The sequence below is a fragment of the Lytechinus variegatus genome, chromosome 7 (genome assembly GCF_018143015.1).
Source record: "Lytechinus variegatus isolate NC3 chromosome 7, Lvar_3.0, whole genome shotgun sequence".
NCBI lineage: Eukaryota > Metazoa > Echinodermata > Echinoidea > Temnopleuroida > Toxopneustidae > Lytechinus > Lytechinus variegatus.
Genome location: NC_054746.1, coordinates 26,600,447 through 26,716,704, shown reverse-complemented (window position 1 = coordinate 26,716,704; position 116,258 = coordinate 26,600,447). Strand labels below are relative to the sequence as shown.

The 116,258-nt window shown below is 35.0% G+C and overlaps 3 protein-coding genes across 3 annotated transcripts in view; 1 reads left to right on the top strand and 2 right to left on the bottom strand.

The window, feature by feature from the left end:
- Positions 1–2,503: 2,503 nt before the first annotated feature.
- LOC121418085 lies at positions 2,504–70,755 on the top strand. The gene is made up of 45 exons (XM_041611791.1): positions 2,504–3,597; positions 27,993–28,123; positions 29,522–29,860; positions 30,096–30,248; positions 32,570–32,732; positions 33,112–33,239; positions 36,002–36,310; positions 36,609–36,743; positions 37,538–37,700; positions 39,078–39,326; positions 39,747–40,047; positions 40,960–41,235; positions 43,989–44,124; positions 44,478–44,640; positions 45,532–45,666; positions 45,859–46,026; positions 46,501–46,758; positions 47,081–47,335; positions 47,874–48,047; positions 48,495–48,740; positions 48,986–49,234; positions 49,650–49,910; positions 50,185–50,430; positions 50,964–51,212; positions 51,476–51,736; positions 52,003–52,248; positions 53,124–53,372; positions 53,778–54,038; positions 54,373–54,618; positions 56,381–56,626; positions 57,075–57,323; positions 57,611–57,856; positions 58,309–58,554; positions 59,048–59,296; positions 60,095–60,340; positions 60,609–60,863; positions 61,289–61,534; positions 62,090–62,203; positions 62,483–62,593; positions 62,986–63,113; positions 63,451–63,649; positions 67,598–67,741; positions 68,049–68,161; positions 68,467–68,871; positions 69,854–70,755. Exons 1-45 carry the CDS (start codon positions 3,459–3,461, stop codon positions 69,917–69,919), a joined length of 9,552 nt encoding a protein of 3,183 aa, XP_041467725.1. The 5' UTR covers positions 2,504–3,458; the 3' UTR covers positions 69,920–70,755.
- Positions 70,756–75,671: 4,916 nt separating this feature from the next.
- LOC121418876 (ADP-ribosylation factor 1-like) lies at positions 75,672–90,559 on the bottom strand. Its single transcript, XM_041613063.1, has 4 exons — positions 90,162–90,559; positions 86,028–86,204; positions 79,492–79,629; positions 75,672–78,971 (listed from the first exon to the last, which is right to left on the bottom strand). The coding sequence occupies exons 1-4, from the start codon at positions 90,250–90,252 to the stop codon at positions 78,772–78,774; spliced, it is 606 nt and encodes a 201-aa protein (XP_041468997.1). The 5' UTR covers positions 90,253–90,559; the 3' UTR covers positions 75,672–78,771.
- A 7,138-nt stretch (positions 90,560–97,697) lies between these two features.
- LOC121418875 (NAD-dependent protein deacetylase sirtuin-2-like) overlaps positions 97,698–116,258 on the bottom strand; it is a 20,897-nt gene continuing 2,336 nt past the window's right edge. The window contains exons 2-13 of the mRNA XM_041613062.1: positions 111,221–111,358; positions 110,487–110,528; positions 109,299–109,405; positions 106,850–106,975; positions 106,255–106,378; positions 105,521–105,586; positions 103,705–103,760; positions 102,815–102,891; positions 102,074–102,125; positions 100,701–100,768; positions 100,208–100,274; positions 97,698–98,774 (exon numbers count right to left, since the gene is read on the bottom strand). Of these exons, the coding sequence (XP_041468996.1) occupies positions 98,340–98,774; positions 100,208–100,274; positions 100,701–100,768; positions 102,074–102,125; positions 102,815–102,891; positions 103,705–103,760; positions 105,521–105,586; positions 106,255–106,378; positions 106,850–106,975; positions 109,299–109,405; positions 110,487–110,528; positions 111,221–111,358 (1,358 nt within the window). The 3' untranslated portion in view covers positions 97,698–98,339. The remainder of the gene's footprint in view (positions 98,775–100,207; positions 100,275–100,700; positions 100,769–102,073; positions 102,126–102,814; positions 102,892–103,704; positions 103,761–105,520; positions 105,587–106,254; positions 106,379–106,849; positions 106,976–109,298; positions 109,406–110,486; positions 110,529–111,220; positions 111,359–116,258) is intronic.

Below are 116,258 nucleotides of genomic sequence, written 5' to 3'. Positions count from 1 at the left end.
TGGTATCTGTCCTATTCTTCTGTTAATTTAATTTCAATATAGTTTTATATCTGGTTTTATTTCAATATTGACAATAATTTATTTCCCCCTACTATGGTAGCCTGCTCGACAAGCTCGACAGGCTTTTTGTGGCTTTCCCCTAATTCCTGTAAACTACAATATGTTAACATTATTCGTATATACCATGTATACCAAATTATTGTTTAATCTTTGTTTTCTGTTGTGTATAGATATATGTATTTTTCTTAGTGTTATTTTCATATGGAATTGGAAATAAAATGAACTGAAATACTTCATCATCACCGCAAACAAAAACAGCAATTTTAACTATCGAACTGAACTCATATCTACCTGTAGACATGAGAAAAAGTTCCTCCTTGCTGGATATGGATAGCCCCAGGACCCCCCCCCCCTTGTAACCATGTAGTAATGACCCCGAAGTACCCTTATGTAATAAACAATACACAATCATGTACCCCTTCAGTAACCCCATTTAATTGAAATAATGCTCTGTCAACCCAATGTTATACCCTAATGCACATACTCTGTATACTCAAAAAATTGTGTTCTTCATACTAATTAGTCGATGATGAGCCTTACGGTGAAACAGTCTGTACGACTATACTAGTTAAGTAATCCAACCAACAAATTGTTTATACTCGGCTCCTACACAGCCGAGCACTATTACATATTGCAGTATATTACTACTCACTTAAAGAGGGGAAGTCTTTTTCAGATTTGTTTCGATTCCTTGTCGGATTCCCGCAAGAAGGGACCTTGCGCCATGGACGGAAATCCCAGGGGGACAGGGAGACGTGTCCCCCTACTCAAAATATTAGGGGGACACAATATCAAATTTATACTATTTTCGGTCTTTTATGATGGTAAGAAATACATCATTCAAACTCGAAATAAAACATGTATTTTGGGACGAGATGACCTTACTTTGGGATGATAACCTTTTTTCTTTTTTTTCTTTTTTGCTTGTCAACTTTAGTTTCGTCGAAATGACCTTAACTTTTGGGTGATTATTTTTTTTGCTTGTCAAATTTATTTTAGTCGAAATGACCTTAAATTTTGGGTGATAACCTTTTTTTTTGCTTGTCAAATTTTCAAGCCCCTTGTCCCCCCTGCCTACCTGCGCCTAACGTAAATTTTCGAGAAAACGCAAATTATGATTTGACCATATTTTTGTGCTTTTAGCAGCTAGTGTATTACTTTCTGTCCTAATCCTCAAACTTTCTGACAAAGCAAGATTTTTTTTCATTGATATTTTGTGATTTCATTTCAAAACACTCTAAAACGCCTTTACCGTAAAGCACGTTGGAATGTTTGTGCTTATTACGTCATGACGACGTCACATTTAGTTTCGAGAATGGTACTCGAAAAAATTTCATGACATGCTTTTTTCATTTCAGCAAAAAAAAAAATCAAGAAAATGTCGATAACGGTCTTTTTGCGGAAACGCTGAGGACGTCGCGACGTCCTCACCGTTTCCGGCAGTTTTGTGTGATGATATTTTGCCCAGAAGGCCTTTAATACAGGGTAATGTGTAGATATCAACATTATGTCTTAATATAACAACTCCTATGTTTAAAGCTCAGGTTTTGAGGGAATTTCTCTTTTGGGACCTATGTTGAAATATGGTGAAGAATGATTCTAATCATGTTGTTTACCTTTATTACCTTGCATTACACACATGACAAAAGGCTTTTGACAATGACACGGAGATCATAACATCGCCTATGGAACCGGAACGTGAATTTGAAAGACGAACAATGGTATGACATCTGAAAGGTGGGCCGACGGCATCGATTGCCTGATTACCAAACTCATATTAGTGGAGGAGGATCGTACTTTCTTCTGCACTGGAATGTATAGATGAATCAATAAAAGCGAAATCAAAATACATAAAATTAATAGAGATGGGCAATGAGTTACGAATGACAACCTGCAATTTTAAAAAAAATAAGAAGTATAAAACTTAAGTCATGAAGCCGATCTTTTATTAGAAACAGAAACTTAATATCAGTAAAAAAAATCTCAAAAATGGTATATTTACTAATTTTTGTAAGTTCATAATAGCATTAAAAAGTTAAGTTTTCTATTTATTGTCATCATAAGATATTAACATGGTGAGAGCCTTATTGAGAGAGGCCCCTTAATCTTTCGTGAAGGCTATTGAAGTAATGTGATTATTGGGATCAGACGAGTTTCAACGAATGTATGTTGCTTGAAATACTGCTTCGAGAGAGGGAAAATGTAGGGGTTACTCAAAGTACATTTTGAAAAAGTTCATTTCTTTATTACATTTCAATTGTTATAACTGTGTTTATGATGGATTTTGTCTACTGTTTTGTTGGAAATGAGAAAAAAAATAAATCTGAAACTGAAAGATGTTTCAAGACTGTTATAAGATTCAACTATGTATAAATTTATTATGTATTAGGGGTTAGAATATCTTTAGCAGTTTGGCGCCAAAACCAAATGTAACTTGGTCGTTATATAATGGTACATTAAACAATAATACTCAAATACATATAGTTCATCACTATGAAAAGTTCACAAAACAATTACATCGGATCATTCTTGAGCTAGGATAGATGCGGGTAGGGTAGGTAATGGGGACTTTCCCTCTAGAGGTCATTGTCAGTTTTGCGGTATGCCAATCGATTGGTACATCGCAATGCTTCAGCCACACCCAACGACTCGAGACAAGACCGATCAAAGATATCGATTGGTGCAGCGTCGGTCGGCATGGTCGGTTTGGTGTCGCGTGTCGTTAGTATGACTAGATCATTGTATTCAGCATGTACAACAAAGGAAAGCACACGCGTGAAAATTCACCCATGAACTCAAACCCTAGGCAATAAAACTAACTTGAATAGACACACACTGTGCTCCATTAGAATCATGTTGTGCAGTAATTGCACATTTCTTTCGATTCGATCTACACAATTCCCTCCTCCTTTTTGGAAAATTTCATCAACTGTCTCTTAATCCTTATTGGTTTTCTTTCAAAAGCAGCACTCCCCACATTCAAGGTTTGCACATGAAAAAGCAATAGCAGGCGTTCCTTAAAATATAACAAAAGAATACAGGATGCTTGCTAATTTAAATTTAGAAGGACCTTGGTGACCAAGTTATGAATATTCCGTCTATTCATGTCGTTTTTAAAAAGACAACACTGCTCATCGCGCCCTACCCAGTAGCTCTGAGGAAGGTAAATTCCCCTGTCCTGCACCTTTAACGAACTTGACGAAAACATTTTTATTCATTCCTTGTTATGCCGTCTGGCTTTCTAAGAGACAAGGCTTATCAACATTGTCAACCATTCTTGCATGCTTCGACCGTACAGGATCTCTTCGTTTAAATGATTTTACTCCAGGGAGTAGGATGTTGTATTCAAGCGCAAAGACGCCAATCATACATTTCGACTATAGATGACATTTTATTGAATGAATACTGGTATAAATGAACATCATCACATCGCATTGTGGAAAGAAACAAAAATCAGGATGCCTACTCTGTCTCAAAGTGTGCTTTTTATGATAATTATATTTTCGACGCTTTGCCGCCCCAACAGGGCCGGAAACGGTAAATATACTTCATTCTTCCTTGATTTTATTATACAAGCTTGTGGTCTGAAAAGGCATTCCTCAGGCGTACTGATTATATATATATATATGTGTGTGTGTGTGTGTGTATATATATATTATATATATATATATATATATATATATATATATATATATATATATATATATATACATATATATATATATATATATATATATATATATATATATATACATTATACTATACATATATTGTATTTATAAATAGTCTATAATCTATCTATATATTATATTAAAACAAGTAATTAATAAATGGGTTAAAGTATTTTAAAACGATATCTCAGCCAAGGAATGTTATATAGTGTTATTATTATAGCATTTGTAGTATATTACCCTTTGCGCTCCTATAAGGTGTGTTTACAGACATTTATATTAAAAAAGGATGGCAGATACATACTGATCTCGGTAACAAGAAAGCCATCGCCAATTTATTATTGTTAATTTATATCATTACATATACTTTTTTTCAATAATTAATGGCTGTTGCGTCGTAGTCAGCGTCATTCTTTATAATTGTCATTGAATCGCGACTTTTCAGTCGGCACCACATTTGGCAAAGAAATATTGGCCAGAACTGTCAGGAGTTGATAAATGGTAGTAGGGGACAATACCATACCTCGAATATATACCAGTTTATATTTGTCATCTTTGAAAAATTGCTTTAATACTCCACGGCCCAAGCACAAATTCTTTTAAAGTTGTGTAATTATTTCCTGGGATATAGCTTGTATATATATATATATATATATATTAAAAAAAGAAAACCATAAGGCAAATCACAATAAAGTTTACCTATCTGAAATTGCGGTAAAAAGATATTTAAACTATCAAACATTAAACATTGTCCTTTGAAATTCTTCGATGTTGTATTCATGGATAATGATAATAATAAAGATAATAATAATAATACTGATGATAATAATGATATCAATAATAATAATGATGATGATAACATTAATAATAATAATGATGATAATGATATCTAATAATAATAATAATAATAATAATACAGGGAGCTTACTATACACGTAGATATTTTTTATAAGCACTAGATAAAATATGTTATTTCCCACAAATTACACTTATTGCACGTCTGCACAAGTGACAAATCTCATCATTACACAAATTGCTAGAATTAACCCGTTTCGCATCGTTTCATATCACGGGTATTAAGATCATTTTAATATTATTGGTATAAGCGAATATTTGTACGAATCCCAGATCTACATGATCAGGATGTTAATGTTTTATCCTGCTTCAGTCTATTTATTTCATATAATACATACAAGCTCTGTTTCTCCATGCCAACTTAAGATCAAAATGAGTGTAGAATAAATATGACAGAACGAATAATTGTGAATCTTTCATATTTTGGGGGCATTTTATACAACTTAAAACCAGAAGTTTGCGTGCTAAAACATGGTGGGTTAGTTAGATGGATATACATTTTTAGATGCTTTTAAACATGCCAGTTAGTCAACGTTTTATATGCAATATTCCGCGAAAACTAACACTTTCATGATCAAATGTTACTTAATTTTATAAACCCGACATCACAAAAATAGTTTTAAGAGGATATATATATATATATATATATACATATACATTTGAGGCCAGACGTTTAGAAACACCCAGGAAATTAACAATTGCCAAACATCATACAATTTACCGTAACTTATAAAATATCATGACAAATTTGATGTCAAACAAATGAGTATGTCATGCCCCTTCATCACATTTCTATGTCATTAGGAGCTGAAAAATATTTAGGTGTCATTTCCCCCTAAATCTTCATATTTCAGACAAATAAAGATAAACTTGACAAAAACATTTCATATTTGTGCTCGTTGCTTCTCAACACAAACATTTGAGATTACACTTTTTTTTGTTCAGTTGTCGCATCATGATAGAAAATGTAATATAAATCATAGATATATATTTCTATGAAACGACGTTGAAGATATATAGTAATAAACAATAGAATACATTTGGCACCAATATTATTTTTTTCTCCAAAGAAATTTCCACCTGAAATATACTTTAATCCCAATGACAACCCAGTCATTTGAAAGAGCTGATAAAACCCTCTTTCATTTGATACCAATTTCGTTATGGCTAATATAAACAAATATATATGTTTGGTAAGCGAAATGAAAGTCACTGAATTTTATGGGTATATGTAAACTTTTGGCCTCAACTGTATATATACATATATAAATTTATATACATATATAGTTGAGGCCAAAAATAACATACACCCATGCAATTCAGTTATTTTTTTCGCTTGCTAAACATATATATTTATTTATATCAACCAAGGCTTTCAGAAATCTTCTAGTTGAAATATAGAATACAAAAGGCCAGACTTCCAGAATTAATAAAGATGACCAAAAACTTTTTACAGAAAAGGGGGCTTGAATCGATTCATACTTTATGCTTGTGTAGTCTAGTGATCTAATGATGAAATATACAGTATTGGTTTCATAGAAATTTGACGTTTTGAATAGAAAAAATCAGTTTACCAATTTCAAATGATATCAGTCACAAAATCGACCTTGTTTTCAAAGTTATGTGAGGATCCCCATAGCATTATTGATTGCAGTATTCAAATGCTCATAACTTTCTTATTATTTGTCAGATTTTTCTCAAACTTTCGTTGATCTTTTTTTTCTTTTTTTCATACAAGCTATCTTCTTCCAAGGTTTCATTCTCCTTTAATCGTGCGTATCAGTGTATCGATTATTCAAAATTTGAATTGCAACCTTCATTTTCTTTGACAGTGAACGTTCTTTAACATTTCCATTTTATACACATTTTCATCGTCACAGATTATTTTCAAGACAAATAATCTTTTTCTTTTTTCTTCAAAATGAACGACAAAGGAACGTGATGTGATACTAATTTATTTTTATTTCGTAAACTTTTACGTGACAAATAATTATGAATTCAGAATTTGTCAGGTTTTAATATGAACATAAAACAATCATTTTCAAATGAATTTTGATAAAGTGAAAAATGTTATGTCAAGAGATTCCATAAAAGCCCTAAATTACATTTGGAGCAAAATTGAACATAATGGTTGGACTATTGGGTTGGACCCATTAAATAGAATTGAATAACAATTGTAATTAAAGCCGTCCCAATAGTGACTGAATGACTGAATACTGTGTTACTGTAATTATCATGAAAGCATTTCATCTTCATTTGTCTTCAGACAAGTTATCAGATCTGTAAAATTTCCTTGATTCGGATTGACTGAAGAGCACTTTTACTATGGTAACTGTCAGATAAAACAGAGCTTAATGCATAAAACGTCCGACAAACGCTTCGTAGTCCCATTTTGCAGCTGTTCCCCCGGGCCGGCTCATTCTATACAGCAAAATAACGGAGAGCTACCGCAAAACGTTAGGCGTTTTCTTTTCAAATTCATGCACCGATAAATAATACCATATCTTCTATCGCCATCCATCTTTGAAAAATTAGATTCCCTTCGTTTCTTTGCTCGACTTTCGGAATCTCTGACGACTATGATATCTTTAATTATTTTTTTTTGCCAAGCTTTATAACGCGTTTGCTTATACATGAATAGATGAGACGAATACCCTGATACTAATAATAATAATAATAGTAATAATAGGCATTTATATAGCGCCATCTATCTAGAAATATTCTATTCCGAGGCGCACAAGAAAAGAAAGAAAGAGAAAGTTTGGATGAGTGTCAAAGTGCCAATAACTAATACTGTTAGAAAAGATAAGATTTCAGTTTGGATTTAAAGGTCTCCAGTGATTGTATAATTCTTAAATTTAATGGCAAATTATTCCAGAGAGAAGGTGCTGAGGCAGAGAAAGCTCGTGCACCATATGCTACACGTGTCTTGGGAGTCTTAAGAAGTTGCTGGTGTGATGATCTCAGGCTTCTAGCTGGTGCATAAGGCGTGACAAGCTCTTGTAGATATTTTGGTGCCAAACCATTATACACTTTCCAAGTGAGAAGAAGTATTTTAAATTCTATACGCTTCCGGATTGGCAACCAATGTAACTTTTGGAGAATTGGTGAGATGTGTTGATATTTTGATGTACCAGTTAATAAAACCCTGGCAGCTGTATTCTGAGCATACTGAAGTTTATTAAAGGGGAATCCAACCCAAATAAAAACTTGTTTTTATAAGGAAAAGAAAAATCAGACAAGTTGAAAGGTGAAAATTTGAACAATATTGAACAAACAACAAGAAAGTTATGAATTTTTAAAATTTGTAAATATTGGTAATCACTATACCCATGGAGACTTCAAATTGGCCGCATATGGGATGTCATAGTGATGTAAGGCAAGGACTACTCTTCCATGTACTCCAATACATATTAGGGCTAAAATGTAATTTTTCCCAAAAGTTTTATTTCAAATTATATTTTTCTTTCATGAGGACATACTACAATATACTACCTGGGTTATATTTAGATTACTGCCCCAGGGGAATTGGTACTTAGGAGAAAACCACAAATCCCTGATAATAAAGTACATGGCCTATGGGAAAGTTGTCCTTGCCCCTTGTCATAATTTACTTACACAGTTGCCAATTTGAAATCTACATAGTATTAGTGATCCGAATTTTAAAGCAGCTATAACTTTCTCATTGCTTGTCCAATTTCTTTAAAACTTTCACCATTCTGTTTAATTTAATTTTCTCCTTCCCAACATAACATTTTATGGCCAAGGCTGGATTCCCCTTTAACATTGCGTGAGGTTATATTAAAAAGAAGAGCATTTCCAACATCTAATCGAGATAGTACAAATGAGTGTATAAGCATAGCAGCAGACTTATGGTCAAGGACTTTCCTCATGCTGTTAACATTATGAATATTATAGTATACTGATTGACATATTTTCTTTACTTGTGCATCCATAGACATATGTTCGTCAAATACGACACAGAGATTTCGAACTGATGACAAGGCTTTAATCAAAGAGTCCCCAACCTGTATAGTCCGGTCCTTAATCAAATGACTTTGTGATTTAGAACTAATAATCAACAAGTCTGTTTTACTTTCATTTAATTTCAACTTATTGTTTAGCATCCATGACCGCATATCATCTATTGTATTTTGTAAACGAAGCCTGGCAGACAACTCACTAGCAGGGTCAGTTGGATCAAATGACACATACAACTGTGTATCATCCGCATACATATGAATGTCTATGCCATGTTTATGCGCAATTTTTGCAAGAGGACTGGAATAGATGGCAAAAAACAACGGCCCGAGAACTGAACCTTGGGGCACTCCAAAAGGAAGTTTAACAGGAGACGACATATTTTCACCAATCTTGACAACCTGTGATCTATCATGAAGATAAGATGAAAACCAATCAAGAACAACTCCTTCTATGCCACAATATTTCAACCGATCCAATAGCAAATCATGGTCAACGGTATCAAATGCTGACGAAAGATCAAGCAGAAGGAGGAAAACAGCCTTCTTGTCATCAACAGCACGAAGAATATCATTTGATACACGAACACAGTGTCCTCTTATTAAGTGAAAACAAATTTGACAAATAATATTTTGCTCTTCATAGATAAAGAAAATACAATCTTCCCTTGACTTCTGGTAAATCTCCACCGAATTTGGGGCACTGTTCCAGTCTACGATTACTACACTACATTACGGTAAAAAAAACGTATTACTATGCGTTTTCATTTAAAAATCAATTTTGATCCTTTGTATTTACTTTTTTTATATATATATTTGTTTCTTAATTTTGTATTTTGTTATATTCATTTATATTCTTTTTTATATAAAATACTAACTGATGTAGTATCTAAAAACTAATGATAACTTCACTTTGGTAAGACTGAAATATCAAATATAATCCACATCATCGAACGTTTACCAAAGCTTGAGACATCCTCTGCAAAGAAAATACGAACAAAAGAATTGTATACCAACAATCTTGGATACTGAGTTCATTGAAATGGGTTATCATAATTATGAAGTGCGATATTATACACATATTGCCTACCTAGGTAGAAGATGAGGAGGAAGAACGAAAGAGAAGGGGAAGTTTACGTGTCAATTTAATTTGTAACCATTCTAATGTAAACTGAAGGCATCAGGCTGATTTTCTTTCAAAAAGATCAAGTTTGCAGGTTACTCGTTTACTTGTCGTTTGCAATTAATATACAGATCGGACGCACATGCATTATCATTAATATCAAATATTGTTATTTTTTAGAAAAAAGATTATTGATGATTTGATCTAAAATAATTTAAACAGAATTACATAAACACTGCATGCCTCGAGAATGCATTGTATGATGTGAAGTAATACATACGTATGTTCATTCAAATCAAGAATTGTTCATATTTAAGATGTAAAGTGCATGCGCTTTATAAATCTTACATAATTATACATGCACTTCACTTTGCACGTTAATTAGGTGTAAAACGCGCTGCAAAGAAAAATTTATTACCCAAAAAGATATAACAGGTTCAAAACATTAATGTATGAATTTTCAATAAGTAATCTAATACGTGTCTTCGGGTTGACCCTGCATGAAGGCAGTCGCTGATTTCAGGCCAGGTTTCCACATCTGTGGGGAACAGCCCACGGGTTGAGGCCCGAATAGGCGAAGGCCTATTCCCCATAATCACGGAACTCTCCAAACCAAAAAGCGTGAAATATTTTACAAATTAAAGTTAAGGGTGAAAGTTGAAATTGTATTTGGAATCCATGTTGATAATCTCGAAAAAAATATATTGCACAATATATAATAATTGTTTGAATACACGTAAAAAAACTAAGAAAAGCAGGAATATAGCTATAATCCAACATTATTGCATGATCATGATCATGAGAAAAATTATGAACAGACAAAATAGGATCTAAATTATTATGAAATATATATTTGGATGTATACTGAAAAGTCCGAAAAAGACACCCCCCCCAAAAAAAAAGGGGGTAAATGCAACTAACAAAGATTTTGAGAATTTGATTTCACCACGTTCCGTTGATACCACTCCAAAGTCTGTCCATCTCAAAATGTTAACAAAACGCCTGTGTTATAAATGTGGAGCGGTGTGGCCCAGTAGATTAGTCTTCGGACTTTGAAAAAGGGGGGCGTGGCTTCGAATCCCAGCCATTTATAGCTAGCCATGGCGTAATTTCCTTCGGAAAGAAATTTATCCACATTGTGCTGCTCTCGACCAAGGTGAGGTGAATGGGTACCCGTTAGGATTTATTCCTGTAACGTTTTAGCGCCTATTAATATGGCGGCTCAGCTACAGCCGGGGTAATAATTATTATGAAACCAAGTATGAAAGCGCAGTTGAGTATATGCACATAGTAACTGCGCTATATAAATGGACATAATTAATATTATAAATGTACTAGTATACTAGGCATGGAACTAAACAAATTAATGTTTATTATTAAATGAAAAATATTTAATATACACTCTTAATTTCATGCGACTTGCATGAAGTTGCATCAGTTAGTTTATGGTGCAATTCATAATCCTTCAACAATGCCCGTTATGAAGCTCACATATCTAATCTCTTATATAATTTCTATAATAACCAGTCTGAAAGCCTGGGGCGGTATTCTGAACATGATGACAAAAGTTATGACAGAGTTACAGAATACCACCCCTGGGGTGGTATTCTGGAACTCTGTCATAACTTTTGTCATAAATTTTGTCATTTCTCTCCGAGATTTGACACCACTATGATTGTCACAAATAGGTATTCTGGACATTGTCTTTTCCCTGTCATATCTCTCAAAATACCCATCTTTTCGGAAGCAAACCAATCAAAATCATCGTTAGTTCCCAGTTGGAGCCCTTCTAGCCAACAGGAAAGCCCCGTGGCAGGTAGGGCGTATCCCCAAAACAGTTGCTGGCATCGCGCAACTACGCGTATATTGATGCGCTTAATTACAAAAAGAGAGACAGGGAGCTGTGAAGAATTTTAGAGGAGAAATTAGTATAAAAGTAAGGAAAACAGAGAAAAAAGGAGGAATAAATATGTAGGGCCTAACTAATTGTAGCATGAAAAAATAATTTTGAAAATTGTCATGGAAGATGAGTGAGACTAATACCACAATCTAATCTAAATAATATAATTATTTGCTTGACATTCAGTCGGCAGGGTATTTGGTACTAAAAGATTTGACAAAATTTATGACTGCTATCCCCCTGTCATAACTTTTGTCATATCTTTTGCTTGTATAAAAGGATTACGCGATTATGCGCGCTAAAGAGAAGAGACAAAATTTATGACAATTTTTGTGACAAAAGTTATGACATCCACCAGAATACCGATTTTGTCATATCTCTGAGATAAGATAAAATATGGAGAAAAGACAATGTTCTTTGTAGATTTGTCCAGAAATGTCCAATTCCACTTGGGACGTTCTTCCTCTCATTGTTCCTTTCCATGTTGCATCATTAATAAATTCATTCGTTATTTTTCTTTCAGTTGGAGTCGCACGGAGTTGCATACTTTTATCATTCTAAAACGTGATAAATGAATAAACTTCCTTTTTTCGAATATAGCACCATTATAATCATTCTGAAAGCAAAATCATGTGATATTTAAATTTTGGTTTTCTGTTGTTTACATGTGCTCGCATCTTTAATAGCTCCATCCATTTACGGATTTGCTTAATAAAGCAGAAAAGAGGAAAGAAATAAGAATGAAAACGGAAGAACCGGTTTGTTCCAGTTTTCTACAAGAACATTTGCATATATGGCATTGAACTTCGCGGACGGTCATTATCTAAAAAAACTATTCAATCTGTAATCATCAACATGAAAAGCGACCTAAAATTACCCACTATAGTGTTTCTTTAGTATGAGTTCAGTATTCATGAAAATATGAGCAAAAGTTAGGCAAATTTGTCACCGTTAGTGCACGCTCCTAAAAAAAGTCTGAAATCCTCAACAATCATCACGATATCATCATTTTGCAAGCAGATATCATCAAAAATGTGAGTAAAACGTAGTGCTGGCCGATTCTCTATACCATTTTGCCGTTTATCTGATATAAAAATCTTACCTTTTGAGCATGAGTTTTTTTTTAAATCTGCACAAAACTTTGGTCTCCCAAATTAGATCACACTTTATTCAGAACGGTTTTTCAGCACAGCGCACATTCGTGTGTCAAAATAGAATTTTGAATTCGCAATACCGGCGAAACTCCTTAACCTACCTCACATACTTCGTTTATAATTTTATAGTTTACAATCTTGCCGTCAATTTGGCACATATAATTTGAATTGTTTTTGTATAAAATGTGAATAATTTGTGAACGAATTGATTGATATTTTTTAAATGTCCGCGAAGTTTGGACACCCCATCATAATTTTTTAAATGGTATATAAAATGATGCATGCACGTGAGTTTATCATGCGATCTATCCTCATGCTCTCCAGTTGAGGCTCTCTTCAATCCGTGCCACGAAGCCATTAGGCTGAGTGCAATGGGGTTACCTCCAATGTTTCCACAAATTACCCGAATTCCGGGTAATCTGGATCATTTTCAGGTAATGTTCGGGTAATGAAAAAATTACAGGAAAATTCTGGGTAATCGGAAAATTACAATTAAACGTAGCACCTTTTAATATCCTTGTTTCATTGTAAGAATTGTTTACGTCGATAGTTTACGTAGCTCAAAATACTCCGCTCGCATTTCGTAATGTTATTCTTATTTTCAAAGAGGCCAGGGGTGGTATTCTGAGATCCATTTTATCTCAGATAAAATAAAATATTTTATCTCCGTTAAAATCAGTGAGATAAAATACCCTTAAAATCTCTCCGAATTGGTATTCTGAGAACCATTTTATCTTCATTTCATCTCTGTAAGACACACCTATTTTTTAATCAATATCCAATTAGAAACGCGCTTTTATAGCTCTCTCATATCACTCCACCAATAAAAATCCATTCCGCCAGGAGGTGTGGCAAAGGGGTGAGACTGCGTCAATTTATTGACTTCAAATACGCTTGCACTATACACTTGCGCGTCTTTACGGAGATTTCTTTTTAACTAAAAGGACAATACTCTCATCTTTTTTCGAAGTCTATATCGCATCTTTTCAAGCATCATTTCAAAGACAATATTAGTCAAGAAAAGTCCTATGAAATACTCTCTGATTGTACAGGAAAAACGTTAAGGTGTTATTCTAAACAAATATGTAAATTTTCTTCATTTTCATGTCACCATTTGGGGTTAATTCACCTAGAAATACTGGTGAAATCAACGTCGCAGAGACAAAATAGCCTCTACCCTCTTTTAAGTTTATTTTATTTCTTCTTCAAAGTAACATGGGCGCAAGCACATAATCTGCGTTGCAATGGCCAGATACGCGATTGGTATGTGTACGCAGGCATTGTTCTGTTGCGTATCATCTGTAGATACGCAAGATAAAATTTATACGCAAGATAAAATCTAAAATTTTATCTGAGAGATAAAATCTCATCTCAGAATACCAGTTTCATTTTAAGAGATAAAATAAAATATTTTAAAGATAAAATGACCTCAGAATACCACCCCTGAACAACAAAAAAAATGTTACATTCCTTGATTTTGGTTACTTGGCTGTATTATTTCCCAATTTTTGTTAAAAATCAATCTTGAAACAGCTTAGTGTTTTTTCAAGGATCACCGTGTCCAAAAGTGGGCGTTGGTCCATCTCTCTGTAGGCCATATAAGCAAGTAAATTTATTACGTTTATCAATATCAGTGAAAAACTGGCGGCTGTCGACTATGCAGAACATTGTAACAGATATATATATATATCACAGGACGAAATTCCGATTCAATACCCATTGGACATCCAAATTGAATATCAATTAGCAATTGGTTTCATGGAAAGTGAAACCGAAATCGCATATAAGGGGCATAATTTTTTTCCCAAATTTTTCTTGGGGAGGGCTCCCTGACCCCCTGTCAGGACGCACCTTCGGTGCGTGTTACAGGGTCTTCGGCATCCCCCCTTTGAAAAAAATCCTGGATCCACCCCTGGTTCAACCGAGGGTTTCCAAAGCCACATTTGTGAATTCGGCCAGTAGGTTTGGGTTTACCTTATATCAAAGTGCGCGTAATGGTCCCCCGAGTTTGCGCAGTCACCAAGTCTTCGCACACGCGTATCTGGTCGATTATGGTTCGCCACGACCACAAACTTTATACATGCAATACATAGAAAGTCCGACTGAAAATGGTAGAAAAATAATGAATTTAATGCATTTCTCATCGAAATCCCCGAATCGTGTGTAAAGAGAAATGGTGCTCAGACATGGGCCACTATTTTTGTCTCGCCTGCATAGCAAAGCGAGATTATAGGCGCCGCATTTCCGACGGAGGCGGCGGTTAAGTTTTTGAAATGACATCTTCACTTATTGAAAGTATATGGACCTAGTTCATGAAACTTGGACATAGGGGTAATCAAGTATTACTGAACATCTTGTCTTTGTTTCAGGTCAAATGACAGAGGTCAAAGTTCATTTAGGGTCAATGAATTTTGGTCATGTTGGGGGTATTTGTTGAATTGGCATCATAACTTATAGAAAGTTTATGGATCTAGTTCATGAAAATAGATCACGTCCCTGGGGTAATCAAGTATAAATGCTTGTTTTGCACACATCTTAGATCACATGATCATGGTCAAAGGTCATTTTGGGCAGTATTTTATTATCATATGAATGTTTTCTTTGTGAATAATTATTCAATTGCTGATTTCAAAGTCAGCACTGCTGCTATATTGAATCGCGTAATGCAGGCGAGACTGCCAGATATGTACCACTTGTTTTAGTTCAATCTGAAAATGACTGGCTGAGGTTTTTTTCCAAGAAAATTAATGTATATTTTTTTCAATTTCTTATGAGATTTTTGGCATGCTTACTCATAAAAATATACGGAACATTATTAACTGAAATTCTTTGTGAAATAAAAAGAAATTCATGCTAAATCTTAACTTAAATAGTTTGGTGCGCGGACATAGGGCCCCCTTCATACATACAAATAACTTTACCAAAGATAGCAACACACTGTATTACAATCTGCGCATACTATAGATAATTTAAATATAAATCTACAATTTATCACGTGGTTCACCTTTGACCAAGTGGACAGTAAACTCCTCAGAGTAAACAAATGGATGAATGAATACATTCTAGTGATTGAAAATGAAAGAGGACATGCAGTGCACTTACTATTGAAAAGATAATTACGATCTATCTGTTCTCATTTACATAGTATCATAATTCAACATGCTTTCTACCACCTTGAAATCATATGCTTATAAAGCTTGTTGTTTATAGAACGTCTTTTAGTTGTACGTGCCTTCATTCTTCGCAAATTATTTATGACATTTCCACTCATCTATGTCTAGAGTCTTTGTTTATTTAGATTTGGCATTCTATTATCCTACGGTATGCCTGTCTATTATTAAAGCAAAAAATACCGAACCTCAGCTTTTCTTCTTCGTATCCCGCTAAAAAACTGACTGCGAACTTTACGATATCGTACCGCGGTGTTCCAAAGTACTAGGGGATGGGGGGGGGGGGGTTAAAACGCGTACCAACAAAAATGGGTACTGGCCTGGCCCCGCCTACCCTAGATAATAAGAGTAAAAAAGTACATATTTGTAGACGAAATAACTTTCTGGTCTATGAAAATATTACATCAATACTGACAATTTTATTGGGAATAATGTAAAATATTTGTTGTTGATGAGAAAATTTAACGAACAAAAGTTGTAAATTCAGACAATGGGGGCGAGATTGTGCAAAGTAGATCTAGTCTTTTTCCAGAGCATTTCAAAATCAGTAACGATACAATGTAAATATTATACAAAATAATTTGAGGATGAACATGCTATTAGGTCAATATTTTTTTTTCATATGTCATCTCATTTTTTAATGTATTTACATGCCATTGTAATGACATTCGATCAAATATTAATTTGATAAACATAAATGAATTCAAACAAAAGACTCCATTTAAAAGATTATCAAAAAGTGCAAAATAACACCCTTAAAATTTAAAAAATTGTTGTTTTTTGGTTTTTGGAAAGATGGACTGCGTGTAGTCATGTGGGCCAATTTCACTTTAAAGAGCATAATTCGCTCTTATAACAATATACCAAAATGTAGCAAGATATCCTATCAATGTGGCATTCATTAGAATTCCTATTCAAAATAATATTATTCCCTGCCAAAATCAATTTCGAAAATAATCTAGCAATATAATTGAACTGAAAATTAAACCCATCTTGAGTTACCTTGTAAAATTGTATTTTTACTTTTGTATGCATAAGTAAAAAGGCAACTCAACAAGGGGTCTGAGGTGCATTGCAGCAAAGATTGCGCTGAACACTTGAGATGGGGACATCCCGATAGACCGCTGGTCCGATAGACCGCGGGTCCGATAGTCCGCGGGTCCGATAGACCGCGGGTCCGATAGACCGCGGGTCCGTTAGACCGCGGGTCCGATAGACCGCGGGTCCGATAGTCCGCAGTGCGTGTAAAATTATGATCAGATACATGTATATCAAATGTCATCGAAAGGTCCAAAGGTCAAATGATACAAGACCATGGGGTTCTATCAGGTGCGGAGCCATGGGGGCGAGGGGGAACTGCCTCTCCCCCCCCCCGCGCTCAAAAAAAGAGTGGGAGAGGGGAAAAGGAGAGAATAAAAAGAGAGAGGAAGATGGGAAAGAAGATAATAGAAAAGAGAGTAAGAGGGGGAAAGGAAAGATAAGGAAAAAGGGAGAAGAACAGGGGGAAAGAAGAGAAAAAAGAGAGGAGGGAAAAGGAAGACAAGAAAAGAAAGGAGAAAGGAAAAGGAGGAAAAAGAAGAAGAAAAAAAAGAGAAAGGAAGAGAAGAATATTTAAATAGAGAGGAAAATGGGAGGAAAGATAAGAAAAAAGAGAGATAGAGGAAGAGGGGAAAAGAAGAGAATAAAGAGAGAGAGAGTGTGGAAGGGGGAGGGAGAGAAGAAAAAAAGATTAAAAGAGAAAAAAGGGGAAAGGAAAGAAAAAGAAAGAGGGATAAGTAATGGGGGAAAGAGAAAAAAGAGGAAGAGGGAAAAGAAAGAAAAGAAAAGAAAGGAAAAGGGGGAAAAGAAGAAGACAAAAATAGGAAGAGAATAATATTAAAAAGAGAGAAAGATGGGAAGAAAGATAAGAAAGAGAGAGATGGAAATGAATGTCGAATGTCCCATTGGGGGATTTGAAATCTCATCTTTTTTTAGGTTGGAATATCAAAAATGTTCAGTTTAATCGTTGAAATATGTATCTTCTTAATGGCTAACTTTTCGACCAGGCCATAATATGTAACATTTCTGCTCGCGCTTCGCGCTCGTGGTAATTATCTAGTTACATACGCGTCCTGTTCAGGTTCACAAACATTGCCCAGAATGTTAAATTTTCAAGACAATATACATGAAATTTGATTTTTAGCTTGCATATGGCTTATGAGATTTAACACATTTATGTTGCTTATAAAGTAAATCTAGGAAATTACTGTCAAGACATGGGCGTTTGCCCCTTCCCCCCAACAAAAAAGAGAGAATCAACGCCTAGAAAAAATAGAGAGAAATGAAAGGGATATTAGGATGAAATATACTATCATTTTCCAAATATTACGTCAAAATCTATAATACTATCACAACCTTGTATTTTTGTAATAAAAGTGTCAACATATTTGCTTGCTCGCTTCGCTCACTGCCAACTTCTTATCAATTTTATGCGATACGCCATATCGAGCCCCCTCGAAATTGTTGGCTCATTACGGCACTTGGACAAATCAACTTTGAGCGGCCGATCGGGGAAAATATGGGTGAAAAAATGGCCCCTCCCCCATTGGCGGAAGCTGGGACCGCCCCTGACTTAGGCTTTTAAGATAAAATACAGGGAAAAAAATCAGATCGCGCATCGGGTTCTCATTATTTATTTAGGCCTTGTTTTTCAAGAATAAAATCTCAGATTTTCTTTAACGTCTACCCCCCATTTCATCTATTTTTATATCTTGGTGCCCTCGATCGCCCCCCCCCCCCTGCACCCATGCTGAATAAATACGCCACTGATGAGGATAATTAGTCGAGATTGCATATTCCCTAGAGGTTATCATTAATAATATTGAAGGGTATACTAAAACAACAGTACAGAAACTACAGCTCCGGTTCACAATATTCTGGTAGGGCTTAATCTGGTGAGAAGTTAAACCAAATTGAAACCCCCCAAAATCACTCGTGCTTCGCGCTCCCACTGATATTACATCATGGGCGGAAATCCCAGGGGGGAAAGGGGGGGAACGTGTCCCACCTACTCAAAATAGTCGGGGGGCACAATATAAAATGTCCCCCTACTATTTTGGTCTTTTATAATCATAGAAATACATTATTCTAAATCGAAATAAAACATGTATTTTGGGACGAGATGACCTTAATTTGGCGATGATAACCCTTTTTTTTGCTTGTTGGTTTTTGAAAAGTGCTCTGTAAAAATGTCAATTTTATGGTTTGAATGTTAACATTTGCTGCTTGCGCTACGCGCTTGCAAATTTTGATTTATCATGTACCTATATTTTTGGGGATTCCATAAAGTTTTCAAAATATCACTTTTCTTGTCTGATTGTTAAGACGCATCAGCTAGCGTGCTGCACGCTCGCATTTTGATTGGCGAGTTATATAAATGTTTCAATATAGTTTATACAACAAACTACTTAAAATCCCCTTTTCATGACAGTTTATCAAAAATTATAGGTCGCGACTTGCGCTCGCATTAATGGTTACAAATATATTAACTGATGCATCCTATTCATAATCTCAAAAGTGAAATATCCAGTTTTTATGCCATGATATCATCAGATTTTGTGCCCTCAATAGGCATTAATAAATATGATATCAATTTAATAATTAAATTGTCCCTTTGTTTCATCTCACGCTTAGCAAGATTAATAGGAAGATAGTCATCATTTTCATATGATGGCATGTCGAAAGGATGTCCCGGTCCTATGTCAAAACTCAAAGTCATAATAATATCAGCTCTTTTTTAAGTGCGATCAATATCCACCTTACAATTTTTTTACAAAGTGCTAGAAATATAAAGCTGAAATTGACTCTCTTTTTTTCAGATCGGACTATCAAAGTTTCATAATTTTCATGATTAAAGTTGTATTTAGAATGCCTAGATTCTAGGTCTAAATATGAAACACGCTCGAGCATGTTTATTCAGATACCCAACTTGTTCTCTAATTTAAATCATTATCCAGTTTCAGATCACAATATCAAAAATTTTCTGCTCGCGCTTTGTGCTCGCATTATTAATGTAGGAAGACCCCATATTACTCATCCTTTTGATGATTTACAAAACATGAACAGAGTGGCCCCCTTTTACGTCTAAATCTCTTTTTTTTTAGGATTTACAAATCATGAATAGAGTGTCTCGTTCAGTAAATATCATGGAACTAAATCTAGAAATTTTCCGCTCGCGCTTCGCGCTTGATTTATTTGTTTTCTCATATACCTATTCTGCTTGAGTTAATAAAAAAGTGCTTAGAATTTCCTTTCTTTGGGTGAAAATTTCGAAGAGATTCAGCTCGCGCTTCGCGCTCGCATTATTTGATTGTCAAATCAAATTTAACAGCTATCTTTTTCATCAGTTCATTTCCCCTCGCGCTTTGCGTTCGTAGTAATTATTAAGTTGCATACATGTCTTTTTCAGGATAACAAACATTGCCCAGAATCAGTTCAACTTTAAAATTTCCCAAAAAATTAGCTCGCGCTTCGCGCTCGCATCATATAAATGAGGATTATGATATTATGTATTAATTTATGAGAATAAAGCCAAGAAGTGACTAATAAGGACTACCCCTTCAAAGAAACAAACAAAAATTATCTTCGAGCTGCCGATCGGGGAAAATATGGCTGAAAACAAATTTCCGCCCCACCCCCCCCCCCTATTGGCAAAGGCTGGAACCGCCCCTGTGTCCCCCTACCTTTTGGTATTTATGTATTCATGGATTTTTTTTCAAGAACACATTAAAAAGTGGTCTTTATTTCTTTTTTAATGTGATTATAAGATAATTTAAGTTAGTCTGACCGGTAGGGAGTAGGCGCCATTTTTCGAAAAGTACACATGGGCGCCAAACATCGGGTCAAATTTGCTCCCCTCCCTCCCCTTGAAATCCTGGATCCGCGCCTGCATGGGTTCTATAACAATAACCCATTAGGGCAATCACCCCCTGACAACTACTTCAAGGAAAATATTATCCCCATATTTTTTACCGCCGGGGACTGTTACCCCCCCCCCCCCAGAAATTTACTCTCCAGACAATTGTCCCAGATAATTATGAAAATAATAATTGTGAAAATGCCTTAACGTGACGACATGGCGTGGTACTTTATCTTACCATGTCTTAATTAATCATTGGCGGCCGAAGGCAAAACATTTAGGGGGATCCACCTGAAACTTTGGGATGGACACAGGTAAAAAATTATTGACAAGCAAATCAACCAAAATTTTAGGAGGGACCACCAAAATATTTTGACAAGGAAAAAAAAAGAAGGTTATCAACCAAAATTAGGGGGGGGCAAAAATATTTTAGGGTGGTCTACCTCAATTTAGGGAGAGGGGGCGCAGAAAAGATATTGACGACCAAAAAAAAGGTTCTCAACTAAAAATTTAGAGGAGAAAGCCCCCCCCCCCCACTTCCGCCGCCTAAGTAATTAATAAGCTTATTATTTCGACATAGCGATATATTCTATCTTGTCAAGTCCATATGTCCACATGGCGAGATATGAAGTGTACAAGTCCCGGCAAGAATCCCGTTGAATCGCCATGTTCTCGTCATGTTGACTGTTGACACATAACTTTTTATAAGTGGACTGACTTGGCAGGATAACGTATCTCGCCATGCGGACATAAAGCTTATTTAGTCGATATGGCAAGATAAAGTGTCTCGCCATGTCGTCAAGTCGATCATGGCATTTTAGAGGCTCCGTATGGCGTCTAGAGCATGGGTGTCGATCACGGGGGGGGGGGGGATGGGGGGATATATCCCCCCCAATATTTCAAGTGGGGGGATGGCCTGTATTATCATCCCCCCCAATTATTTAGGGTAGAAAAATTTAATAATGATGATGAAAAAATGAAAAGTTTGATCATGATGATTATAGTATGCCATCAATCAGTTTGTTTCCCTCGCAATTTGTGTATATTGTTATTAAATAAAAACATTCTTTTTCAGGACTATTAAACAGATGGGTGGAGGTTCAAGATGAAAAAGAATGAAATGTTTATGTATCTGATATTTTTTAACACATGACATAAAAGGACCCCAACGAAAATCAACTTTTGTTGATAGCTAGGGTGTTGCATCCCACCAGTGGTGAATAAATTAATTTAAATAAATCATTAACTCAAAAGGGTGGAAAAATAAAAGGGAGTAAAGGGTGGCAAGATAAATAAAGGAATGACAGTAAGCCCGATGGCGCACGAGAAGCCACACATGTTGTAATTTGTGCTAGTCTTAATTGGTCCGAATCTGCATTTTATCGTCATGCATTAAGAAGAATAAAGATATTGCCAGTCAGGTTAGATTTAAGAGAGAAGTTGTATACACAGAGGCGACGATCCTGGGTGGGGGGGGGGGCAGGGGGCGATCGCCCCACCAATAAAATATTGGGGGGCAAACATATCGTTTTGCCCCCCCAATAATTCCGCATGTGCAACTAAAAAATAAAATAAGATTGTAATGCTACACTGAAATCAGCAAGGGAGATTGAGATACCAACTCGATTTTGAATTAAAATCGTGCTCAAAATGTCTGCTTTTCAGATTGGAATATAAAAATTTTCAGCTCGCGCTTCGCGCTCGCATAATGTACCAAAAAACCCATACTTTTCATGATTATATAGGTGAATATAATGTCCCGTTCTCAATTCTAAACCTCAAAAGAACTTTGATTTTGCAATAATCTTTTGTTGGATATATATCTTTCATTAAAGTGTCCTTTTTTTCCAGATCAAAATATCAAAATTTTCAGCTCGCGCTCGCATCTATTGTTCTTCTAGATACCCATCTTAATCATTGGTACCAAAAATGCTTAGAATATCAAGCTTTCAGGTCAGAATATAAAGAAATTTCAGCTCGCTCTCTAGTGAGATACATGCATCGACCCTCCTCATGAGTTACTACAAACAAACTTAAACAGGTCCATTTTTCCTGTTTTCATGACATACTAAAAAGATTTAGCTCGCGCTTCGCGCTCGCATTTGGTGAAGGTGAGATATGTGTCTCTTTCTCATGAGTTATATATATATATTGTGATCGAGCGCCTTTGGAACGTTGATTCATAATTTTGCCCCCCCCCCCCCCTTCTGAAAAATGGATCGACGCCCCTGTGTATACATCATGCTCAATAAACAGATCACTATGTACATGGTCCAGTCAATTTTTGTCATTTTTTTCTCGGTATGAGTTTAGAATAGGCTTACTTGTAACACAAATTGAATTTTCACAAAAATATACAAGTATAGTACACTACAACAATGAAGGAATTTCCAAGAACACCATGCATATCAACCACTCCCAAATGTCCTAACTTGTTATTTTAGTGGGGGTAATGTTGAAATATCCCCGTCCACAAGAACATTTGTGTCAATCATCCCCCCAACAAAGAATACCGATCGACACCCATGGTCTAGAGGGTATATTTCCGGGGGGGGGGGGTAACAGTCCCCGACGATAAAAATATGGGGATAATATTTTCCTTGAAGTAGATGTCAGGGGGCGATTGTCCAGTGGGTCATCGTTATAAAACCCCATGGACTCGTATCATTGACCTTTTGACCTCTTTATGACATGAATTTCACTATATTGTCATGATGATAATTTTACACACACCGCGGACTATCGGACCCGCGGTCTATCGGGCCCGCGGTCTATCGGGCCCGCGGTCTATCGGACCCGCGGTCTATCGGGCTGTAACCCTTGAGATTGGCGGTCAATCATGGTTACACTGCAGTTGCACGCTGCCACGTTGATTGAGTTAAGCATAAGGATTTAGGTTAGCATACGGATCTTAGTAAAGCACAATCTTCTTAAGAATCAAATTCTACTTAATCTTTTGGGGTAGATGTCTTTAGGTTTTAATGATGGGTTATTATTGTTTTCGTTAAGAGTAGGGTTCTAACGTAAGTATAATGATCTTCAAGGTTAAGACATTTAAGTTGAGACACATTTTCTTTTCATTCTTTGGTTTTAAGAGTAAGGTATTGGAAATGACGACGCTACATGGGGCATAAGAACCTTACACTTCAGTTTAGAATATTGAACTAGACTAAAACTCTATATGCTTCGGAAACGTATTCTTAAGTAGAAACCTTAATCAATCCGTAAGCTTAAGGTATGTTCAAAATAAAACTAGCTTCTCGAAAACCCCACTTAACTATTCATTTTTTCCGAAATATCTTCTATTTTCTTTCTTATGCAAAAAAATGTATAATTAAACTATTAAACATTTTATGCGTATAAGGATTATAATGAAAACCTTTAAAAACTTTATGGTTATTAAAAGCATTGCAAAATTTGCATAGAAAACCCAATATATTTGTTTGCTTTGTTTGTTTGAAATTTATTTCTGCGTTCAACATGTTCAACATAATACAACATAATCAATTATAACATAGATTTTACAATTACATGTATATACATTTTAGACACACGTATCATTTACGATCTCTTTCTGAATATAAAAAAAAGTATATGAAGAATATTATTTAACTCAATTTCAGAACGCAGGAGACCGTCGTCATGAGCGACCTGCTTGATGCTGACGACGGCCTCAGGGTAAAAAAGCGACATGTAAAACTTACACATTTTTTGACAAGATTACACATTTTTTGACAATATATCACCCTAGAGAAAATCCTTAAAGATTAAGAAACATATTAGAAACTCATAAAACATTTAATTTAAATGTTTTAAGAGTTTTAAAAATCCTTGGAAAAACCATTAAGCCACTATATTCTTATAAAATCTGATATATGGAAAAATTGAGAAAAACCTCACAACTTTACAAAACTAAAACACTTTTTTAAATGAAAGGATGGATTATTATCGATTTACACGACCCAGAAGAGGCTTCTCTGTATATTTGGTAATCTCCTTTCTTCTCTCTGTCTTTTCCCGGTTTTTCCTTTATTTTCACTATTTGAAAAAAAATGATAATGATGCGGTCGCCTCCTTGCCACTGATAATATCGTCAGTGGATGTATTATTGGAAAAAGTTAACGAGAGAGCGAAGAGGGTGAGGTAAAAATGAAGCGCTAATCTCAAAATACTGATTTAAAAAAAATGAACCAACCAATAATTTAGGATTTTTCTTCAGATTCCCTATAGTCAAGGGTCTGGAAACGAACTCCGTGAGAAGGTGCTGGTTATTTGAAAAAAAATAGGACAAGCGAAAAAAAAAAGCTTTTCCCTCGCAAATGATGGTGAGTTTGCCCTAGGAAATTTTGTAAGCAAAATCACAAAGCATAATAAGACAAAAATAAATAAAAAGGTTTCCAATTTTTAAAAAGAAGATAATTCTGACCAAGACAAGTCTGATGAGCAGAAACCCAATTTTCTATGACTATGTCACTACAGTATATACGCCAGAATTGATGACTTAGTCGGTTTTGTTGGCGGTAACTTTGACAGACAGGTGCTGTTGTGGATAGGGTAAAGAAAACCCTCCGGAATAGTGCTGTTAGATCTTTATTTAACAATATTAATCCTTTCTGTTAAGGCGTACCAAACAAAAAAATTACGTTGATATTTTTTTTTTCCTACTCGATATTTCCTTGAACTTGAATTAAGTGCGTCTATAAGACCGAGGGCATTATTATAAATCATCAACCAACCGTTTACGTGCAAATAATTATTTTCGAGTCCCACATAGCATAACAACAGATATGTCTCCAGAATATTATGTTTAAAAATATCAAGATATGGGCCGCGGTTCATAAACGACTGCTGAAATATTACACAAGCCTTTATTTGGTGTAAACTTTTCGTGTAAAATGGGTTTCCCCCTTTGTATTGTATATGCTTGTATTTTGCTTCGTTTCATAATTATTATACAAACACGTTTCCTGATAAATGAAAAATACCAACAGTTTCTTCAGTCTATAAGAGTGGTGATCAAGAAGACATCGGAAACTACAGACCTAAATCCGCCCTTCTTGTTGTATCCAAAACATTAGAAAGAGCAGTTCATTACCAACTTTACAAATTTCTCCAAAGAAAGCATATATTGTCACGAGAGCAATCTTGTTCTAGACCGCATCACTCGAACCAAACTACATACATATTACTCCCGGGATATTTATACTGATCACATTCTTAGACGATATCGTCACTGAAGCAATTTTTGTTGATCTGAACTTGACCATCATATAGGCCTACTATTAGAAAAAAAAATGGTGTCAAATGCTGTGAGATGCAGTGGTTTTCATTATGTAGTAGGTCCGTGTTCAGATCGTATTTAGAAGAGAGATATCGTATATATCCATTTGCCCGGGTTACCTTTGGAGTGCCTCGATCAAGGCTTAATATTTGGGCCGATAATGATTGTAATTCACATCAATATTCTTCCATTGGATTTTACTGAACTTGAATGCAAAGTACATATGTATGAATGCATGCACATGATACCGTCTTGCTTTTTAAAGCAAAAAATGTTGATGAATTGCAACATGGTATGCAAGTTGGTCTGCAGGTATATAAGAAAATTGGTTTACCAATAATAAGCTGACACTGAAACAAAATTTATTTTACTAGGCACTCGAAAAAAGCATTTTATGATCTGGATTTGATGCTCCCCAATCAACACATAAAAAGAGTGAAGAAATTTAAATATCTCGGTGTCATGCTTGATCAACGATAATATTAGTATGGAAAGAGCACATTGATTATATACCCAGTAAAGTATCTCAAATAATATGGTTTTTAAGATGATCTGCAAAACCGGTTTTACCAAATGAAATTTTGAAGAGTTATTTTGTTCCTTAATCATGCCACTTCTATAGTATTGCGATGTTGCATGTCAAATGCCTCATCGAAAAATTTTGATAGATAAGTAAAGTTACACAATAAAATGGCTAGAATGGTTCTGGGTACACATCTACGAACTCACATGTGTTGATAAGTTTTAGAGAACTGCCCATTCGGTGAAATCAACATAGAATATTCCAAGTACATAAATGCCTGAATAACCCTGCATCCGATGATCTTAAATGTATCTTGGCCAGGCCAAGTCACGATCGTGGAACAAGATTCTGCATGAATATCTCTCTCAGTAATAACATAAAGTTTAATAATTGTGCGGCCAGTCGGACATTTGAATTCATGGGATATGATGGATGGAACAACCTTAATGTGAATCAAAGAAACAGTCGGTCGTTAAATTCTTTTAAAAATCAAAATTAAAGGATATTCTGACTTTCCATATATCATATTAAGGAATCAAAATAAATGAAGAAAATAATAATTTTAATGCCTGGTTTAACAAGCATATATGATAGTTTGATATTAATTTTATTTTCATTTTCGGATTAGGAAGAACTTCATATGATGTTTTCCCTTTTTTTTAAATAAGTTTTTTTTGTCTTTTTAGGAAGTTTCGTTTATTTTTAAACCAACTGATTCATTTTTTAGATGTTAAGAGATATGCATTCTGTTTGTTAGTTGTTTTTTTTAGTCTTTTGAGTTTCATATTTATATATATATGTATGTATGTGAATATGTAATCATGTGATTTATCATGTAAATATTACTGATTCGATCATATAAATTATAACAAATTGTATGTCAAACGGACAGGGCCTTTTGGAAGGCAGTTCTGAAATTGAAAGTGCTACCCTGTATGAATAAAACTACAAATACTACAAATAAATCAAGATATAAACATATAAATGAATAATGAAATAGATAGATAAATAAATAAATACACAGGACCCCAAATAAAACAATGTTTTACTTCTGATAGGGCTACCCATAAGCCATAGATTCATGATTTTTTTTTAGAGGTAGCTTTTTTCCCCGAAATGTGAAAACCGAGAAAAAAGGGGGAAACAAAGGATTTTAAAAAAAGTGACAAGCAAGAAAGATAAACATTTTTGTATTATCACTATCATTAGCACTTATTGTTGTTATTCACATTTTAAGATGATCTATTTAACCATTCGAATAATCTTAATAATCATAACTATTATCAATGTCATTATTATTTGTTGTCCCTATATCATATTGAATATATATATATATATATATATATATATACATACATACTTCTTTTTATTCTCTCAGAGCTGTTCTTTCCATATGGATCAGACGCAAATGATAATGAATTAGAAAATAATGATGATTCAAGTACAACGGAGGATATTGCAACCGGTCTGGGATTTAAGTACTACGGTTCTCAGAGGAACAATATCATAGTAAGTGAATCATTTTTCTTTCAATGAAAATAAATCAATAATCCTCTCAAATTCTCACACGAATCACTTTGGATTAATGGGTAATTAATGCTTGATCAAAAGATCAATCACAGGAGTTTAGTTCTTTTTTAGGACTGAATTTGTCGTCAATTGCGTTTATTCATACGAAAAAAACTCTAGAAATGTTTAATTTAATTCATACCAGTTTATTAGATCTTTTAATATATGTTTTTGATTGATTGATTGATTTCAGCTCGATTCCTTTTTTACACAGTTTTGCAACTGAGGGAAATGTGAATTTGCACAAGTTTCAATATGCATGTGATTATGATAATTCCTTTCGGTCCTGAAAGATTTCTTGGCGAAGGCTTTCGAAGCTTAACATTCATATCATGTATTAATTGAAAGTACCTATGACTTATACCTTTCCTTATTAAAAAATCAAAGTATCTTATTTATGCTTTGGGGGTAGCTTGTACGCTGTATAAAAAATGTTATCTAGATGAAACATCGTGCAGCATACTTAACAAAACAAAACACATAATGTCTAGCATTTCCATTTATTTTAATGTAGGATAAATGAGCATTATTAATAAATGCCCTTTTTATTCTTTCTAGGTGATACAGTGGTAATATCCCTGTGGTAGCATCATCTATTATTACGATAAATTTGTCCAATGTCGGATGCAGATTATTTATAGGTTTATATGGTAACTATCATACCATTTTAGAGTGTATGAAGTAAAATGCTTGATATAGTATACGGTATTTGATATTAAAAATAATAACTACAATTCTAACTCGCCAATATTCTCTCCATGGAATGTTCAACATGCTCAAGGCGCCTGACAGTTCATAAATCCAACGCAATAAGAAAATCATACATGAATAAACATTATATTGCAATTCATAATGGGAGGGAGTTTATTAGGGTTTTGAGAGACATTATGAGGGATAAGATGAGAAGAGAGGATGAGATTTAATGTGCATTGGAATGATAGTTCCAGAGACGGGGTGCAGCGGCAAAGAATGCTCTATCACCCCATGACGTTTTAATTCTGGGCTCTTTTGCATTGTGGAACAATTCCGGCACGTGCAGAATATTGAGGAGGATGAATAAGAGAGGATAAAGGGCAAGTTGTGAAGTGAATGGTAGGTAAGTAGCAATATCTCGTGGGTGTTTCATAAAGCTGTTTGAAAGATACGAATGACTTTACGCAAGACTGATAATCCTTTCTTATGCTATGTGATATCCCTATATGTAATTGATTATGACCTTAGAACGTGTTCCAGTCGTGTGTAAAAAGTCTAACGTAACATTACGAACAGCTTCATGAAACACCCTCATATTTAACATGTTTAATGCTTCCTATCATTGTTTTTTGCATTTGTATTCAGGTGAACAATAACGCAGTCATATATCTGGAAAGTAGCGTAGACGATGGTGCCCGTCGAGTCCAGCTACCTCCAGTGCTTCTGCAGGGTTCAGAATATTCTCTCATTACACCATACTGGGCAGACACTGATCCAACTTTGGATGGCGCCAGCGTATTTTACCGAAGCGTATCGCGTGAGAGTAGCGGTGGCGATGAGGCATTTGGTATGGCTGATGATATCGTGAGGACGTCGTACATGGAGTTGCAGAATTTCGAGACTTCCTGGTTATTCGTCGTAACATTCGATGAATTAGGATTTTTTAACCAAGCTTTTCCTGGTTATGAGATGTATACACATCTAGTAAGCATTTTCTCTTCAATTTGATTTACAATATAATGATGTTTAATTTCGGTCATGATGTTGTAATATTTCATATGATCCTTGACACTGAAACATAATCGAAATGGGATAAAAATGTTTGGCCGACTTCTTAAATTCTCTAAAAATATGAAAAAAAAAGGGAAAAGTACACATTCCATCGGAGATAAAAATATGTTTCATTGCTTTCACATGCTTATGTTTAATTATTTTGTAGCGAAACTCATATCAAGTTGTATTGCTTACCGATGGGGAGCTTTCATTCTGCATATTCAACTACGGAAACCTTACCTGGACAACAGGTTGGGTACAAGATGAGAACGGCAATCGTGCAGCAAGCGATGGACAAGAAGGAACTTCTCCAGCTCAGGTAGGTGTACATAAACATTATCATGACTATTACTTCGACCAATATACAAATAATGCAAGTAAGCGCGTGCATGCAGGGCCAAATAATGAACGATGTGCGAGAAGAGCCAATGGATATACCGCACCGAGGTCCGCAGGACCGAGTGCGATATATCCATTTGGCGAGTCGAGCACAGAGTTCATTATTTAGGTCCTCTATGCACAAGAATGCGTGCATTGTTTGTTTTATACAACCACCCATGTTGCTGAGTTGCACAAATGCTATATTTCATGTAAATTCTAGATAATTCAGATAATTCCAGACCTCGCACTATTGTGCACTCTGACGTCAGAGTGCAGGATAGTACTTTTGGTATGACGTCAGAGTGCAGGATAGTGCGTTTTGGATGCAATAGTGCAATACACTGAATATCATGTGATCCGATTTGGACCAATCAGATTACAGAACATTCTTTGGAGTTGTATAATATACACCCACGCACGCACTCTGCTCTAGTACATCCACGCACAACATGTATGCTAGCACACTACTTACACTTAATCCATATTGATACCTTATTTACATCTCATTTTACATCTCAACTGTTCGTCCTTTCTCCAAATGCCCAATGACTTGAATAGACAAGCATGTATGTTTTGAGTGTCCTGGATTTGTGAGACCTTTTAATGACTACTCTCACTTAAAAAAAATAATACTCTACATTTCAACCTCTTCTTTCTTGCCTGTTTATTTCTTTTCTTCTACCTCTTTCCAAGTCTATAGTCCTTCTAGATATGACGTATCGCATGGTGTACCATATAAATCCCTCGCGATTATCACAGGTTTACTCTCCTTTTGCATTTATTTCAACGCATTAAGAATAACATTTATCCAACGAATCAATACCTTAATGAAAATAGTTTTATGTTCACTGATGTGATTTTATTTTGTACTACAGATAGCTCCACTGCTTGAAAACTTTGTGTCCTTGGATGGTGTAGTAAGATGGTGATAGGTTTAGGATTATACCGTTGTTTGAATCTTTATAAATTGTCATACAATGTGTACTGTACTCTAGTTCTGGGAAAACTCAACGTTATGAAATTGCAAATTTAATATATGTTCTTCCATTGATTCTTTGTATTATAAATTTGGATATGTTTTCTCCCTTTAAAATGGGAACACTTGAAAGAGTGAGTGTACAGAAACACTCAAAATTTTATATGAAATAAGATATAGTCATTGGATATCAGAAGGCTAGAAACAAAGTTTACAACCTGAAATTTTCAACCAGTTTCATGCTTACAAAGTTGTTTTAAAATCGGAAGAAAGGTCCGTAGTGATAAGTTAATGAAACCCTTGGAAAAATTAGCTTATATAAAACAAACAAAACCAAAAAAATTACAGAAAATTTAAGGGAAATAAACAAATAAAATAAAGTTATGAGCATCTGAATATTGGGATTACAAAATCGTAAAGAGATCCCCCATTGGCAATGCAACCAAGATTTGTGATGTCACAGAAATACAACTCTCCCCTAGTATGTTCACTGAAAATATACCCCAAAACATCTTTATGCTCTTTCAAATGATATAGTACAAACTTTTTGTCCATGCTATATTCCTGTTTCTGTAATGTTTACTCCCGTAGGAACTCGACAGGATAGCTTTTGGCTGGTATAATGCCAAACTGATTCATAACCAATTATCTATGAAACGCCTTAGTTCGGTCGTAGTGGCTGACCTTAAAGACGGGATAAATTGTTCTTAGTTTTGTCAAAGTGGAGACAATGGAAGAGCTGGGATTCGAACTCACAACCTAATGGTTATGAGTCCAATGCTCCATCCACTAGACCACACAACCCAATGTTATGTCCTTCCTTGAAAATAAAATACCTAATAAAGTGAGTAAGTAAAATATGTGGTAAAGTAATCAGGGGTGTACATTTGAGATGTCTCACATGTTGGTCGCATTGTCAAAGCGAGGATGTTAACATCATATAGTGATGTCGACTTTCAAGTTATCATACATGCCATAACTTTCTTATTCATTATTTCTCAGTTACATTGCTTTGTTTCTTTGATTTTTTTTCTTCTGTTTCCATGTATGGTAACTTGTTCCCAAGGCTCCATTCTCCTTTATTGATCTTTGATGTAAAATCGCAAAATTCATCCTCTAAAAAACATTTTGTAAAAAAATCAATTTCGTCCTCGACGAAACACCTTTTGGACTCAGATGTAGTATAACGGATTAGAACAATAAAACGTAGTTGGGAGGGGGTCAAAACTTTTTCAAATAAGATGAATTAAATGATGAGAATATACTATTTAAATTTTTTTCAGGCTGGTTTTAGTGCTGGTGATAATTCGAATTATTACGACCTGGAGGGATCTAATACCCAAGAAATCATTAATATTAATCGAAAGAGTAACATAAACGTTCCTGGGAGATTCATCTTTAGAATTGACGGAGCAGCAATAACAGAACCATTTATCCCTATATCAGGTATGGATCTACCAAGCTTAATTTAGATTTATCACGTAATGTACATTTTGCATGTTAATGATACTTTGTTTGCAAAACCATGTGCTCACTATGATTGTATGCCCAAGATTAAAGATTAGGCAATCTCTTTTAAAAATGCAGCAAAACTGAAGACAAGCTGTTTTCATATCCCGTGATCCGAAAGAGTAAAGGACAGGAGCAAGTTAGAGAGTAAGGGGCTTTAACGCGTAAGTGGGTTCATCATGTTAGGCTTTTGTGAAAGGTTGGATGTCCATTAAGTGAATGTATTAAATGTTGGCCAAATATTGCGGCAGAAACACCAATCATGTTGGAATGATTAAGACCATTCTGAAGTCTATTTTGTTCCTTTCTATTTCAGCACGGTTCCTTCCCTATGGCCCAGGGATGGGTGATACGAGGATAGAGAATCAGAACGATATCAACACACCTGATATTCTGACGGGTCAAGGATTTAAATTCTATGGATCAGTGAGGGATACTCTGAGAGTAAGTGTTTTATTGTCAAATTTGTTCATCTCATATTATTTATCAGATTATCAAATCACGGAACACAAATACTGTTCTTACATATATATTTTACCATGACAAAATAAAAACGCCATACATTTGGCAATAAAGACCTTTGCTGTGATCAATCGTTACTATCCGGAAATAACGTTTTTATTTAAGGAGGCAGTGTTGCCAGGTCCAAGCTGAAGAAAATCCCCTTAAAGCACTTGAAAAATCCCACAATTTTTTCATGTCACGATAATTAATGAAAAAGAAGACTTTTATTAGTTATTATCATGCAATCTCAAGGATAATGGGTAAAAGTGCCCCATGAGGGTAATTATGTGTCCAACCAACATTGGAAATTTCTTTTGGGCATTCATTTCATCCAGTGTGATGAAAAGTTTGCCCATTCTAAAGTAATTGCCGCCTATTTTTTAACCTTACTGGACAATATGCTTCCCGCATTGGATAAAATACTGCCCAAAATTAGTTGGACACATAACTATCCTCGTGGTGACAAAAATTCTACCCTATATTTTTTGTACAATGTGGTTATTGCCCAAAATTAGTTTATGTGTGCTCGTTTGTTCACACTTTGCTTTAAAGGTTTCAATGCAATGTAGATTGGCAACACATTGTATCTTACAACTAAGTTCAGTTTACTGAATTCATCAGTTGAAATGCGGGAGACATGCGCTGATGCCACAGAGCTGGTTTCATCCACTATATGGCTGATGTTCATTCTATATATTAACTATCTACAGTGGATCATAGTATTAGAGTTACATTACTGCAAAATGCTGAATTTATTGTTTTTCACCAAAACCTTTAAAAATCCCCTAAAGTTGACCCAAAATCCCCAAATTTATCTTAAATCCTATTTTTTCATCCCCAAAGGCATGTAAAAATCCCAAGATTTTTCCAAATTTGGGGATAGAAATCCCCAAATGACAACTCTGAGTAGAGATCAATGATACAGACGCGCTCATCGTAGGGTCTACTAAGACGTATGAATTAAATGATAAATACATACACTGGCACACGTTTTGGGGGTTTAAAAGATCTGTAGTATAGGAATATTTGGCAGTTGTATAATTGGATAAAACAAGTTCAGTCCTATTTGTCGCAAGGGATATTTACTCCCCATGCAATTTCTGTTAAAATTACAGATAAATCCTAACTAAGTATATTCGATCTTCTTACGACAGGGATATGTTTACAGAAAACTAGTGATCTACATTGTGACAATAATTAACGAAAATCCTTTTTTAATTCCTTCGTTAGTTATCCACTCTTTATCATGATTAATTTGTCGCGATAGTATATTCTTGTAATATAATCTGTCATCCAGGTAATTTATTTTGGCGATTCCATACGTGTCGTGACATTTCGACAACAATATCCAGTCTCTTAGCTGAATGCTAATTGAGTGATAAAATGTTCTTTTTTTGTCAGTGATAAAGTTATAGGAGGTAGTCATGGGAAAAACCGATTAACAACAAAAATTTGTTGAAATGTTAATAATAATAATAATAATAGACAGTTCTTGTATAGCGCATAACACATTATAAATAACGTCTCTATGCACTTCCAAAGGACTTGGATATTATTACCCTGGCTTTAGCCTCGCAGCCTTTTACAGCGCGATGGCATTTCAAGGAATAAATTCCTGCCAGGTACCCATTTACCTCACCTGGGTTGAGTGCAGCACAATGTGGATAAATTTCTTGCTGAAGGAAACTACGCCATGGCTGGGATTTGAACCCACGACCCTCTGTTTTAAAGTCCGGAGACTAATCCACTGGGCCACATCGCTCCACACGTGTTTCGTACGGGATGTTGTGTTTCGTACGGGACTCAGAAATGTCCAGTACGACATTTTCATCTCTAATTCACCCATAGACAACATATATTTCTTGGTTGTCATATTTTTACATAAGTACCCCCACAGAACTTTATTAATACCATTAAACAAAGTGAAGTTTCTCATTTGTTTAGACAGCAGGATGAAAAATGTTGTGAAAATGGCTGATGTTTCTAGCATGGAATCGCCCATTTGTATCACTCTTCAAATCAAAGATTACATTCATTTATTCATTTTTTTTAATCTATAAAAAATATGCGAAATCTGCGAATAGTGGGTTCAAACGAATCATGGTATTCTACAGAATACATTACCGAGATCGGAAAGGCCGAATGCAATTATACTTTATCAATTGAAAAGGATATAACTTGAATATCTTTTAGATGTCATACAAAAAGCGGAATGCGGTCAATTCAGAATGTCAGGTGTCGTTACACTTGACGTACAATATTGTTAAATCATACAATCGGCATACAGTAATATTAGGAGATATTATGGTGATTTCATTCATATTATGTTTCATGACGAGTTTCATACGCAAGCACTACCCTCAGTTTATATTATTCATTATATTTGAACTCGGCTTGTGGCAACGATTCTCGTTTTATCGGAAATTCTATTTCGGGCAATACTGATTAGTAATTACACCATCTTTATTGGTAAATTATCATATGTTCATCATTTTATCATTACTATTATTGCTTTTATCATTATCATTAGGATGTTCATCATCATGTTTATTGTTATCATTATTATTATTATCATCATCATCATTTCTTTCGCTTCCTCTTCTTCTTTTACCGCTACTTCCGTTTTGTATCCATGAAATAAAAAAAAACAGAAATGAGACTCAATCATGTAAATGAAAAAATCCCAATTATTTCGTGTCCAGGTGAATGACAACGGTGTTATTTTCTTTGGGCAAGATGAGCCCAACATCAATGCCTCCATCCCACTGGTCGACGTTCCTTTTATCGCTCCATTCTGGGCAGACGTAGACATAACCAGCGACCGTGGCGTAATTTACTATCGTAATGTTTCCCGCGTCAATAGTAATGATAGTGCATTTGAAAGGGCTGAAGCCACTGTGAGGACATCATCTATGGAACTCCAGAATTTTCATTCTTCCTGGATGTTCATAGTGACATGGGAAAGTGTGTCATATTATCAAGATCCCGTTGATAACCAGTATGATCGTCTGGTAAGCTTTTTTTAGTGTTTGTAGTCGGTGAGACTACGATTATACAAATAAACGACAAACGTGTATCCAATTGCTTGAACGAAAATCTTTGATTTATCTATTTGTTTGTATGATATTCATGCATTGTTAATCAATACAATAATTTTAGAATGATAACACAATTTGACTATTTCAGGTAAAAAACTACCAATTTGAAAATCTCTTGAATGAAAAAAAAAACGATTTAACAGCAGAGAGATCTATTTCAAACAATACTAGTATCGTATGGTTATAGGCGATTTTCTATCACTCTCCACAGAGGAACTCATTTCAGACAGTCTTACTAACCGATGGGAGTATATCGTTGAGTCTGTTCATATACGGTGATATCACATGGACGACTGGTGTCAATCAAGGTGGCAATACTTCAGGTCTTGGCGGGAATGAAGCTCAGGTAATCTTTCATTTGAGAAGCTTCTGGTTTAGTTGAACCGTGTAGAAATATTACGTTTAATAATAGCCTTATTTGATGTATAGATATCATCAGTTGATAGTAGTGCTGATGGTTGAAGAAGAAAAAGAAGGAGAAAAAGTGATGAAGAATGGGAAGAAGAAGAAATGAAGGAGGAGACGGAGAAGAAATGAAGAAAGAGGAGAAATGAAGAAGAAGAAGGAGGAGTAGGAGGAGAAGAAGAAGGAGAAGAAGACATTCTTTCACTACACCTGATTTATCCCTTCACTAGATTTAGCTACATAATATCTGTTTTACTCTCTATGCTATCATGGTTATTGGTTTTCTGCCAGGCCCTCTCGTCTTTTGAATAATATTGTATAATCTATATAATTTTTGGTCTATTTTTTTGCACTTTCTATAATCTAAATCACACTATATACTTTATCGGAAATCACATACATGTATGTCCATCCACCTTTATTGTTTTACATTGTCTCTTATGATATTATTCCTTCTTGTGTTAATATTTCGGTATTGATGCTGCAGTTATCAAGCTTGATATTGCCATTGTTTTCTAAATATACTGTTTTGATTAAAATTTATATCATTTAAATACATCACTTGGACTGATTACATTGCTAAATGAATTAATTTTCAACTACGATAAGATCCTGTAATCTTCGGATTGCTGATGATGTTTGGATGATTATCCTACCTTTTTTGCTCTATATGTATATTTCCACTAGATTATTTTCATCATAACCTTATTGTTGATATGATATTTTTTTCCGTAGGTTGGTTTCAATGCTGGTGATGGGGTGAAATCGCATGTCTTAGATGGCTCTTATACTCCAGATGTATTGAACATCGACAACAGAACAAACATTGGAATTCCTGGCATATTCATATTCAGAATAGACACTGAGAATATTGCACAATCCCGTTGTAAATCCTTGGGTAAATACATTTTAATTCGACATTAATATACTCCACTCATGTGTAAGGGAAATAATTTTTTACGATTCATTCGATCATTATTTGCACAGCAGGATACCGGCAATACAATCACCTCAGATTGTTTGATTTTTATCCAAGCATGATTTTAATTGAAAGGGGGAAAAATGTGGATTTTTCATACTACCGCCGTCGATATCCTAAATAATCTCCCATTGTAGTTTTCCGGCTGAAGTAAAATGAATGAAACGAGCAAATTAAGACAAAAATGGATCCCGTCATTCGAAAACCAATTGAATGTATTTCACAAAAACGTATGTTTACCTTATCCGGAATCACATTCTTTAATGCCCTTGAAAAGTTTACTGGCTGCCAGTGCCAGAATTCGTATAGATTTAAAGTTATCATTATAGGGTTCGTAAGTTCCTTTGAAGCGACAATTTAGTGATTATCCTTGAAATTTTTTCTAGACATTGGTTTGTCCACCCACCCATCTATCTCTCTCTCTTTTCATTTTTTTCCTTTTCTCTTGCTTTGTCCTCTCTTTCATTTTTCTGACACACACATTCGCTTTACACCAAAGCATATTTTCCTACATTCTAAAACACTGAGAAAAAAAGGTTATCACCTAAAACGTAAGGTCAATTTGACCAAAGCAAAATTGACAAGCAAAAAAAAAAAATCAGGTTTTCACCCAGAGCGTAAGGTTAAAATACGTGTATTATATCGATTATGAATGATGTATTTCTCTCCATCATAAAGATAACAACTAATAGCGAGACATTTGATATTGTGTCCCCCTACTATTTTTGGTAGGGGGACACGTCCCCCATGGGATTTTCACCCATGGCAAATTACATGTTTTATGGGTAAATGTCAATGCAAAATTGCGTAATGTTTACAAAAAATGTTATGTTTTTACCCAATCAACATGCATGTTCCCATTTTACCCACTATCAGTTAAATCTTTTTTTAGAGTGTATTTTTCAAACAAGTACACACAAATAATGCATATAGCAGTTCCATTTATTTGAAAGCATGATAAATGAGCATTGTAGATTGAATGCCTTGCTCACGGGCATAGGTGCCGCGGCCGGGGATCGAACCCCAGACTTTACATGTACAGCCAGGCGCCTTAGACCACTCGGCCACGGCACCTCCACGCACGCACACACTTCTGCACACACACATCCACACACTATTATACACGTTAAACCTCACGCGCGCACACAAAATGCAATTCAGAATATCGTGTGAAAATTATAAAATGCGTACCTCCGATTAATTCTTATACTTGTGCTTGATTGTACCTCTTTCTTCAGGTGTTTTGACCTTAAATTAACGAAAAGTATTTCATCGACATCAATTGTTATCTTCTAGGAAAATTATCGCTTAATCCATCGATTGGGAGTATGTTAGGAGGAACTGAAGTGATCATTGAAGGCGCATGTTTCAACTCTACCAGCATCATCAAGTGTCGCTTTGATGAGAAAGTGGTCAATGGAATGGTGATTTCACCCACGTCTGCAGTGTGTGTTACTCCTACATTCTTCAAAACTGGACGTGTCCCGCTAAATGTTTCGATCTATAATGGATCTACGTTTGATTTCACTGCTACTTTTACATTTGGTAAGTATTGGATCAGCACATATATATATCCTTAGATGTGCAGATGCCGATGATTGTGCAAAGTGCTTAATGCTATACATAGCACAGCATATATTTATACGTGTCTGTTGAACGTCTACTACCGGCGGTTTCAAGCCCGAACTTGAGGCATATATATATACAATCAGTATATATATATATATGTGTGTGTGTGTGTGTATATATATATATTTATGTGAGTGTGTGTGAATGAAGAGAACAATGATATGGAATAATGCATATGTATATACACATAAGAAATGATTGATACTGTATTTCAGTCATTATTGACCTTTTTGGTTAAAAAGTGCACGTTCTAAAATGTTAAGATGAAATGAAGTGAACAGAAATGAACGTAATCAAGGGTTATGAATTCATTTAAGTGACTGACTGTTTCTACAGAAAATGTTGAGGAAACAACCTCAGGGGTGACGACGACAGCAACAACCAGCCCAAGTTTCCTTCCCACATTCAAGGTGACATGGGACACCATTCGGCTGATGCACGTCGAAACAGTCGACGTGATCGTGTACGGTTACAGCAAAGACGGTGTGGGCGCCCTGGAGAAGATAATGACATTGGCAGAGAACATCAGCTACCATGATGGTTCTGTTAACGTCACAGTGCCTTCAACCAACACCAGCTACGAGGTTGGTGTGTTCGGGGTTCTACAGCACCAGGATGTGACGCCATCTAACAATGGGTAAGCTGTGAACTGACTCATATGTGAACCATTGAACTGCAAATCCGAAACTTCATTGTGAGAAGCCGACATTGGAAAGCGTACATCAAAACCGCAATATTTGCTTTACATTGGAATGAGACGAAATTGCCATCTAAAACAAGAAAGAGATCCAATGATTAAAATTCCCAGAATGTGAAGAGAGTACACTTTTGCCAGTAAATCAATTCTTAAAACTGAAAGAAATTGTGGTAAGGTTTATTTTTCAGAAGTTAACGTTCTGAAACATTGACAAATGCATATGTTCTAGAGAAAATGTCGAGTATTAATATTTCAAGGATCCTTCAGAGGAAAATAAACTAAAAAGGACTGAATATTGTGATTTTTTTCTTATTTCATAGGTAGATTCGTCATACAAAGGGTATGAAACCAACCATTTTAAAGCACGAAAAATCTATATCCTAACGTTTTATGATCTAGATATTGAATGATATTTCTTGTCATTTGTACTCAATGGGATGCTTGCTAATTGTAATGCCTAATTTTGTTTTATTTTCATTCATTCGATACACACTTGTAAATACTTTCACCTTTAAATATGAAATCCGCAATAAATTACTGTGCAACGATAAACGCTTTCGTAAGAGACACGCATTGGGATGATGGTCTTTTGAAAATATATCTAGAGTGGCGTAATGAACAAAAAAAATAAGAAAATGGCGTATCGGGCATTTTTTTTAAAGTTGCAAGCAAATGAAGTGAGCGAGCGGCAATATCGTCATTTTTATTACAAAAGTCAATTTTTATCATACTATGATAAAAATTGACTTTTGTAATAATAGATATGAAACATTGATCCATCCGAAATGTAACGCCACTTTTCCTTTCGGTGTAAGGCCACAACTACGTTTCTTGTCTATCCTTTTGTTTCAGTCTTGATGGACGTGCTGGTATGTGGAGCGAGGTCCATGTTCTTCAGTGGCTCAGAGACCACGAACCTTCCTCTTGGTGTGCCCAGTGGGTCACCGACAATGACAAGGAGAACGATTTCATCGACGCTGCTCCGGCTTGCCCGTGCACGGTCTGGGTCGCAATGCTCGACTTTGCTCGGTTTCGGCGTGATCCTAAATGTTACCAAGGCTCTAGCAGGGAAGATAATTGCCAGTTCAGACCAGGAGCCGTTCATTGTGTTCGGGCCATCCAACACAGGTGATACGAAAATCCAATGTCTTATTTGTTTTTATTTAAGCCAGTACATCGATTCAAAATTGGTCCAAAATATATCAGATTTTAGACTGCATTGAGATTACTGTACCGATGTCGGTAGCCCTTGTCTTACTTAAAGTCAAATATCGCAAGCTAAGTAATCAGAGGAGCTAAACAGGTTTCCTGTATAGGTGACAAAATAGTCGCCAATAAATTGCAAAAATGTTTGTGTGTGTGTGTGTATGTATTGTAATAAAGCCACTTATTCTGATAATGAAAAGAAATATCCAGAAATCTTACTAGATTACTTCACTTATCAACAAAAAATGTATTTCTCCAATTATATGCTGTGTCATGTATTGCAATTATGAATGTATTTCTTGTGGTATGTTGTGAAAACCTGAACTTGCAGGTGCTGATAACCCCAAACCACAATGAAAAAAAAATGGTCCTTTCCTGACCTCCAACAACTCCAAACCTCTAACCTACTCTCTTTTGTTTCTTTTTGTGTTTGTCATATTGCTTCCCTCCCTCTATCAGTTTATCAATTTAGGATTATTTATTTTCTGTATTTTTCGCTTCTCCCTTTCTCCTTTTCCCCCTTGTTTGTCTCTTGCTTCGGGGAATGGCTTAATGTTTTTACTATTCTATTTTAAAATCCTTATTGAATTTGACAATACACAGTTCATTGATAAATAGTGCAAGAGAATCAATTGTCATTACGTTCATTTGAATAACAAGCATGTTTTTGATATTGAATTATGTGTGTAGTACAAAATAGTTGAGTCATGGTACGGGTTGAAAAGGGGCGAATTAGGTCTTTTGAATTAAAAAAAAATCAGCAAGTTCACATTTAAAAAAAGAGAAAAGGACCGCATTGTGGGAATTCCAAAAGATATACTGAAAAGGGAAATCGTAATGCCATCATTAGGAAATTCCAAATACTTTAAAACATATAGTCGAAGTGGAAATAGAAACAATGGAAACAGATCAGTTTGTTTGACGACCGGATCATTCTTTTCCATAATTGACAGTAGAAATGAAAAATATTTAGCATGTTTAGAACTTTTTTAATACGAAAATTGCGTTAATTTTTGTTCGAGTTCTTTCAGGCTATACTACCAGAATGGTGGTGGTGCCATTGGAATCCAATGATGTAGATTTTTTTTCGAGAATTATATTGAATATTTGTTTTGTTTTCTATAAACGTAGTGTATAAACTGTGTGAAACATTTTCACGTAAACATATACGAAAATATTTACAGATTGCGGATTGTTGGAAATATGCAATTTTGAAAGGAATAGAAAATATTAGAGGACAAAACCTGGAAAAATTATGTATACAAAGGCAACTGCAACATACAATAAGTTATGAATAATGCTTATTGTTTCAATCCATACCAGGCGCGTACGCAAGGGGGGGTTTAGGGGGTTCAACCCCCCCTTTTTTTTTTTTTTTGCTTGTCTCCCCAGAGGTCGGTCTGGTCAAGGAGTTATCGGGCAAGCGCCTGATAACTCCTTGGTCTGGTTACGGACAGTTCCCCTACCCAATAATGTATATGACAGCAATAATGAACAGAATCTCATGTTTCCGACGAAAAACACAGAAAAAATTTCCGCTCGCTTCGCTCTCTCCATTTTATTATATCTTTTATTTCCGCATGTCGCCGACATGATCACGGTATCGCTATTAACAAGGCCATACATGATTATCATGATGTATACTTATGAATACAAATGAACCAAGACAAAGACATACGTTTTCTTACAAAATATGTTTTACCAATATGAAAACCAAAATGACGGAAAACGCTAAAATGTTGGTTAGCTCGCTCCGCTCGCTCGTAATAATTTATGAAATTCCATAAGTATCTAGCCTGTTCAAGGCCGTATTATGAGTGTTACGAATAGAAGGACATGTAGCATCGACTGATACTTGATTTACTAACAAACTATTGACAAGAAATGTATGTTTTGACGGGAAAACGCGAAAATTTCGGCTCGCTCACTCCGCTCGCTCGTAATCATTTATGAAATTTCTTAAGTTTCTAGTCTCTTGATCAAGGCCATATCATGAGACTTACGAGCAGAAGGACATGTATCATCAACTAATATGTAATCATTACCAACAAGCTATTGAGAAGAATTGTATGTTTTGACGGAAAAACGCAAACATTTCGGCTCGCTCGCTCCGCTCGCTCGTAATTATTCATGACATTTCTCAAGTTTCTAGTGTTCTGATCAAGGCCATATCATGAGTGCTACGATCCGAAGGACATGTAGCATCGACTATGATACCAACAAACTATTGACAAAAAGGTTATGTTTTCAACGCAAAACGAGAACATTTCTGCTCGCTCGCGGGTCATGACCGCACTGTTACATACCCCATCCCCACTTAAATGTTATTGTCTTATTTGCAGCGCTGAAAAAAAAAGAAAAAAAAATCGTCACCTCCCCCCCCCGCTCATCGCTTTTTAGAGACTGGGCGGGAGATTTTTAAAAAAAAATCAGCTCGAACCCCCCCCCCTCCCTTTCAAAAATCCTGCGTACGCGCCTGATCCCTACATATAAAACAAATTGATTTTGATGTAATTTCATACTTAAAAATCTTTATCATGCACTATTTTTTTAACGATTCGATGATTATCTTTTTAATGATCTTATTATCTTTCTCATTTTCTTTGAATTCGTAATTGATTTATTGTCTTACTGACGTCACAATAAAAATTCATGTCGGATACTATTCATTTCAGTGAGTTAGGTGGTGGGCAAGAATGCTGTTACGACAGTGACGGTAACATCAGTAACGCCCAAATATTCCAAGCAGGAGGAGGATTTGCTCACCGTTATCATCACAACGGCATTCGCCCTTACGTAAATGCAACGCAGGTAATCCTCAAGCACATGACATAAAGCTATGATAAACATAAGATCAAATGCGAGTGTACACTAATTCACTATTATATCATGAACTCCATGAATGATTATGCATTTCATATTTGACCCCTTTCCATCCAAACTAAAACAATCATAATTTAATTTTGTATTAAGCCCAATAGTTCTATCACTTTAGATCAACAAAATTTGTTCACCAACATACTTTGATAATTGTCTAAAGATCACTGATTTCCTTATAAACAAATCATGGAAAATTACCACTTTTAAAGTAATGTAATCTAATCGTAAACAATAGACATTAATAGTGAAAAGATATGAATTAGGTCTATTTTGTATCGGAACAGGTCCCCTTCCTGTCGCATTTTATGGCTGATGTCTTACCATGGACATACTGCTGCCACCTAGGAAATCAGGTCCCCGACACAACTGATCTGAGTAGTGGGTGTCTCCAGTATACAGAGAGGAGGCCATCACAGCTCTGCAATGATTATGTACCCCCAAACCTCGGTAAGTGACATTCATGCCTTCATTCGTTTGCCATCATTCCTTCATTAATTTAAATGGACTTCAACGACAAGTATCAATCTGTTAGATATAAAGAAAAAAAAATCTCGATTTTTTATTCTGATCAGTGGTTACAGTGAAAAGTATATAGACAAAGATATGGATAACTCTTTTATACACTGTAAAAAAGATTAAGTGCTGATTTAGCACATACAGTACTTTCATAGTGACTGCACTACGAGTGCTGATTTTCTAGTTCAAAATTAAAGCTGAAAATCGGCACTCGCAGTGCAGTCACTATACAAGCACAGTAAGTGCTAAATTAGCACTTCAATTTTTACAGTAAATCATCTCCATAATGTCACCACAATTATTGAAATGTTTTGAACTCCGCAAAACTTTTGATTCATGGATTTTATTGGTTGCGAATGAATCTATTGAAGTAAACCACATTTGGCAGCGAAAAGGCAAAATTATAGAAATGAAACAAGGTTACGTATATATTATAGATACTGCTAAATGAATAAATCTCTGTAGCAGTAGAAGTAGTAGTGTAGAAGCAGTAGTAGTAGAATACTAGTAGTATATCAGGAGAAGTAATAAAAAGAAGTAGGCTAGTAGTAGAAGTAGCAGCAGCAAAAGTAATAGAAGTAGTAGTAGAAGTAGTATAAAGTAGTAATAGCAGTAGTAGTCATGGTAGTAGTAGTAGTAGTAGTAGTAGTAGTAGTAGTAGTAGTAGGAATGTATTAGTATAAAAATTTCAGTACTTGTATTTTAAGCAGCAGATGTACTACCAGGATATTTTATGGTGTTTTAAGGGCTAAATAGTATTTCTTTCATTTTCAATTTTTGTGAGCCATGTGCATATCGATTATCATTTATCTTTGCATACAGCATTGGGAAACGGTGACCCACACATCATTACTCTGGACATGAAGAACTACACATTCAACGGACATGGTGAATTTATTCTTCTTAAGACCCTGGATGAATCGTTTGTTCTTCACACAAGAACTGCACCATTTCAAGGTAATTTCTAATTGGTAAAACGAATGATGAACATATAACAAAATGCGAGCCCAGCACTGTTTGTAAGATAATGGGTGCCTTTGGAAATATTACGAATCAATTATAAGTTGTAATTAAGATGTTTAATTTACCTATATATTAAATTAAAATCCTTCATCGTCCTGAATAGAGATTTTGTTTCTGCCATTGCAGATGTGAACGCGACAGTTTTTATAGCCGTTGCCGCCCAGTGTAACGATAGTGACGTCATCCATGTTGAGATTAATGAAGAACGGATCATGGATGCATACGCCCGTCCTCAGCAGGGCGGTGACTTCGAACGGATTGATTTTGAGCAGGCGACAGCTTGGAATTATGAAGGTGCCAAAACATTTTTCACTCACTTTAGACCATGAGCACATTTTTTTTACCTTGTCTTTTCATGTCAGTATCTCTGTATTGCCTCACTAATTATTGTTTTTAGGTCCATAGCCAATCATTTAACATAATGATTATGGGTTTCACATTGATATTCAATTAACTATTCCTTTGGACCTTTCAAACATTAGCGATATATTGTTAAAAGTAATTTTCTTTTGATTTTTTTTTTTTGGGGGGGGGTTACGTTTGGTTGTTTTCATACATTTATTAGGCTGTTCCGTATATCAATTCTTACATTTTAGTATTTTCTTTTAGTATACAATTCAATAATCGATTGTAACTATTTGGTAATCTTTTCAAAGTTTATTCCCAATGCAGATGACAATGCCTCTCGTTCCCTAAAATCATCATGAAAAATAGATCTCAAACCTAGTTTATTTTGTTAGCTAGTTTATTTGTTATCTCTTTATCAAGGTGTATCTGTAATAGGTCTCGATATATCGTCTAATGGTATACTTGTGGCCTTCGAGGGTGGCTCAGGTTTAAAACTCATGGCTGCTGAGGGTGCCCTCATCATTCAGTTGGTGCCTCATCCCTCATTCAGGGAGCAGACTCGTGGTCTGATGGGCACTTGGACTGATGATGTCAGTGATGACTTCATGACACCGGATGGAACTGTCTTGTCACCTAATTCATCGACGGAAGAGATATACTTTCAGTTTGGACTCAAATGTAAGACAACTTTTTTTATCATCATATAATATATCATTTCACATTTTGCTACCTGATTTAAAAATATACATTCATTCTGTGATCAGTAGTACAGGTAATAACAATGTTACAAGTAATAGTAGAAATGGCAATAGTAATATCAGAAACAGGGTCGTAACTATATTGTGAGCTCAAAATAATTTTGTTAATGAAATAACAAAATATGATAATAGAGTGTAGGTGCACAGTACTGTGTGTAGTAGAACTTTTCAGTAGTATTGGCATTGATGAAATATGTTGCATTACATTGAAGATTCGCCGATTTGTGTATGCTCTTTTTCAGGGAACGTCTCTGAGGATAATTCATTGCTCTACTATCCGGAGGGAATAAATCAGAACAATACTTCAGACTTGGATTACGTACCAATGTTTGAAGCTACAGCTAACCCCAGCATCAACCAAAGCCTTGTCCAAGATATCTGCGATGGCGATGAGTTCTGCATCTTTGATCTGCAAATTACCGGGAGTATCAGCTTTGCTCAAAGTACAGCCAATGCACTGCAGGAATTCCAGGAAGCCCAAGATGCATTCAATATAGGTTAGAAATTATAAATGCCAAGCTAGCTTATTTTATCCATTGATTCCCTTTGACGTTGATTATTAATTTTGTGTTCGTTGGTGGTCGGGCACCTTTATTCACAACGGTTCATTTATTCACAAGTACCTTAAATGTCAATTTAAACCAAGTTTTCTACACAAAGTCCATATCCATTTGTGTTCTCTGAAATAGTCGCTGAAAACCCCAAATATTATTGCCGTTTCTATATCTGTCTAATTCATTAGTTTTATATTTCCATTTCATGTTGTAATGATTCCCTTAACAGTGTATGTAATGGGATAGATCAAGACATACTCTCTTCATGGTGAATTCCAGATTGATGGAGTGTGGCCCGTTCAATCAGAAACCTAATTTCTGATCAGCCACCTTATTTCTGATTAGCCGACTTTCTGATTCTTAAAACACATTGGATGCAGAACTTCCATTGGTATCAGCATGCCTGGATCAATTAGAGAGAGTGTGTTGTATCTTGTACAATCGTTTACGTGCCATGTCTGTTGTATTACTTTTTTTACAGTGACATGTCCTACTCTTGGTTCACCTGACCTTGGGAATGCTATCATCAGTAGATACACCCCTGGAGGTGAAGCGAACTACACTTGTATTGAAGGCTATCTGATCAGTGATGATGCCACGATAATGTGCCAATCAGATGGATCATGGAGTAATGACGCCATTCCACGTTGTATTGGTAGGTTTATTATGTAATATCTGATAATAGCATAGCAGTTTATCATACTGTTCCCATCAGTGTTTAGTGTTTGATTCTGTTAGCAATATTGTCGCAAGGTCATGGTCATGTCCACAAAAATCCTTTGATAAACTTAAACTTGAAAGGATAAAGCTGGGTTGCTATTAAAGCACAGGGAAGGTTTTCAATTGATCATATAAACTTCAAAATTATTACAAGGTTGGCTATTTGAATATTGTAAGTGTACCCCATAGGGTAGACGATGATGAATTTAGTAGTTTGGCAAAACAACATCACATTATGTTTTCTCTGTATCTCAATATATCCCAGGGTATTTTTTTATCCTTCATTGTGGGCATTAATTATGAGAGCTGTAATTGCCAATTTAATAATTTATCAGTGGCATAGTTTTTTTATGTTGATGCTTTGCTCTTGTTTTATACTTAGATAATGTGAAACCTCGCGTTACTTGTCCCGGTGTTACATCAAATACAACACTACAAGGACAACCTAGAGGGATTGTCTTCTGGCAGGAACCAACGGTGGAGGAAAATTCAGACAACTACACCGTTTCCTTGGTGGGGTCTGTTTTCAATGGTGGAGACTTTCCCATCGGCTTATCAAACATTACCTACGTGGTGACAGATGCTGCTGGACTCAACGACACGTGCACGTTCATAGTAAATGTAACAGGTACGATTGATGCGTATGATAACGCCCACTTGTCTGTGAACAAGTTGCCCATATCTGCGATAAAAAACTTTGTGAATTTTTATGAAAACGTATATAATTTGTATTATTGTGTATTGCGGTTTCTTAAGTTCCAAAAAACCTATATGGGCATGAAAAATTGTGGAAATACTTCAGTAGTCAAATGAACTGAGACAAAGCATACTCATAAAAGTTTATTATGTTTCCATGACCAAAATTATGTTCAGACGATGAAGATCCAACGATCCAATGTCCGAACTCAATCGTTACCATGACAGCACCATCTCTAGACTCTGCAGAGATTATCTGGCCTCTCCTTAATGCGTCTGACAATTCTGGTGTGGAGGTAACAATCACACCTAATGGGGAAAATAGGAATGGGACTAACTTCACAATCGGTGCAGAACTGATCTTCTATATTGCAATGGATTCATCTGGAAATACTGTGGAGTGTTCATTTTGGGTCAACGTTACAGGTAAAACAATATTTTATAGTAAATTTATCGATCACAAAACTTACTTTATCTGTGTATACTCTGGATAATGAAATATGGGCAAAGGTTTTGAATGTTGCTTAAAATTGTTGCTAAGATGAAATAAAATAAAAAGATGTAATTTAAGGGTACATTTTACCACGTAGACACTTTTAAAGAAGTAAGTTATCCATGAAGGCTCGAAAAGTCTGAGTAAATTTGCTGAGACATTTCTTTTTGGTGTTGCACTTAATTGACTCGCCGCAGTATTCTAATGTCTATAAGTTTAACAATGGAAGCGCAGAATAAAAATACTATTACTAACGAAAATTCGTTGAGATCCAACATTCGCTCAACCGTTTCACCATCAAGCAATGACAGTAACTTTTTAATGGAATTTATTTATGTCATATTTCAGACATGGAACAGCCTATGATCACATGTCCGGTTATACCCACACTACCAACCGAGGAAAGTAAATCATACGCCAAGGTTTCCTGGGAAGAGCCATCCGTTTCCAATGGCACAATCACTGACAATTCTGGATCAGCTCAGTCCAAATTTCTCGGTCCGGGGAGTAATGGAGGAAACTTCGAAATCGGGATTCATGTCTTGACATATTTAGTTACAGATGAAGCAGGCAATTCCAATAACTGTACATTCTTGATTGATGTCATAGGTAAGAAAGATATACCCAAGTGTTTTAACACAGTCATGACAATTATTCATAAAATGTACTGGGACGAATTCGAAATAACTTTTCGTGCTAGACCTTACATATTTGATGATAGTATTTCTTGTTCTGTCACTTCGCAATGATGACTGAAATATCCTTATTGATTACCAGTTTAATGATGGAAAATGTTTGCCCCTCTTTCCCATTTATTAAGTCGATTTAGTGGTAGAAATCATTAAATTCATCAACTTATTCTGTATATTTTTTTAAATCTTAGATACCGAAAAACCACGAATCACCTGTCCAAACGTGACATCAAACACCACACTTCATCAACGATCCGTTGGAATGGTGACTTGGATGCAACCAACCGTTGAGGAAAACTCAGGCATATTCAACATTTCCTTGATCGAGCCTGCTTCCAATGGAGGAGAATACCCAATTGGTGTTTCAAACATTACCTATGTCGTAACCGACGATGCCGGGTTGATGGATTCTTGCACTTTTTCTGTAGTTGTGATAGGTTTGTAATTTTGTATTCTAGGTCAAGATGTGAAAAGGTTTTCGAAAATTTTCAGTCGAAGTGTTTGACTAATGGTATGTTATTTTCAGATTATCATCAGAGATAAATGTTAACTTCATATTTATTCAATTGTCTGACTTGTAATAAGATCAACATACCAAATTGAAATGCAGATTGAAAAATATTATTCTAAAACTCATATATCGAATATTATTCTTATACTCATATATCGTCATTTCAATCATAATATTGTGTATTGCGATTTCTCAATTGCCCTTTCCAAGAAACCTATATGGGCATGAACAATTGTGAAAATACCTCAGTATTACAGAAACCAACAAATGAGGACGAAATATATATATTAACATACGAATCAGAGATAGGACACTCTGATTTTTCTTTAAAAAATCAATGAAGTTAATTAGAAAATTGTCGTTTTTAGTATTCTTTCAAATGTAATTGTAGTCAAATGAATTGAGACGAAGCATACTCACGAAAGTTTATTATTTGTACATGTCCACAATTCTGAACAGATGATGAAGATCCATCGATCCAATGTCCAAACTCAATCGTTACCAAGACAGCACCATCTCTAGACTCTGCAGAGATAATCTGGCCTCTCCTTAATGCATCTGACAATTCTGGCGTGGAGGTTACCATCACACCTAATGGGGAGAATAGGAATGGGACTAACTTCACAATCGGTGCAGAACTGATCTCCTATATTGCAACGGATTCATCAGGAAATACCGAGGATTGTTCATTTTGGGTCAACGTTACAGGTAATGAAAACAACATTTTGTAGTAAATTTATCGTTCACAAAACTTACTTTATCTGTGTATACTCTGTATAATGTAACATGGGCAAAGGTTTTGAATGCTGCTTAAAATTAAGATGAAATAAAATCAAAAGATAAATTTAGGGGTAAATTTTACCACGGAGACACTTTTAAAGAAGAAAGTTGAGATCCAACATTCGTTTAACCATTTCACCATCAAGCAATGAAAGTAACTTTGTATGGAATTTATTTATGTCATATTTCAGACATGGAACAACCTATGATCACATGTCCGGTTATACCCACACTACCAACCGAGGAAAGTAAATCTTACGCCAAGGTTTCCTGGGAAGGGCCATCCGTTTCCAATGGCACCATCACTGATAATTCTGGATCAGCTCAGCCCAAATTTCTCGGTCCGGGGAGTAATGGAGGAAACTTCGAAATCGGGATTCATGTCTTGACATATTTGGTTACAGATGAAGCAGGCAATTCCAATAACTGTACATTCTTAATTGATGTCATAGGTAAGAAAGATATACCCGACTATTTTAATACAATCATGACATTTATTCATAAAATGTACTGGGACGAATTCAAATAACCTTTCTTGCTAGACCTTACACATTTGATGATAGTATTTCTTGTTCTGTTCATTCGCAATGATGACTAAAATGTTGTCCTTATTGATTACAATTTAATGATGGAAAATATTTGCCCCTCTTTCCAATTTATTAAGTCGATTAAGTGGTAGAAATCATTAAATTCATCAACTATTATTTTATTTTCTTAGATACCGAAAAACCACGAATCACATGTCCAAACGTGACGTCAAACACCACACTTCATCAACGATCCGTTGGAATGGTATCTTGGATGGAACCAACCGTTGAGGAAAACTCGGGCATATTCAACATTTCCTTGATTGAACCTGCTTCCAATGGAGGAGAATACCCAATTGGTGTTTCAAACATTACCTATATCGTAACCGACGATGTCGGGTTGATGGATTCTTGCATTTTTTCTGTAGTTGTGATAGGTAAGTTGTAGTTAGTATATTCTACGTTAAGATGTGAATAGGTTTTTGAAAGTTTTTAATGGAAGAGTTTGACTAATGGTATGTTATTTTCATATTCTTTCAGTGATAAATGATAACCTCATCATATTTATTAAATTGTTTGGCTTGAAATAAGAGCAACACACCATAGTGAAATGCAGATGAAAAACATTCTTATACTCATATATCCTCATCCTTCACATGCTATTTCTCTTCAGTTTTGAAGAAGTAATTGACGCTTTAGAAAAGTTAAATTGCTCATTTAGATGTTGATACATGTCGTCAATATATAAAGCTAAGAAGGCATCTGAGTTTCTCACACATCTCAAACCATAGTCATCAATCACTGTATAATTGTCACACTATAGATTCCTTAGAACTCCTTGCAGTAGAGAACAACGTTATTAACCCCCTCGATGGCAATCTTCGTCGATAAATTCTTGTGATTCATTAAGTTGAAGGATGTTGCGACGAATTTTCAAGGCGGGTGGGGGTGGGGCAAATCTCTACATACCGAGATCCCCTAAGTTTCTTGTCCCTCGACTATTGTGGGACGTTTGGATTCGAAGGTTGACATAATTTTGTCGCGTTAGTTCATGGAGACCATTTTTGCTATTTGTTGATGTATGCCTTGTGTCAGGCTCTTCTGGGCCAAGCGGTGGATATTTACCATGTTTACGAAAGCCACCGAATCCGCCTCCTCCCTCTTTATTCTATGAAGACCAGCATTTCAATACGGCTTCCTACACATTTTCTTATTTTTTCTGTCTAACTCCATAGAAAAAGTGATTTTAGTCAAATAAAGTAATACGAATCATACTAATGTTCATTACTATGCATTTCCAATATTTTGTCAGACGATGAAGATCCAACTATCCAATGTCCGAAATCCATCGTTACCAAGACAGCACCATCTCTAGACTCTGCAGAGATTATCTGGCCTCTCCTTAATGCATCTGACAATTCTGGTGTGGAGGTTACAATCACACCTAATGGGGAAAATAGGAATGGGACTAACTTCACAATCGGTGCAGAATTGATTTCCTATATGGCAATGGATTCATCTGGCAATACCGAGGAGTGTTCATTTTGGGTCAACGTTACAGGTATTATGAAACTAATATTTCATCTTTATTTTATTGATCGATCCCGATGATTACTTTATGCTTTGTTTAAAATATAAGATGGGCAAAAGTATAGGCTTTTGCTTAAAACTGTTGCTAAGATAAAATAAAATGAAAAGAGTGACATGTAATTTAGGGGTAAATTTAATCACGGAGATACTTTGAAATGTATCAAAGAAGGATTGAAAATTCTGAGTACATTTGCAGTAACATTTCACCTTGGTGTTACCGCACTTTATCGACTCGCCACAGTATATTGGTGTCTGTTATGAAAAGTTTGACAATAAGCGCGCAGAATGAGAAAATTTCTTGAGAGCCAACCTTTGCTCAATCATTTCATCATCAAGCAATGAAAGTAACTTGGAATTGATTCATTTCATATTTCAGACATGGAACAGCCCATGATCACATGTCCAGTTATACCCACACTACCAACGGAGGAAGGTGTATCTTACGCATATGTTTCCTGGGAAGAGCCATCCATCTACAATGGAACCATCACTGATAATTCTGGATCAGCTCAGCTCACATTTCTTGGTCCGGGGAGTAATGGAGGAAACTTCGAAATCGGGATTCATGTCTTGACATATTTGGTTATAGATGAAGCAGGCAATTCCAATAATTGTACATTCTTGATTGATGTCATCGGTAAGAAAGAGTGTTTATTTGATACAGTCATGACACTTTTTCATAACACGTAAAGGGAAATTATACGGTTTATATTCTGTTTGAGAATGGGGCGTTTCTGAAATACCCTTTGTATTGAGACCTTTATATTAATGACAGTACTTTTTTTCAGTTAGCCGTTTTGGCACTTCTCTGTGATAACGCCAATGTTGTCATTCACTACCAGTATTCAGTTCTAGTAGAAAATATCATAAGGAAATTTTACCCCTTGCTCCAATTTATTCAGTTGATCAAAAGAAACAGTAAGAGTCATTAAATATATCAAATATTATGATTGAATTGAATTTAATCTTAGATACCGAAAAGCCCCGAATCACCTGTCCAAACACCACGTCAAACACCACACTTCATCAACGATCCGTTGGAATGGTATCTTGGTTGGAACCAACTGTTGAGGAAAATACAGGGATATTCAACGTTTCCTTGATCGAGCCTGCTTTTAATGGAGGAGAATACCCAATTGGTGTTTCAAACATTACCTATGTCGTAACCGACGATGCCGGGTTGATGGATTCCTGCACATTTTCTGTAGTTGTGATAGGTTTGTAAATTGTAGTTCTAGGAGATGAAGTAAAGAATTTGTTTTAATATAGGTTTTCCCGTCCAATTTCGTCAAAATTTCAGCCGATTTAATGATGTAATAATTCAATTTACAACTAATTTGAATGATTTATGAGATCAACATTTAAATAGTCAAATACTTAATTCAATTTAATTATATTGACACGCGTTTTAACGGTTAATCAATTTAAACAAGTATAAAGAACGATCAATTTAAAATAGCTAAGAAAGTGTTTTCAAATTCGCACCGGTACCCTCCTTGCGAACGTGTGGGAATTCAAATTCATTAATATGAAATCACTTATAGGATATGGACAGTGTTTTTCGTTGTTGTTTTTTATACTCCTTTTAATTTATGGAAATGGGTTTTACTTCTAAATTGGATGTTTACAACTTTACTGAATTCTATCACCCATCAGTCAAACCATCTTCGGAATAACAACTCTTTTTTTCAACCTTCATAACTTCATGTTTCTCATTCCTTCCCAAAACGATATAATATACAATTATGTAAAATAAGTAAGAACAAGATGATGAAGAAAAATACCTACCATTGGCATATGTCATCCACTCACTCAATGGCGGATCCAGGGGGGGTGTACAGCCGGCTCGTGCCCCCCCCCCCCCTTGAGAGGCACAATTTTTTTTTTCGCTGACGAAAAACCCTATTTTTTGCTACTCAAATTGCCCCCCCTTTGGGAAATCGTGAATCCGCCCCTGCAACCACTTATTAAATACCGTTTACAACCATATCCTATTGTTACATGAATTACGTCTTTAGCAAACATAATGGGATAAAATAATTTCAACTGAAAAGATCAGAAAAAATACAAGATAGGGTGAAATTTTGATAAATGTATTGTATAACGTAATAAAAATTGAACACAGAAACATGTTATCTTAATTTCGACGTTTAAAGTGCAAATATGTGTTCCGAAAAATGAAATTGAAAATGGTATCTTAGGCGAAATTAAACGATCAGTTCGTTGTCGCGAAATTAAATGACAATTTTGTGCCATTAATTTGAACGCAATTTCTCTCTAAATTGAATTTCTACAAAATTCAAAGGAATGATATAGAACGAAATTGAATGCTGAATAAATTAAAATGAACCCTGTGTGCAGAGGGTTGAGAAAATATTTGGAATTTGAATTTCCTTTCATTAATTTAAATGCAACTCTGATGAAATTGGACGGGAAAACCTATATTAGAATGGTTAGGCTCAAAGTATCATATTTTTCAACATATTACTATAGATAGATATCAATTTCATAAAATTCATTGGACTAACTTGTAATTCCAGCAACATGCCATCTTGGGCGTCAGCATTCTTTCTTCTTGCAGGGGGGTGGAGGGGGCATTTGATGTTGCGTCCCCCAATACAAAAATAATTATCTGCTCTGATGTCCATGAGAGTGATGTGTAGGTGGAAGTACATTCTTCGGACAAGGTTCATAATTATCTAGCAGTTGATTAACGTTGATATTTCGTTTTCTAATAAAACAAAGTTGAAGCAGAAGTTTATCTCAATACAAACTCTGAATTTTACATTCAAGTGCGAACTTCTGCAGTATTTAATTGGTATAAATAAGTGTTATAGCTTTACACCTTGAAATATGTCGTTTTAGATAACTTTTTGATAACTTTTTAATGATCTAAATCATTAAGAATTTTGGTTAGAGGAATTGGATTAGATCGACAGTATAATTTGTTATCTAATTATAATCATTGCTTCCTATTAGATGATGAAGACCCATCCATTAAGTGCCCCGGATCTATTCACGTCACAACGCTACCAGACCTTCCTTCGGCCCTGGTGTCGTGGGATGACCCAACAGGAAGTGATAACTCAGGTGACGTTGATATTGTTGAAGTGGGACCAATTCTCAAAGGCGGTGAATTTGTGATTGGAGTCAGTATGATCACCTACGTTGCATCAGATAGAAGTGGAAATTCTAAAAATTGCTCATTCGCCATTAATGTTACAGGTAATAATTTTCTCTCATATATTCATGCCTTGTTTCTAATTCTTCATTTTTAAAAGTAATTTCTTGTTATCCTTTCAGGATGAAGTCGTAAGTACCCTCATCTTAGAATTATAAAAATTCTCTTGTGTCTTTTCAAATATATATTCATAAAATTCCACTATATATCACAAATCTTTTTGCTTAATGGCATACTTTTTTTAAATGATGTTAGTCAAGCTTCAAATTGGTTTGCCTGAGCATACAACCTGAAAGGACGCGTCACTCTATGCAAAATTGTCCCATGAGTCACATTTAACCCTATAGTGAAACAAATCATTTGCATTCAATATATCTACAACAATTTTCTTGTTGATAGGTAGACATTCTGTAACTTTAAACTAGCCTGTAGTTGAACAGATAAATGAAACAAAATATATTCCTTTACTTCTCTTTGTTCATACCTGTCCAGACAATCAAGACCCCGTCATTCGGAATTGTCCTAGTCCAATAACAACCGTTTCAAGGCCTGGTCTCAATGTGACTGAAGTCTCATGGACTTCTCCAAAGGCAACGGATAACTCTGGGCCAGTGGAACCGGTCTTTAATGGTCCAGGTACCCAAGGTGGAAACTATTCTATTGGGACGGTTACAGCGACTTACACAGTTGAAGACCTGTCGGGAAACATGGATACTTGCTCTTTTTCAATAACCGTACGAGGTTCGTAGGCAATTTTCATTATTGTTTTTCAGTTGTTAAAGACAAGAGGACTTTCTAAAATTATGGTAAATATGATTTCAGCAGACAATGTCCTCTTATCAATGCAAGGAACCTTCACAATATGTTCCAGACTAGTGTTGTGAGCTGCGAGAAATAATCTAAATGATTCCCGTCAAGGCGTTGCTAAAATGCTGGAACAATTTAATTTTAAATTTCCATTTCAAATCCACATTGACCATGCTTACCTAAGAATAATAATACTTATATGGTTTTGTTTATGGCTCTAGATTACAATGACGTTGTAGTGATCTGTCCAATGAACGTTGTCGTGTCAACCGATCTGGGAAGAGCTAGTGCTACTGTTACATGGTCTGAAGCGACCAATCCTCCTGGATGGAGCAATGTCACCATTACATTGGAAGGGCCAATGGAAAATGGTGGAGAATACCCCATTGGAGAGACTAGCCTCACCTACTATGCTGCAGATCCAGATGGACTGAACGACTCGTGTACATTCTATGTTGTCGTGATAGGTAATTCAATATGATATCAGTCCTAATTTTTATTCCATTGCTCTGCCTTGAGCTTAAGATCTGCCTTATATGCCTCCTGAAGTAGTATATATTTATATCGATTAGTCTCAGAACACGTCAACTACTTATTCTCTTTCCTTTGTCTGAAACCCTGTTATAATTCAGTGGTCCTTTTGATTAAACGTTATGACGGATGTGTTTATAAGACCTGTACATTTATGTCTATTTTAAGTCATTTACTTTGTATTAAAAAAATCTCACCATCAGCGGCTCAGGTCGATACCTTACCAATAACTCATGTCATGTCAAAAGTTGTTTATTAGCAATAGATCAGAAACAGAGAGCCGTTGGAACCCGGGGTTGAAATACAGTTCCGAGAAGATGATCTCTGATATAGCCTGTAAACCTGATTTAATGAAAATCAATGTATGTTCTTGTTGCAATTCACGTAGACGAGGAAAAGCCTAACATTACTTGCCCCACGCTGGTCAAAGAATACACTGAACCAAACGTTTCCTATGCCCGAGTATCCTGGCCAGAACCTACAACAATAGATAACTCTGGTAATGTAACAGTCTCGTTGATTGGGCCAGGATCCAACGGAGGTATCTTCTACATAGGTGATACAAATGTGTCTTATCGTGCAGTTGATGATGCTGCAAATCCCAGCTCTTGTATCGTAACAGTTCGAGTCATTGGTGAGTATACTTCAACCCATAGGTTGTAACTGGTCGTTTTGGTACATTCCTTTACTCTACTCGATTTGGTTCATTCACTTAGCCTTGCGTTTTGGTTTCTGTTCAGTCGCTATATATCATAACTAAATATTATTTTAAGCAAAACGTATTGTACAGTATTGTACTTGTTTGTTTCTTTAGATAATCGAGTCTGTTGGATATTATTCTCTGATTCTATGCGTCCGCATTGTATTTAATCTAATGTTTTATTGTCAATTGAAATGATCTAACATATTGTGCGGCACATCATCACAGGAGATAGAGTGACATATAGACACTGGCTAGCTTGGAGCGGGAGAAACTGAATACAAAAAGTTCGGACATGGAAAAAAACCACGACCGATCTACTCTACATTAATTTTATTTCAAAGACTACATGTATAATGACTATATTCCTATTTTTCTTGAAGTATTCGTATTTTCTAACAGTTCTTCCAAATGTATTTACTCTTAGATGACGAACCTCCTGTTCTAACATGCCCCGAAAACATTTCGACAACTACTCAACTAGGATCATCTAGATCAAATGCAGTAACGTGGTATAAACCTAACGGAAGAGACAACTCTGGAACGGTAACCGTTTCGCAAATCACCACCGAACAAAATGGAGGAAAATTCAAAATCGGAGTCACCAATATTTCTTACCAAGCTGTTGATGACTCAGAAAATAATATTACATGTGTGTTCTACATTCTAGTGGAAGGTGAGTAGCAATGTTTCTTATTTGTCATTGACAATGTGTATTACGAGTATTGAGAAAGCAGTGTAGTAGTAATTTGCATATCTTTTAGGTGGGCCTACAAATGCAAAAGTATGGCACATTGCGCCACTGGAAGACTTCAAATTATAAACACATCCCCTGGTGACATTTTTTCTGATAAGTATGATTCTGTTCAATAAACTAATAAAAGCTGGATTTATAAAGCGCTTTTTGCCAGAGGATACAAAGCGCTTCTATTATAACCCCGGTTTTAGCTTGAGCTACCATCACCGGCGCTCAGTGCATGCAAGGAATTACTCCTGCCAGGTACCCATTCAACTCACCTGGGTCGAGTGCAGCACATTGTGAATAAATTTCTTGCTGAATGAAAAGTAAGTGATATCCATAGATTGCTTGTCGATGCCAGACATGATTCCTTTCAAATTTTCTTTCAATATTTCAGAATTTGATGTGGTTTAAACAGTGATATGCAGATATTGTGGATGCGTCGTGGTCTAGTGGTTCAGACTCTCGCCTTTGAAACAAAGGGTCATGGGTTCGAATCCTAGCCATGGCGTGTTTTCATTCAGCAAGAAATTTATCCACACTGTGCTGCACTCAACCCAGGTGAGGTGAAGAGGTACCAGGTATGATTAATTCCTTGCATGCATTGAGCGCCGGTGATGGTAGCTCGAGCTAAAGCCGGGGTTACAATAGCAGCGCTTTGTATCCTCTGGCAAAAAGTGCTTTATTAATCCAGCTAGTATTCTTATCATTATCTTGTGTTTTTTTTCATTAAAGATGACGAACCTCCGATGTTACAGTGCCCTGAATCCCAGTGGGTATTTACCCAACAAGGCTCTGATAGTGCCCCTGTCACATGGAGCGAAGCAAATGCAACAGACAACTCGGGAGTTGTGACTGTTTTGCTCCTCGGACCAGGTTCTAGTGGTGGACTTTTCAGAATTGGTTCGACCAATGTAACCTATCTAGCAGTAGATGATGCTGGGAACAATGCAACCTGTTTTTTTACTGTTGAAATCAAAGGTTTGTGTGTTAAATCTTATACCTTGCAGCTATATTTTTTCATTGCATTTCCTTAATACCTTCCATGATTAAGAGAAGCAGATTTTATGGCATGATTTTGTTTTCAGGACACACAGGGCCCAACGCTGCATTCTATGATGTATATCATTAAATTGACATTCTATACCAACGAATAATAGTATGCAGAACTGAATACTTACTCTGATGCTCAATGTATTTGTTTATCATGAGTAATACATCATTCCCTTGCTATCCTTTTACTCCGTAGACAATGAACCACCATTTGTAAATTGTCCTAGCAACATATCATCAACGACGCAAGCAGGATCACCTTCATCAGGTCCCATCACATGGAGCGAGCCCGTAGGTACTGATAACTCTGGGTCAGTGACAGTTTCAATGGTCGGACTGGGCAATTACATGAATGGAGGAAACTTCGACATAGGTTTGACCAATGTCACCTACCGGGCGACCGATGGATCAGGAAATACACATATGTGCTCATTTATCATCGAAATACGTGGTATATTATATTTTTATTTCCATTTTTAAAAATTGTAAGATTCTAAGCAATGCATAAACTAAAAGAATCTTCAAATACACACTTTATTATGATAGAGATGCATGCAACTTTGAATGTTTCCAGTAGAAAAATGACCTAATGAAATCAATGTCAGGTCTTGTTTGTTTCCCCTGGATCGTATGAAAATACATATACCGTGATTCTACCTTGTATAAATCTTCATGACATTTGACTTTCATTAGTAATGTCCATCAGTTTCAAGGGCAACCCTTACCTACCAAGGTTTTCCTTCTCAATGTGTGACTGGCAATTAAACAAGCTGTAGAGTGAAACATATTGATATATATATATTGCCATGTTCTGTACCCGAAATAATTGTGTAATAACTCCATATTTATATGGCTTTTCTTCCTTTCCATCGAAAGATGACGATCCTCCAGAACTGACTTGTCCAGATTCTATTTCTGCAGTCGCTGAACAAGGGACAGGTGTAGCTACCGTTACCTGGATAGAACCAGATGTACAAGATAACTCTGGTACGGTAACTGTCACATTGGCAGGACCAGGAGCTAACGGTGGAAATTTTAGCATCGGTATGACGAACTTGTCCTACCACGCAGTAGATGAAACAGGAAACGTCAAATCGTGTAATTTTTCAATATCAGTAGTAGGTACGAATCAGGCATTTATTTTGTTTTCAGATAAAGAGTATTATATTTGTGGCTATTTCGTTAAGGTTTTAGTTTGCCAATTTTTTTGTATAATTTGCTGAAGGCATGTTATAGGTTATCAACCAAACACCATGAGGCAATAGGCCTCCTAAGTGGAATTAGATGGAAAAGAATAGAAAACAATGGTTTTAAACGCCCCCCCCCCCCCCGCACACACACACACACCTTTATAGACACTTTTGATGAATTTTATGAATTGTATCATATTGTAATTATTATCATGTCCTTAATAACTATTATACCTCAATGAGCACACTGTTTGCAAACAGACAGAAAAACCGGATAATGAATGGATTTATGTTGTCTATAAAGAGGACATTGTTACGTCCACAGTTGAACGAATACAAATTGTCCTATGAGTATAGAGTATCTGTGAATTATTACTTTATTGATTCCTTCAGTGATGATTGAATCCTGTTAATGTAAGTGAAGTTCTTTCCCCTTTAAAATATTGGCCAATTTTAGCGGAATTACCCCCCTCTTTCTCCTCTGTAGATCCCTCAAGCTGTATATCAAATCCTTGCCTCAATGGAGGAACGTGTAAGGATTTCTCTGGGTTCTTCCTCTGTCGTTGCTCTGATGGCTTCCAGGGACAGACATGTCAACAAGGTGAATTCTTGATCAACATTTTTGAAGGTCATATTATTCTCCACGGTGATGGTAAAATAGGCGCCACAACACAATATGCAAAATAAAATCTAAGCATAAGTATGTAGTGGATAGGGTACGATTTGGTGGTCATTACTTTAAATGGGCCCACCTGTTGAATGACAATATCACTGCTTCTCAACCGAAAACAATTACGATACAGTTTTCGGTGAAAAGTGCATTTATACTGTTGTTTACCTAATATTGTCTATTTATTTTTCATTCCAATCCTTCAAACAGCAATTGTCAGTTGTGAATCGGGATCAAACGCTTGTGACTCTACCGAAGAATGTGCAGATTCTGTCTGCCGATGCCGGCCAAATTTCATCCGAATTAATGGAGAGTGTATCCGTAAGTAAAATTGGAATCGTGTTCCACGGATTGTTTTAACCATTTCTTCAGATATTGCTGAATTTGAGATCGATTTTACGATGTTTTTATATCAAAATGATAAACATTTTTTTCATTCACATTAAAATGTTTTGCTTCACTTTTCTATGATGGTATGAACTGTTTCAGATGTAATCATTTGCTTGGTGGCCGGCTCTGCTAAAAAATCCGATCATGCCAATTGGTTGCATGATTCAGCCTTTGCTGTCTAAGTGAAATAGTGTCTGACCACAGTTATATATTTTGATGGTTACAGTCTTTCTTGATTCTAGGATAATAAATTTCATTACCAATGCTGTCGTAACCCTATCTTTGATTTTCCTTTTTTTCCTTAACATTATCACCACCATCAGAAAACAACAGATATCGCCTGACCTTGACTGCCATATCTCTACTTGGTGAATCTCTCGACTATGTAGACAGCTTATCTGATCCGGCATCAGATGAATTTCAGAGCATTGCTGAGGATTTTAAAGGAGTGGTAAGTATATCTTATACACTTTGGTAACAGCAAAATAAGTTTTGTTGATATACATCGGATGGGTTCTCTTGCTCTTTCACCTGATTTGACAATACTAGGATACGTTGCCTTAAATAAGACGTCAAAATTTAGAACTATGAGAATGCAACATTATATCGACCATCCTTTAGTTTAACCAGGCCAATTCATGTTTGGTTAATTCCATAGGAACTATAGCCTGTAACGATTAGTAAAAGACGGATTGATAAATTATCCAAGGGATAATAGTAAGCGATCTTAAGGTTTCAAGCGATGTATTCCTTAACTAACGAACATTTCTTTTTCTTAATTTCATCAGGTTCTTTCGATCACTTCATTTATCAACGATATAACAGTCGTTCAGCTTGAATCGGGAAGCGTCATCTTCACTTTCGATAGCTTTGTCAACGTCTCCGTAGGAGAATCAGTCGTATTATCGGATTTGCAGGAAGCACTGGGATCTGGATCCTCCACAAGCGACCTTATCCTCTCGCCAAATACAGTTCCAGAAATTTCAGGTATGATCATCATAAGAATTAATCAATGACACTCATACTTTAGTGCTATAATCGTTATTTTATTGATATATTCATACTCCACAATCATCAAAGTACATTTCGTAATCATGTTTACAATGAAAAAAAAATGCATAACATATGCAGGATTGAAACGTAGCAATGAAATGAAAAAAGTGGAGGGGCCTACTAAAAAGCAGAGCTTGTAAAATGTAGACCCCCTATCAAAACTTTATACAAGGGTAATATGATACAAATATAGTAAAATAATCAGCAAAATTCTGTAAAATTATATAGATATAAACACTGTAACACAAATGTATTTACACTATATACAAAATTAAATATTGACTTAAAAAAATAATCAATACTACCGTGGATAAGTATGAAGTTCACAAATATTAGATTGAATCAATAAGAATTCAGGAGAAATTTTTTGATGAGTAATTTAAATCGTATAAGATTAGCTGCCTCTTTCATTTCTCTGTCCAGAGAATTCCAGAGTTTTGGTCCTGTGAAAAATACAGTTTTGCTAGAAAATACTGTTTTACTTTTAGGTAAGTGATAGTCATTTGATTGTCTCGTATTATATGAATGTAAAGTATTGTTTCTCATAAATTTCTTTTGTAGGACATTAGGTACACTATTTCTATCTAGCTGATACATGAATTGGAATAGTTGCAAGCGGTACAGGTCATTGATTTTAAGGATACGTTTCTGACGAAACAATTCATCCGTATGAGCTCTAAAGGACATATTGCATATTATTCTCAGTACTTTTTTCTGAAGTAGCAAGACTTTATTTAGTCTCGTTTGAGAGGCATTACCCCATGCCAGAATTCCATAATTAAGATATGGTAGAATTAATGCACAATACAACATGGATAGCGCCTGTGCTGGTAGAACGTATTTAAGCTTATTGATGACTCCAATATTTCTTGACACAGTTTTGCAAGTATTGTTGATATGAGCATTCCACGTAAGCTTGTTATCAATAGTAAGACCTAAAAATTTTGTTGTTTGCACTTCTTTGATTTCAGTATTATCTAAAAGTATTTGATGTGGTAGATTTTTCAATGAATGACTAAAAAGCATATAATTAGTTTTTTGCAGATTCAGTGACAATTTGTTGGCTTTAATCCAGTTTGTTACTTTTTTAAATTCTGTATTCATAGTGCTCACAAGTACATGTGGATCATGGTGTGTGTAGAAAATATTGGAATCATCAGCAAAGAGAATAAATGAGAGAACATGAGATGAATTTTTCATATCATTAACATAAATTATAAATAACAAGGGGCCAAGAATACTACCTTGTGGAATTCCACAGGAAACTGGCCTTGTTGGAGATTCTGATTCATTTACTGTAACAAACTGAATTCTATCAGTAAGATAACTCCTAAACCATTGTAAAGCTGTCCCTCTGATACCGTAATTTGATAGCTTACATAACAGTATTTCATGATCTATTGTGTCAAACGCTTTTGAGAAGTCAAGGAATAATCCTACAGTATGATCAGAATTATCAAAAGAAGTAGATATTTTATTTATTAATGTCAATATAGCATGAGTTGTATTATGTTTTTCTCTAAAACCAAATTGGTTATCACATATGATACTATATTTCTTAAGGAAAGCAACTGTCCTTTTATAAATGATCCTTTCAAGAATTTTTGAGAACGAAGTTAACAAAGATATTGGGCGATAATTACTAGTAATTAATTGGTCCCCCTTCTTGAAAATGGGTTTAACTTTAGCTATTTTCATCTTCTTTGGGACCTGGCCAAGCTGCAATGATAAATTAAATATATGAAGCAGGGGATCAGCAAGAGAATGTATAATGTTTTTCAATACTTTATTTGTAATGCCATCATATCCGGGTGTCTTTCCTGCTTTCAAATTAAATACAATCTCAAGTAATTCTTCTCTATGAACTGGAGTAAGAAATATTGAATTATCATTTTGTTTGTCCAAAAAGTCCTTAAACGAATTTTCTACAGGGATAATATTTCCAGCTAACTTTGGTCCAATTTGAGAGAAATATGAATTAAATTCATTTGCTATAGAATGAGTATCTTCAACCATATTTCCATCTACACATAATTTATTAACAGCACTAGATTTGTTAATTTTGTTTAGAGCCCCATTAATTGTTTTCCATGTATTTTTAAGGTCGTTTTTATATGATTGTAATTTTTCTGAATAAAACCTCTTTTTTGCTATTCGGAGAGTAGTTGTTAAGGTATTTTTATAAGACGTGTATCTATTCCGTGAAACATCATTTGGATTTGATATATAAGAAACATACAAATTATTTTTCCGATTGATAGACCTTAATATCATTTTTGAAACCCATGGTAGCTTTGGAACACGTTTATAGTCGTAATTTCGATATTTCTTTAAAGGAACACAAGAATCTAAGCAATCATTGAAATATTTAAAAAATATGTCAAATGAGTCATCGACATTCTCTTTCGAGTTATAAACGTCAGACCAATCAACAGAGCTTAAATCTTCTTGGAGGCGTTCAATATTTTTGTCACTAAAGTTGCGACAGATCCTATATTTCTTTTCCATTTTTGCGAGTGATTGCATTGTTTGGATATGGGTAAAAATAAGAAAATGATCAGATATGTCTGTCGTTACAATGCCAGCTTTCGGAAGAGGGTGAGAGTTACAGAATATATTATCTATAAGCGTAGCAGAATGATCAGTAATACGGGTTGGTCTAGAAATAATCGGCAAAAAAGTAGAAGTTAACATTAATTCAAGGAAATCGTTTGTTGCAGAGTGATTACTGGTCAAGAGATTAATATTGAAATCACCAGTGATGATACAATTGTTATTTATCAATTCTCCGTTTTGCAAAAGTTCATTAGTAGCAAGTAAAAAATCTTCTATACAAGAAGTTTGAGGAGGTCGGTAGATGACACCTATTAGAGTTTTCTTATCTTTTTGAAGTTTTACTTCTACAAATAAGGATTCGATGATATCATTCATATATTCAAATTCATGTCTAATTGCACAATCAAATGAAGACGGAATATATAATGCTAGTCCACCTCCAATTTTATTTTTCCTATTGTTTATAACAATATCATAATTCGGGATGGTGCATAAGGAATTCGGTGATTCCGTGAACCAAGTTTCAGTAAGAGCAATGATTGGGGGATTGGCAAATTGTGTATTTTCTAATAATAATCGTAATTTCTCGAAGTTTTGGTTAGTGCTTCTTATATTCAAATGCAAAATAAAAACATCATCTTCTCCAATCAATTTAGCATAGTCTTTGAATGAATTTTCTGTATAATATGGAGAAGAGGAAAGATTGTATGCTTTATCATGAATATCGAATTCAACTTGAAGTTCATCAAAATTATTTGTAAGAATATCAGTAGAAAATCTATCAAATGGAGTATGATGATTTGAGATAATATTGCTTTTATCCTGACTTGGATGATTTAGTAATAAGAAATCATCATTATTCAGATGATAAAATGGGAAATCACGCATATTATCCACCATTATGAAATAGAATATATTGCCATTTTAAATCAAAATCTTTGTAAGCTGAGCATATAAAGCATCTTTTAGATTTAATACCGTCATGACCCCAAATTCGAGTTTGAAAAATACTGCAGTTGTAATAGTTAACAAAATAAAGATTATTTGATACAATTATTAACGGTCGATGAAGAATATTTGCACACAAAAATAAGTAAAATGACCTCCATGAAATGTCTGGTATTATCTTGAGCAATCATACATTAAAAGTGGATAATTGTCCTTAAAATGTGTTAACATACGGAATGTGCTTGCTTAAACTATACAGACACTTAAATATTTTTTTTAAAGATGTGTTATTCCGCTAATAATTAAAGAAGCTAATAAAAGAAAAAAACAACATTGTACTTGACCCCTCTCTCTCTTTCTCACATTTTCTTCATACAGATTTTGACGAATGTGCTGATGTTGCAACCAATGACTGTTCGCGAAATGCCAATTGTAGGAACACAATCGGATCTTATGAATGTACTTGCTATTCAAATTATGATGACGAGTCTATTAGACAGAGTGGCAGAGGCAGAATATGCGGTATGTATTGACGTTTGATCTGCTCTTGACCCCGAAGTAATAAAACTTGAACAAACTTAAGATACAAGTTTAATGAATCTCAAAAAATCCTAATTATACAGAAATCTCAATTTCCTCTATCGGGCTTTGTGCGAAATATATACGATTTTTTTTACAAATCATTTTGCGTACAATACTTTTACGAATGAACTGAATTTCCATCTTTTTTTAAACCTTTGATGAATGGTGGTTTATTATGATGCATTGATGAACGTAACTGTATTACCCATTTATGAAAATGCTCGTCTTTGTTGTTATTTCGTTTTAGTCTTTAATCGAAGTCTTCTGATCGCTATGATATGTCTTGCCGTTGGCTTCACTCTTTTTATCGTTTGCTGTGGTGCTCTGTGCTGCCGCTGGTCTAGACTACAAAAAATATATGTAAGCATCCTGGTCATACATTTCCGTTTACTTTTCCAACGAAAAACATGAAACACTGCCCATCGCTTTCTAAGATTATTATTCATTCAAAACTATGTTAATAGGAGAACAGAATTAATATATATCTTTATCCTCATGCTCGCCATGCTAATACAATGGTTAAGTGGTTCGGCTTAAAGATTGTAATTTTATGGAGGAATTTTTTTTATTCCTCCTTGAAGATATCTTTCAGTTTGGTATTATAAATTTGCACTACTTAAATTTCCAGTGATATTTAGTTATGATTTATTGTTTTTTAATCATAGGCCTTCCATGATGGTCAAAAACCTGATGAATCATACAGGCCTCGTCGACCACATTCGGAGAGGAGCACCCGGGCTAGAGGACCTGACTTCTATCATTCTAAACATTCAGAGTCCTCAGAAAGAAACCCTTCACCTCGTTTCAAAGCGGATAGCACAAAGATGTCCGGTGAGGGCTTCTTTCCTTTAGAACGCCCAAAGTCCTCTAGAAGAAACCAATCCCTTCCTTCCATTGCTGATAGCGTAAAGATGGCCTATGAGGATGATCGGTCTGTAAGATCTGCTTTCAGCCCTCGCGCAGGGCCTTCGTCTGCACGAAAACACCATTCTAATGCTCCTACCCGATACCCATTGGAAAGGAATGACCGCTTCTTAAGGCCGTATGTGGTAACAGGGAGTGAACCTACAGTAAGTGCTAACAATAAGAATCTCTGGCTTGTTTTTACCAATTTCCTTAACACAATCAATACTTTAAACTGGTGTTTGTTTTCAAATGAACGTGGAATGAATTAGCAGAAATATCAAAATAGTTTATATTTCTGGCAGTCGTATATCATACAATCGTCTATTCCGACTACAAGCAATTTCATCCTATTAGAGCCTCTTTATTTACTATCTATTTTCCACGGCGGGCTGCATTATTTTGTATATCAATAAGTCAGAAAGAAGAGGATCGAGTGTATTTGAATTCCAGTTCATCGTGATTTAGCCGTGAACCAGAATAGCCTGGTGGTTAAGTCGCTGCCCAGAAAGCAGTTGATGGCAGGTTCGAATCCTACTGGTTCCATTTTTTCTGACTTATGATTTTCATTACAGATCAAGCATGCGATCTTAAACACATAGGAGTAATGTCGAAAATTTGTTTACAAATTCTGTTATAATTTCCTCCTATTAAAGCCTCTTTTCTTACTATGCAAGCAAGTTGTTGCATCTAAAAGGTCACGTGTAGAAAACTACATTACATATGAGTATTATTGCGTCTTATTTCGATGCAAGGTAACCCAAATGAGTATTACTCAGACAAACTACAACCTTGAAATACAGACATTATAACATTTTAATCCAGCCCTAAAACTAGTGCTATGAAGTCGAAGTTATTTGGAAATGTTGCAGGAATTAAAAAAATGAATACTATAGATTTCATATTGTGCACGAAATATGAAGTCTAAATATCTTAACAACAAGCAACCTGGATTTCTTCCTGTCTACCTACCTACCAAATGTGAATAAAACTTGTAATTCATTCTCTATTTGAACATATTGTAGGGTAACCAGGGGATGTGCCTATCACATTGTGCTTCCTATCCTAAAAATAACCAGACGTGCAAACTGTTTGTAGACCGTGATTAATTAACAACATTGTCTCAAATTCGTGTCCGTTCACTTTTAGGGATATCAGAGGAGGAAATCGGAAGGAGGAGCTAAATTCGTCAATCCACCAAGATTTATTCCTTGAAACAAATCGAGGTGACAAGCTCCGCGACGTTGGGGCAGCATCGACACTCATTGAGGCGGTGTATGACGCCGACGATGATGTCGTTATGATAGGATTTAGCGGCTTGGTAGAACATTTCTATTTACTTTGATCGCGATTCCATGGCAGTGTATAATCAAGAAAACGTTCAGTACCATCTAGCGGTAGAATAAATCACGCCATGAATGATTATTTAATCGTAGTAATCATTTGAACGAATGATTTTCATGAATATGTGCCAATTAACCGTATTTTGCTATATGAAACTTTCACAACTTAATGAGTGATGGAAAGTAGGCTACATCTTCAGGACAGAAGATTTTTTTTGTTTTCAGACAAGTGAAGTCGCATGGTATATTTGCCAATTTGAAGTGATCTCAGCTTTCACTATTGACTGTATGTGACTATGTATGTGAACCATCATTCTGTTTACCAGAGAATCATTATTGTTATCACCACTGACGAGTTGTCAACTCTGAAATACTCCGCAAAATCCACAAAATCTAATTGTTACATGAGTCAAAGAAGGGGATCTTGTCAGCCCTGAGAAACGTGGTGAATACAAACAAAATACCAACAGTCGTGTTTTTTCTTCGAATTACTTGTCTCCAGGAAGTTTACTTTATTGAAAATGACGGGTTTCTTTTAATATTCAATTTGAGCGTATCGTTCGATTAAAGATCAAGCAATAATATTTACCTAACAGGTGACAGTATATATTTGATATCCTATATGATTAAATCTTTAGTGTAGTTTTGTGGAATGTAATACATTGCATAATCCGATATTTGATCAACTTATTGTGCATTTTAGTCAGGTCCAGATTTTAAAAAATGTGCTCAGAAAAAGTGCTTTAGGCATTTTGTGTTAATGCTGATTTATCAATTGTTTTAAGGTAATTCAGGGGTGCTGAATCCAAAAATGCTGTTTGCCAAACTTGATTCCGACGTTTTCATCCTCAAATCGGCAAAAAACAAAATGGCGGCATTTTTAATGCAGTTTCTATATTAAACGATTTTTATGGGTGATTTTTATTTAAAAAATTGGATCTATGCGTTATTTTTGATACCCAGCATGCCCAGGGTTGCAAACATAATGTGTCCGATTGATTCGTCAGCCATCTTAAATTCTAAGATGGCTGCCATGATTCACAGCTGCTGATTTGATAAATAATATGGCAAAATTTTTGATAATTTGGGGGCGATGCTGGCATATTCACATTGGAAATCTTTAACGTGTCCACCATTTTTTCTTCGTCTGCATAGCAGAAGCAAGACATGGACGTCGCTTTTCCGACGGCGGCGGCGAAGTCAACATCAAATCTTAACCGAGGTTAAGTTTTTGAAATTTCATAACTTTTAGGGTTTAGATGTTTATTTCATGAAACTAAGACATGTTAGGATTAAACAGTCTATTGACACAGGTTATAGTAACAAAACGCTGTCAATGTTACCTGGAAATCCAACATAGCGTCCACAACGGCAGTCGTTGTACCATCAACTACAAAAATGAGGTGAATCCTCAAAATCAAAATCATCAAAAAGCTTTCAAGGCAAATAATGAATCAAGACATGTTTACAAGATAGTCAGTGAGTGTGTCAGAGAATCCAAGATTACCTTCCAAAATGGTGTCTATAATGGACGTTGTAACTTTGAAATGGTCCAAATTCAAATTCATATAATATCCACCTAGTAGAAATAACTTTTGGGTCTACCGAGAATAAAATAAAACATATAAAAAAAATCATGATTTCAAAGGGAAAAATTACATTCGAAAAATTTCAAGGTTTATCAATGGTGCAGTTTTGCCCCCCCCCCCCAAATAGTGATGGCTTAGAAAATAGTTGCTATTTCTTAAAAATCTGGCTGCAAAGTTCATATACTATCTACCTACAATGTAAGAACATTTTGGGGCCTTTCTTATGATTTTAAGGGTCATTTGATATAGGTGAAGACAGATTACAGGGAACCACTGTTGTCCATTTTGTCAAAAAATTGAAAAACGCTCCAAAAATAACATTCAAATTGGCCACAATTATTACAAAAATGACAATACTTCATATCCCATCTAGTGCCCCTATTTTGGTGAATCAGTGAATAATTAGGTGGTGGTGCACCAATAAGTAAACATCCAAAAACAAACTTTAAAAATAAGGTACACTTTCACCTAAAAATTTCCATAATTCACTGATAAGTATTTCAAGACACTTCATTTTTGTGCTCAGGAATATCCTATGGTTTCATGATGAGGGGACAGCAGTCATTTTCACGCAATTTTAGAAGTCGCTTTGGACTTTTTACGATGAAAATGAAACTGACCATCTTTTTTATTTGTTCCGATTAATTATGTCAGCCTTCAAACCACAATACATGTAGTGTAGATTTTATTTTCACCCAATTATGACTATGTTTAGTTGATGGAAGTCTTTTAAGGCTCACTTTGAAAGCCAGCTTTAAATAATAGGCAAAATGGACCGCTTCATACCATTGTAACTAATCTAAAATTATTATTCAACCCTTGAAACCATAGTGTAGACACCAACATCATATTTCCCAAATGGATTTTAAATAGATTATGTAAATTTTTGAGTATCAGCAGCCACTTTAGTTTCCTTAATTGGAAGCCATCTTGGATTTTTAGACATACAGGACCATTGATTTCCCTTGTTACTTATCCTTATGTATTACTTGACCATTTAAACCAAGGGTTAGACAACATAATCATATACCCCAGGCGGATATTAAACAAACTATAACAGTGTTTAGGTAACAATAGCCATTTTAGACCCCCAATTTTGGAAGCCTTTTTGGATTCTTGGACATGCTGGATCTCTGACTGTCCTTGTAACTTTTCCTTATTTATTACTTGACCCTTAAACCATGGGTTAAACACCAAATATCATATACACCGGGCTGATACTAAACAAACTATGTCAGTTTTTCGGTGAGAACGGCCTATATAGACTCCATTCTTTGAAGCCATTATGGATTTTTGGACATAATGGAACCACTAACTGTCCTTGTAACTTGTCCCAATCTAATACTTGACCCTTTAAACCATGCGTTATACTAAAAAATTATATTCTCCAGGCGGTTTTTAAACAAATTGTGTCGGTTTGTAATTAACGACAGACATTTTATACTTCATTTTTGCAAACCATCCTCGATTTTTGGACATGGAGGACCATAGACTGTCTTTTTACTTGTGCCAACGTATTTCTTGACCCATTAAACCATGGGTTAGACACCAACATTATATGCCCAAGGCAGGTATTAAACAAACTATATGTCGGGTTTGTGGGTTTTTAGATAACAACAGCTATTTTAGACTCCAATTTTGAAAGCCATCTTGGATTTTTGGACATAGTGGACTGTTGACTGTCCTTGTAACTTGTCCCGGTTTACTTCTTGACCCTTGAAATCACCAATGAATACAACCCAAATAAAAGACACTAAAATACGTAAAAGATGAATTATGAATTTTAGGCCATGGCAGCCATTTTTACGCAATCTTGGATTTTCAGGTACCCTGGAGTGCTTATGTTCACTCTTTCCTGTTTGGCCTTCCCCAATGAATACATGTATGCACCGAAAAAGGTGTCTAGGGTAGATAAAGTGCCGGTTATTTTAATTTTCAGTTAATGGCGGCCATCTTAGACGCCATCTTGAAAATAACCACTTTTCCGGACACAGATTTTTGTGGATTTTTAGTATGTTATTTTTTAGATCAAATAGTACCAAAAACCGTTGACAAACATTTCTGTTACAAGTTTTGGGGGTCAGAATAGAGTAAAAATGGGTGTAGAATGGCGGCCATTTTGTTTTTGCCAATTTGAGGATTTTAACATAAAAATCAAGGTTGGCAAACAGCAAATTTGGACTCAGCGCCCTCAAATTATGTTAAAGCACTTCTCAATTCAGCATTAACACGATTTGCCTAAGGCAGTCTACTTTTCTCAAATCTGGACCTGACTATTTGTATGAACAGTGTAACTGATATATTTATTTCCAAGATCTTAAAGAACAGTGGCATCCAGAGTCAAGAAGGAAGAATATTTTACTTGGACAATTTATTTTTGTGATCTCTGTAATAGCGTTTTTATATAAGTCATATGTTTTGATGGGAATGAAAATGTATTTTCAGGTAATCTTAATCTGCTTTGGAGTTGATTATGGACCAAAAATTGTTTCTAATTGATAAAAAAAATCTAGCTATAGCTAAGCGCAATCAGTTGATGTTCAATAATGGTTGAATATAAATCTGATGGCATCTATTTTTTTCTGGTCCAAAGACGATACTAAAATTCCATGTCATGATTAAAAATATACAACAAGTAATATCTGTGATCGCCAGCGCTTTTCAAAAGTATGGACCAAAAAGTGATTCTAATTGATAAAAAAAATCTAGCTATAGCTAAGCGCAATCAGTTGATGTTCAATAACTTATGGTAGAATATAAATCTGAAGACATCTATTTTTTCTGGTCCAAAGACGATAATAAAAGTCCGTGTCAGGATAAAAAATATACAACAAATAATATATGTGATCGCCAGCGCTTTTCAAAAGTCCATTGGGCCTGTTGAATAAATACTTCTACCTGAGAAAACTCGGGTATTTTTTACCTGAGTTTTTGCCCTGTGTTAAAGTCAATGGCAGAAATCAGACTAACCTCAGTTCTTACCGGAGTTTTCTCAGGTAAAAAGTTTTATGCAACAGGCTGCAGGCGTTCCTGGGTGATCTGTAGTTAAGTCTTGAACCCTACAGATTCTTCAAAACCTTTTATGTCACATTATAATATAAAAAAGGCAAAATGTTAAAGAAAAAAGAAGCCTCAGTCTAAGCATGTTTAAAAGAGACAATTGGCATTTCAGACACTGCTGGAGGTGTCCTCGGTTAACACTGACATTTCACGCATAATTATGGATCCTCGTTTGGAGTTTAAATTTTTAACGAATTGTCTCACAATGTTCATGGTTTACCATGGCCCTTGGAAGCGAGGTTGCTGTGTGTATTATTTCCCTTAGGAAATCTGCCTATCACGATGAAAGAAATGAAAGGTCATTTGACCAAAATTGCCCATGAAGTAACTACGAACTCGTCTATAGACCAGTTCGTAGTTACTTCATGGGCAATTTTGGTCAAATGACCTTTCATTTCTTTCATCATGATCATGATGATAGGCAGATATCAAAGCAAGATATTACGTAAGCTTGCCTTACATAGCAGGATGAAGAAATTGAATAGACCAGGTGACTAGAATAGCACACCAATGAACACTTAATAAAGGTATTTGTTGCATTCCTACTATGAATGCATATCTTAGCATGTTGCACAATGTACTTGACAACTGTGAAATACCGGTCGTTCGTGGAAGCATTGTTGGTGTTTTGTGGATGTAAATGAAAACGACAATTCAAAGAATATATGAATAATCAAGACATCAAAGTTGGTGCTTTTCTCATTAGATTTTAAAGCACCATGTCACTTTAGTACAAATTACCTTCTTCTGATCATGCGTAGAATCTTTTGATCATGCGCAGAAAGGAACTGGCTGGTTAAGTATGATCTTGAAGAACCCTGGTATTGCAAGTTAATGGAGCCTCCGAGTGAAAACATGTGGTTTAATAATCATGATTATTGAACACGTTGAAATAGCATATATACTAATAATTAATTCTCATTCACAGTTGTATATACACATTCACCATCTTAGCACGAAATTGACCAACATTTCTTACTTTTTTTCAAATTTGAAGAGGATTTTGATAAGCGAATGCATGTTTTGTTTTCTGTAGCTGGAAAGATGTAGTGTTTCATGAAGTAATAAATAACCTGCATACAGTTCGTAGATGCACAACAAAACCAGCGCAACTTGAAGAACGGCATTATTAAATACCTCAGGACTTTCTTGCTTGAATTGAATTGACCTTGGCGGTACATTTACCAGTCATAGAAAATTACACTAAATCATTATTTGTTGTAGTTGCCATCGATGGCAAAATTTATGTTTGAATAATGAGGAACAGAATCACATTTTCATCTAAAATATTGATTTCCATTGTTATACTCACTATATAATGTATACTCATAATCAGGTACTCAGAGAAAACGCTAAATTGCGTACAAACTATAAAGGGAAACTTGAGTATAGAATTATTTTAATGAATGATTGAAACATATATATGATTTAGTTTCTCACTTTCATTATTTTCTAATGCATATGATGAGGCTCGTTCATTTTATACTCGATATTTGCTCTTTCGATTGTGGAAGAACCTTATTTTAATGATACTTTCTTTTCAACATGTTCAATCAAAATGAGGCATATTCGAATGAATGAACATGATGAATGCATGAATGAATGAATGAATGAATAGATGGATGGATGGATGAATGAACTGTGCTTATTTTATTTATTTTTGTTTGCATTGGTACTGATAGCGTTCTATGATACTATGCTAATGCCTATAATGATTTTACATGTACAACAAAGAGAAAGAGAGCGGGAATTAGATATTAAGAAAAAAAGGAAAGGAGTCGTATATGAGTGCCAAGATAACAGTAAATCTTAATGGATAATAATTGATTATGATCAGGTAAAAATAATGTGTAATTTTTAGGACTGAACTTATGATGTGCTAAAATATACTTTACTCTAAAGAAACTTTGCAATATTTGAAACAGTAATAATTAGTATGCTGTGAATTTCGTTAATGTACACATCTTTTCAAATTTGATATACAAATCATTTACAAGTAATATTCTCCTTTTAGTTCGTACATAAATGTTTATTTTTGTTGTGTAACCATTTATCTCTTTGAGAGAGAAAATTGTATACTCAATTAACGCCGAAGCAGAATGCATCTTGGTCTTGCCTAATGTGTCAGCTAGGAAGAAGCCATGGATATGTAACAGGAGTTTAAGCATGTGGCCCGCATTCTGAAATATGGTCGAAATTATCATCTAGTCCAAACTATTGCCTATAACTACGGGAAAACGAAAATGTGCTTAAGATTGGATGTTTCTTATGTTTTACCGTGTTCTTTATGAATGCTTTAATCATGTTAATGACGAAAAAGATAATTTCAATTCTTATTTCTTCATGATTTTTTTTCTTCAAATTAATTGAGTTCCACCATGCACTCTCAAAACAAATCAGTCAAAATGACTAGTTAATCTAGTTAATTGTGCTATGCGACAATTTTCTTCGTTTGAAATAAACGTTTGCAGTATCTAAAACAGAAATATATGTGTTGTGACTTTCATTCAGTAAAAAAAGATGATGATTTAGCCGAAAATATAGACACACTGCTATTCTATAGTAGTTAAATACAAGAGCATTTATTGCACAAAATACCTGCACATAGAATTCAAGGAGAATATACAACACATATGGACAATAACAGACTTTGCGTCAGTCATAGCAATGGCGGGCGTGACTGGTATTTACAGTGATATAAAATGTGTATACAGTAATTGTTTAACGGTGTAAAAAATTCAGAGCAACAGATATAGTAACATTAAATTGACTGACAAATATCATCCTTGTCAATATTGGTACAACCACTTGGTAAAATAACAAAATTCGAGATACATCATCTGTTAATTATTTCTATGTCTTTAAAAAGTTACTCGAAAAGTTTCAGCGAGAGGGAATTGGCGTTAACTATACAAATCGGGTAAAACACATTTTTTAAAGTAAAATATGAAACACATTTATTGTTACTGGTCGGTGTATTAATTTTAAATAGGTATCTACCTTTGAATTTAGCCATAAAATTCTCTCAATATTCATTTCTTGTGGATAAATCATGACAGTGTAAATCGGTCCTGTCCATAAGCTGTGTTAGTAAGAATCAACATAGGTGGTTCAGAATATCGAATTCGGGATTTGCTCTATGATTTTAAGTCATTGAACTAGAAGAAACTTTATAGGAAATAAGAAAAAGATAGCAAGTTTAACATCAACCAATTAACGGTAACTAAACTATTTAGGTCAAAAACTATTCTCTGCATGATATGCAGAGAATAATTGTTAAACTAAAAATATTTATTACCATTTTAATGCAAATAATATCTTGCAATATATCATATTGCAAGATAACATCAGCATTCCTATTCAAAATTAAAAAGAAGACTATGTACAGTGAATTTTTTGTATAAAAAAGTGGAATTCTATATTGAAATTTAGATAATATGCGTCTTTTGAATACCAAGTGATAAAAGTTAGATGTTGTAGGCTTACTTTTGATTGACTGTATATTTATAGCCACTTGAAATCTACAACGTTACATATTGTTATATTTTACTTCTGAGTGTTTTTCTTTATATCTGAATGCCAAGAAAGAGGAAATATTTGTAAGAAGGTGTTTGGGTTCGATGTGATTTTAAGTTCAAATTTCTTTACTAAGGACTTGTTAGCAATTAGGACTGATACCTTATCAAAAAAATCATCAGAAATACCTGTAATGTGCAAAAATGTCACAATCATTACGAAGATGAATAATGCGTGGGGTGCAGGTGGTGAATATGTCTGAAGAAGAATTGTAACGTAAACGCCATTTCATAAAGGAAAGAATCGAAAAATGCAGCCATATATACGAATCCAGGAATTTATCAATAATCGAGATGCAAACCGGATATCTGGGTGAATTTTATGTAAGCGGCTTGTCTTCGCGTATTAGTTGCCAGTGTCGATATAATTGCTTCATCGGGGCTAGCTGTCACGTGCTGGCGGTGATTATGCATGTGACCAAGTTAAAAATATCAAACATCATTCAATCAAGCCGACAAGTATTTTCAACGTTTCTCTTTGGAGTCTTTTTATATCGATCCTATTGGACCCGTGAACCACGTGATCTTCTTCGTCTGAGCGTGTTTCGTTGACGATATCTCTGGATCATCTGACCAAGTTCTTTGATGCCTTCTTGAAGACCCTCACCGTTGGCGGCACTAGCAGCTTGGAGATACCAGGGGTTTGTATAGACAGAGTGAAGCGCCATGGCTTCCAGTATGTGATAGATGTCACACGCACCTATAAATACAAAAATAAAAAATAAACGAATATGTGAAATAAAACACAATATTTTTTACCAGTTATAGTAATCAATATCTAACCCGTTTTTGTTAACAGTGCTATGTAATACAACACTTAAAGCTAAAGATAATATCGCGATGTTTTTCGGGGGGACGGGGGGGAGGCAAGATGGCCTAAGAGGTGACGTTATATTTTTCTCAGTTAAATCCGAAGGGTATTATAAAATGACACGTCCAATTCCTCTCCTTTTTATATTCTTCCATTTTCTCCCTCCCTTTTCTCAATTTTTTCTTGTTGTAAAATCATACTGGCGGGAGCACCCTCACCCCCCAACCCCGTGGCACCGCCAATATGGTTCCACGATATTTGCTCCTGCGACAATGGTGACGTGGTGACGGTTAATCCACACGTTAAGCTTGATATAAACCTCAACCTTGCAGGACAATGATTTTCATTGAAATGACATTCGTACAATCATCTTAATCTATAAAACATTGTTTCTACTCGCCAAACCTACCGGAGAGCTCTTGCTTATTCGCAAAGACGACGACAGGAATTCCTCTTGGGAGACCTTGTAGTTTGAGGACTTTGAAAAGAAAATCTCTGGCATTTCCCAGTGAGCCAGGGTCGGCACTGTCAACCACGAAAGCGATCCCTGCATGCAAAGAGCCAGATAATTCATGCTGTTAATTTAGTTCAGTATTTTGAATGGCAGAAATGAAACAGAAAGCTTTTTAGAAAATGTATCAGAGGACAGACAATAGTAAACTGCTTATTCAAGACAAACGGGATGAGAAAGGAGATTAATAAAGCCCTGTCTATCAAACAAGCTGAATGCGGAAACGAGTGAATCACAACATTGGTTAAAGTGAATAATTATATCTTTTTTAAGTTGTACTTGGTATTGAACAGATCAAGGAGATATAGGTGATATCTCCTTGAACAGATCAAGCGTCTGTAAGCCTACACACGTGAGTACTAATATAGCAGACTTTCCACTTCGTATTAACGAGGCAGAAACACACACACAAAAAAAACACGACATCACATTACCCTATATAATATCATCATACGTGTCATCAATCCAATATCTTATACTTTTGAAATATACGTATTTCATCATTTTAATGGCTATAAAAATACAGGAAATAGCAAACAACGAGCATGTTTTTAAAATAGTCTCCGATTCATTAAGGCCTTTCAGTCAGAGCGGGTGCTAATAATACTCATTTACGTCACATTAGCTGTGATTGACTACCCTCAATTATTCCTAATGCAACTAAACCTAATGTAATTAGGAACCCTGCAGATGTGTCATATTGCCGATCAGTACATCAAACCCAAATTGGAAGATGTTTGATGAAGTAAACGTGTATAAGGAATTTAATCTTAATCAACTCTCTCTGCGTCATATGAAAGTGTTAAATGAGTGCTGGGTATCCCAGGGGGGGGGGGTGTTTTGAAACATGCTAAAACCGTGCTAAAAACGGTCGGAAATGGTATTTTATAATACTTATTGAAACTATGGTTTGGAAATATTCTTCCTTAAACATTGTCAAAATCCCAAGAAATTGTGCTTGTTTCCGTGCTTGTTTTGGCCAAAATGCCTGACACTAATTCACACAACCAGCATTTTATTCTTAAGAAAATTGGGAGGATATCATACATAATAATAGATACTGGCATGTCTCAAGACCAACATCCATCTATCCATCTATCTATCTATCTACCTCCCTATACCTACCTACCTACCTGTCTATCTATCTCCTATCTATCTATCTATCTATCTATCTATCTATCTCCTATCTATCTATCTATCTCCTATCTATCTATCTATCTTTCTGTCTGTCTTTCTATCTATCTATCTATCTATCTATCTAACCATCCATATCCATGTCATTTATGCTACTATACTTTAACCCTGCCACTGTGTTCTCTCTTCTATTATACTCGAAATCTTAATTTCGAATATTTATCATTTAGAAAATAGGCTAATGAAGAGATTATGGATATATGAATAAATAAACTTTTGAGAGTCAAAGAGAAAATGCAAATGATAGGTTATACGGTTGATTTAGCCTGAATACTGACCACGTTATTTTCTATTCTCTATCAGGTGTTATTATTTATATGACATAGTTTGATTGAAGTTTTTCTATCGATACGTCCCTTCTACTATTCTTTCTATTTATTTTTCTCTTCCTTATAGTCTCCTCTTTGTGATGTTATTGTTGTCGCTGTTTTTGCTCATGTTCTTCTCCTTATTATTCTTTTTCTTCCTCATCCTTTTTCTTCCGTAATTCTCCTTCTCCCCCCTCCTCTTTCTTCTTCTATTCCTCCTCCTCCTTCTTCTTCTTCTTCTTCTACTTCTTCGTTATGTTCTTGTATATATTATCTTTGTATCATATTTATTGCTAATAGTAAATTCTGTTTTTTCTTCGTTTTTTTAATATGTAAATAGTATAATTTTACCATTGTATTATCGTAATTCTATATGTCGAGGACCCCACTGGAAATAAGCGTTCGAACTTTCGTGGGTGTTGCAAGCATGTTGTTTTTAATGCTACTGTATATGTCATGGTGACTTGCCAAATAAAATCAATCAATCAATCAAAGATAGAAATATATAAACTAACGAATGAATAAGTGGATTAACGAACGAATGAATAAATAAGCAATTATGAATACAGACAAAACTTATGGAAGACCTCTCTAGTCTCGCATACAATTCATAATTCTATAAAAGTAATGTTAAATTTGAAAATTACATGTACGGTAAATCATTTTTCAAAAAGTGAGGAAAAACAAACATCCATTCGATAATAGAATCCTTAGTTGGTTGACCTAAAATGACCTTTGACGTTTGCCAAGTGACCTGAAATTAGTTACATTCTTCCATTTGCCGATACCTGATAAACATTACATGAAAGTTTTATGGAATTTCGCAAAATTATCTTGAAAATTTAAAAACGCAACTTAACATGATATTGATACCACAACCTGGTCAAAGTTCGTTGACCCTAAACGACCTTTTCCCTCGTGACTTTCATTTGACCTATAACTCATGTTAGACGGTCGAATGCTTGATTACCAATATATTGAGGTTTCATGAAATAGTCCCTCATAGGCTCTTTAATTATGATGACAAACTTAACATTGGTTATGATTTCCTTGTTGACGACGCCGCCGTCGCCGCCGCCGTTGGAAAAGCGGCACCTATAGTCTCTCCCTACTATGCTGGCGAGAGATAAATGAATGTTTGAAATAAATACGCATTTAGCGAGTAAAGTGAATGCATAAGTAAACATAGATACTGTAGATAAGTTCAACGAAGCCTCTCAAATTATATGCCGGGAATATTCAAAGGAAATCGTACTGAGCGGTCATCATGCATCTTTCATTAATTCCATCGGAAATAACATAGCGAAAGTCTAAGACATATTCATATTTCAAGAAATCTATGTTTCCGTTTCTATCGTAAGCATGAAGCTGCAGAATCCACTTCTCTTTTCTTAAGCTTGCCAATGACAGTCAAAATGTGGGTTGTCTGTAACACGCTCTTATGTCATCATATTCTCTTCATCATCTTTCTATTTCCGCTCCTGGAATCGATTCTATGAAATATTCCGCTTTTATTCATTTGTAAAACAAATGTGTTAAACAAATTTAAACAAACCAACAATCCGACACTTGCAGTTGCGTTATGAGGCAAAGAGTATGAGGGGTCGAGGTTCTGGTGCGATGCACAATATTATTGTTCACAATTTGCAAGCGAGTGAAGCAAGAAATGGCAATTTGACAGTAATAGTGTAAAAAAAAATGGGGTGTATATTCTGAAATCCGGTTATGTTATCCAAAATTTCCATGAAAAAAACCACCAGCCCTCCACCACCCTTTCCATCCATATAAGCCAGTAAGCCGATAATGCTAAGTAATGCTTGTTTTTTTTCTGCATATAAATTAAATTGCTTACATGTATATTTCTGCCTAAATCGTCATTTTGACTGCAATGCCAAAAGGGTAAAAGCCATCGCATCACTTATTTTTCACATGAAATATGGCTGAATACCAAGGTACATTAAGATATTTTTAGAAATATCATGAAATGTTAGGAAGGACTAGTCGGTATCGGGAAGTCTGCTTCGATGGAAATCAGTTTTAACCACCTTGAAGTACATCATAATATATACGCATTATACATGTAGAGTCGTATCAGCGCCAAAAATCCGATTCGACTCAATTACAAAGTGACAAATAATTGAACTTAATTAAAATTACGCAATCGTTTGGTCTTCATTCGAATTCTGGTAGGCCTACACCTGAAACGTGCAAGCATGAACCACCAAAAAGAGAGAGGGTCTTACACCCTTCTGGGTTTTACGGAGCACCCGAACTTAGCAGTTAAAAAAAGAGCTTTTGACAATTTCTTAATCTAATTACCTTCGGCAATTTTCTTGAGCACTATTTTAGTAGAAGACAAGAGTTTTTTTTATCCCTATTACACATCCCCCATATCTATTTCAGGATGTACGTTAATTATTTTAAAACATGTCTCTTATGGTGATTGTAATTAAGAGCAATTAAAGTTTTAGTCCACTTGGACTTGGTTTTGAAAAAAAATGACAATACAAGTTTTCCTGTTTAAAACCTCTTGAATACCATTGCATTTAACTTTCCCTTTCTTTGTTACGAGTACACTGTTAAAAAAACCCTGATTTTACAGAAAAATAAAAGAAGATTTTGCAGAAAGCAATACCAGAATCATTCTTTAAATTCATGAAACAGTAATTTTTCTGCAATTTAACAGAACAGGTCTGTTAGAAAAAGGGGAAAAGAGTGTTTTATCTAAGGAAATTTGTAAGATTACACACACCAAATACCAATTTCCTGTAAGATTACGCAATCTGGTAAGATTACAGGTGTTCTCGAGACTCTGCTGCAGGAACTTCTTTTAGTTTAAGGATAAATTTTCTAACAGTGTACTTCACTTATCCACCTTGGTTTCGATCTCACGTCTTGTACACATCAAAGGCACGATCATTGTCTTCTTTGGGAAATTCCGGTATCCATTGATAATAAAGAAACGAAAGTGAAGCATTTTCATATTGCCTATATCTTGTAAAAGTGATCGTATCCAAACGAAAACGTAAACGTATTTAGGATTAGATGATAATTTATATTTCATAATGAAAGAAGGTTGTAATGAAATATGTGATGGGCATATCCCAATATAATTCGTCGGTCCCAAGACAACGTCAGCGCACCCGTAGAAGAAAAGTGCTTGGGTGGCTGGTGTGTCCTCTTAGGGAGACCTGCAATCCGGTAGATTTTTCGCGGGGGACACAAATTCAGGGCAGTTGTCCGGAGGTGGCTGTCCTGTTGTGAAATGAAGTAATACCGAAAAACAGCATATGATCTCTTGGTTGCATGGTAAATGCCAAATACATAATTTTAAACTTCAGAAACAAATATAGTGTAGTTGTATATTTGGAAATTATTTCGAGTATTCTCTAAGCAGTGGCGTAACTGCGCCCCCCCCCCATCGGCTGGCCAACCCCCCCCCCAAAAAAAAAAACACGTGGGAAAAGGAGAAAAAGAGTGAAAAAAGAACGAGAAAAGTTTTGGGGAGAATAAATGATTGTATTTTATATCATACTATGTTACATACACATGTGTGTTACATTATACTACATAAGAAATATTTTTTCATAACTTTATGAAAAATTATTTGTTTAGGGCATTTGTGTTCATCATTCCTGGTGCTCGCATTGTCTGTTTAATGAGATTTATAATCATGTTGTGCTAAAACATGCAGTTTTTATTCGTCACAAAAATAATCAAAGTATACAAAACATATCGTTGCACTTTAATCAAAAGAACATTGATACAAACTGTGTATAAGTACATAAAACATATCCTAAATAAATTGCATTATTTGATTAGTGTGATACATATCCGTTTAATGGCACAGTCCTTAAAATGTGTCTATTAGGTCAGTATAACTGGCAATTAAGCGCGCTAAATGACATTTATTTTTGCTGGTGCCCCCCCCCCCCCCGCCACCAAGTGACCCACGGTACGCAACTGCCTCCAAGCACCAACACTTGAGACAATAATAATCAGGATTATTTCCTGCAGTATGTCCGGTCATACAACATCAATTTAAAAAACGCCGGGCTGATATGGGTTTTTTCTTTACTAAAATAAGCAACGTTGCCATATACCCGCTGCGGTTATTATTCCCAATTTTCAGTCAAAATGCAGATTTCTTTGTTCTTTTAGTCTGCAATTTATAATTTCATATTGATATAACATAAGAGATAGGGTAGACACAACCCCCCCCCCCGAAACAAAAATATAGATATGTTTCATGGCATGCTAGGGTTCTCTTGAACTTCAAACCGAGTAAGAGTTCTTCCTTCCTCCGAATCCTACTGCCAGAATGCATTGAAATAATACTGAGCAAAATGATAACTATGATAGGTAAAGTAAAGTCACATACTAAAGGTGAAATGCAGAAACTGAATTAAAGAATGTACGAGCTGGAAATAAACAATCATTATAAAATACCAAATTGAATAATTTCATGATAATTAAATGCATCTGGAAATGTCGAGATGTTGAAGTGAAGGCAAGAGGACTACATCATGAGCAATCACCTGCTAATTAAGAATGTTAATGATCTGAGACTGAGAGCCCTTATCATTTTTAAAGCTCATTAATGGCACTATAAACAATCGATAGCTGTCTCCGATTCATGATTGTCATTGCGCATTCTTGCCCGTTTGGAGAAATTAATTCAACTAAACAGATATCAAATTAATGAAATTATTCGATTCAAACAAATAGTTGAGACTCATCATCTTTATGTTTACATCATTTCTACCTCAAAACGGAATGAAAGAACCTTATTTCATAAAAAAACCAGGCCCCAGAAAAGGTGTAAGGAATATCATATAATACTTTTTAAGCCTGACGATATACGGACAAGCAGGCACATAATTACAAATAAAACAAGAAGTTAAGGTACTATATTGTCTTACTATTACAAACCTTCAGCTTCTTGGTAATGATGCCAATCTCGCTCCCTGAGTTTAGGCCAATCTCCAAGATCAAGCATAGTGAATGTGGAACCAGTCATTGGGGTAAAGGTCTCCGAGTTAAATCCCAAGGTAGGTGTAGTAAATACATGCTCTTTCAACATCAACCGGTAGAGGATGGTCGTCTTCCCTACATTCAAAACAAACAACATCAATATCTTAATGATATTCATCGTGAAATAATTAATATTTATAATCTTTTTGTTTGTTATTTATTTAAGCAATATTTATTGTGGTGCCCTTTCAGCATTAAGCTGATTTTAAGGGGCCTTAAAGTATATGAAAATGTATACATGATAAAATATACAACAATCAAGCAAATAAGTACATTAAATCAATGAGAGGTGTACCACGTCTCTTTTGATGTATGATCATTAACATCTGATTATGTTTTTACACGAAATGAAAGTCGCTATCTGAAAATGCAACAAATAATGGAAGCTCTTCATACACTCTTATGAGAGCACCCAGCGGGTAAAGCACATGAGACACACAGAAATCATGCATGCATGCCTGTCATATCATTTTCAACGGTATGGTGGTATATACACTATAGCAAAAAGTAGATATCTCGATGATTGACTGATCACTTGGTTTATACAGCTCTGGTAATTCATGTATGATCCAAAGGTTTTCAACTACGAGTCAATATTGATAGCTGAATCTGAATTTTGAATTTATATCATGCAGGGCAGATGTTAGGTACTTCTTTCAACAACAATAATTTATTCATTAAGGTGATATGATTTAGGTTTGTTGTTGTTGTTGTGTATTTCTACTTTTTTCTACTATTTTTTCTTTAAATCATCGTAATATTTTTATGTTTACTTTCACTTTCAGAAAAATAATAGGTAGGTTAACATAATACCTAACGACTGTTGGGGAAAAGTAATTACATGTCAAACGAATGGGGATTTTTTTAACCAACCGTTGATAGGCTCATCATGTTAACGAACCCGATAGGTTGGTTAAGAATTTCCTGAGTGTTTGTATGTCTTTGCCTTTTATCTAGTGAAAGTGTCGAATAACAACTGTAGGTTGTCACGCAAGGAAATTGAATCGATAACTAAGAATCAAGTTTATTATTAAAGCATGACATATTAAACCCTCGATTTTAATGGCATGTTTGTTGGATTCTTCTCTGTAAAGAGAACAGAAACTGTCGGTGTGCAAATCAATTCACAAACACTTTCGAAGCTAACGATAATTAGATTGGTTGACACTAATAATTAGGTAAAAATATTTAAGCAAAAATTTGACGGTAATAAAAACACGCGTGATATAATATGAAAATGAATCAGTTATAAACTTAATAAACTGACTCTAGCATATAGTCTGCCTGGCAGGGACTGTGTAAAGCGGAGAGACAAAGAAAGTCATTCCAGAGATTTCATAACATGAAGAGCACCAGTAAAGGTTGAAAGACTGATGTTACAATGAGTTCCTAAACTTCTGAACTGTTTGACAGCCCTCTGTCCCTTCATCACTCTGGGTACAGACAAAGCGATCTTTTCATAATGGTTATACACGAAGAGCATTGCAATCGAAATTGGGGTCAGAGTCAATGTTGTTACCAGTCGTATGTTGAAAATCAAAGATCGACTCTCCGTCTGATTGGAACATTTGCGTCAATTATCACCCCTCATAACAACGAAATGGGAGAAGGGGGAAGGAATGGGGGTGGGGTATAGGAAGATAAGAGAAAGAGAGAGGAGAGAGGGGAGAGAGAAAGAAAGAGGGAGAGAGAGAGGGGGAGAGGGGGAGGGGTAATGGAGGGAGAAGGGGGTGAAGGGTTTCGATGAAGGGATCACTGTGAGGACTGACGTCACCCGTGTTAAATCAATTGAATATTGAGGTACACCTCTGTTACATCTGTTTCAAACCTACATTCACAATCTAGCTATTTGTTTACATGTCCTATTATTTTGAGATAAAAAAAATATGCCAGTCATATCCTCAAACTGCACTCATATTAAGGAAATATTACGGAAAATCAACTCGATGACATACTTGGAAAGTCACAGAAACCAAAACTTCGAGTGAAAAAACAAATCGCTTTCCATGCTCAGGTCATATTGTAAATCAAAGGCATTTATTAATGTACATGTTTACTGTCATTGTAAATAAAGGAAATAAAAATGAATGATATTTGTTATAATGAATTATGATAACAACAATAATCATTGATTCTTATTATGATTATAACAAATTATTATCATTATCATCATTTATTTTGTATAAACATCACTATCGTTGCTGTTTGTTGCTTTTATCACAATCGTAGAAGAATATACCCTCGATCATGATAGAGAAAGAATCGCAAAGCTGGACCTTTGTAAAAGTATGGACCTGACACGGTCAAATATAAAAGTTTCAATTGACTATACCATGTACATACAATCTCTAATAAGTATACTTCTAACCTTTAAAGTATGGAATATGATACTAAATTGCCCTTTCTGTTGCAAACAGAAGACCAACTATTATACAAAAACTAGGCCATATCCAAAAGCCCCCCCCCCTGTTGAAATATTCAAATTGTTACTTAAAAGTCGCCCTTTTCCGTCAGTAGTATGACTTTTTTCATTAATAGATTCATTGTTTTTATTAGTTAGGCTACCACATCGCACTCTTTGAAACGTCCGTATAAAAAGCCTTATAAGCTCAATGTCATTTATAATGATGATGAAAATAGAATGAATGAAATCGAGACTAAATTCGCATTCAATGTAGCTTTCGAGAGGGAAAATAGAGAGAAAGAGAGCAGTGTGATGCAAATTAAAACAAATATTTTCTTGAAATAGAATTATTGGAAAGAGCAAACTTCCTGATACTTAGTCCACTCTAAAAATGATAGTTCTATTACTCTAAGATAGAGCTTGGTGAAAAAAGAATAAGATGGCGAAATGTACAATTTTTCTTCAAAACAGTACTCCTAAAAATATTCAATGAAGTTTCTTTTGGAGCCTATAAAACAACTGGGTATTTCACTATAAGTTTTGTTTCCATTTGATTTTGGAAATAATCCTTTATTCCGAGTCGACCAGCGTAGGGTAAACCGCGGCAAAATAACAATAGTGAGCTTAAAACAATTTTGAAACACTATAAGAATTGCACATTTTAATCGGGAGCGGAAGGTTGATCAAAATATTTTCTTTAAACATTTAAAATGTATATTATAGTATTTCAAAGATAATTGTACACTATTTACTTATTAGTTGACATTGAGATTTTTAATTTTGACAATATTGGGATGAATTAATAGACGTTTTGAATTTCAACCTTTGTTTCAATGGGTTTTTTTAGGTTTTGGTCACATGAGACAAGTATTCTCAATTTTAGTATATTTTGGGTACACACAAGTGATTCGATGAAAAAATGTAAAAAGAAGACGGTTGAAATATTGACAGGAAATAAAATTTCATGTTTGTTTGTTTTGTTTTTCACAATGCATAACAAAAAATGAATTCACAGAATATAATGTTGCATTGATAATAATATTACACAGTAGGAACTAAAAATAACAAAAAAAAATGAAGTGCAGAGTGCAATAAAGGGGATGTTCACCCTGAAGAAAATTTTGTTGTAAAATAGCAGAAAAAAATAATAAAAATATTGGGGAAGTTTAGAAGAAAATCCATTATAAGACTGAGATAGTTATGACAATTTTAAGTTTGGAATATGTGACGTCATAACCGAGCAGCTGCTCCATATGTTATGTAATATAAGATGCCTAAATTCCAAATTTTCAATGTAAATAATATTTACAATATTTGGAGACATTTAAATCCTTCATATCCTTCTTGAATGATAAAATATTGTTACAAAGTTTAAAGGAAGTGAATTCCAAATGTTAGGTCCTATAATATTTTATTGATTTATGGGCTAATTAAGGCACTCCCAGGAGTGAATAAGTGAAATCCAAATAAATGTCAAGTTAGATATAGCCATGAATGTCTATATTCAAAGTAAAATCATCATGAAATGATAAAGGTAGCTGCTAATTTTTATTTAAGTGAATATCAGCAACTTTCAGTGTTTTATTTATAATAGTTGTTTCTCTTTGGATCTTTTAAAAATAACTTACCAGCACCATTTAATCCTACAATGAGAATCTTCATTGGTTTCTTAGCCGTGTTCTTCCATTGGAGTCTCGATCCAGACATACAAGCACCCATCTTGGATTCGACTCCCTGAACCTCAGTTGATCTTCACATTCAAGATATAATATCCAACCGCTCCTGCGCCGTGTGCACACAAATAATTAATACGCTCACATCAAAAGTTCGTATGTATTCCAGTGTGTTAACGTGTCAAACAGTTTCCTTTTCATAAAACAAATTTCTCCACAAGATCGTGTAAACCCATCCAATACAATTTCGTATTCTGATCATGTGAACTCGAAACCAAAATTTCATCTGCTTGACTTCGTTGTCTGCTGGCTCATTCCGAGTGTAATGGTGGCGTCGAAGGAGGGGGTCGGGGGGGGGGCTGTTATCGGAAGTCGTCTGGAAACTATTTCCAAATTGCTTGCTCTGGAGAAAGCTACTTGGGAGGCTATGTAAGAGGTTAATAAGAATCCTTCATCTTGGACATCGAGAGGGACACGCTTCTATTCCTGTTTATTGAACTGCACTTGCCCCTCATAGCCAAGCATTTCATTAATTAGCTGGGATATGATTCAAGGGGGTATGAAAAGTGAAAGGCAGCCAAGGTGGAATAAATAGGGTAAATTTATTATCTTTAGATGAGCAATGATTGACCTAATGCAAGAACCAAAATTGCAAAAATAAATTATATCAAAGAAAATTTAGTTCCCTATTGATTCAACTTGTATAGACCAAAATGTAAACGTTCACAATATCCGATACAAGAAAAAAAATATTATGAGAAAGTTATATCATTCTTAAGATATAGCTGTGGATGGTCGTCGCAATTCTCAGCTGGCGACTGTTGAGAATGGATCTATCTATAGTAAATCTCCTTCACCGCCCACAATCCGTGAAAAGTCGGTTTGTTTGCTTTTCTTTTACAATATCCCTTGTTCTTTGGATTCATCCCTTCTCCTCCCCAAATCCAAACCGAACGTACTCCTCCCTACTTCCCCACACCTCGTAATCACAGTCACATCTACGTCATGCACCTAAGCTCCCCCTTCCTCGATTCCGTCGTGAGATTCATCCCCGTTGTTAAGCTCATCTCTTCCTCTCTCTCCTTGGCCCCCTCCCGGAAGAGCGCACATGACAGAAGCATAATTGTAACTTCCTTTCAACTGTCGAGTTGTTCAAACCACAGCAGCGACATGCTGCATCGGTTCACTCAGCTATAGTGAAGGAGAAAATGATGTAACCAATTAATATGAAGTTTAATTTCATCCAAAATCAAAATTATATTCCTAAAGAATACGGCTCAGATTGTTTACAGTTGCATATCAGTGTGAAATTATGTCAAAATATGTTAGACAAAAGTATCACGCATCGTTACATATTCTTTATTTGAAACAGTTTTAAGTATAGGCATTACCTATCTTTCGGTTCTGATATATCTTGCTTTATTTTAGCTTATTGATTGCATGCATGCAATTTTACTCTGGTGAAAAGATTCAGGGTTAAATGCTATTTCCGAAGGATAATATACAGTATGCATTGGCGGCGGAAGCCACAAATTTTAGGAGGGGACAACCCAAAAAATTTTGCAAGGAAAAAAAAAATGTTTTCAACCCAAAATTTTAAGAGGGGACGTAGGAAACAACAAATTTAGGGGGGACCGTCCCCCCTCCTCAAATTTAGGGGGGGACACGTGTCCCCCCTGTCCCCCCCCCCCCCGCTTCCGCCGCCTACAATACAGTATGTAACCCCATTTCCAACACGATTTCATTTTTTCTCCCTTTTTATTTCTACAAGTAGGCTACATGTACTTCGGCGGATCCACCTTTTACAAATATACCGGGGAGGGTGGAAAAAAATAATCATCCACTATCGGCAAGATCGGCCGATCGATGTCGAAGATCTAAGACCTGGAGAGGGGGTAGTCCTAGAGGATGAAGTTTAAGGACATTCTAACTTTATTTTTATAATCATGATAAAGCCTACATAAATAATGTAAGCAAGAGGCGCGTGCTAACACGCTACAATGTGTATTTAGACTTGAAAACTGAAGAATGAAGCACCAGATGTAATCATGAATAAGGTGTGTAGGCCTATTTAACCATACAAAGCGAGCGTGAAGAGTGAACTTCATTCTTTTTTACATACGGACCGTAAAATATCAGTAATTTTCAACAACTTTGGGGGAATGAGCATATGTACCTCACAAAACAAATAATTTTAGCACAAAGCGCTTCCATTTTTTCCTTTTCATCTTTTCTTTCCTTCTTCTCCCCCCCCCCCCAATAATACAATAAATTATATCAAAATAACTGTAACATAATCAAAATAATCTCATTGACAATGTCAAATGTCTACTTTAATTTGTGTATAAATTTTTATTCCATATACATGTATATATCTCGCATTAAATTCAATAACATTTAACAGTTACAAAAATATATATATAAAACACATGTTTTACATGTTGAACATAATGACATGTCAACCACAAACAAGGCCCATTGCCAACTGAGAATTATAACGGCAAATCTATAGATGGGCAGCAACTTTTGCTGCTTAAAACTGCTTTAGGAGAATCTAATAACATTAATACAGCAAATTTCTTTTCAACACATGATTAAACTTGAGGATGAGTTTAAAAGTGTAAATAATTTACCCCAAAAATATAAGGTGATCAGGAGGACATTGATGACGACAAAGAAAGCTTCATTTTCGAGTAAAACAAAGAGAGAAAACAAACAAAACAAGTTCCATGTATACATAATACCATGGGAATGATTGAAAAGGGCAAATTAATGTGTCAAGTTCTTAATATGTTGGTGGCAAAGAATCATGGATAAAGAAATGGAAATAAGAAATGGATATATGAACATTTTGAAATGCAATCAAGATATTAATGACTGAATTCTGTGGTGTTCCCCTTGCACTGTAGAATGTACCCCCACTGTTTTCTATGAAGGAAAAACTATCCAATAATAACTACCATGGCTGCAATGTTCAACAGCCAATGAGAATCACTGATTTCACCATTGGATGGCAAAGTTACTACTTTTATGCAATGGGCCCCCGGTGATTGTGGTCAATTCTTGTATCTTTTGACGCAGATAATTTTTTATAAGATGATTTTTTATAAGATAATTTTAGGGCTTCATTTTACACTATATCAATAATCCCATGACAAAAACATTAGTGCTTGATTGCAGGGCTCATTTGATTACATTGATCATTACGTACAATCTACTAATTAGCTGCTGTACAATTAATCACAAAGCTTGTAACCAAGCCTGTAACCAACAGAAAACTTAGCAATCACCATAGAACCTTTTCTTTTAATGATTGATTGCATTGACTGCAATGAACAATTAAATGTGAAATCAAGCATAAGAGTAACTGCTAACATTTGTGTTATTAGAGCAAGGTGATGAAGCTAAGATTTTACTACCAAATAAATAGCACTTGCTCAAATATTGTTTCATGAGTAACGAGAGTGGGGAAGCCCCTCTTGCAACTCTCTCAGATAAAAGGAGCTGTAAGAGAACAAATGCATGTAAGGCACCAATCATATTCAATAACTTTGATATTTACTGGATGACACACACAGAATGTATACTAGTCAGATTTTAACACAAGGTCATAATTACCATTGACTGACCTATTCATTAATATCATATTAAACTTATCTATAAAATAAAAAAAGAAAGTGTGCTGTATATCATGTCTTATACCTCTTTGCTACTGTTCAATAATCAGGATAAGCATTTCATTTACTTTCATTTTCAATGTAGAAATTCCCTGATTACACTTCCTTCATAAGTAAACATGATATACAGACAAACACAGTTGATCTTCTTGGATGGAATATAGAATCCTTTGAGACTTTAGGAAATGTTAGTAATTCATACCCCCTTTTTATTCCTAATTTACTGCATCATTTAGTCTTTATCTAAACATAAGATATAAAATATAATTTGTTTTCCTCTGGGTAAACGTGATTGAACATAAAACATGTTAAAGGTCAAATTATTCGATGAAATCTTCCTCAAGTTTCAATGATAAAATTGCAAAGGCTTTTCTCATCTTTTTTTTGTGTGTGAATATCACCAAGGTAGAAACATTACAGTATGAATAAACCGAGCAGCAAACAAACTTGAGTACCTGACAAGTTTTGCAAAGCAAAATTTGCTCCAGAAATGATACACTTGAGAAAAGTACCTTTGATATGCCTTTTTATTAGACAATGAGAACACCAATACTTAAACATTTAAGAAGTGGTACAAAAACTTATTATCATTCCTTGTTGAATGTCATGAATCATCTAAATGCAGCCTGTGACAAGAAAGAATCCTTTTTTTGAGATTGCACTTGATATCATCAACCTTTATGAAAGGCTTGCCAATGATTGCAGCAACAAAAAAGCTTCTTTAAAAATCATAGAGAGTGAAAATGGTGAAATTATATTCATGTGACAGAATACTTGTTTTCATGAGCAAATTGGCAAAATCTATCAATATAACTGACATAAGTAAATTTTTACATCTTTTTTTAATGTACACATTGCACTTCTTATTCTGAATAAAACACCTGTATCACTCTATGAAACAATATACCCATTTAAAACAAGTTTTACACAAAACATTACCACACCACCTATAAACAAATTTGTAATACAAAATACTTATACTTTCAATAAAAACCACATTTCACTGTACATACTTTATACCTGAAACAAATTGTGACCACATTTCCCAGTGTTTTATAGAGCCCTCAATGATCTTCAAAGCTCAAATGCTGGGTATTCATTGATTTTTTTTTCAATCCTGATGGAGACTAGTCACACACATACCTATTACAAGTGTAGATTGATGCCATGCCAAAAGACCCTAGTACTATACTGTGAACCAAAACACATGACCCTCAGATTACATGGTGACCACTAAACTGTACAATTACCAAGATATACATGCATGATATAAACCATACATCAAATGATTAACAATGAAGAAAAACATTCTAGCAAAATATTCCAACTAGCAGATATAATCTTTAAAGTCCTCCTTAATGTTGAATACTTGATCAATTCAAAAGAGAGGCTCTATAATTAATATTTAAACTGGGTTCCAAAGAAACTTATCAAACGTCACAAGCGCACAACACAAATTCATGCATTATGTTTGTTTGTTTTTTACCTCAATGGGTGTGTTTAAAATGTTAATATTAACTTCCAATTACATTCTTAGTTTTTGAGACAATCAATTAAACATGCCAATGGTCATACTGTGAACTTTTATAAACGCCAATGGGTAAGTTTGTTTAATCCTCATTTTCATTGGTCTTTCTTTTGCCATTTGTGACTTTGGATTCCAGAGCCAATTGATTTGAGGGGCTACATCCTCTTTGTTATAAATCTTTTAATTATTGACATGTGCTTAGTAGAAATTATTGAAGCTATCCTGTCTCAAACGTTTGTTCCTTTTTAACCGAGTTGAATTTGTGTCGTGCGCTTGCAAAGTTTGATAAGTTTCTTTTGGAACCCAGTTTAGATTTAGAAAATTTCTCATAAAAATATTGTATGGAAACACAGGGGTGTGAATGATCACAAATAAAAAGATCTTAAAGACTGTTAAAAAAAGTTGAAAATTAAAGAGCTCCCATACTATTATATAGAGGAAAGTGGAAATAAGCTGAAATTAAGCTGAAAATCAAAAGCAAAAATAGCTGAAATCAGCTATAAAGCGCAAACCTCGTACCACTGAAAATAAGATATCTTTAAGAGGATTTCAGCAGTCAGCACACTTTATATAGTACCTTGTGAGATCACCAATCCGAGTCCCGAGTTTCAGCATGACAGATGACAAGTTCATATATCTTCATAAAAAGTACACAATTCTGTGCACAAATTAAATGCTTGACATCAATGTCATCATCTTGAAATTCAAGGTAGAAATGATTTCAGAGGCATTAACTCTTGTCGAGATGAGGAAGACAATTAATTTGAGACTTCCTAGTGGCAACTACCATCAATTATGTCTTTCCATGTTTAAGAAAGGCAAATATAACTTACAGAGGTAACACATATGGCAGTTTTGTTGGACTACATGCTTATACAATAAATTGAATTCATTTTATATTGGATATAACCGCTTAGAGGCAATTTTGCAAATTTGCCGTATATAAAATTATTATCATTATTTTATTTAAAGGACAAGTCCACCCCAACAAAAACTTGATTTGAATAAAAAGAGAAAAATTCAACAAGCATAACACTGAAAATTTCATCAAAATCGGATGTAAAATAAGTTATGGCATTTTAAAGTTTCGCTTATTTTCAACAAAATAGTTATATGAACGAGCCAGTTACATCCAATGAGACTTGATGACATCACTCACTCACTATTTCTTTTGTATTTTATTATATGAAATATTGTTATCTTCTCGTCATTGTCATGTGAAATGAAGTTTCATTCCTCCCTGAACACGTGGAATTCCATTATTTTAACATTTTGTGCTTCAGGCAAGGAGGTCCTAATCGTCAAATTCGTAAAAATTGAAATATTGTATAATTCAAACAATAAAAAACAAAAGAAATAGTGAGTGAGTGACATCATCGACTCCCTCATTTGGATGTAACTGGCTCGTTCATATAACTATTTTGTTGAAAATAAGCAAAACTTTGAAATGTCATAACTTTCTTATTTTACATCCGATTTTGCTGAAATTTTCAGCATTGTGCTTGTCTAATTTTTCTCTATTGATTCAAATCAACATTTTTCTGAGGTGGACTTGACCTTTAATAGCCATTACTGGTATTTTTATCCAGTTTCCTTGAAGAATAAATTGACACATTGCATGGTTCAAATTCAATTTTTTAGGAGTATCCAATAGTGTATTTTCCTTTACAAAATACACTTGCATAAATATAGATATTTGTGCTAGTAATATTTACTAATACTATATATTTCCAAGTCAAAACATATATAGAAATAGAAAGCCTTAGCACCTTATAATTATGTAATTCTATCAAACGCACCTCAGATGCTAGCACCTCAGCACCTCAGATACTAGGCAATAATCTGGTGAAGGACTAAATGTGTCCCCCACCCCCTTAAAATTTCCCTCAACAAAGTTGAAGTACTAAAAATTCTTTGAACAGCTAAATTTTCCTAGCTGATCGTGATCACTTTATATAAATCAAATGTTGGTATTAAACAACACTGACATCTCTAAGTAAACTTAAATCAGACTTTTGCTGTCGTTCAATTGTCACACCATCCTCAAGTACAAGTTAATCTTGCAGTGAAAAGTGTTCTAGGATCTAAAGACTAATTTCAAAATCAAATTTTAAAAATGAAATTAATTTCACTTTTGCCATGAATCAAATGAAGACAAAAGCTTACATTCCATTCAAGTGTGGGCTGCGATTATTGTTTAATCTGGATATGTATCTGAGTTTTAAAAAAAAAAACAGAATCAAACACAGGTGGAATTGTTTCAAAGAAAACTATTTTTAGAAAAAAAAATTGAAAAAAAATTGAAAAAATTTAAATGTTGAAACAAATCAAAGAGAGATTGAAATTTTAAAAGGTTTCAAAGAGTCCTGATCTCTATACCTGAAGTATGTGGCTTCAAATTAGCTGCACAGGTCATTATGATCTACAGCAAGGACAACTCCTGCCTTTGCTCCAATACACAAAATGACTAAAACATCATCTTTTTAAAAAAAATCTCTGAATATTCTTATTTCATGAGAACATAGAAGAATATCCTATCCAAGTATACTTTATCGCCAAAGAAGAATAAAAAATACATGAAGAGTAGTTTCGCCACCACTTCGATTAATTTCTTCACCATATTGCCAATTTAAGAGTTACACAGTCTTAGTAATCCTATTTTTCCTATCCTTTTTCAAACTTTCACCATTCTCTTTTTTTTCTCATCTTTCTCCTTTTACCCAAATCATGACAAATGTTGAATATTCCTTTAACTTAATATGAGAATATCAAATAAGTGACAAATTTCTTCTAGCAACAACTTGATTGGTATAAAAAAAATCCTCAAAATTCCACTTTCCTCAATAATTCAGACATCTATATCTTAAAAAAAAATGGAACTTCAAAAGCTGCCATTTCTTCAGTTGTTTTTATGATGTCTCTTGATCATCAATCCTTCTTGGAGCTGGGTTTTGTGTCCTTTGAAGGAGATACAGGACTTTTCTTTGTAGGAGATGCTTTTGATTTGTTATCCTTGGTTGGAGAAGCAGAAGATTTTTTGTTTGGAGATGCAGTTTTGGGTTTCTGGTCACTTGTTGGTGATGCAGGAGACTTCTTTGAGGGAGATGCAGTTTTGGGTTTCTGGTCCTTTGTTGGTGATGCCGAAGACTTCTTAGATGGAGATGATGTTTTGGGTTTCTGTTCACTTGTTGGTGATGCCAAAGACTTCTTAGATGGAGATGATGTTTTAGGGGTTTTATCTTTTGCTGCCGAAGGAGTTTTGGCTGTTGAAGACGATGCAGGGTCATTGTTTTTCTTGACAGATTTGCCTTGTTTTTTCTGTTTTTGTGCTTCACCCTCTTTGACAAGAGCTGCAAAATCTTTCTGCAATACCAAGGTTGAAAAGATAAAGCCGGTACAGAATTGATCTTACAACTTGCCAAGAAATGAATGGAAGAGATGGTTCCTGTGGGCTATGAGTGCTCAACCTATGCCTGCTAGTGCAAAGCCAGGAGGTAGCAGCATTTACAATGAATCGATTGACAACTGAACTTCAAATGCCCATAAGGTTTTGGACAAAGAACATCTGGTTCCAAAAGACAGTGGTTTAAGCTGGACTTTTTTTTCACATGTTCAGAACAAAGTAGACGGTGGATGTATGTCAAGAAAGAAGGCAGTACCTGCCCATAGAAGATTTAAATCCATCATATTAAATGAAATTGCTTCCCAGGGAATATTCGTATTGTAAACTATCCACAACAATATACATGCACATATTGATGAGTGAGAGGGAGAAATGCAAATTACTGAGCAGAAATCTAGGCAGTACACCAATCTTGGTATCTAATCATCATAAAACAACACATGCTGAAACCCTTTAACAACTTTATTCTAACTATATGTAAATATATACCTATCTCATTAAATTTGAATCCATCTCTGCATACATGTAATTAGGTTTGAGCATACAAAGTATCATTAACCCTTTGAACCCTAAATTATTAGGGGCGGCCGTGACCCATACCCTGAATTATTTGCATATATCAAACACATTCACAAACTCTCATGATTCGAGCCCCAATGGCTTCTTCTCCTTGCTAGTACCCAGGCCTGCCCGGCTGAAGTTGTTTGGATTTTTTCAGATTTTTCCCTTTATTTTACATATTTCACATCATCTCCTCCTGACCTTGACATACGTGGTGTGAATTATGTTTTCCCATATGTGTTATGCTCAGAATGAGGCAATATGCAATTTTAAAGATAATAGGAAAAATCTTTTAAAAAATGTGGACAAAACAAATGGAGAGTTGTCAAAAAAAATCAGCCATTTTAAAGCATGTTTGCCAATTTGAGGATCCTCATAGAAAGTACAAGACTTTTAAAATATCCATAACTTGCTTATTTCACAACCGATTTTGAAGAAACTTGTTTTAAATTTTTCCTCTTATTTTACTCTTTCCAATAAGATTACTTCTCATCTTAAGTTTTGGTTTCCTTTGACATATATTGCTATGAAGGTGGAATATTTCATGGCAACATTCTCTCATTCCCCAGTTTTGAATATATGCGATGTACAGCTTCTTGAGGAATTCCTGCCTGAAAAGGTGCAGCTCAACCTCTTGGTAAAGTACATACTAAATAGGCCTTTCAATCTGTAACCCTCAAGATCGAATAATTGCTATATAACCTAACAATATCACATGTTTACCAAAGTTTACTCCAGTGGGTTGCACTGATAGAAAGATTCATATTTACCCTTGCATTTGGAATAAATTTGACTTGGCTCATAGAGATAAATCAACAAAGTTGAGACCCACCTTCCAACCGACGAGATCAGCAAGTTTCTCACATCCTTCATCGCTTGGGCCGATGTAGGCTACATCTCTGTAAGACAGAAAACACATTTACATGAGTCAATAATCAAGGAGATTGTAAAACTGTTCTAAATCCATGAAATCATTAATGAATCTATTAATGAATCTATAAAGCTTCAAGAAATAAAGAACACAAATGTGATAAAAAAATGCCTCCCAATTGCCATATATAAAATTCATATTGCTCTAGATAGTCCTAAGGGAAGTTGTTCTTTCAAATTATACAATTATTACTTTTTAACATAAGTGATTCCTTTTTAATCATATTGTGAACTCATTAGTCTTTATCAAGACCTTATCAACTCAATAATTAGTATATTTGACTACATCAATCATAAACCCTCATTTTCCTAGACTTTTTTCCTCCAAAATTAAAATTGATTTTCCAACTCATCTTGTTACATGATGAATGTTACTATTATCAGCAGGAATATACCTATACTTGTCATCGGAGTCAAAGTCCATACCCGATGAAAAACCAAACATCATCATCATTGGATCAACCTGAGAAAAGAAATAAGATAAAACAAGATCAATTTTATCAACCTTGTGAGTTTATTTGTACTTGTAATATGAAATCAATAGCAACTCAATAAGCATTAGCCTCTGCACAACTAACTCTGTCCCTGAGTCTTTACCAAGAATGCACAATGTTGATTGTATAGTCTTATGATTTACTTGATATCCACTGGAACTGATGGTAACCTATCTGCAACTTTTCTGCTGCAACACTCCTCAAAACAGAACTTGAGAGGACAGACACCCTAAAGAAGATATTTCAGTTGTTCAACTGACCAAGTGGCCACCCTATGATGATCCAATACAGAAGTTTACAGACCTCTTAAAATAACATTCTTCTGTTAGAATTCTAAAATTTTACCTTCTTCTTCTTCCTCTTTGTAATAATGTGTGAGTTCTACATTACCGTTTTAAGATTTTACTAGGCAGTAGTATGTTATTATTGCATTCAGTAATTATGTGATATACGTGTACTTTTTCATCTTGTAAATAATACCATTGTTATGAAACTGTACACCATTGTATATCCATGTGCAATTCAGTCTTTGTAACTGCGATGCATAATTTAATAAATATTATACCATAGCATAATTTTTTGTTGTTGTTTTATACAAAACTTAAAATAAATAAAAACACTGAAAAACTCATCAAAATCTGATCTAGAATAAGAGTTATATATTGTTAAGGTTTCACTAACTGCACAAAGTTATTTGCACAAATCAGTTAGTATGCAAATGAAGGAGCCCATGTTACTTATTCATTATTTCTTTTGAATTTTATCATACAGGATTAGTCATTGAAAGGTTTCTCACTGGTAAGATACCCATATCTCACCATTGCACACAATTCACTACATGGCTATCACCATTTTGTATACAGATGAAATCCGCATATTGTTTGTTTACAAATTACCATAGGAGTGAGGTATTACTTTTTGTCCCAAACAAGTACAAGATATTTTGTTTGTAGCCATCATTTGTACAATGATCGTAAGGCAATAATTGTAATCTACTTAACGATTAAACCTGGAGCAGAGGACCAATATCAATAGTTAAATTGATTCTAGCTATTTGTTTATGTCTATTGCTGCCTCAATGTGATCCTTGGATTGTCAGTTTTCAAACGTCTGAGGAGAGTGATTTAGGTTCACTTATAGATGGGACGAATGCAAAGAACACAAAGGATGTGATTTTATTCTCTTCATATTTTGAAGTCTTATGCAAGTTAAAAAAAATTAAATTGGTTTCATTTCAGGGTTTAGATTAGTCATGGCAATTTAAACATTCTTACCTGTCCAGTTTTCTCCATGTTGATCAGTAATCTTGGAGTGGTTTCTGGCACTCTTTTAAAATACAAAATGGAGATAAAAAGATTAATGATAAAGAAGAAAACCACTCAAATTCAGTACTTTATAAGAAAATAATATTAGGTTCTTAGTCCTGAAACTCAGTCACCAAAACAAAGAAAAGATTAATAAAACATCATGTTTACGTCGTTACGATATAAAGGTCAAATACTGAGAAACGTTTTATTATCAACAAAAATTCAATTTGTTGTTGGAAATTAGCTAATGACACATCTTGTATGTTCTGTGAAGCAGAAGAAACTTTTGTTCATATTATGTCAGAATGTAATCCTGTTGCCAATTTTGGATAAAGATTAAGAATTCTTTAATTTAATTTTTAAATTTTTACACATGCATTTTGACCACTTTAAAAATAAGATATTTCTGTATGAGATAGAGGTGATGTACATACATAAATTAAAGTTCTCTGTCATATTCCATTCAAGGGTTTGAACCTTTGACCTTATGACCTCAAAATAAATAGGCTTCCTGGGATCCATGCTAGTATCAACATTCAATCAACATTTAATTCCTTATTAATTATGCTCACTTTTGTTAAATCTTTTATGGGGTTAGGATGTGTAATTGTTGCCAGCTTGAGGAGTGCAAGCACAGTTAAGAATTAAGTAGATCATGGGAAGGTTTTTTTTTACATTTATGGGAAAGTTGTGGATGTGATAACATACTTATCAACCAAGGATGCAAAAGGCTGGACGACAAGTGAAGTACCCATCACGATAAGGAGATCACATTGTGGAAAGTCCTATGCAAAGAAACAAGACTTATAACAATATTATTCAATCACCACACACATGCCAACCCTACCCCCGCAAAAAGCCAAGAACATTGCAGCTATATACATATTTAGCACTTTTTTATGATGTATACAAATGTAAATCAATGACTTTACCAATATTTTTTTCCTTCTTTTGGGCATAATATTGCTATATTTGGGTGAGCTATATAAACTCATACAATCTTCTTATACTGAAAATACTGCAGCTTATTTCTGGAACAATTAGAAGCGCTCACTTAATGCATGCAATCAGTTTATTGCAATAGCTTCCTTGTGACATAGATGATTGATGCTCTGCTTTTGGAAATGACAAACATTGGCTGTGGACAGTTAACCTCAGTCTATATATCACACAATTGCAGTATTCTGATGCGTATGTGGAAGGATTTTGAAAAGAATGATATTGGTAATAGTATCGTAATCGTATATATATGTATATGAACAGGGAAAAAATTAGTGGTCTTAGGGTAAATGTAGGCACTTTCTTTTTCTTCTTCCCATGCAAACTTTGTTTTAATATGCTAAAGAGATATATTGGTCAGGGGTGCATACATCAAACCTTATTACTTTTATGATTTTAACAAAATCATGCACTGTAATTCGTGTAAAGCTCTTTACTTTATCCCTCTGAGTGTGATTCTGAATTTAACTAGAAAAGCTCAAATACACTCCACAGACATCAAAACACATAAACTAAGAGGAAGAGCTTGAGCAAAGAAAAGTACATCTGACAGAGAAATGAGGAAGAAACGTGCCTTGTAAACCTATCTACAAACTAACCTCAGACACCAAACGAGGGAAAAGATGAGGAAGTGATTCACCAAAGAATACCACATCTGGAAAAGAAAAATATAGAAGAAATGTGAATTATATTCTGATTCACATTCAACAAGTTTCTGAGATTCTATGAGAATGCACATGTATTTTTATTGCATACATGTATACTTTTTAAATGGATTGAATGTGAACAAAGGGGGATAGGTAGCAAATAACAGTGCAAAGAGGTTAAATTCATTTCATCGGTTTACCATATTCAACTAACGATTAAATAATAGCAAATAAGAGAGATTAAATAATAGCAAATAAGAGAGGATAATAAAAATAATAATAATAATGTAATTCTTATATAGTGCATTTCAGACCTGTTAGGATTCTCAATGTACTTTACAGAAATAGTATTATACAATAAGACATTACTTACAATAACACTTAAACAACATCACCATTAATCAATTACATATACATATAAGATCTGTTGATACCATACAATTTCTATGTGCATATCTCCTGACCCACTAAAGCACTGTCTTGATCCTTTCAAATATGCTCTAAAATAAACAAGTGGAATGCCTCTGGCCGTCTCACCTGCATCACGCGGTTCAATATAGCAGCAGTGCTGACTTTGAATACTACTCTAACTCGCACAAGATGTTCAGTGATACATGGTTACTCGTATGTCCACTTTTTATGAACTAGACCAATAAACTTAGAGAGATATGATGGTTATTCAACAAAAAACCCGAACATGGCCAAAGTTCATTGACCTTACATGACCTTTGACCTTGATCATGTGACCTGAAACTCGAACAGGATGTTCAGTGATACTTGATTACTCTTATGTACAAGTTTCATGAATCAGATCCATAAACTTTCAAAGTTATGATGGTAATTCAACAGATACACCCACTTCGGCCAAAGTTCATTGACCTTTGACCTTGGTCATGTGACCTGAAACGCGCACAGGATGTTCAGTGATACTTGATTACTCTAATGTCCAAGTTTAATGAACTAGACCAATAAACTTTCAAAGTTATGATGGTAATTCAACAGATACCCCCGATTCGGCAAAAGTTCATTGACCCTAAATGACCTTTGACCTTAATCATGAGACCTGAAACTTGCACAAAATTTTCAGTGATGCTTGATTACTATTGTGTCCAAGTTTCATGAATCAGATCCATAAACTTTCAAAGTTATGATGGGAATTCAACAGATATCCCCAATTCGACCAAAGTTCATTGACCCTAAATGACCTTTGACCTTGGTCATGTGACGTGAAACTCATGTAGGATGTTCAGTGATACTTGATTAACCTAATGTCCAAGTTTCATGAACTAGGTCCATATATTTTCTAAGTTATGATGACATTTCAAAAACTTAACCTCAGGTTAAGATTTCGATGTTGATTCCTCCAACATGGTCTAAGTTCATTGACCCTAAATGACCTTTGACCTTGGTCATGTGACATGAACTCTAATAGGATGTTCAGTAATACTTGATTAACCTTATGGCCAAGTTTTATTAACTAGGTCCATATACTTTCTAAGTTATGACGTCATTTCAAAAACTTAACCTCAGGTTAAGATTTGATGTTGACGCCGCCGCCGCCGCCACCACCGCCACCGCCGTCGGAAAAGCGGCGCCTATAGTCTCACTTTGCTTCGCAGGTGAGACAAAAATGTTAAATCCCCACTTATTTATCTGCATTACTCCAGCCCCAATGGATTACATTTGGATATGATAATTTTGGAATAAAAATAAATGCAATTAAACTACACACATACTATTTACTGAACCTCCAATATCACTAATTTACCTGGTTTGATGACTCCTCCTTCATCACATTTTGCACATTTTGGAATTAAATCAGCCATGATTTTTTCTGTAAAGCAACCAAATCGGAGAGAAATCAATATTTATCAACAAAGACAACACAACTGAAGGTCAACAAGAATTAGTGTATGATCTATTGTAATGGACAACCATTGAGGGAGCTCTCTGGAAGAGAGCGTTATAAAAATAAGAAAATACATTTTCATAGTACCAATTTTTTCATGTACATTTCATCAGAATCCCCAGTAACTAAAATAAAAGATGTAGCAGTAAAGTACTTCATTCATAGATTTACTGCTGAATTGTAATTTCATGCATAAATTAGCAAAATAAAATATGTGATAAAAGAAAAGGATTTAATGAAATTCAGTACTTCATAGACTAGATTGCAATAATATGCAGTTTTTCTTTATGCTCACACAATCTGCAGCCAAGACCTTAGGGAGCATAATTGTACATGGATGTACAGTGAACAATGGAAGTTTAAATGAAGCTAATCATTACTCTCTAAACTGGCAACATAGTGAAAACAATGAGATATCTACTTAGAAATCAAGCTTATCAACTTCAATTGTTCATTTCTACTTTTTATATCCATATTCGATTCATTCAAATTTCACAAATTTTTTGAAAAATAATATTTGCCCATTTGAGGAGTGAGACTGGATCAATTCATAATTGAGAAAAGATGTGTACCTTCATGTGATGTTGGCTTACCTCTCATTAACTCTTCTGTGTACTCCTCATTACAGTTCAAGCAGTGACCGGTGTGATAGGATCCATGGGCCTCCATGATCTTTTCATCTGGTACACCTGCTATTCGGTCTAGGGTATCAATGTTCTACAAACAGAGAAGCAAGACAGAGAATACAAATCAGGCAATATCCATCTTTACTATAAATTGAAACTGAAATTGAAACTCTATGGGATTCGTGTGCATCGATCACTTGGGCAATACCAGCATTTCAAGAGTTAATAACGATTTCAAATACACATAGGTTGACAAGTAAGCCTACTCACCCAATACAATTATCATATCCATGGAAATTCAACCAATATAATTTTGAGCTTTTAATATGAAAGAGAGAAAGAAAAAAAGACCTACCTGAACATGAAAGAATTTCACAAATTGATCAAAAGAGAATAAAAGTTGGTGTGAGGAGTAAGGTTCAATCAAATATAGATGCGCATAATTTGAAAGACTTTTTTGCAATGTATTTCATGACTTTTTGACAGTAGGCAGAGAGACAAGAACTCTCTAAATTGAATTGGCATTATGCAAATTGAAATGAAAGGTACATGCTCTACACACCTGAGTGTAGTGTCTTAGCAAGATTCCCTTTTCATGAAGCAAACGGATGAAGAAGTGGCTTGGGGTTGGGAAGAATGCTCCTGGAAACAACTCTTTACTCAGGGTAAAGAAAGGTTCTGGATTCTCCTGAATAGAAAGAAACATAATGGAAAATGTGAGCAAGAAACGTAAGCAAAAAACGTAATTGAAAGAAACGTAATAAATGCATGGACCCTGTTCTGACATTCCTTATGCATTCAATGACAAGACACACAAGGTAAAACAAAATATAAGCAGAAACAAAACTAAACAGATGGGTAAGGGTTAGGATGGGGCATGCAGATTATGACAGGCAAAAAGTATGGTAAACTTTGTCATGTTTATGGAATTATTCATCGGAAGAGAATTATGACACAATGAACTTATTATATTGCTTTGTATGATACTAATTAATCTTATTATACCTGAAAAATATGTAATATAATATAAAAATTAATAAGTTGAATGAGATTAGGATTGCAAAGGGCTGGAAACTTTCCGGAATATTTTAAAATTTCCATGGAAAGTTTCGGGAATTTTCATATTTTCACAAAAAGAGAGAAAAAAATTTGTAATACAAAATTATAAAATGATACCCTCAAATATTATACTTTCCATTTGTATTTTAAAGTATTCTTCATTCTTAACATTGCCAAGGATATAAAATATTCATCAAACTGTACATAAATACATTATAGTACATATATCCAGCAACATGATGGAGCAATGTACAAAATGAAGCTTTTCAAATCATCATGAAAAATAATAAAACTTAGTATTACACTATTTTTCTTTAAAGCCTGTTTATAGCTTTGTTAAAGGGTCAATAATGTGATTGATAATCGAATATCATCTAATATGACAGTCTTACTGAAGCGTAGAGACCGTTAGATATTTTTCCAACTGCACTTCTCTGAGAAAATTTCAAATATTCAAATCTTGGATATATAGCGCCCTCTCTCGGCGATGCTTGTTTTAAATTAAAAAATGGGCATTCAAGCACTTATCTTATAAATTTAGTGTTTAGATATCCAAAAGTTACAGACAAAGAACATATCTTGAAAGTTTCAGCCCATTCCATGATTTGGAATAGGATTTAATTGAAAGACAAAAACACACAGATATTTTAATTTGATCGGGTGACCCGATCAAGTTAAATTTCCATGTAAAATCGCAAAATTTATCCTGTAAAACACATTTTCATTTCATATCCTCCACATCATAACTGTTATAGGGCATATCCATTCATATTAGCTAGCAATGAATTGGAATAGTGATAGGTGCATTTTGGTGGATTTACCAAAACTATACACAAGCTTTAAATGTCAAGGGGTTTTTTTATGTGAGAACCTGCCTTTATATAATACTAGTAACACTTTAATTAGAGAACATTGCCCCTTACATGTAGTCTGCACGCACAGACCCTTATTGAAACTTTGATCCACAAATGGGTCTTCACACAAGACTAGCACAAACTTTCTGTAGAACGAAAGGACCTTCTGTACACAAGTCATTGGCAGAAACCTTCGGCTGCATATTCAGACCACTTTCCTTGAGTGAAGGGTTTGCAATAGTCTGCTGTGCAAAGCCTTCACTCGAGTTAAGGGTCTGAATGTGCAGCCTACTCACAGCCTTATGTACTGAAGGCCCTCTCGCTCAGGAAACAGCAAGATTTTATGTGCTAGTCTTTGCGTGGAGACCCACCTGTTGATCAAATTTCAAGCAGGGTCTGAGCCTGCTGACTAGGTTTACACAGCAGACTAATAATCCCACAAGCAGCTATGGCACTGGCTTGAGTCTTATAAATGGGAAAAATCAGGTCCAGGAACGAAAAATGTTACATTACTAATTTTATTTCTGAGATGCCCCCTCCACCCCCGAAAAAAGGGGCGGGGTTAAGAAAAAACAATATTATGGCTGACCATCAAGCATCATCTGCCAGGGTAATCCTTTCAATTCCTGTATATAAATATCAGAAAATTGCTACTTTTTTGGAATTCCCAACATTTCTTGAAAATTCCCAACATTTCTTGAAAATTCCAGAAATTAGGTGGGTTGCCAAAAATTCCCAAAATTCCCAATAAATTCCGTTTATTCCCATGGAAAGTTTCCACCTTGAAAATTCCCAGGAATTTTGCAACCCTAAATGAGATAACAAAATAGATAATACCATAACAAAAGAAAAAATGGGATATTATAAAGTATATATCTTCAGATGCAATTACATATACAAATGCAAGCTCTTAAAATTTTCACATCAAAATGATGGTTTATAAATCTTATGTGTTACATTACTGTAGTAAGTTGTTGTGAACCCTTCTACGTGGTAATAATACTCTATGTTATCTACAATGTAGAGGGCTAAACATGTTTAAAGGTGTGTGTTGATATGAATGAAACACAAAAAAAAGAGTTAAATTTTAAACTTTACCCTGAAGAAACCAATTTCAAAGATGGCTTGTGGATTTGGTAAGTTGTATTTCTGCAGGTTGTCATACAAACCAGTACCTGGACTTCTGAAATCTGGAATTCCAGCAGCTTAAATGAGAAGAATTAATCAGTTCAACTTGAGAATGCCACTACAAATGATAAATAACTAAATATGGAATGAGGCTAATCAGCAAAGATACACTTTTTAATAAATGTATTCAAAACCTAAACATTCATTTATTCAAATTATATTATAATAGTGAACATATGCATGTATATGATAAATTCAATGGAAATTCATAAAATAATAATAATGATGATAATAATAATAATAATAAAAATAATAAATAAATATATAAATAAATAATAATAATATTTGTAGGATGCTTTATGTTTCAAAGTGCCTGGGTGTGCTGACCTACAATAACAAAGAATTTACATTATTAAAAAAATATATATTACTAATGACAGAGATGAGTTTAAAGTATCAATTTGAATATTTCAACAGGATAATATTGATTATGGGTTGTAAGTTTGTTCAAGAGGGTGGGAGGAATCACAAAACAAGTGGAGCGCCTCTGGCAGTCTCACCTGCATCACACAATTCAATATAGCAGCAGTGCTGACTTTGAAAACTACAAAAACACAATTCATTCATATAATGACTATGTTCAATGACAATGAATGACAGTTGACCTTGATCATGCGACCTAAGACTTGTCAGTGATACTTGTTTGTGCAATGAGCACAAACTATTGATCTCTTTTCTTTACTTAAATAGGGAAATCACTAATCCACACATAATGTGATCTATTTGAACAATTAAGTCTAGATAAGAGACACAAGATCAATCAGAGTTCAAAAAATCCCTTTTAATATTTCTGAAAATTAGGACTATGACCGCTCCAGGGAAATGTTCCCATTTGATAAGTGGAAGACCTTGTTAACAATGTGACATTAATCTTTTAAAGAGTCTACACAACAAATTGAGGAGGGTCTAGAAGTTATCATTCAAATGAGGAAAAGGGCAAATAAAATCACCTACATTTACCTCTTCAGATAGTGACAGTACATGTACTGTATGATCATGTGATCAGTCATCAGTCATTTATCAGAATTGTAAATAAATCATACATTTGTTTCTGTAAATGACCCAAAGTACATTCTGGAATCTACTGGTAGTACTTACATGTGGATATTCCAGCTCCACTCATGACAATCACCTTTTTACCTATTTTTGATGAAAAAAAATGACGATAAAAATACATTCACACAATATTTTTGCCTTTTCCGCTTTTTTTGTATCGTATATGTATATTCTCAACATCTTACAGACATATTTCTTATGGAAAAGATGCAGCTCTCTTTGTTTGTGCCAAGTTGTTTTATAATACCGTACCATGGCCGTACGAATTCATTTTTGCTGGGGGGCAGCACGCATAATCTCTTTTTTTTAACTAAAAAGCGAGCAAGGGAGCAAAGCGACCAAGCTTGTCATTGGGGAGAATTTGCAGCTTGTAAAATGAAATTGAAGGATTTTTGTGCATACATTTGGTTAATTTTGTGAAAATTTTCAGTAAAAAAATGTATGTTTTCAAAATTGATAGGGGGCAATTTCCCCCCTGCGTATGGCCACATAAAGTACAATATATGCAAGTCAACAAAAATGCAACCATAACAAATCATTCTTGTTTTAAGGGAACTATTAAATGTAAGTAAATTCATTCATTTCTTGTCTCCTTTTATTATGTGAATAGTTTGCTATCATATATTTCATGCTAACATATTGCATAGGACCTTTTTTTTCTTCATTTTAATCATAAATGAAATTATTATTTGAGAAAGTGATAACATGCCAACTTTCTTCTCATTACTGATTCAAAATCTATGATCAAGGCAAAGACACTCAAATGAAGAACTCACATTTTCCTTCTTTGATAAAGTCCGCAACACCCTGAAGAGTGAGTTCTTTCAGCAGTTGTTCTGGTTTAGGCTTTTCTTCTTGGGCATCACTGCCCTCACCCAAGCTGAATCTTTGAAGGAAACTTCTCAAGCTTTCCACTGTAAACAAAAAAAATACAATTGCAGAGGAGTAAAAGATTAATCAATATACATTGGCAACAAAAGCAATGGAGTCTGTGGATCTAACATTCTTGCTACCATGTCAGGCTGGGTGGAGACTGACCATCCCATAAATTAAATGGGCAAAGCCAACCTTGAACTTCCCCAACAACCCTGACCGACCACAGAGAAGTACATCAAATACTGAATGATATTATAAAAACATATTGCTTTTAAGCCACCTACAGTACGTGCCAGGGTTTAGAACCAAATCTTTGGAAGGTTTTGCACTGCAGTGAATACTGTGTGTATGCCTACTACAATAGATTACATGTAGCTACCATTAGGGAGACAGCTGTGTGAATTTAATATTGGGTCTCCCAGATCCGGATAAGGGATTTATTGGTGCTGGTCCCAACTCCTGATGTGTCTGGATAAGAATTATAAGAGAGGTCAGACTTCATATAGATCTAACTAGTCTATTCCTTCAACAATTTTTACAGAACAAACTACAAAGTTTGCACATCTTTCCCTCTAACATTACATTGGAATATCTGGGGTACCATTTTTTAAATCTGAAAATGACTGCCCAAGGGTTTTTCCAAGAAAATCCTATAATTCTTTCATGTTTTAATGAGCTTTTTGGTGCAACTCATAATTTAATAAATCATAAGAAACCTTAACTGAAAGATATTGTGAAAAAAAAAAAATTCATGATAAATCTTAACTCAAATTGTTAGGTGCTCAGACTTGGAGACCACCATCATAGACCCCAAGTTAAAAGATCTAGTCTAATACCCCTTTCACGCTGCCCTCTTCATCTTTCACCAGCGAACTTCACCGTCGAACTTCTCCGCCTCGCATTCCTCACTTCACCGGCGAAAAAAAAATGTACCCTTTCGCACTGACATTTCTTCACCGGCAAAAGTTCAATGGGCGATTGGCCCTGGCGGAAGTCAGGGGTCAATGAAGGCGCGCGCTTTTTTAATTTTCTGATACCTCGCACAATCGTACTTGTACTCGAACGAAAAAATAACTACATTATACAAGCATTCTGATTCTGGACATCGCCTTGCTCAAGCCTTATTCCGAAACAACAACATGGATCTCAGAATTTTGTTTTCATGCTTGCCATTGCTCTTGACCTTGCTACGCACTAACAGATTATTATTCACCCAGTTATCGTTATTAGAGCGATTATATCAAGAGAAATTAAGGAGGAGGTTGCTTTCTTCACGATCTCGGATGCGGCGTTATCATAAGCACTTGAGTGATGCAGAAATTCACATGTTCGAACTATTGACGATGACCATTGTAAGAGGTTGTAACTCTGAAAAAATAATCTGGCGCCATTATCGACCACAAGGCCCAGTATTTTGGGAGCAGATTGACCAAGGCTTTACTCCGAATGAATGGAGACAACATTTCCGCATGTCCAAAACAACATTTGAATGTTTAGCTGCAGTGCTCCGGCCAGTGTTGGAGAAAGAGAAAACGAATTTCGGAACACCGATCGACTACAGGAGACTAGCGGCAGCGATCTGGTGGCTTGCCACTCCTTGTGAGTACAGAACTGTGTCTACATTATTTGGAATGGGGATATCAACTATCTGCTAAATTATCAGAGACATGTGTCATGGAGTAAATTCACTTCTCTTCCAGAGGTACATTTCATTGCCGTCAGGGGCAAGACTTGACGAGACCATTGAGGGCGTCGAGGTTAGAGGTTTCCCTCAATGTGCCGGTGCTATCGATGGTACCCACTTACCAGTCATTGCACCCCGCGAAAACGCAGCAGATTATCACAACAGAAAAGGATAGTATTCAATCATTCTTCAAGCCATTGTCGACCACAAATACTGGTAATGATTATTGGATGCACCTATTTTTTTTATTATTTATTTAATGTTATTTTTATTATTATTTTTTTTTTGGGGGGGAGGTGTATTTGATCTGAGTTTTGTCAGACGTGTATCAATCAGATATGATTATTTACGTCTGGGACCGACCTTTAACGTCACCATCCGAAAGACGTAACCAAGGCTTGAACCTCTGCATCAATTTCTAATTTCCCCATATAACTTGGATTACACTACAGGCGCACGTCACAACGCCCAGGGGGACTTAGTACTTTAGTTTATACCTAGACTCGTTTGAAATCAGGAGTTTATCCATGATTCCGGATTAATTCCGGGGGGGGGGGGGGGTTCGACCTGGGTCACCAGCAAAAAAGGGGCCAATGGACAAAAGAGAAAAAAAATACCTACATGGCTGTGCTGTCCCCCTTTGACAGGCACAATTCATATTTGTAATGTAGTAATGCTGTTAAAACAGCAGTGTGCCCCCCCTTGGTAAGTGAAGACTTTTTTTAAAGTCAATTTATTTTCCTCGGGGATAGTGTCCCCTCCCCCCCTTTCAAAAAATCCTGGATCCGCCCCTGGCCTGGATCAGTGATTACCCATCTGGTTACTTTGAAATAGGAAAATGCAATTATATATTTTATGATTTTTAAAGTCATTTATCTATTCATTAGAGCATATCCTAATAAATCGCAATATTTATGTTGTTGTTGCAGCTTTACCGACATCTACATTGGATGGCCTGGTCGTACTCATGATGCTTGAGTTCTGTCCCATTCTGATGTTTTTTTGAAGGCCGAAGATGATCAAGGTGGCTATTTGTTATCTCACGAGATAAATATTTCATCAACATCTCTTTTCACAAAAAAGTATGAATTTGTCAACTTTTTTTCTATCAAGGCAAACTGGGAAACCTGTATTTTGTATTTGATTCTGAAATCACAATTAATTTTAAGTAACTGCCACTATTCATTTAGTGATCATTAGTAGGACTATTGTTTGGGGGGTATCCTACACTATCAACCTTGAATGAACATCTTTTCGGCATCATAAGCAATGTGGTGATGAAACATGAATTCAGTGTACTTAGATGTTGCTTTTCTTTCTTTTAAAATCAGGTAAAATATATTATAAAGGAAAGGGCCTTGTGAAATTAAAATAATCTCATTATAAGCTCTTAACTTTTTGTTGCATAAATTGATATATTTTTTCTTTACAGAAAAGCTGTATGATCAACGAAGTGGAAATCCCAGTTTGCATAATTGGAGATCCTGCCTACACATGTATCCATTTAAGAACTGGTTGATGAAAGCATTCACCAATAACCATCAGCTCACTCGGCAGCAAGCTCATTTCAACTTCAGGCTCAGATCAGCTCGTATCTTAAAGGACGTTGGAGACGGTTGCTGAAAAGACTTGATGTCGAAACAGGTTTTGCCTCAGATGCTGTCACTGCATGCTGTGTGCTTCACAATATATGTGAAATTCACAAAGATCAATATGACGAAGCATGGGACAGGAAATGGGCAGAACAAGAGGCCGCCGATAGACTTCAACAACCACAAGGAATCCAAGATATTGGAGGAAATGTACCAGCTGGTCAAATACGGAATACCATCATGAATATGTTATAAGCCAACCATGTTTTCATTTGAAGAACCTGGATGTTTAAGTTAAGCGAAGGAATCAATGTATCAGCAGGTCAAATCTGGAAAACCATCATGAATATGCTCTTATTTGAAGAACTTGGACATATGTTAAAGAATCAACCCATGGATTGTAATATACATGTAGCGTACACTGTGTGTCAGAATTTATTTAGATTTTGATATGAAATCATGTTTTCTTTTTGGTTTTCTCATCATCATCCACGTTATCTTGTATTGTACCATCACCATTTACAATGATAATCCATTTCATTATCATCAGACAATCTTCATTTATCACAATCAGATTTGTCATCAGACCCTCATTATCATTCATCACTATCACACTGACCTGTTATCATCATCATCAGACCATCATTTATCACTATCAGACCATTGTCTCTAAGCCTTAATTGTCTCTAAGCCTTAATTGTCTCCATCCCTTGTCATCAGACTATAATCATTATCACCACTAGACTATGATCATCATTTATAATTATTGTCATTATTGTACAGGGAGGCAGGGTTTTCAGTTTAACATAATTCACTTGTTCATGAGCATTGTGTACATTACTTTGTTGATTAGAGTGAGTGTGTAAACCACAGTACCTGTACATGTAGTTACATTATTATACTAGTACCATGATCATGTATTTTTGTTTATTTTGTGTTTATTTCAATTTTTTGTATGTTAATTCTACCATGTCATTTGTCTAGATATTTACATTTAAGTTAAGAAGTATTACGAGAAAAAAAACCCAAATTACTCTATTTGTATATTTTAAAAATTTTATACATGTAAAAAAGTGCTCTTTAATAAATATTGTTGGTAAAAACAAAAAAAAATATGTTTGAGGATATCTACTTGGCCACAGTATTCAGCTGAGCTTGCAAGTAGTTGCGCGCGGAATCTCGGTGCAGGGGACTTCGGGAGAGAAAAAATTGACCTCTGACATCATTAAAGAGAAGTTCTCCAGTTTGCTTGCATACTGGCTGTTTCACCGGTGAAGTTCTCCTGTTTACCTTTCATACTGGACACTTTCCCCTTCGCTTGCGAACTTCACCGGTGAAGTTCGCCGGTGAAAAGCGCAATATGAAAGAGGTATAACGTTAGTTTGTCAAATCTGTCTCAAAAATAATTTCATCCATCCATAGGCATAGCCTAACGTTAGGCCCTACCTAGAAATATCAAATAGATCTAGCATTAGAACTTCCACTGTATTCAATTCGAAATGAGAATGTAATTAGTATATATTAAATATGATTAGGCCAATATAATTATATCATAAATATGTCAACACTCCAGAAACCTGGGGTATTCTGAGGTCATTTTATCTTTAAAATATTTTATTTTATCTCTTAAAATGAAATTGGTATTCTGAGATGACATTTTAT

What these genes read in the sequence shown, in the direction of transcription:
- LOC121418085 (XM_041611791.1), top strand. Translation starts at nt 3,459, where the DNA reads ATGAATACTGGTATAAATGAACATCATCACATCGCATTGTGGAAAGAA. An exon ending in CCCCAACAGGGCCGGAAACG is followed by an intron (nt 3,598 to 27,992) that starts GTAAATATACTT and finishes TTATTCTCTCAG; the next exon opens with AGCTGTTCTTTCCATATGGA. An exon ending in AATTAATGGAGAGTGTATCC is followed by an intron (nt 62,594 to 62,985) that starts GTAAGTAAAATT and finishes CACCACCATCAG; the next exon opens with AAAACAACAGATATCGCCTG.
- LOC121418876 (XM_041613063.1), bottom strand. Translation starts at nt 90,252, where the DNA reads ATGGGTGCTTGTATGTCTGGATCGAGACTCCAATGGAAGAACACGGCT. An exon ending in TCATTACCAAGAAGCTGAAG is followed by an intron (nt 79,630 to 86,027) that starts GTTTGTAATAGT and finishes CTTTGCATGCAG; the next exon opens with GGATCGCTTTCGTGGTTGAC. An exon ending in GAATAAGCAAGAGCTCTCCG is followed by an intron (nt 78,972 to 79,491) that starts GTAGGTTTGGCG and finishes TTGTATTTATAG; the next exon opens with GTGCGTGTGACATCTATCAC.